The sequence below is a fragment of the Antechinus flavipes genome, chromosome 1 (genome assembly GCF_016432865.1).
Source record: "Antechinus flavipes isolate AdamAnt ecotype Samford, QLD, Australia chromosome 1, AdamAnt_v2, whole genome shotgun sequence".
Classification (NCBI taxonomy): domain Eukaryota; kingdom Metazoa; phylum Chordata; class Mammalia; order Dasyuromorphia; family Dasyuridae; genus Antechinus; species Antechinus flavipes.
In genome coordinates this window covers 52,139,611-52,251,619 of record NC_067398.1, presented here as the reverse complement: position 1 = coordinate 52,251,619, position 112,009 = coordinate 52,139,611, and the positions used below count along the sequence as shown (strand labels likewise).

General features: G+C 39.4%; 3 protein-coding genes and 1 non-coding gene across 4 annotated transcripts; 3 read left to right on the top strand and 1 right to left on the bottom strand.

The window, feature by feature from the left end:
• Window positions 1-1,242: 1,242 nt before the first annotated feature.
• EFCAB12 (EF-hand calcium binding domain 12) lies at window positions 1,243-14,265 on the top strand. Its single transcript, XM_051982710.1, has 8 exons — window positions 1,243-1,978; window positions 2,920-3,096; window positions 3,899-4,049; window positions 4,900-5,081; window positions 7,430-7,643; window positions 10,846-10,990; window positions 12,030-12,086; window positions 13,831-14,265. Exons 1-8 carry the CDS (start codon window positions 1,514-1,516, stop codon window positions 14,090-14,092), a joined length of 1,653 nt encoding a protein of 550 aa, XP_051838670.1. The 5' UTR covers window positions 1,243-1,513; the 3' UTR covers window positions 14,093-14,265.
• Window positions 14,266-21,092: 6,827 nt separating this feature from the next.
• RPL32 (ribosomal protein L32) lies at window positions 21,093-26,425 on the top strand. The gene is made up of 4 exons (XM_051982703.1): window positions 21,093-21,206; window positions 21,631-21,731; window positions 25,235-25,416; window positions 26,250-26,425. The coding sequence occupies exons 2-4, from the start codon at window positions 21,636-21,638 to the stop codon at window positions 26,377-26,379; spliced, it is 408 nt and encodes a 135-aa protein (XP_051838663.1). The 5' UTR covers window positions 21,093-21,206; window positions 21,631-21,635; the 3' UTR covers window positions 26,380-26,425.
• On the top strand, window positions 21,418-21,559 carry LOC127546108 (small nucleolar RNA SNORA7). Its single transcript, XR_007949969.1, has one exon. It is a non-coding gene; the product is annotated as a small nucleolar RNA SNORA7 (small nucleolar RNA).
• A 374-nt stretch (window positions 26,426-26,799) lies between the features above and the next one.
• On the bottom strand, window positions 26,800-72,118 carry CAND2 (cullin associated and neddylation dissociated 2 (putative)). The gene is given in 18 exon segments (XM_051982689.1): window positions 26,800-28,354; window positions 32,614-32,721; window positions 33,367-33,531; window positions 37,384-37,553; window positions 38,135-38,230; window positions 39,515-41,017; window positions 42,313-42,454; window positions 43,708-44,000; window positions 46,124-46,263; window positions 46,977-47,082; window positions 48,950-49,206; window positions 49,844-49,967; window positions 53,082-53,236; window positions 58,688-58,831; window positions 71,249-71,499; window positions 71,502-71,587; window positions 71,590-71,770; window positions 71,772-72,118. Coding segments are annotated over 18 exon segments (4,218 nt in total). The 5' UTR covers window positions 71,841-72,118; the 3' UTR covers window positions 26,800-28,126.
• Window positions 72,119-112,009: the final 39,891 nt, after the last annotated feature.

The window sequence follows — 112,009 nt, the reverse complement described above, 5'->3', positions numbered from 1 at the left end:
GTAAATACTGAAATATAGGTTATGGATGTGCAATTATGTAAAAGATTTCTGTACTAGTCATTTAGTACAAGAAAACTTAAAAAAAATGAAAGTAAATGAAAAATAGCATGCTTTGGTCTGTATTTAAACAATATCATTTCTCTGGGAGGCAGATAGTAAGCTTCATCATTAGTTTTTTAGAATTGCTTTGGATGTTGCTTTACTGGGAAGTTAAGTCATTCATAGGTCTTCATCAAACAATATCACTATTATTGCATACAACATTCTCCTCATTTGTTAACATCATTAAGCATCAGCCCATGTAAGTCTTTCCAGGTTTTTCTGAGACAATCCTGCTCATCATTTCTTATAGCACAATAATATTCCATTGCAATTACATTTCACAGATTGTTTAGCCATTCCCCATTTGAGGGGCTTCCTTTTACTGTTCAATTCTTTGTCACCACAAAAAGGGGCTATAAATATTTTTGTACAAATGTATCCTTTCCCCTTTTCCCTTTTTTTGGATGTCTTTGGCATATAGACTCAGCAAGGATATTCATGCATACCCCTACTAGATCTATATTTTAAAAAGAGATTAAAAAAAAAGGAAAAGAACCTATATGTACAAAAATATTTATAGTAGCTCTTTTCTGGTGGCAAAGAATTGGAAATCAGAGGGAATGTTCATCAACTGGAGAACAACTGAACAAATTGTAGCGTGTGATAGAATATTATCATACTACAAGAAATGATGAACAGGATACTCTGAGCAAAACCTGGAAAGACTGACGTAAACTGATGCAAAGTGAAATGTACTGTACACAAAATAACACGAATATTTTAAGACAATCAGCTGTGAATGACTTAGCTATTCTCAGCAGTATAATTATCTAAGACAACCCTGAATGGACTTGTGATCAAAAATGGTATCCATCTCCAGAGAAAGGACTGATCATTTTTGAATACAAATTGGAAGTGTATATATATTTGTTTAGGCAATTGGGGTTAAATGACTTACCTAGAGTCACAAAGACAGAAAGTGTATGACACCAGATTTGAACTTAGGCCCCCATGACTTCAGGGATGGTGCTTTATCTACTGCCCCACTTAGCTGCCCCCATACTTTTTTTTTAAACTTTATTTTTCTTGAGGTTTTTTGTCAGTTTTGTTTTACAGTATAACTAATATGAAAATATGTTTTGCATTACTATATCTATATCAAATTGCTTGTCTTCTAAATGAGGGGGGTGGGGAGGACAAAAGAAAGAGGTGGAAACTCAAAAAAATTTTTTAATGAATGTTAAAAATTGTTTTTATGTGAAATGGAGAAAAATATTAAACAAGCCTTAAAAATGTTTTTGATTTGAATTGAAGTTCTATTTCTTGAACTGGCATATTATGATTTTTTATTTATTTATTGTTTTGTTTTTATTGTTATTTATGTATATATTTATTGGCTTTAAGATTTTTGACTGCCATCTTTTTCTAAGGATTTGCCAAGTTCAGAGAATGATGGATTGCTTATCAGAGGATGTGTAGACGGCCACAGAAACAAACAGAAATGAATTCTACTTGGTTCAAGTATTTCAAGGCTACCAAGAAGCCAGACTTTAAAATGCCCACTTGCCGCCACCGTATTTTCATTTCACCACCCTCACCAGAAATACCATGCTCCCCCATTACCAGTAAATCCAAGGTTCTAGTTGAAGCTGCTGCCCCTTGCCTTCAAGTGGATTCTTCAACCAAAAGCTACACAACAGTAGAAATTAGTCAGGAAGAGAAGCAGATAGAAGATGAAGATGAGGTGCACAAATGGCTGATTGAGAGGCTAAAAACAAAGAAAGAGTTGGACACTTTTGTTAACCTTGAGAAATGGATCTATAATAAACCCAGGACGACAAAGTTAGAGAACCGAGTGTTAAGGAGGATTTACACTGAGCAGGAGGAAGAACAGGCTGCCCAGAGAGCAGCTAAAATTGTTTCTGTTGAAGACATGGTGAGCAGTTCCATTTTTCAGATGAAAATTTGTTCACCCATTATATCAATTGATTGTAAGGCCATATAAAGTAGGTAGGACAGGGATGATTATTTCCTTTTTGCAGAGGGAAAAACTAAAGCACTAAAGGGTGGTCATCAGTACCCAGCTGGGATCTAGAAATCAAAAGTAAACAAATTCTATGAAGAAGACCAATGCCTTTAGCTTATGCCTTCCTTCCAGTACATAACTCAGGGTTTCCACCAGTGGTAACAAGTGACCAGGATGACCCAGAAGCCTCTGTAGAAGAACAGTAATTCTATTTCATTTGACCCAGAAAGATTTCAATGGATACTATAAAAATACTTTCATTTTCAATTGATACAATCTATCATGAAGCAGCTTGGCATTATGGGCTCAGAATAAAAAAGTCTCAGGTCAAGTTCCTGTCTTTGACATGATTACTTGTATTTCTTTGAACTGGACTTTTAACTTCTCTTAGTCTCAGGAGACATCTTAGGATTTATTGTAATCTAATTTGGTGAAGTGAGTTGCCCAAACTGTATTCTTATGATGGATAGGCAAGGGCAAGCGTGGGGAGACAGGATATTCATGTAGGGAAAATTATAAGCAAAGACACAGGAGTGGGAGCCTTCATTTCATGGCTTGACAAGTGACTATGAGAAGGTGGCCCAAGTAGCTCATCAGATGAAGTGGAAAAGGCAAATTGCAGGCAGATCATGAAAGGCAGGCAGATTTCCTTCTAATCAGGGATTCCAACAAGAATGGGAATTCAGAAAACACCGGAGTCCTTATTCAGTTCCTCTTTGATACCCTTAGTTAGGGTGTCTTGTTGGTCAAGAGATGCCTTCCATTGGCTCTGACTCTCAAAGAACCAGGCATTGGTTCTTATCCCCTGACAAGTCATTTATTCTCTTGTCTCCTTTGATTTCTTTCAACAGATAGCTTTTGGGCGACCCTGCAAAGGAATTCCCACAGTCATCATACCTGCACCCTCATGCCTGTCCGTCCTGTATGAGCATCTGTTAACACACAGGATCAGAGTATTCGAAATGTTCTGCAAGGGAGTGTGTGACCAACAGATCTCCAGGGAAGAGTTTGTGAAAGTAATGAAAAGAGTAAGCTGATGCTGCTGGGTGACTAGAAACTAATGTTCTTCAGAATCAGATTCTGGGGAGCATCGAATCAGCTTGCTGAGCTGTAAAAAGGAAGCAGAGGTTTGTGCTGCAATTCAGACTCTAAGAAACAGTTCTGCTTCATTTGGATGGGTGTGCATACAGTATTTGAAGAAGAATGGTTTCTTTTAGAAAGAATGAATTAATAGAAGAGATGGGAGTCAGTCAGCCAAGAGGCATTTATTAAATATTTTACTATGTGCCTGCATTGTGCTAAACACTTGGGTACAGAGAAGAGAATATATAGTATAAATATATAGTATATTCACACATATATTTATAGTATAAATATGGTATAAATATATGGTATGTACTAATATGGATGTATATATCATATATTTATGGTGTATGCTGACATAGATCTGTATAGTTATACATTCTATTTATAAATACATATACTATATATACATACCATATATAGGTATGTGCATGTACTATATATAGATATGTATATATTCTATATATTTATACTATATATGGATTTGTGGATGTAATATTATATATATAGACTAAATGTACACTCTACATAATACATAGCTGTATATATACACCATATGTTTATACCATGTTTATACATATACTATAAATTTATACTATATATAGATGTGTGTGTATATATATACATATATGTATATACACATACACACACACATACTATATCTTTGTTATGTGAGCCAGAGCATTGGATACTTGTTTTTCCTATTATCACTTATCCTTTAAATGGGGCTTTTGTTTCTACTTTTAGATTGGTGCTCCTCTGACTGATCGAGAGTTTGAGGATGTGATGATCTATTTAAGTTCCTTGAACAAGAACAACAAAATCTACCGGGAAGACCTGACGACATCATACAGACAATGGCTTTCTACCAAGAAAAGTGATACGTACCAGAGAGCTAGTAAGAAGCCAGGATGCTGGTCTTCATCCTTTTGCTACTCTAAAGAATCAACAGACATTTATCAAGAATTTATGATGCACTGTGCTGGGTCCTCAAGAAATTCTTTCCTCTTAAAGTCAATCAAGTGCCAAGCATTTATTATATTGAATCTAAGCACTGAGGGAAAGGCAAAGAATGAAAGAGAGAGTTAGTCCCTGCCTTCAAGGCTCTTATAGTCTAGTGGAAGGGAGTGGGGAAAAGGGAAGCAGCTTTATTGGGAAAGAAGGGAAGAAGGCACATAGGAGAAATATGTTAATAGTTCATTGGATCTAAAGCAGCATGCTGGACTTCCTAGACTTCTGTCCTGCCATAGACATTGTATCCTAAATCTTTCACAGAATCACAACATTTATAGTCGGGAGCAGCTCTCTAATCTATTTTTCACCCTCCATTTTGCTAAGTAAGAAAGCAATGGCTTGCCAAAGGAGTGATACATGCAGAGGAATGTGTATTGAATAGTTAACCTCAGTTTCAGAACCCATCTGTAAAGTCCCTTCTAGCTCCAAATCTATTGTCCTACTTAACTCTTAAGAATAGTCTTTTTAAAAAATTTGTTTATAGTTTAGTCCTTAGCTTAAATGATAATTTATTTAAGAGTTTATCTGTAAATTACCTGAAGACCACTTTTTACAGTTTCCCATGGCATCTACTTCAATGCTTTGCCCATAATCAATGTTCAGTAAATATCTGTTGATGGATGGAGAGTGCTAGGTAAAGCAGAATATTTCTTGGCCCTTTCTCCTGCTCTTCCAATTGTATATATTATTATGAGATATTTCTTGTTCTTGATTTTTCCCTTCTCCCACTTCAGATTTAAGCTACTGGAGAACAGTCAAACGTATCAAAACAAAGAAGGGTTTGCCTTCCCCATCCTCCTCTTCAAAATTTTTGGAAGTGCCTCCAATTAACACTGAGCCAGATAGAATGCGGCTGTCCTATGAGGATATGGAGGTATCTGGGAAACGGTTCAGGGAGCTGAGGAGACAATCTAAGGTAATTTTCCAGCCAAAGAATTGTCTATCCTTTAACTATTCTCAGGCCACTAAAGAGTTTAAAAGACAAAATAGGGTCTCAGCTTGCTTCTCTCATCCCATGTCTATGAAAAGAATGTTTTCTAGTTCCTTCAAGGCCAGGCTAGCAGACAGCATATATTAGAAAAGGTCTTAAGGGCAACATACTGCATGGATTTTGTAGAGGTTTCAGACTACAGAGGACTCAAGTTTTTGCTTTGGCAGTAATTAATGACATTTATTGAGGGCTTTATTGGGCCAGGCATTGTACTAAGTGCTGGAAATAAAAAAGGTCAGTCCTTGCCCTTAAGAAGCTTATAATCTAATTGGGGGGATAACCATATGCAAACTAATCTACAAAGCAACATATATACACACAAACACGGGATAAATAGGAAATAATTAACAATGGGGAAGTGTTAAAATTAAGAAGACTTGGGGAAGGTTTCTAGTAACTAACTGGTGATCTTGGGAAAGTCACTTTACTTTACTCCTATGTTAGTTTCCTCATGTACCAAATGGGAGACAATAATCTCTCTGCTGCCTGCCTCAACTCATGGCAATCACACACAACATACAAGGTTCAGTTTTGTGTTTGTTTTACCAGTTACATTGTTATTCATTGTGTATATTCTTTACCTGGTAGAAAGATACTTTTATCTTTACCTTACCTTCAAGGTAAGGAAGAAAAAAAAACACAAACCCACCAACCAACTATGCAAAGAAAGGGATAAAAGGCTAGGGACCAAACTGTAATTTCCTTCATAAAGGGAACTTCCAGATGAGGAAATTCCCCCCTACTAATCCATGTCAGCACCTCTGCAAATTGTAGCCTTTGAGAGTGACTGACAGCCTTGAGGAGTCAGTAGCTGGCTGAATTTATGCTGAAGAGGAAATGACTAGCCTGGATCACACATTCAGGGTTTTCCTAGTTCCAAGGCCAGCTCTCCATCCACCAAGACCCTTATGCAGATGAAAAGGATTGGTATTTATCACGTGCTACTGACGTTACAATCCTAGCTTCTCTCCTTTACGGTAAACTGGATGTTTCTTGGTAGAACACTGAATGTGATGAACTAGGATCCTAGAATACTGATTTCATAGTTGCATATTCTGGAACACTGATTTTCTTTCTTTTTTTAAAAAAATTTTTATTGTATTTCATTTTGTTAAATATTTCCCAATTACATTTTTTTTAAGATTCATTTTTTAAAAGTTTGAGTTCCCTTTACTCCAGCTCTTCCCCCATCTACTCAGAAGGCAAACAATATGATACCCATTATACATGGGCATTATACATGCCATCTTGCCAAAAAAAAAAGGCAAGGGAAAACAAAATGAAAAATACTATGTGTTTTTATTCTGCATTCAGTCCATAAGTTTTCTCTCTGAGGTGACAGCAATTTTCATTATTGATTCCTTTGAAATTATCATGGATCACTGTATTGATCAGAATAGCTAAGTCTTACACAGTTATTGTTATAATATTGTTGCTACTATATACAGTTCTATTCACTTCACTTTGCATCAACCACCTTATTATATATCACAATTTGTTTAGCCATTTCCTAATTGATGAGCATTTCCTCAATTTCTGATTTCCCTTTTCTTTTTCAAAATATTTTATCTTATTTAATAACATTTTATTTTATATTTTGTTTTAATATCATCTTTATTTTCAAACGTATTCCTCCCACTCTCACCTACTGAGAGGGAGCTATTGATTGTTTTTTTTTAAAAAAAAAAGAGGAAATGAAAAAACAGTTATGTAAAATTAACCAATACATCAGCCAAGTGTGAGATCATGTGCAGCCAAGTATGAGAACATGCAAAACCATGACTCCCAATCACTGCAGAGAAAGAATCGTATATGAACTCATTCATGTCCAAGTTTGGGTCATCGTTATACAGTACTAAGTTTTGTGTTGATGCTTTTCCCCCAAGGGAGACAGGTACATTTTCTAATTTCTTTTTTGGATTGGCGTTCAGTGGCTCTGTATCTCTCTGTTTCTCTCTATCTCTGTCTCTGTCTCTTGTTTGTCTGTCTCTCCTGCCTCTCCCCCCACTCTTCCCTTCCATTGTATGTCTTTCCTTCTCTCTGTATGTTTGTATTTCATTTTCTGGTAGGACACTGATTTTCATGGTATGGTCCTGATATGAATCTGTCCCAAAGTTATCCAGAGAAAGTTCTCCAGGACTCCAGGAACAAAGGATGAGGCTAGGGGTTAATGGAATAGTTAATTGAGTTCTCAGTGCCTCCCAAATAAACTAACGTATTTTTTCCCTAGGGATTACAAGGGAGAAATGTCTGTTTTCTTTTCCCTTTTACAGAGAAAACTCAATCCTTTGTTGTTCTTGGAAAGATATCGCCTAGTACGAACTGGCATCAAGCCTGTGGATGACCACTGCCTCCCATCCACTCTGCCGGATGAATTTGGGGAGCTGACTAATGCCTTCCGACAGGCTACCTTTTTGGTCTACCTGAAGTGTTTGAAGGCCTGTGAAGACTATCAAATCCCACTGACTGAAAAGACCCTTATGAAAGGCAAGGTGGTGAGAATGGGCAGGGAATGAAATTCTGAGATGCTGGGTTATCAACAAGCCACTTTGATAGACCTTAGCTCTTCCTTTGGTTAAAACACTCTTAACTAAATACTTTAATTCTTTAAGAATCCTGTCAAAGCAACAACAAAGGAAGGTGACCTATAAAGGATATGAACAGATAATTTTCAGATGAAGAAATTAAAACCATTTCTAGTCACATGAAAAAAATGCTCTAAATCATGATTGATTAGAGAAATGCAAATTAAGATAACTCTAAGATACTACCTCACAGCTGTCAGAATGGCTAAGGTGACAGGAAAACATAATTATGAATGTTTGAGAGGATGTGGGAAAACTAAGACACTAATACTCTGATCCAACCATTCTGGAGAGCAATTTGGAACTGTGCGCAAAGGACTATCAAACTGTGCATACCCTTTGACCCAGCAGTGTTTCTACTGGGCTTTGATCCCAAAGAGATACTAAAGAAGGGAAAGGGACCTGTATGTGCTAAAATGTTTGTGGCAGCCCTGTATGTAGTGGCAAGAAACTGGAAACATTCTCCATCAGTTGGAGAATGACTGAATAAGTTATGGTATATGAATGTTATGGAATATCATTGTTTTATAAGAAACAATTAGCAGGAAGATTTCAGAGAGGCCTGGAGAGACTTACATGAACTGACGCTGAGTGAAATGAGTAGAACCAAGAGAAAATTGTACACGGCAACAATAAGATGACACAATGATCAACTGTTGTGATGGACTTGGCTTTTTTCAACAATGAAGTGATTCAGGCCAGTTCCAATAAACTCTGCATCCAGAGGGCTGTGGGGACTGAATGGGGATCACAACATAGTATTTTCACCTTTTTGGTTTTGTTTGCTTGCTTTTTTTCCTTTCTCATTTTTTTTTGCCTTTTTGATCTGATTTTTCTTGTGAAGTGTGATAATTGTGGAAATATGTATAGAAGAATTACACATGTTTAATATATATTGGATTACTTGCTGTCTAGGGGAGAAGGGGAGGGGAAGGGAAGGAGAAAAATTTGGTACACAAGGTTTTGCAAGTGTGAATGTTGAAAACTATCTTTACATATATTTTGAAAATAAAAAGTTATTATTTAAAAAAGGAAGGTGACCTAGCTTGGCTTTTAAGCAGCCCAAGATTGCAGATTTAACCTCCATGGCATTTCTGGTATCAGTCTCCTTCTCTTCAGTCCCCTTCTCTTCACTCACACAGTCACCAATGTAGTTAAAATATTCATCACCTTTCTTTGGACTATTAAAATAGCCTTTTAGTTGGGCTTTATTTCTTACATTTTTATTTAAGTCTTTCCCTACTCCAATCCATCCTTCAGATAGCTACTATAAAAGTGATTTTCCTAAAACACAAATTTTTGTTACTCTCTTAACTCAGTAACACCCTAGTGACCCCTATTACCTCTACTAAGGTCGACAACAAATTCCCTTATTTGACATTTAAAGTCCTTTACAAACCCTAGCTTTATATAGCCTTATATATCATCCTAGTCATATATATAATCAATGGTAATTAGAGAAAAATTCACAGAAGCATAGAGTTTAGAGTTGGTAGGGACCAAAGAAACCATAAATAGATCTTTTACAGATTTCCTAGAAAATAGTCAGCTGCTTCCCTCATCAGAATGATGGCCAGTGTCTTGATGTCCATCACATTGGCTGCTGTTCAACATCATACTGCTTCAAGCAACTGCTCATAAAAACTCCAGGGAAATGGTCAGCCAAATAAAGCTTATAATACATCAGAAAAATGAATTCTTCACACCTAGCTTCTCCATCTTCTTCAAATTATATCTCAGAGTGAAAGGACAATAGTTCTCTGTCTACACTACAATTCCCACAAGTCTTGGGGATTCTCAAATCATTCTCAATCCATTCTCAGATGTCTCCCTGACCTATGTATTTGGTCTCCCACTATAGAATGTAAGCATCTTGAGGACAAAAATGGTCTCATTTTTGTTTTTATAATCCTAATGCCTGGAGCACTGAATTTTTAAAATGCTTGCCATTTGGTTTACTCAAGAATATGAACATCTTGGGTCTGTATTCTAAAGTTTGAAGTTCTAGTACATAGAATTTTGTGAATTGAGATTCTAAAACATTGGCTTTTTTTTAAATGAGATTTTCATTTATATCTTTTGTCTTTATTTTCCTTCCTTTTCCTCCTCCCAGGAAGTCATACCATATAACAAAAGATTTTTAAAAAATAGAAAAAGAAAAAAAGTTCTGCAAAACCAATACATTGAATATATATGAAATACACACACATATTTTGAAAAAATCTAATATTATATGAAATGTCTCACATCTATGTATCCCCCACTTCTGCAAAGGAGTTGGAGGGAAGCTGTCTTTCATGAGATGGTCTCACTCAGATGATCTCAGGATAAGAATGTGACCCAAAAGACTTATATGAAGTATAAATTTGACCTACTACTATGTATGAAATGGGCTTTGGTGAAGCTCCTCCTCAATATGGGTTAGTTTTCTAGGTCATTTCAGTAAAATTAAATTAAGTCCCAATTAGGCAGCATGGTATACTGAATGTATTTCAGATTCAAATGAGATCCACTAAAACTATTCTAAGGATCCTCATAGATTGCATATTGACTTAGAAAATCACCAATTAGCATTATCTGAATTTTATTGTATTTTCTTTAATTTTGTTAAACATTTCCCAATTACATTTTAATCTGGTACTGGCTCCTGCACACCAGACTGTGTTTGATATCTCTGGGGTGATGGCTAGCGAGCCGCCTTAGGAGCCAGGAGGTCCTGGATTCAAGTCTCGCCTATGAAACATGCCATAGGCAAGTCATTTATTCTCTCAGTTCCATCCACGTAATCATCCTTGCCAATAGGAAGCATGAAATCAATCAGTTAGCCAATGTGCATCTGCCAAGTGTTTCCCATGCACCAAGCACTGTATTAGAGATTAAATATTCAAAGACAAAAGATGCAACAGACCCTGCCCTCAAAGAACTTTTAATACTTGTTGGATTGGATTGGTTTAGGAAGCAGATAAGGGAAGACCCCTCCATCCAGAACTTGGAATCCCTTACCTATCTAGAGTCTTAGAAAAGGATTCCTCCACATCCTAAAACCAAAGAGGCATCCTGTTAGAGAAGCCTACCCTAACCTCTTGCTTTTCTCTTGTTGACAGCTCTACTTTACCATGGAGACAAAATTGTCTTGGAGAGAGATCATGTTCTCAAGCTCAGGCAACCAGGAGGCTACTATGATGAAATAAAAGAACACACACCAACTCTAACCAAGTATCACGTGATCAATGAATCAACAATTAAGAAGTATGTTCAGTCTTGTTTTGAGCTTCTCCAATCTTGCCTCCACCTCCATTGTGACCCTGAGCTAGCTTTGTAACTGCTCTCAGCCTCAGTTTCCTCATCTATAAAATGGGGATAATAATAGCACCCACCTCGCAAGGTTGTTGTGTGAGGATCAAATGTGATATATGTAAAATGTCCTACAAACATCAAAGAGATGTTGGTTATTTTCCCTCATGGCTCATTTGAGAGATATGGGCTGGGGGCAGCTAGATGGTGCAGCGCGTAGAGCATCAGACTTGAAGTCAGGAGGTCCTGAGTTCAAATCTGGATTCAGATACTTAACACTTCCTAGCTGTGTGATCCTGGGCAAGTTACTTAACCCCAATTGCCTCAGAAAAAAACAAACAAACAAAAAAGATGAGACATGTGGATTGTCTCTACATTGCTATTGAAGCTGTGGATCTGGGTGCTTTTACCTTATACTAAAACCTAACCTGGGTTCCCCTTTCTTCAAACTGGGATCCCAAATGTTTGATCATGAGCTAGTGGTGGGCTGATGGAGGATAGCCATCCATATGCTGGAGATGGCCTTGGGTCTTGCGGAGAAGAGAATAATATTCTCAGAGAAGCCTGAAGGCAACCCCCACCTCTTCTCCCAGTCTAGGTCAGGGTCCCAGGCTGCTGATCTTTTAAGCAAAAAATGGCAGGCACCAGTCTCTCTTATTGACTTCTGTCCCAGCATTTGCTATCCTATTTCTATGTAGGGGGTGAGCTCATGAAGCAGCTAGGGTAATGTAGCAGAGACGTGTACTGGGGGCAAGGAGTATGGTGCATGGCCATGTGTCAGGTTTTTTGAAAGAAAATATGCCTTTAGGGCTGTTTCTGACATTTTTCTCAACAAGGCAGAATCCTCAGTTTCACTCAAGAACTGAAGAATCCCTGGGAGAGCCTCCTTTTGTCCTCTATTAGATGCAGCTCTCCTCTCCCACCCCCAAAAGCTGCTGGGAACTTGAATTTCCTCCCCTTTTAACCAGGAGCTTTTTTCTTTCACTTCTTCCAGGAAACCACAGAAGCCAGTTAAGAGAATGAAATTTGGAGAGTTTGAGGCTCTGAGCAGGTCTGTATGAACAGACAGGTAGTTGTGTGTGTGTGTGTGTGTGTGTGTGTGTGTGTGTGTGTGTGTGTGAGAGAGAGAGAGAGAGACAGACAGACAGACAGACAGACAGAGACAGACAGAGACAGAGACAGACAGAGACAGAGACAGAGAGACAGAGACAGACAGAGAGACAGAGAGAGATTATGAGGGTGGATGTTTGGAGACTGGAAGCCTAAGAGTAGGACCAAGTGTCAATCCCTTTCATAGTTTAAATGGTGTGCAAAGAGACATCTTGTGAACAACCCCAAGTATTGTGCAGCTACCCTCATTCTGACTGTAGAACTCTGGGGGAAATGTTGGGATGGGGTGCAGGGGAAATTAGAAATGGAAGAATAGTCAGATACAGTGTAAATGGTGGGTAATTTGGGGGGAAAGATGCTGGCAGGGGCAGTGGGAGGAAGATGTCCAGGAAATGCCTCCAGCAGAAAATAGGAAGTGAGATACTTGAAGAAGAAGAGGGTAGCAAGGGAGGAATAGAGGCTGCTTTGGAGAGAGGAGGGAATGTCTTTTCTTCCATCCATTTCCTCTGAACATATTCATAGGCTTCTTTTTGTAGCTGAAAGAAAGATGTACCTACCTCCTGATGTAATTTAATCCCCTTCTAGATATCAGGCTGATGGAAGCACCCTAGGCTAGAAGTCAAGACACGGGTGTTAGTCCCAATTTTGTTATTCACAAAGTTATTAACTAATAACTTTATTATTAGAACGCAGTGGGCTACAATGGCTTTGGAATCAGTGGAATTGGGCTGCAATTCTAGCTCCGATGCTGATTTCCATGGGATCACAGGCAATCCACTTCTTCTCCTTTGTCCCTTTTTCCTTATCTGTAAAATGAATTTAAAGAAGTGGCTCTGAGGAAACCTCTCGTTTAGAACTATGGTCTATTCTAATCCTGGGCAAATCACTCCCCTTTTATGGGTTTTAGTTTCTTCATGAAATTTTGACAGTTCCAAATTCCCTCCTCCTTGGATGAAATTCTGATGATTCTCCTTGATGAGTCTGTGGTTCTAATGGAAGAAAGTCTGTAAGGAATCTCCACTCAGGCTGAGACACTCAACTCCCTTCCTCCCTCAAAGCCACTGGCAGCACCTTTGACAGACTTGAGAGAAGGATAAAAAGAGATTTACATTTGTCACTAATTCCCTGTTGTTAAACTATGGTAAAAGCCTTGAAAAGTAGGCTGAAATTATTTGGAGATTATTTGTGCATTGTAATGAGCCATGAATTCCTCATCCTTGGTTACCATTAAATTATCTGAAGTTGGTTATCGTGAATCCTGGGATGGGAGTGGAAGTATCTTGCCTACAGCCAGCAGTTGGAAAGAACCAGTGTCTGAAATGTACCTGCTGCCCCAAACTGGGAGCCTGGGAGGCACTGGACAGCCTTCTGTGGACCGTGGCCCACAACATCAATCAAAAAAACCTACCAGCTGACATCCTTTTATCCTTTCTCAATATCAACCACCTCCCTCTCCTTTTCTAGTTACATGTTCACATCTCCATATCCTAGGCTTAGTAATACCCCCATTGTAAAAGGGACAGGTCAACAACTGTTTAGGGCCTACTGCATTGAGAATCCAGGTTCTTCCTTGATTTATATCCTGGCTAAGCTCATAGAGTTGTAAATAGGTACCAGCCATTCCAGAAGTAGTACCTTCCAGGCAAACTCCTCTTTCTAACTTCCCTTCTCATTTTATTTCCTAGGAAAATTATGCGCAGGTGCCATAAGCCTTTCGATGGGAGGTACCGTACCCATCCCAATTTCTTCTGGCCGGGCCACCTGCTGGATAAACTGCTGCTATACCTTCCTGACAAGAAGTGGGAAAAACAAATGGTTCTTTTCAGCCGGGTGGACAAGAAGTCTCCAGTCTATCCAGCCAGATACCATCCTAGAGATTGTTGGCCTGTTTCTGATGCAGGCTATGTAACCTCTGGAGAGTTTGATAGATATAAACAATACTTTTAATTGGATAGAGATGGGAAGACCCAATATAGCAGCAATATTGGCTTCATTGGCTATTAGGCTATACAATATAGTTGCACAAACCTAAATCTAGTATCAATCTTCTTTCCACCTTCCCAAAGCTGGAGCTGAAATCACAGAGACAAAAGATATTATAATGAGTATATAAGGAAGAAAATGACCAATAATAAAAATTATAAGACATTGGACCAAAAACTCAATCTTTAAAATAAAGTCTTGCTATATATCAGATTACAAATCACAATACCTCAATAAATCCAAAGATCCATAGTTTTTTTTGGGGGTAAGAACCAACCCTTAACTCAAAATGACAACTCAGAGATTTCTCAAAGTGAAGATCAGAAGCTTTATTAGAATCTTGTGAGAAGTGGGCAGTCAGCTCACTGGGGTCTCCAAGGAGGCCAATTTTAACAAAGGCTTAGAGATGATTTAAATAGTCAAAAACCACAGGAACCTGTGGCCCCTCCCTTTATCTGGTTAATTTTCACTACCTGCTCATGTGGAAGTAGCAAAGGTTTGCTAAATTCTAGTCAAGCCAGCATAGTTGACTTATTGCAGATGTGTTTGCCTGAGTTTACTGTGGTCAGCTTGTTACAATGTTTGCAAATGTTTGCTTGAGCTGATATGAGCACTCTATTGTAACGTTTGTACAAAGAATTTCATTTTTCCCAAAACCATCAGATCTTCATAAACTAAAATTTAGGTTAGAGGTTCAATCTACCTTAGTTAATGATTTTATGAAAAACCATATAATCCCTCACAATAAGGAGATTTATTTAGAGGTAAATAATTGATTAAGCCAGAGGCATTAAAGATTTCTAAAATAACTAAGGAGATTTAGTTTACCTCAGGCTTTCTCAACCAACAAATAGAGACAGTCAGTTTGGAGGCTTTTCAAATATCTCCAGGCCATTAAATTATTAGTGAGGTTCTTCTCTAAGCAGTTGAGTAAAAGTCAAGGGTTTATCCCTTAGATGTTTTCTGCTGGTAGAGCAAAAGCCTTAATGGTTAACAGATCCTTGGTATTAAATCTTGAATTACCCAAGGTTATTATTCTGAGAAGTTCTCAGTTTCCTCTTTTGCTCACTAATGAGTTCAGTACTCTGTCCACCACACCCCCTAGCTACCCCCACTACTGATCAGAGAAATGCAAATTAAAACAACACTTTGAACTTACCATATTTGCTAACATGACAGAAAAAGAAAATGACAAGTGCTGTAGGGAATATGGAAAAATAGGGGCATTACTGCATTGTTGGTGGAGCTGTGAACCAGTCCAACCATTCTGGAGAACAATTTGGAGCTATATAAAAAGAGTTCAAAAACCCTGCATATCCTTTGATCCAGCAATATCACAACTAGGTCTGCATCCCCAAAAGTTCAAAGAAAAGGGAATATGATTTATTTATACAATAATTTATAGCAGCTCTTTTTGTGGTGGCCAAAAAATTGGAAATTGAGGGGATGTCTGCCAGTTAGGAGACAGCTAAATAAATTGTAGTATATGATTGTAATGGAATACTACTGTGTTATAAGAAATGCAAGCTCAATGGTTTCAGGAAAACCTGGGATGACATGTATGAACTGATGCAAAGTGAAGTGAGAAGAACCAGAAGGTCATTGCACATAGTAACAGCAAGACTGTAAGGATGTTCAACTATGAAAGACTTAGCTGCTCAGATCAAGATAATAATCCAAGACACTTCCAAAAGATCCATGATGAAAAATGCTGCCCTCTTCCAGAGAGAGAACTGATAAATTTAGCATATGATCAAAACATTCTTTTATTTTGTACATGTTTTCTTTTACAACATGGCTAATATGGAAATATGTTTTGTATGGTTTCATATGTATAATCAATATCAAACTGCTTATCTCCTCAAGGAGGGGAGGGAGGGATAGAACTTAGAATTCAGCATTTAAAGAATAATTGTTAACATCTTAGAGAAGAGGGAGTGGAAGTAGAAATATAATTTGGGATTCAACACTTTTTTTAAAAAGTTAAAAATTATTTTAATATGTAATTGGGGTAAAAAATTAAAATTGTATATTAGATTTTTTAAATGATTGTTAAATTTTACATGTAATTGAAAAATATTAATATAATATATGAAATATATTTATGATAAAATTGTAATTTATAAATTTATAATTAAAAAAAATAAACCACCAACCTTTGCAAATCAGTACATTCTAACCAAATTAGTTGAAATTTTAAAAAAATTAACATTTTCTGCAGCAAATATTTCCAGCAGATTTGCCTTGGATTTGCTTGGTTGGCTTTTGCAAGACTAGGATCCTAGGAATATTGATGCAGAAGTATCCATAATACTGACAATGCTCATCTCATCTCAGGTTCTTTGTAAATGTGCCAAGGAGAAGTAATCACTAGTCCAAGAGGTAGAAGATTTGAGATTATGGGAGCTCTTTCTCCACTAGGGTGATTTGTTACCTCATTTCTTTCATCTGGGATATTGATTGACAACTTGAATTGAATGTGTGCAAATTGCTTTTCTCTTTGGAAAAGGAAATATGGTAACTTCGTTCAAGCTTCCTCCCTGTCACCTTGATTATACACTTGCTTCAATCTATTTCCCTCTTAACATCCATCTACCACATGGGTAATTGGGTACTACTGGTGTCTCCATTCATTGGATCTGGCTTCTGCAAATTTATTGTTAGTGTTTTCCATGTGCTCATCTTGTCACCTTGATGTGATTGTCCATACATTTCTTGAGAATAAAGGCCATCGCAGAAGCAACTACACCCAAAGAAAGAACACTGGGAAATGAATATAAACTGCTTGCATTTTTGTTTTTCTTCCCGGGTTATTTATACCTTCTGAATCCAATTCTCCCTGTGCAACAAGAGAACTGTTTGGTTGTGCACACATATATTGTATCTAGGATATACTGCAACCTATTTAACATGTATAGGACTGCTTGCCATCTCTGGGAGAGGGTGGAGGGAGGGAGGGAGGGGAAAAATCGGAACAGAAGTGAGTGCAAGGGATAATGCTGTAAAAAATTACCCTGGCATGGGTTCTGTTAAAAAAAAGTTATTTAAAAAAAGAGAGAATAAAGGTTATCAGCCCTTTTTGTAGTGGTTAGAAACTGGAAATTGAATGGATGCCCATCCATTCAATGGCTAAATGTATTGTGGCATATGAATGTTATGGAAAATTATTGTTCTGTAAGAAACGACCAGCAGGATGATTTCAGAAAGGCCTGGAGAGACTTGTATGAACTGATGCTGAGTGAAATTGAGCAGAACCAGATCATTATACACTTCAACAACAATACTATATGGTGATCAATTCTGATGGACATGACTCTCTTCAACAATGAGATGAACCAAATCAGTTCCATTTGTTCAATAATGAAGAGAACCTGCTACACCCAGCGAAAGAACTCTGGGAAATGAATGTGAACTACAACATAGCATTTCCATTCCCTATATTTTTGTCCGCTTATATTTTTGATTTCCTTCTCAGGTTAATTTTACCTTATTTCTAAGTCTGATCTTCTTGTGCAGCAAAATAACTGTATGTATGGGTATATATATATATATATACATATATATGTATATATATAGTATTTAATATATACTTTAATATATTTAACATGTATTGGTCTACCTGCCATCTGGGAGAGGGAGTGGGGGGAAGGAGGGAAAAAGTTGGAACAGAAGGTTTTGCAAGGGTCGATGTTGAAAAATTACCCATGCATATATCTTGTAAATAAAAAGCTATAATAAAAAAAAAAAAGAAAAGAAAAGAAAAGAAAAATTTCCCGGGGTGGGGTGAGGGGGGTGGGGGGTGAGAAATAAATCCTTGATCATTGATTGTAAAAAAAGAAAAGAAAAAAAAAAAAGAAAGTACATTTAAAAAAGAAAAAAGAGAGAGAGAATAAAGGCCATGGGGGCAGCTAGGTGGTGCAGTAGATAGAGTACCATCCCCGAAGTCAGGAGGACCTGATTTAAAATGTTCACCTCAGATACTTAATACTTCCTAGTTGTGTGACCCTGGGCAAGTCACTTAACTCCAATTGCCTCAGAGGGAAAAAAAAAAAAAGAAGAAAGGCTGTGTCTTCCCTTGTGTCCTTTCTCCCCTACTAATACCTATTACAAAAGACATAATAAACTTTTTTGAATGATTGAATGTGACTTGTAAGTCTTAAAGGAAAAGCCCTGTCCTGGCAGTCAGAAGACACTGGCTTCAGGTCTGAGTTCTACTGTTAAACTGCTATTAAGTATTTAAGATCAAATTTGAACTCAGGGCTCCAGGCTCCAATCCTGGCATTCCATCCACTGCATCACCTAGTTGACCTGAGGTGGCAACTTCCACTTAACATAGTCTTAAAAATGCTAGCTATAGCAGTAAGACGAGAAATCCTGGAAATAAGGATAGGGAAAAAATAAAAAATATTGCATTTTTGTAGATGATAGGATGATTCCGTTAGAAAAGCCTAAAATCAACCAATAAATTAAATGAAACAACAACAAAAGGCTCATAATATAAGTTCACACAAATTATCAATAGTCTTGTGTGTTACAACAAACCAATCCACCAAGAAATGTTAGAAAGAGAAATTTCATTCAAAACAACTAGAGAAGTTATAAAATATCTGGTACTGTATCAAGACATACTTAGGAACTATATGAATTAAACTTATAAAAGACTCTTTGAAGAAATAAAAACAGACACATGATTGGATAAATGTTAATATTAATTAATTAGAGAAATAATCTTTAATTCATGAATAGGTGAAGACAAGATAATGAACTGAAAATATCACCTAAACTAATTTTCTTATTCAATTCCATATCAAACTACCAAAGAGATATTGCAGTGGATAGAATGTAGAGTTCAAATCTGACTTCACATTTACTAACTTTGTGATTTTTATACAAGTCATTTATATAAATCTCAGTTTCTTCATCTGTAAAATGAGCTGGTATAGTGTTTTTCTTCTTTAAAATAACGGTTCTCTCTAGGGGAGAGCAGGTTTCTTGGGGAGGTTTTCTGGAGGCAGCCTTAGTTTCAGTTAAAAGTAATAATCACCCAAATGCAGCCAGGTGTTAAAAGTTCAAATCTTTTATTGCTTCCTCCAAAATAGGCTGGTTAGCTTAGCTTAGAGGCCTATCTTTCTCCTTGGTTCTAAGAGCTCTTGCAGCTTTGTCCTTTGTTTCTGCCTCTGCTTTCTTCAGCCTACAGCCAGCACCAAGGTAAAAGTTGTAATGAATCTTTCTTGCCTCCGAGAGAGGGCTTCTGGCTGAACTCACTTGATGTTCCTTTCTCAATCTAATTCAGCTGAACTCTCAACTGAGCCTCTGTCCACTTTATATATGATCTCCTCTGAGAAAGTGGGATTATGGGTTTCTCCCAGAGTGCTCTCTGGCCCTAAGAGCTTCAAGGGAGGTGTGAGTTCGGATATCTCATACTAAACCCTGAAATCTCCCAAACGTGTGAACTCCAATGAGTAAAGGTGTGAACACAAGCATTGTATCAATTCCATTGAGTTAACACTAGCATTCTAACATCTCCCTTGAGTTATCACTTTGTTTCAAGTTGAGTTAATACTAGGATTCCAACAAGCTGGAAAAAAAATGGCAAACCACTCCAGGATCTTTGCTAAGAAAATCCCAAATATGGGGAGGCGGGAGGTAAGGGAGGTAGGGAGAAAAATTTGGAATACACAGTCTTGCAAAAATGAATGTTGACAACTATCTTTAATATATTTGGGGAAATGCTATTGAGAAAAAAAAAAAATCCCAAATGGGATCCGAAGAGTTAGACATTATTGAGAAACTGAACAATGACAAAAGAAAAAAAAATTTTTAAATCATAGGGAGGAATAAAAAAATCAAGAATCTTAAGGATAATAAAGAAAAAAGAAAAGGAAGAGCTCTCAATACCAGATCTCAAACTATGCTACAGAACAGTGATCATTAAAATAAATAAAAATATAAATAAATAAATATGAAAAAAAAAATAAAAATACTCTACTGAGTAGTGTTGGACGGACTAAAAATCTAGAATAAGACATGCATTTCGGGACATGGCCAATGTGGGGCTTTGCCTTGTTGGACTATCCACATTTATAATGAGCGTTTTCTTTTTCTTTTTTTATTGTTTAATTGGGTGGGGTCCAATGGGGGGGTTGAGATAATGTTTGCATTAAACAATGTATTCCTGGTTCTACTTGTTTTGCCCAACGTCAGTTCACGTAATTTTTAGAAATTGTAATAGACTATTACAGACCAACCGATTGTTATTTGACGATCAGCGTTGTTTGTGCATCTACCAAGGGCAGGTGGTTGCTCCGTGCTACCCGTCACGCTGATTATGCACCTAAAGCGAAGCCCGAAAGAGCGAGGCGCTCTCCAGAGCATTTCTCCCAGAGGCGCGCAGTGTTCTGCTATGGGGTCTTAATAAACATGGGCTTAATGAAAACACGAATTGCCATTGCAAACTTTGCATATATTGCAACCCACTAGGAAGTTAATAAACAGTCGCTAATGAACACACGAATGTTATTGCAATCTATTGCAACTCTGCAATCAGCACAGCGAGAACATATTATAAACCGGTTCAAAATAGAACGTTAGAAAATGAAAGGAGTCGGAGCAAGCAAAGCTCTGCAGGAAACCACGTGGGTGACTCATCTCTTCCCAGTTTGGATCCATCCCAGACGCTAGGGGGAGGAAGATTGTAGAGAGAAGGAGCTGGCGGAAGTAGTCCTGAGACTCATCCGGCTCAAGAAAATAGACTTCAACTCCTGGCGGAAGGAAGTGCCTTCCCTGTCAGGTCTTGGAAGTTAAAAAAAATTACAACATAAAGTTTTAAATTAAGAATTCGTGCTCTCTCATAACTATTCTGACCGTATTTCTAATAATCTATCTTATTGAAATAGTATGTGTCTTTTAGATTATTTTTCTCTCCACAATTTGACTATTTAGATAACGCGGTTTTGGAGTCTATCTCCCTTCTCCTTACAGGACTTGGGCGTAAAGTCCCATCAGCCCCTGCGCTACGTCTTTCCTTCTCTCTCTTTCCCTCGGCGCTTCCCGTGGAGGGCTCGCCATCTCTTCACCGGTAAGTTCTAATCCGTCCCCATCCTTGCCCCACCGGCGGCCCCGAGTGTCCCTCATCCCGGTAAGCAGCAGCTGGCGGGCTCCGGAGGGGGCGAGCCGGTCGCCGGTTGGGGAAGAAGCCTCCGTGTCTCGGCGCGGGCCAGAGGCCAAGGCTTGCCTTGGGGAGAGGGGGGTACCTTCCCCTCCTGTGGCTGGGCCCTACGGGGCCGCGTGACCTCCTCGGATCGCATCTGGAGAGCTCCCTGTGCTCTTCCAGTTTCGGCTACGGGAGGGAGAGTGAGGCCTGCAGAGGAACACCCATTCCGCTCCTAGCGCGACGCGTGGCTGGCGAGCGGAAGATAATCTGCCACAAGCGGCCGGGCCCGGCCCGGCGGGGGTCCTGCCGCTCCGACTCCTCCCCGTAATGGCCTAGTTTTTGTTTTCAGGCACCATGCCCGCCCTCCGACCCCTCGTGAAGCCTAAGATCGTCAAGAAGAGGACCAAAAAGTTCATCCGGCATCAGTCCGACAGATATGTCAAGATCAAGGTACGGGGCTGGGGGGCACGGCGCGGTTGGGCCAAGTTAGCATCTCTGGGCTTGCGGGGAACTCTAAAGCGTCTCTGCCGGGTGCTGGGGATGTTCGCTCGTGAGCCTGACCCGCTCTTCTCCCGCTCCGGCCCTTAACTTGCGGCTACTCAGTTCCCCACCTGTCAGGGCCCCGAGGGCGGTCTTGGAGCTCAGAGGGGTTCGGCGGCGGGCAGCCAGCAAGTCTGTTCCCTGAAGCTTCCTGCATTCCCCTCGGGTGAAATGCGTCCCCTGTCGGGCCTGGGCTCCGGCCTGAAAATTGAACTTTCACTGGCTCCGAAAGTTCAGGGAAATTGGTATTTTAAAAATGCATTCGGTTGGGTTTATTTACAACTTGATTTATTATATCAGATTGTCCTTTTGGGATTTTTTGTAATTTTTCCAATTGCGTGTATAAAAACCCATTTTTTTAAAAACTTTTGAGGCCCAAATTATCTTACTCCTTGATAAAGGTTATACTTTGTGATAGTAGAAAATATTTACCATTAATCACGTTGTAAAAGAAAGCAAAGAACCAAAAAATAAAGTGGAAAATATTATGCTTCAACCTGCATTCAGACTCCATCAGTTCTTTCTTGGAAGCATTTTTCATTTTCAGTCCTTTGAAATTATCTTGGATCATTGGATTGCCCAGAAGTCTTTCACAAGTTGATAGCTTATAATATTGCTCTTGGCCATGTACAATAAGCTGGATCTGCTCACTTTTTAGGATTGGGTAAATCTTTCCAGGTTTTTCTGAGATCATTCTTGCCATTAAAACACAGTAATATTACATTATATTCATATTCACAACTTGTTTAGTTTTTCCTCGGTTGAGAGCTTTTCTGTCAATTTTCAATTCTTGGCCACCACAAAAAGAGCTGCTATAAATATTTTTGTGCAGGTAGGTCCTTTCTCCTTAAAATTTCTTTGGGATGCAGACCCAATAGTGGTGCTGGATCATTTTCATAGTCCCAGATTGCTCCCCAGAATGATTGAATCCACTCACTTCTCCACCAACAGTGTATCAGTATCCCAATTTTTCCAGGTCCCCCTCCAACATTTATTATTTTCCTTTTTTGGTCATAATAGTCAATCTAGTAGAAGAGAGATAGTACCTCAGTTTTAATTTGCATTTCTCTAATCAGTAGTGATTTAGAGCATGTTTCCATGATTATGGATAGCTTTGATTTCTTTGAACAAAACTGACCATTTATTGATTGGGGAATGACTTGTATTCTTACAAATTTAACTTAGTTTCATATATATTTAAGATGTTCTAAAAAAAGATCCAGCTTTCTGTTTTCCTTCTGATCTCTGTTGGATTTGAGTGTGCAAAAGCTTTTTTAACATAACCAAAATGATCTATTTTACATCTTGTAGTGCTCTCATCTCTTGTTTGGTTCTAAATTCTTCCCTTATCTGTAGCTCTAATAGGTAAATTATTTCCTTAGTTTTGCTTCTGATAACATCCCTTATATCTAAATAAGATACCTATTTTGACCTTATTTGGTATATGGTATAAATTGATGGACTCCACTTAGTTTCTGCCTATGGTTTTCTCATATTCCCAATATTTTTTGTGAGTTCTTGTCCTTAAAACTTAGATCTTTGGGCTGATCAAACAGATTATTGTGGTAATTTATTGTGTATATTGTGTATCTAATCTATTCCACTGATCTCCCACTCTTATGTCTTAGTACCAAATTGTTTTGATTAGCTATTTTGTAATATAATTTGAAATCTGGGGTGGTGAAGCATCTTTCATATTTTTCCCCCCACTAATTTGCTTAATATTATTAATTTTTTGTTCTAGATGAATTTCATTCTAGCTCTATAAAATTTTGGGGGGATAGTTTTGATTAGTGGTGTGTTATTTTATTTTTTTTTTTTTAGTATATATTTATGAATCATGTTGAGAAAATAAAAACAAAATGGAAAAACCACAGGAGGTGGGGAAAAGGTCAACATAGTATGTGTTGATTTTACATTCAATTTCTAGTTCTTTTTCTGGATGCAGATGTTTTTTTTTTTTTTTTTTTTTTTTTTTTGCTTAAATTATTGAAATTGTTTTGGATTACTGAACCACTGAGAAGAACTAAGTCTTTCATAGTTGCTTGACACACTTGCTTGATGTTATTGTGAACAATGTATTTCTGGTTCTACTTGTTTTGCTCAGCATCAGTTCACGAAAATATTTCCAGGCCTTTCTAAAATCGGCTTGTTCATTATTTTTATAGAACAATAATTCCATTACATTCATATACCACAGCATATCCAGTCATTCCCCAATTGATGGGCATCTACCCATTTTCCAATTTTTTGCCACCACAGAAAGAGATAGTACAAATATTTTTAATGCACAAGTGGGTCCTTTTCTCTCCTTTATGATTTCCTTGGGATACAGACCCAGAAATGCCCCTGCTAAGTCAAAGGGTATGCAGTTTTATAGCTCTTTAGGCATAGTTGCAGATTGTTCTCCAGAATGGTTGGCTTATTTCACAGGGTCATTTTGATTTGATTCTATTGGATCATCTTATCCGTGAGCAATTAATATTTTTCCAATTGTTTAGATTTGACTTTGTGTGACAAGCATGTTGTAATTAGGTTCACATAGTTCCTGGATTCGTCTTGGCAGGTAGTCTCAGGGAGGCATTTCTTTAAAAAATATATAGTTACTGGATCATGGTAATCCCCTTCTGCTACTTAGTTTCCTCATCTGTAAAATGGGGAGATTGAACTAGATAGCTTCCAAGTTATTCCTTGTTCTTTGCTTTTATTCCTTCCAGTGCCTAAAATAATGTTCCCTTTCCAAAAAGGTATTTTGTTGATTGAATCAAAGAATGAGTATTAGATAAGAATACAAACATGTTCCTTCTAGTTTGCATTTTAATAGGGGGTACACAGGGGAATAAGGGGAGGAAATTTTAGTATGGGTTTAAAAAGCTGAAGATTTAGGGAAGTCACATGGTACACTAATTCCTGCAACAGGGTTTTTTTTGTTTTGTTTTGTTTTTTAAATTTTATTTTATTTAATAATAACTTTATATCGACAGAATCCATGCCAGGGTAATTTTTTACAACATTATCCCTTGCACTCGCTTATGTTTCAATTTTTCCCCCCCCTCCCCAAGATGGCAAGCAGTGTCCTATATATGTTAGATGTGTGCAACAGGGTTTTGATGCTACCATTTCAAGAGATGGAAAGTGGATAGGCGAGGCAGGTGTCCTCTGGGAGGTCAGACCCTGGTTTTCCCTAGTGGGTGGTGGAATGAGCCATGAAGCATTCTTTGGGACTAAGAGGGTTAGAGTGGATTAGTAGAGTATTTACCTGCTGATGAGGCTGTATCAGTCCCAGAGTATTGGGGCTTATTCTCCCAGAAAGGGGTGTGGAAAGCTTCTGTAAGATGTGATGTCCTGAATTTTGAGCCACATGATTTAGAGTCTTTACACACATTGATTACCTTCGGGTTTTTTAATCACAGAGAAACTGGCGTAAACCAAGAGGCATTGACAACAGAGTGCGAAGACGATTCAAGGGCCAGATCTTGATGCCCAATATTGGTTATGGAAGCAATAAGAAGACAAAACACATGCTCCCAAGTGGATTCAGGAAGTTTTTGGTACATAATGTCAAAGAGCTGGAAGTGCTTCTGATGTGCAACAAGTAAGTTAATGTGAACTACCACACTTTCCTATTCTTGAAATATTTGTGGCAATTGTATTTAGGTATCAATAGGTTTCTTAACCTGTAAATCAGTATTTGCCTTATTGCCTATAGAAACTATAGTTTGTGCTATGATCAAAAGTCCATGAAAGTTTGGTAAACCTTTTGAATATGAAATTGTGTATAAAAATTGACACATCCGCTTTGGGGTACTCGGGACTCTTATCTGGCAAATGGGATGAAAGTGACCTGATGAAAGTTTTGTAGCTAAGAAAGAGAGGGTTTTCTGACTACAATTAAAGGTAAAGGCAACTTAATTATATTTTTTTGATTTGGTGGTACAACCATTTTCATGGTAACCATGGGTTGAAATTTGGGGCAATTAGCTTGCTGGTCTTGGTTATTTGTTTGTATCCTCTTTTCCGATTCATCTTTCATGGTGTCAAATGAATCTATGTGTGTTCCAGTACCCATTTCATTATGTTACTTCAGAGATCCAAACCCTCCCTTTCAATTATCTTAAGTGCTTACTTTGGAGTAACTAGAGCAGGACAGGGTATGGTCTGATATGCAAGATGTCTTGGGCACAAGCAGCTTCCTGAGCTCTTTAGAGGAGAAGGATTGTAATAAATATCGACTTTATGTGAAGTATCAACCAGAGCTGTTTAAATGTCTATTTAGATTTTTCCTGTCAATTAAACCAATTGTATTTTGAAAAAATGCTTAGCACCTGATTTGGCCCGTAGTAGGTGCTAGATAATTGCTTTTGCACTATGCTTCAATATATTAGTGTCCTGGCTTGTTTTTAATCTATTTATTTGATTTTTCTACAGATCTTACTGTGCTGAGATTGCTCACAATGTTTCGTCTAAGAATCGAAAAGTCATTGTTGAGAGAGCAGCTCAGCTAGCCATCAAGATCACCAATCCAAATGCTAGACTGAGGAGTGAAGAAAATGAGTAAAAAGCTTTGCACATTTTTATTTGTGTTAAATAAACACTCAAAGTACTTCTGGTTTTATTTTTTGGAGTTTTTAGAGGGGAATTTGAAGTCATTATTTTGGAATTTCTCTATTTCTGCTGTTGTAGGTAATTGAGAATGCTTCTCCTGTTCCTTGTTTTTATATTTATAAATAATCATCAGGAAAGATTTGGTTCCAGTTTCTACACCTGACTTTTCCCTCACTAGATCATATTTAAATCTGAAGTCTTGGTGCAAAGCTGATTATCTCCAACCCCTCTTCCTCAAAATATCTTCTTTTAAGATAATTACCAAGAAATGTAAAGGAGGTTGGGTCAAGTTATATAGTATATTTCTTAATTTGGGGGACTTAGTACACTTTCGGTGGATTGCTTTGGAGAGAAACAGCAATAGAAGCAAATATTTTATCTTTTATTTATTTATTGTCTTTGTCAAACAGAATAGAAACCCAACATCCCAAATTATGTAAATATTAAACTAGTAGAGTGGGCCACAAAAAAAAGGACCCCTGACTCTATGTCTGACAAGCTTCATGGCTTGGAAGCAAGAGTTCTGCCCATAGAAAGCCTGTCATGGAAACTAAAGCTTATCAATTAGGATTCTGTTTTGAGGTGATAAATAACATTCCTGCAACAGCTTCTTAGAAACATTGCAGTTTATAAGAGAGTATTGGCGACAGTAATCGGGACAACACAAGGTGCTTTAAGATGACATTGATAGGAAGGTTGAAGTCATTTCCCAGGATCCCTTGGTCAATATCCATGAGGTTCAGGTCTTAGTCTAGCCACCGATTGTAAATACTTGAAATCCAAAATGTTGACATCCTACTCTTCCCCTTCTTTTTGCCCTTCTCAGAATTTTAAATCCTTAAGTACTGCCTCAAAGTTTGCTACTAGTCTCATTTGTAAATACTTCTGTTTAGGGATTAGGAGACTAACCTTATAAGTAAGGAAATCACCTTTAAGTGAACTGTTTATTTCCTAGTTGGGGTTGGGAAAGAGTGATTTCATGGACAGATTTCAAAATTATTTTCCTCCTTCAAGATGTCTACTCTAATCAAAATTCTCTTATACTTAGTGATCAGCTCCATGTAATTGGTACTATTAGAATCTAAGGAAATAATGGGTTATCTTAGTTGAAGAGAACTGAGGTTTTTAAAACTAATTCATACACAATAGTAAATGACAGACAAGGATCTAACTTTGCTAGAGGCATATTTGATTTTTTTTTTAAGAGAATGCTATATTTACCCAATTGAATAATAATCTAAAAACTTTCAAGCAATAAAGGGAAAGGAGCTCCATGTGGAAACTCCCTTAAATACTAAGCTTGTGTTTTCTTCACAGTGTCTTTCACTCAGACATCCACTGAGTCTCTGAAAGTAGAACATGGGAACATTTCAGATAATGTGCAATATAGAAATTCTAAAAACCCTCATTTTTATATAAAGACAAAAACCTAGCCCTTGTGTAATCTCAAATGTCACAGAATTGAAAGGGCTTGGTTGTTGCTCAGCATTCTGCTCAACCCTTCAGTCTCTGGGCCCTCAGATTGGGGTCACTGGAGACCTGGGATAGCACCATTCTGGGCACGGAGCTTCCTGATGGAGGCCAAAAGAAAAGACAAGTGGGCAGGCCCCAGGTTGCAGGAGGCGCTGGCTCTGAGGTGCTCTTTAGGGATCTGTTCCCACTAATAGAGGGTTTATACTTGATCACAAAAGTAGAGGCCATTAACTTAGATCCATTGACTCTGGAGCATATAAGGCAGCCGAGTCCTTCTGAATGCTTTCAAAGAGAGCTGCCATTTCAGGGTTGGATCTGATTTGGGAAGAGAATTCGGCCATCACGGGGCTCTTTTCCACCTCTGGTATAGTCAGTAAGGCAGCCACAGCTCTCATAGCTGAGCGCTTAAGTTCGTCTTGCTTTTCAAATTCTTGTTTGACTGAACCAGCTTTTACCTAAAATGAGAAATTAGATACAGATCACACAAAAGGCATTGCCAATTAATGATTTCTCTTGTTGGAACTAGTTGGCTGCTAGCTAGCTCTGCAGCTTTATTTCTATCTGGGTCTCAGTTTCCTCCTGTAACTTGAAAGGGATGGATATCCTGATCTAAGTTTTCCATGGCAATGAAGTCCAGGAGGTACATAGGCTAGAAACAAAAGTGAGTTGGTCATCACTTGTGGTATGACTAGTGAATAATGAAATTGATACAAAATCAGAACAGTATACCTAATAATTATAACATCTTTATAAAAATTACTTAAAATGTACACCCAAAGAAAGAACACTGGAAAATGAATATAAACTGCTTGCATTTTTGTTTTTCTTCCCGGGTTATTTCTACCTTCTGAATCCAATTCTCCCTGTGCAACAAGAGAACTGTTCTGTTCTGCACACATATATTGTATCCAGGATATACTGTAATCTATTTAACATGTAAAGGACTGCTTGCCATCTGGGGGAAGGGGTGGAGGGAGGGAGAGGAAAAATCGGAACAGAAGTGAGTGCAAGGGATAATGCTGTAAAAAATTACCCTGGCATGGGTTCTGTCAATAAAAAGTTATTTTAAAAAATACTTAAAATGTTGAAAAATCAATAAGGAGAAGGAAACCTAAGAACTATCCAGTGTATAATATTTTATCAGATGTTCTCTGTAACAGATTTTGGTTGTTTTTCTGTCAGAATTCTATCTGAAAAAAGGGATAGGGGGTTAGTGAAAAATTAAGACAAAAAATATCGGTGAAATTTTAGCTTCTAGGAAGGTTGTAGAGGAAGTGCCAGCCAGTCCACTAAAGGAAAGAGGTAGAAAAAGTTTAGTTCACAAGGTAATTCTGTACTGACTTGTCAGATCAAATAATGAATGAAAATGGACAAAGGGAATATATTAGCCAATTGTTTGCAAATCACTTGTACATTAGCACTAGGCCTGGAACCAGCCTCACACTCTAGCTTTGTGATCCTGAGCAATTCACTTTGGTCTGCCTCAGTTTCCTCAACCATAAAATAGATAATGATAATGGCCTCCCGGGCTTGTGAGGATCAAATGAGATACTTTTTTTTGATTTGTAGTGCCAGGCACATAGCAGATGTCCCTTAGGACTTGTAACATCCCTGTGAGGTAGGTGCTGTTCTACTTATGAAAAAACAGGTGAAGTGATCCAACCCCAGACAATTACAGATTATGCACTAGGGATCTTAAGGCAGGATTTGAACCCAGGTCTTGATACCAAGCCCGCCAAGCTCCCTACTTAATCATACAGCCCCCTTAGTGGACCTCCCATCTACTTGGAGTTGAAGACAAAAAGCATCCCATGGATGAACAGTTGTTTCTTTTTGACTTTCCACAATCCGGAGTAGCTGCCCACCTTGGAAGCATCGTGGCACTGCAGATAGCGCCAGGAAGACCTGGCTGGGTGGTCCTAACAGTCTATTAGATGGTCTGTTAGCTCCCCAAGACCACAAGTTGTGGAGAAGTGTTTAAAGAGCTCCCTCTGGGTGGGGAGTGATCGTAGCCGTCTCTGCGGGGAGAGCTTCGCTACAGGTTTGGAACCTGCAGCAAGTCAACAGCCCAGCAGAGAAGCTAAAAACACCGGGGCTGAAGAACACAACCGCAAACAGCTGGAGTCTCTCAGGACCTGGCCGCCCTCCCCTTCCCCCCCCTCAGTGACTCAGCACGCTCTGGGATCTCAGAGCGCAGGCGCAGCACAGTCCTGCTAGTGCCTCACTGCTGCCCCCTGCAGTCTGTAGAGGAAGCTCGATAACACACCAGCCCCCCCCAAAGAAAGACTCCAGTTTTTTCTGTTTTTCTTTGGTAGTTTGTCTCTGATTAATAGACAGAATGAGCAAGAAGCTGAAGAGAACTTTAACCCTTGACAGCTTCTATACAGATAGAGAGCAGACTCTAAATCCTGAGGAGACTAAAAACAGGCAGTCCCCAGGTGATTCCCCAAAGGAGGAGATCGTCTGCTCCTCAGCACAGATGAACCTCATAGAAGTGATTAAAAAGGCTCTCACAAGGGAGCTAGAAGAAAAATGGGAAAAGAGTCTGGAGAAAGTTAAAGAGAGAGTGGATAAAGAAGTAAAATCCTTGAAAAATAGGATTAGTGAACTGGAAACAGAAAACAGCTCTCTAAAAAACAAAATTGGCGAAATGGAAAAAAATTCCACAGAACAAAAGAACTCAATTGGACAATTAGAAAAAGATTTTAAAAAAGTGAGTGAAGAGAATACTTCACTGAAAATCAGAATTGAACAAGTGGAATTGAATGACTCGAGGAGACAAGAAGAATCAGTCAAACAAATCCAAAAAAATCAAACAATGGAGAAAAATGTGAAATACCTTCTGGGGAAGACAACAGACCTGGAAAACAGATCCAGGAGAGACAATCTGAGAATCATTGGACTCCCAGAAAAACATGATGAAAAAAAGAGCCTGGACACCGTCTTCCAGGAAATTATCAAAGAGAACTGCCCAGAAGTCATAGGAACAGAGGAAAAAATAAACATTGAAAGGATTCATCGATCACCCACTGAAAGGGATCCTAAAATCAAAACACCAAGGAATATAGTGGCCAAATGCCAGAACCTCAGATGAAAGAAAAAATATTGCAAGCGGCTAGAAAAACCCAATTCAAGTATCAAGGAGCCACAATAAGGATCACCCAGGATCTGGCAGCATCCACATTAAAAGATCGAAGGGCTGGAATATGATATTCCGAAAGGCTAAGGAACTTGGTATGCAACCAAAAATAACTTACCCAGCGAGAATGAGCATCTTTTTCCAGGGAAGAAGATGGACATTCAACGAAGTAAGCGAATTTCATCTATTTCTGATGAAAAAACCAGAACTTAACAAAAAGTTTGATCTACAAATATAGAACTCAAGAGAAATCTAAAAAGGTAAAGATTAATCTTGGGAACTATATTTTGACTATATAGATGTATAAAGAATACATGTATACCTTGTTCTAGAAATTGATGTGGAAAGGACATTGTACCAGAAAAAGGGTAAAGTGGGGATAGTACATCTCATGAAGAGGCATAGGAAACCTATTATATCTGAGAGAAAGAATGGAGGGGGATGAATATAGTGGGTATCTTACTGCCTTCAGAATTGGCTTTAAGTGAAAAATCTTAAGACATATTCAATCTAAGGTGAAACTTCTCCCATCTCATTGAAAAGTGAGAAGGGAAAAGTGGAAAGGGAAGGAATAAGCTAAGCGGAAGGGAATACGGGAACTGGGAGGGAAAGGGGTAAGATAGGGGGAGGAACTCTAAGGCGGGGGGAGGGACACTAAAAAGGGAGGGCTGTGAGAAGCAAGGGGTGCTCACAAGCTTAATACTTGGAAGGGGGGGAAAGGGGAAAGAAGGGAGGAAAGCATAAACCGGGTTAACAAGATGGCAAGTAATACAGAATTGGTCATTCTAACCATAAACGTGAACGGGGTAAACTCCCCCATAAAGAGGAAGCGGTTAGCAGAATGGATTAAAAGCCAGAATCCTACAATATGTTGTTTACAGGAAACACACCTGAAGCGGGGAGATACATGCAGGTTAAAGGTAAAAGGTTGGAGCAAAATCTACTATGCTTCAGGTGAAGTCAAAAAAGCAGGGGTAGCCATCCTGATCTCAGATCAAGCTAAAGCAAAAATTGACCTAATTAAAAGAGATAAGGAAGGACACTATATCTTGCTAAAGGGTAGCATGGATAATGAAGCACTATCTATATTAAACATATATGCACCAAGTGGGGTAGCATCTAAATTCTTAAAAGAGAAACTAAGAGAGCTGCAAGAAGAAATAGACAGTAAAACTATAATAGTGGGAGATCTTAACCTTGCACTCTCAGAATTAGATAAATCAAACCAGAAAATAAATAAGAAAGAAGTCAAAGAGGTAAACAGAATACTAGAAAAGCTAGATATGAAAGAGCTCCCTCTGGTGGCGAGCCCCCAGTACCAGTGAAACCAGTTCCGGTGCCACCACAGAAATGTTTCACACGCTTCCTGATCCACTTGCATGCCCTTGTCTCTGTACGGCCAATAATCTGGACGTCTGAGCCCTCCCCTCATCTGAAGCCCTCATCTTCAAAAACCAGTCACACCCTCTCCATGGGACACTCCATTGCCAGCATCCCATTGGCTTGTGCTGCTGCTGGTCCCATCTTCCAAGGAGGAAGGAGGAAGGAGGAAGGAGGAAGGAGGAAGGAACCTACCTTGGAGGTGCAGGTGGCTCGAAGTGGCTCTACCAGGCGGTCCAGCCTCTGCAGGACAGTGTCGGGACACAGAGTGGACAGCCGGGCCAGCATGATGAAAGTCAGCATCTGTCAAACAGAGGCAAAGATTGGTTGTGAAGGGACAAACTGAGGTCTAGACTTCCCTTGTAAAGAAGCAACTTCCCTCTAGCTCCTCTTCCACAGCCAGTTGGAACAGCTATGAAATCATCCTAATTCTGTGGGGAATCGGGGGAAGGGACAGCAAAGGGGTCCAGAGAGCAGGAGGAGGGTTCTGCCTTAAAAGGTCCGTCTCCCACATCTACATTGTTGGGTTTGAAATCTGCTCTTGACTCCAGGCTCAGCATTGTATCTATTGAACCACCAAACTGCTTCTGATTTAAAAAAAAAAAAAAAAAAAAATTCACAAGAGGGAAATAAGAAAACTGCCCCAGGAAAAGTACTTTTTGGTTTTGTTTTCTTTGAGATTGACTCTTCCTCTAAATTCAAATCCAGCCTCACACTGTCTAACCGTGTACCCCTAATTGCCTCCAAAAAAAGAAAAAGGTAAAAAATGAGATGTTTTCAAAGTGAAAAATCTTTGTCTGAGAGTTTAAAAAAAATTTTAAATAAACTTATTTTCCTGCAAAAAAAAAATTAATACGGGAGGGTATTGGGACAGAAGGGGGAAGCTGCAATGGGAGCCGTAATTTTAGTTACTCAGGGAAGAAGAGTCTGGGATGTCGGGCTTATTACCCTAATATCGTAGTGATCTTTGAGTCCGTCTTCCACGTGGTTTAAATACTCGTAGATGTCCAGCCGGTCCAGGCAGCTCTCCAGGAGCGTGTACATGCATTCAAAGGCAGCCTTCCTCACGTCCAGCCCATCGTCCACCGTGTGCTTGAACGGCCCCATCTCCACCTGGGGGAGAAGGCCACACAAAACTGGAGGGGAGGGGCCATGTTGCCCGAGCAACCTGGGAGAGGCTTCCGCGGTGGTGACCACTAGGGGGCGGTGCTGGCTCAGAAAGCTCTCCCACTGCCCGTCCTACCCTGGAGAACGCAATGTCAACGTCAGACCGGTGAACAGCCTTTTACCTGGCAAGTCCAGTGCACCTCCATCCACAAAAGGGTCCCTGGAGACATCTAGTAATGGGAACTCAATACCCTTCTTTTTCTTTCTGTATGTCTAACATTCATTTTTAAAATTTTAATATTTTCCTCTAATTACATATAAAAACAATTTTTAACATTTGTTTTAAAAAATTGAGGGGTTCCAAGTTATTTTCTTTCCTTTCCTCCTAATTCTCCTCCACTGAGAAGACAAACAATTTGATATAGGTTAGACATGTGCAGTCGTGCAAAACATTCCTATCTCACATTCATTTAAAAAAGATTTGAGTTCCAAATTCTTTCCCTTCCTCAACTCCTCCCCTACCTACTGAGAAGACAAGCATATGTTGGTTACACATATGAAATCATGCAAAACATTTCCATTTTTCCATGTTGTATGTGGGGGGAAAACAAAAAAAAAAGTGAAAAATTGTACTGAATTTGCACTCAGTTCATTAGTTTTCTCACTAAAGGTGGAGAGCATTTTTCATCAGGAGTGCTTTGGGACTATCTTAGATGATTGTATTTTTCAGAATAACTGAGTCATTCATAGTTGATCATCACTACAATATTGCTATTACTGTGTACAATGACGTCCTAATTCTGCTCACTTCACTCTGCATCAATTTATAAGTCTAGGTTTTTCTGAAAATATCCTGCTTGTCATTTCTCATATCACAATAATATTCCATCACAATATTTACACTATAACTTGTTCAGCCATTTCTCAATGAGTATCTTTTCAATTTCCAAGTCTTTTCTACCTCAAAAAAGAGGTGCTATAAATATTTTTGTACATATACATCATTTTCCTTTTTTTTTTTTTTTAAATGATCTCTTTGGGATATATACCTAGTAGTGGTATCGCAGGGTCGAAGGATTTGTATGGTTTTATACTCTTTTGGACATAGTTCCAAATTGCTCTGCAGAATGCATTGGATCAGTTCTCAACTTTGTGCATTAATGTCTCAATATTTTCCCATCCTCTCCATTACTTATCATTTCCCTTTTTTGTCATGTTAGCCAATCTGATAAAAGTGAGGTGATACTTCAAAGTCTTTTTTTTAAATTTGCATTTATCTAATTAATAGTGATTTAGAACATTTCTTTCATATGACTACAGATAGCTTGAATTTCTTCTGACAACTGCCTGTTCATATCAAAACTGACCATTTATCAATTAGAAAAAAGCTTTACTTCTGTAAATTTGATTCAGTCCCAATACATTTGAAAAATAAGGCCTTTTTTAGAGAAACTTATTATAAAATATCACCCAGTTTTCTGCTTTCCTTCTAATTTTGGCTGTATTGGTTTTGTTTCTTTAAGAATGTGGATGTTCTGCCATTTGGTACTTCTCTGCTTTGAATCAATATTAGTTCATTGTCTTTTGTACCATTCAGCAAAATGTAGTTTCCCTGATCATCTTTACATCTCTTGACTTTTGTCCTGTCTCAGATCATGATTGCTACCCCCGCCCTCTTCATCTTAGCTAAAGCTAAGATATTGTTCCAGTCCTTTAATACTATGTATCTTTCTATTTCAAGTGTATTTCTTGTAAACAACATATTGTTGGATTTTGTTTTGTAATCCATTCTGCTATTTGTTTCCATTTAATGTGTGGTTTCATCCCATTCATATTCAGTTATGATTACTTTGTAAGCATTTTCCTCCATCTGATTTTTTGTTTATCCATTTCTCTCTTTTTACCCTATCCTTTCTTGATGTCTCAGAGTCAATATCTTCCATCTGCCCAATTCTAATTTTTAAAATTCAATGAACTTTTGTATCTCCTTCTGCCAGTTTTGCTTTTAAGTTGTTAAATTGAATTTTTGTGCCTATTTTATCATTAGGCCAATTCTGGTTTTTTTTTTTTTTTTTTAGTGTAATTTCCTTCAGTACTTTTTTTATGTGTGTGCCTCTTTTACTAAACTATTTTCTTCATACTTTTCTTGTATCACTCTCATTTCTTCTCCCAATTTTTTCTACCATTGATTTTTACATCAAAAAAAATTTTGGTGGCTCTTCTAGCTCTCTAAGAAATTCTAATTGAGCTTTTGTCCAATTTACATTTTATCCCCCTTTAAGCCTTTGTTTGTAGCTCTTTCCACATAATTGCCTACTTCTGGATTTGTATCTTGATCTTCCCTGTCACCAAAGTAGCTTTTTAATAATCAGGTTCTATTTTTTTGTTGTTTGCTCATTTTTCCAGTCTTATTTATTAATTTTGAACTGTATGGTAAAGTGTATTCTGCTCATCTGGGGATAGGGAGACATTGTCCCAAGCACCAGTCTTTTTGGAACTGCTGTTTTCAAAGACAGTTCTGGGGGATCAGTGCTTCCAAGGTAGAGTTATACAAGGGAGAGGTATGGTCACTGTTCTCCCTGGTTTTTACCTAGGAGGGGCCCCTGATTTCCTGCATTGCTCTCTTCTGCTCAAAATTGCTGTTGCTGCTGCCTCTAAGGCTCACCACTGTTGCTACCCTTGCATTTGCTCCAGGCTGGCCTCCACCTCAATCACAGACCTCGACTTCTAACCTTCTAAGTTTTCTTAGGCTGAAAAATATCTCACTGTGACCTTTGGCTCTGCTGCCCCAGAATCTGATTTGAGGTATAATTTTAAAGTTGTTTAGAGGAGAATGTTAGGAGAGTTAAACTGAGTTGTTGTCTCTACTCCACATCTTGACTCCAGCCCTGAACTTACTACCTTTCAAAGTATCCCAATTTGGAAACAGTTGTTGTCAGGAAGCTTTTCTTGTCTGAAATCACTTTTCCACATCAGTTCCACCCAGAACGCCTCCTCAAAGTTCCAGTAAAACAAGCCTGATCCCACTGCAACTTGAGAGCCCTTTAAATACTTGAAGATCCACTCTCCTCTTTCTCCTTTTCTTTGTATCTCCAGTGCTTGCATAGTACCTGGCACACAGCTGGCATTTAATGAATGTTTAGTGACTGATCCCTAAGGTTTCTCTTTTCAAAAATAAATACAATTGATTTCTTCACCTAATACTTGACTAAATGCATTGCCTCTATTCTTTCCACCATTTTCTTCCTCTCCTGGACATACCTGAGCTTATCAATTACCTTCTTGAAATCTGGCATATAAAAGTAAACAAAGAACTTAGGCTGTGGTTCAACCAGGGTATATCTAGAGATCTCTTGGATTTCTACCATAGAGTTAAGTGGCAGCTTGCAGCATTTACATGGTACTTTACAAATAGTATCTTACTTAATCCTCACAACAACCCTTGGAAGGTAGAGGCTATTCAATATCGCTTTTTTTTTTTTTTAAACTAAAGCATGCATGTATTATCATTTTAAAAATACATAGAGATGTTGTTATGATTACTAAAAGTCATTAAAAGTTTTTAATTCATAGTTTAAAAAAATAGGGACTATTAATATCCTCATTTCACAGATGAATTAGGACTTAAGAGGTTAAAGGTTCAAGGTCACACAGCTACTGAGTGTCTGAGGTTAGATCTTCCTGATTCCAAATTCTTCTCTTACTCAGTAAGTAACCTGGGAGAAATTGTTAGAAATGGGAGTTGTATTTGGCAGTAAATTAGCTTTGCAATTATTCTCACTGGCCTAGCTGGTGAGGACCCAGTGTGGCCTGTCCCTCTCTCGATGTAACCCGCCCCACCTTCCCCCGCCTGCTTACTTCTCGGATGAGCTCCTTTCGGACCTTGGTCTCATTGTACAAATGGGGAAGTGTGTTGTCCAGAAAGTCCCTGATGAGGGAGGGCTTATTGTGAGCAGCAGAGTTGAACAAGGCCAGAGCCACTCTTCGGACATTGAGGTCTGAGTCCTGAAGAGTCTTTAAGAAATCTCCTGAAAGGTGGGAAGGGAAGGGTTAGTAAAAGAAAATGAAAATCTCACACACACACACACACACACACACACACACACACACACACACACATACATACACCTCATTCATTTTTGTTCCCATATATGTGTGGAAGAGTCTTCATTTCCAAAGGACTTTGAGTCCATCATCTCAAAATCTTCCACAAGGGAAACAGGGCAAGAGTTATTATACCCATTATACAGATCAATCTAATCCAATATGAATATACATTTATTAAGCATCTACTATGTACAAAACACTGTGCTAAACTACCAGGGATACAATAACATAGATATAATACCCTTCTTTTCCCTTCCTTTCCCTCAAGTAGCTTACATTTTACTACATTTCAACACATCAGAACAGATCTAACAGTCTGAGAAGGGAGCAAACACTAAGAACATCCCTGTTGCTAACACTTCATTCCGCAGCCTCTCTTAGCACGGAGCCCCTTTGGATTTGGGGCCTCAATCATTGTTGGGGTGGCTCTGCCCTTTCCTCCTTTTGTTTTGGGCAGTAAAAGTCTTGCCAAGTAACCAAAAGTCCAGGGCTCCGGACTCACCGATGCAGTCCTTCAGGAGGACGTCGACAGGCTGGGGCTGGTCCGAGATGGTGAATTTAATGGCAGTGACGACGGTACTCCGGGCGTGTGGTGAACCTGGTGGGACCCAGAACAAAGCATGACCCACGGGGACCAGGGGCCAATTCAGGATAACAGCCTTGGTGCCAGGGATGGGGCTCCCTGACTCCTTCCCCTTTGCCTCCATGGCTCTCCCCCCCACCCCTCATCCCACAGGGAGATCTCACTCCTGGCTCTCCTTCAGATCTGGAGCAGCTCTGGCCTTTTCAAGAGATGGGGAAAATGTATGGGAAAGGACTCTCCTGATAGCCAGCTCTCAATCATCTCCCCAGAGGAATGGGAACCAAAGGGATGAGACACAGCATACATTCTACCCCTCCTCTGATTGAGTGGGAGGTAAATGGGGTCCCCTGACCATGATGATTTTGGCAGTGTGCTCCAAGATAAAGAACATTCTGCCTCTAAACCCGGCTAGCTTCCAGGCTCAGGGTCCAGGCACGAGCCTCAGTTACCTGGTGGGGACCACAGAGGGCTGGCCCTGAGGGGAAGCCCTGCTTCTCACACATGCAGGCCGTGGGCCTGGGCAGATCGCACCTCCCAGAGCTCCGGTGATTCTCCAAGACGAGAGTCACAGAACAGGGACTGATCTGTTTCGGGGTTCGAGTAGAGGGTTCCCTACACTCATAGTGAAAACAGGTCTGGACCCAAAGGACAGTCATGTTTTGGGGGACAAAAATCACTGCATTATCCATATCCTAGGCTTACTGAGCAGAAAAGGGTTTGGCAATCACAGAGTGCGAGAGAAATATCATCATTAAGAACAATAAGCAGCGTTTATATAGTGCTCTGAGGGATGCAAAAAGCTTTCAGATATTCTCATCTGATTTTCACAACTTTGGGAGCCAAGTGCTATTTGATTCCTAGTTTACAATTGAGGAAACTGAGGGAGACGGGGTTTAAGTGACATTGTCATTCCCAGCCACCTTGGGAGCCAAGTGCTATCTGAGCCCAGTTTACAGGTGAGGAAACCGAGGCAGAGTTTACGTGACATTGTCCAAATGAGGCTGGATTCTGCAGGCAGCCCGCGATCTCTGCAAAGACGGGGGAGCGTGGGCATAAAATACTGCACATACGGTCGGGGCACTCTGTGCTGCTCGGTTTTGCTGAATTTTTCCCCAGAGGGCTGGAAAGAAGCCGCCATGGGCCCTTACGAATGAGACCCCACGTGGATACCTGAGAGCTGACTCGCTTCCCCCTTTTCCTTTCCTGGATGAGAAGAACCACGAGGCTCTTTCGGGGGAAGGACCCGAAGGTCCCTCTGACCCCACCTGACGCAGACTCCCAGCCCTGTGCCCCCTTTACCTGCGAGGAGCTGCTTCTGCAGCTGGGCCAGCAGCTGGGCGGGGTTCACCAGGGCCAGCTTGCCCAGGCACTCGGCCACCACGTTGCGCGTCCCTTCCTCGGTGCACTCGCAGTGCCTGAAGAGCAGGGCCCAGATGTCGTCCACGTAGGGCTTGAGGGCCTCTGCCGGGGCCGCCCCGATGGTCTCCTTCAGCGAGTGCAGCAGCAGGTACTGCCTCTTGGGCTGCGCCCCGATCTCCCCGAGCAGGAAGGGCAGGTACTCGGGGAGGTTGCGGGCGCCCACGCAGCCCAGCGCGTAGGAGGCCGCCGACCTCACCTCCTCGCAGGGCGACGAGAAAGCCTCCAGGAGCACCGTTTTCACCTCCCGCTGGGGGCCCATCCCGGCCACCACGTGGCCCATCTCGGCCAGGGCCAGGAAGGCCAGAACCTTGACCCCCGCGCCGGAGCGGGGCGACTGGGCGTCCCGGAGGAACTGGCCCACGGTGCCGGCCGCCTCCTGGGGACAGGCGCCCGCCAGGGCCGCCAGGCACTTGGCCACCGAGTGGTGGGCCTGCTTGTGCAGGGGGGGCGAGCTCGGGCCCGCGCCGTAGACGGGGCCCGTGAGCTGCTTCTTCAGCTCGCCGTAGCCCAGGCGGGGGGCCTGCGTGCCCATCAGGGCCTGGAAGAAGCCCGTGATGGCGGCCAGCGCGCCGGCCTGCAGCAGCGGCGAGTACACCAGCTGCAGGACCTCGGCGAGCACGGGGCCGCTGGCCTTGGCCAGGGAGGCGGGGTGCGCCTGGGCCAGGGTGGTGAGGAAGCCCACGGCGACCTGCGCCACGTGCATGTCGTTCTCCCCGATGAGCGGGGGCAGCTCCGCCAGCACGGCCTCGATGGTGGCCGGGGGCAGCGCCGTGCGGTAGTTGCGCGCGAGCACGTCCAGGGCCGCCAGCGTGGCCAGCTTCAGGGCCCGCTGGTTCTTGCGCAGGAAGGAGGCCAGGATGGGCAGCGCGTCGTCGAGGATGGGCTGCAGGTCGACGCGCAGCGGGGACCCCGCCACCAGGGTCAGCGCCTTGACCGTGGGCAGCCGGGTGATCTCGTTCTTCAGCCGCTCCAGGAAGATGAGCAGGGTGGGCTTCAGCTCGGCGCCCAGCCAGTCCCTCAGGTGCGCCAGGATGTGGCCCATGCAGGCGATGGCGCGCTCCTTCACCTCCTGGTCCAGGTCGGCCGCCTTCAGCCTCGCGAGGGTGGCGGCGAATATCTCCCGGACGTAGGGCTGGGGGTCCAAGGTCAGGGGCCGGTCCAGGGGCCGCAGGACCTTCACCAGCTGCTGGGTCACCAGCAGGGCCTCCGAGGTGATCTTGTAGAAGGGGTCGGACACGCAGGCCACCACGGGCGGCAGCAGCGCCGGCAGGTGGGTGTGGAAGGCCTCCGCGGGGTGGGTGCCCAGGAGCACGTGCAGGAAGGCCAGAGTGTCGATGCGCATGTTGGACGAGCTGGTCCTGTCTGTCAGGGAGAAGATGATGCCTGCGGCCAAAAAGGAGGCGGACACGGGGCGTTAGCGGTCCGGCCCCAGCCCCGGACTCAGCGCATCCTCCGTGCCCCGGGGGACTAACCCGTGCACAGGGATTGTCTGAGTGACGCAGTGGGGGGGTCTCTGTACCACCCACACTTTCATCCAAGCCCCTGGGATTCACAGCCAGCAGCCTGGAAAAGTTGGGTTCTGCAAGACCCTGGATTAGAGCTGGAGCGATGGGCCCTCCCAGGTCTAACCGACGAGGAGCCGAAGGTCCAGAGCAGCGCAGTGACTGGATTGGAACTCCGGTCCTCTCAACCCCAAATACAGCTTTATTAAAGGGGTCCCCAAACAGTTACAGGACAAGAAGAACAGAGAAGCCCCTTCCTCCTTCTCCTGACGTCCCCTTCTAGCGGAGACGCTAAAATCCACAAAGGACGAGCACTTAGACTCATTTGTTCCTCACATTTCCCGAGGCCCCGGTGCGAGGTTTTGTGCAATAAACTACGGATTGCCTCAGCAAATGGAAAACCGCCGGGCCAGCCCCCGGAAGTTGCCACTGACTGCCCTATAGCTGACCGGTGACACCCGGGGGCAGGGGGCTACAGGGGACCCCTGGATGGGTGGTAGCCCCCTCCTTCCTGGGGGGGCCGGGAAGCTAATGCAGCATTCATGAAGAGCTCGAGAACAGACCGAGGCACCCCGGGTTACTGCTGCTCACTGTCTTCCTCCTCAGTGGGTGAGTTGGGAAAGGAGGCAGAGGGGGGAGAAAGGGGCATGGGCAGAGTTCTGGGGGATTCAGGCAGTTCCCGGGGCGCAGAGGGCCAAGTGCTCCAGGGAAGGTACCAGCACACTGGGAAGAGGAGGAGGAGCTAGGGGATCCAGGAGGAGCTGGAGGGACCCGTCCATAATCAGACTGGGGATGGGATGGGGTTAAAGTGATCGCAGACGAGATGGGAGGGACTTAGTCTAGATCTCAGCACATCACAGCCCATGAGCCAAATCTCACCCACCGTGTCACAGCCCCCAAGCCAAGAAGGCGTTTGTATGCATAGGGGCGGGGGTGGCTCTGGCCCTAGCCTGAGCTGCTGTGACTCTCTGATTTCCCAAGGTCCCGAAGGGTTCACTGCTCTGGCCAAGGCCCCCGAGCTCGGATCGCGGGTCTCCAGACTCCAGCCCCGAGCTGTGATCCTCACCAGGCCTGGCGGGAGCGGATCTGAGGCTGTGCAGGAGCTTTCCCAGACTCCCCGTGAGGAGGAGGCTACACCCAGCCCCGGCCCCACCCTCCCCTCCCAGCCCAGGTTACCTGGCACCAAGGCAGGAATATGCTCGGCCAGGCTCCCCGGCAAGACTCCAGCAAGTTCGGTGAGGACGCTAAAGCAGCCCTGGCGAGACTTGATGCTCCGGTCCTTGAGCTGTCTCTGCAGAGCCTTGACAATATGGGGCACCTGGAAGGCATCTGAGGCATCACTGACCAAGCAGAAGACCCCCTCCTCCCGAGAAGCTCTGGGGGGGCCGCGGGTAGATTACGGCCCACCTCTAGCTCCTCATCTGTCCCCATTGTCCTTTAAGCTCACAAAGGCTTCCCTGGTCTGCGGCTGGCTGGCCCTAGGGTGGACCTGATCCTTCTGTTCCCTCTCCCAGGATCACAGATCTGGCGCTACCTGGGACCCCAGGGGCCTTCTGGTCCAGTTTCCTCATTTTGCTGATCACAGAGACGCCCAACAAAGATCTGTCTGAGTAGCTAGAAGCAGACTTGGGATTTGAATCCAGTCTCTCGGGACTCCAAACCCCAATTCCTCATTCTATCCCACCCCTAAGAATAACAAGGATTCAGCCAGTGAAGGAAGAATGAAGAAGGTTCATACAACGCCATCCCAACTCATCGATTCCTCTGGGACCATAAGCCATCTGGGAATTAAGATTTCCCAGATTTAAGGGAGAATTGTAAATTTTTAAATTTAACTAAAATTTAATGATGAAATTATTAATTTGTTGTTCAGTCATTTCATTCACATCTGAGTCTTTGTGATTCTATTTGAGGTTTTCCTGGTTTACCAGTTCATTTTATAGATCAGGAAACTGAGGCTAACATGACTTGCCCAGAATCACACAGCTAATAAGTGATTGAGCCTGGACTTAAATGCAAATTTTCCTGAATGCAGACCCAGCAATCCAGCACTGCAGCTGTCCAGTAGCTGAATATTAAATCAAAGAAGACAGAATTGAGGGAGGAAAGCCCTGCCGACATCTCTTCCTCTATGCTGCTCAGAGTCATATGGAAAACATCGTAAGAGAGCATCAGGTCTAATGCCTTTATTTTACAGATGAAGAAACAGACTGAGAAGGGAAAGAATTTGAGCTCGCACAATGTGGGACGACAGAGGTTGGTTTCTGACCCTGAAAACAACATTCTGTCCAAGAGCCCCCAAAAGAATTAACTCATCAGTCAGGAGGGAAGTTTTTGGGAGCGTCTCCCAAGCTATCTCAGTGTTCCTGCAGAGAGCTGGAGGGGTGGGGAGTAAGGGAAGGGAATGCCCCTCGTGCACGAAAGTGGAGAGATGAGATCCTTCCCAGCCCCACTGTGCCCATCCTCCTGCCCCCAGTCAGTACACTACTCCCCAAAAGAGCACCACAATCCTGAGGTCCCTCCAGAAAACACGTCCCTACTGCTCCCATTGCCCAGACTCGGGTTCCTCACCTGATTCTGCAGCATGGTGAGGGGAATGTTCTCCTTGCCGGCCACCTCCGAGGTCCGGAGCCAGCTCTGTGCGGGATGCGTCTGTCTCAGCAGCGAGATGTAGGCCCCGAAGATGTCGGCCTTGACATTTTCCTCCCGCTCCTTGAACCTGCTGATGAGCACCGGAGAGAGGACCTGGTAGAAATCCTGCAGCAGATCGTGCCGGGTGCTAATGATGGCGGCCACACACTTGGCCGCGGCCCTCCGGACCTTCCAGCTCATGTCATCGTCGTCACTGTACTCGTCATCACTTTCTAGGGATGGACAATCAAAAGGGATTGCATGGGGTTAACAGCACATTATCCTGGGAGTAGTCAAAACACTGCCTTAAAGCTTTCTATACAGGCTACTTATTAAGGATGATGGGAACCAGTGAAAGATCTAGACCTTAGTCTGATGGGAGGATCTAGACCTTGTTCTGATGGAAGAACTAGACCTTGGACTGATGGAGGATCTAGAACTTGGTCTGACATAGGCTCTAGACCCTGGTCTGATGGAACATCTACACTCTAGACTGATGGGGGATCTAGACATTAGTCTAATGGAGGATCTAGAACTTGTTCTGACTCGAACTACACTTTGGTCTGGTGAAGGATCTTCACCTTGGTCTGATAGAAGATCTACACTTTGGTCTGATGGAGGATCTAGACCATGGTCTCACAGAGAATCTAGACCATGCTGTGATGGGACCATCTATACCTTGTTCTGACAGAGGATTTAGACCTTGGTCTGATGGAGGATCTAGACCTTCATCTGATGGGAGATTCTACATCTTGATGCTAGATCTTGGTCTGACAGAAAATATAGAACTTGTTCTGACTATCTAGACTTTGGTCTGGTGAAGGGTCTACACCTTGGTCTGATAGAAGATATACACTTTGGTGTGATGGAGATCTAGACCTTGGTCTGATGGAGCATCTACATTTTGGACTGATGTAGGATCTACAATTTGTTCTGATGGAGGATATACACTTTGGTCTGATGGTGGATCTAGACCTTCATCTGATGGAAGCTTCTAGATCTTGATGCCAGATCATGGTCTGATGGAAAATCTAGAACTTGTTCTGACTGAATAACTAGACCTTGATCTGGTGAAGGATCTACATCTTGGTCTGATAGAAGATCTAGATCCTACTCTGAGACCTTGGTCTGACAGAGGATATAGACCTTTGTTTGATGGAAGATCTACACTTTGGTCTGATGGAGGATCTAGACCTTAGTCTGATGGGAGTATCTAGACCTTAGTCTGATGGAAGATCTAGAGCTTGGTCTGACAGAGGATCTAAACTTTGGTTTGACAGAGAATGTAGACCTTGGTCTGATAGAAGATCTAGAGTTTGGTCTGACAGAGGATCTAAACTTTGGTTTGACAGAGAATGTAGACCTTGGTCTGATAGAAGATCTAGAGTTTGGTCTGACAGAGGATCTAAACTTTGGTTTGACAGAGAATGTAGACCTTGGTCTGATGGAAGAACTAGAACTTGGTCTGATGGAGGATCTAGAACTTGGTCTAATGGAAGATCTAGATCTTGATCTGACAGAGGATCTAGGCCTTGGTCTAATGGAGGATCTAGACCTTGGTCTAATAGAAGATCTAAATCGTGGTTTGACAGAGAACCTGGACCTTTTTCTGATGGATGAACTAGACCTTGGTCTGATAAAGGATCCACAAATTGTTCTGATGGAGGATGTAGACCTTGGTCCAGTGAGGATCTGCCCTTTGGTCTGATGGAGCATCTAGACCTTGGTCTGACAGAAGATCTAGACATTGGTCTGACAGAGGATCCTGACCTTGGTCTGATGAAGCATCTAAACTTTGGTCCGACAGGAGGATCTAGACCTTGGTCTGATGGGAGCATCTAGACCTGAGGATCTAGACCTTGGTCTGATGGAAGAACTAGACTTTGGTCTGATGGAGGATCTAGAACTTGTTTTGATGGAGGATCTAGAACTTGGTCTGATGGAAGATCTAGACCTTGGTATGATGGAGGATCTAGACTTTGGTCCGATGGATGATTTAGACCTTCATCTGATGGAGAATCTAGAAACTTGTTCTGATCGAAGAACTAGACTTTGGTCTGACAGAGAATCTAGAACTTGGTCTGATAGGAGCATCCAGACTTGGTCTGATGGATGATTTCCACCTTGGTCTGATGGGGGATCTAGAACTTGTTTTGATGAAGGATTTTAGACCTTGTTCTGATGGATCATCTAGACCTTGACCTATGGAAGATCTACACTTTGGTGTGATGGAGGATCTAGACCTTTTTCTGATGATCTACATCTTGGTCTGATGGAAGATCTAAGCCTTGGTCTGATGGAGGCAAGAGGACCAGCCTGCCATATATCTATGGCCCATCTTAATGGCCACAGCTACCTTGTTCTTCATCATCTCCATCTTCTGTCTCCATCATCTCATCCTCATCACTGTCATAGTTGTAGTTAGGGTCATGGGTCAGGTACTTCAGGCAGAGGTTAGTCACACTGGGAATATAGGATGCCATCTCCTTGGGACACCTGAACATTGGGTGGAAAAAGCAGAATTAAAATCTACTTTGAACCCAGGACCCAACTCCCCTTTAGGATAATCTCCATCACATTTTCCTTGTCTCCCTTTTAGATCTTGCATATATATATAGAGAGAGAGGAAATGTTATCACTTTTTCCACCAACTAGTTATTGAACCTTTGGATTCTAAGTCAATTCAATTAAAAAAAAAATTCATCTCAAGCTTACTGTATACTGATAGTCAGAGAGGGACAAAAACAGCCTTGGCTCCTAAAATGCTTACAGTTTCATAGAAGGGATTCAAAGTGTACCTAAATGGGCTGGATCAATCAAATGTTAAGCTCTGTGACGGCAGGGGTTGTTTCCTTTATGTCTCTGTATGCTCAGGATCTAGCACATGGTAGGTGCCTAATAAATGCTTCTTATTAGACTATTTCATTATGAAGACCCTTTTCATTGAGATTCTAGGGTTCTATGATTTTTGTTTATTATTTATAGCTAAATTTGACTTAAATACTACTAGGGAGGGGAGAGTCACTGAGGGAAGAAGAATGTTTCCAGAAGGCCAGAAAAAATGGCTTCAGTGGGTGTGCTCAGGACTATCTCAACTTCAATCTAACTCTTCTCTTCCCCTTAACCCTATTTCCTCTACCTGCCCTCCCCTCCCCCAGCCCTGCCTCTCTCTGCAGCCCTGCCTGCTGCCAGAGACTAAATCACATCACCTCCTCACAAAGGACTCAAAGGCTTGGAAGCAGTACTCTCGTAGCTCATCATCCTCCACTGCACAAAACTTTACCACTAAAGGCACGATCCTTGGTAGGTGAGGACCTGCAGGATGAAAGGACAAGACACTCCTGGGCTGAGTCCCACCTAACAGAACATGCTTCCTGGTGGCAACAGGCCATGGCCCAGTCCTCAGTTTCCCCCCAAACCTGGCCTGCTCCATCCCAGGAATCCTAGGACTCTGATGAGTACATTATAATAAGTCTAGGTTCACTTCAGGGCAGACCCTTAAAGCCCCCAATCCTTTTCCTTCCATTCCCAAGGAGAGTAATGACAAGGGCTTGGGCTAGGAACTTTGTTCTGCAAGATTCAATGACTCACTAAATTTCTTTTTGGGTTAGTCCAATAATTCCCCCACTTGCCATGCATTAATGCCCTCTTCCTCCTAAATGATGGGAGTCCTTTTCTTGCTAAAAAAAAAAAAAAACCAGAAAACCCCCCCCCCAAAAAAAAACCCTTTATAGATTTTGCCTACTGTTTCTAGCATAATAAAAATCTTTGTCTCTTGGGGAAAAAAAGATTCCGCTACTCTAATGAAGAGACTAAAAGGGAAGGAACCAAGCCCAGGAAAACAATACTATGGATCAGTAGATCAATATATGTTCCAAAGATTATAGCAACAAGAATGGAAAAGAACAAAGCAATGAAATTGATGGCTAAAGAAGAGATACAGGAAGACACCTTCCTTTTCTTCCATGATCCTTTGTACAAGCAGGGCACAACCAGTGAGAATGTGATATACAATAGCAGATTTTTTAAAAGTAGTTTTAATTTTTTGAAAAAGCTTTTTCTTTTTTCTTTCTTCATATTTACTATGAGGGAGAGATCTCTGGGAAGGAGCAGGGAGAGGAATATAATCAGTTAAATATAAAACTATATATATATATAAACAAAATATAAATATAAAACAATAAAACCAAAGGTTATCAATAAAGATTAATTTTTTTTAAAAGATGCAATGACTGGTTTGTAGTCTTGAGGACAGAGAGCCAAGGGACTCCTGCCTCAGGGAAACAATGTTCCCCCTCCCTTCTGCTCTCAAGTCCAGTTTCTATCTGTGCTCTTGGCAGCCCTCAGAGCAGAGATACATTTACAGAGTACAACAACCAGGCCTGATAATACATCCCCCTCATTCTGGGAGCATCCCCTAGATCTCTTTCCACACCTTTAACAGCTGGCTTCCACCCTTAGCCTTTTGTTCCTAACCTTGACACTTATGTCTCTTCCTACTCAGCTTACATTAGTCCCCTTATTCTAGGTCGATCACTCCCAGAGGCTGGGAGCACTTGAAAGTGCTTTCATTTGGAGATTCAGAAGTAGCCCCCAATATAGGAAAACCTGACCAGGGGGCTCAGGCATCTTACAGAATGCTGCACCAGCTTCTTTCTTAGAATCATGGATAATAAGGAGTTAGTCTATGTCTTAAATAGGCCAGCTGTTCCCCTCTTAAGCAGCACGGTCTTAAAATGTTCTTCCTTGTAGTTTTCCCAATGTTTGACAGCTTTGCTAATTGTAACAGCAGTACCAGGAAACAAGTTACTATTTGCCATTATCTCAATTCCTTATTGAGACACTTTGCAGGGATTTTATTTGTGTTTGTTTTAAATCTTGGCTGTAGATATTTTCCACAAAGTTGTAGTTTTGTGCAAAATAAGCTACAGTTTCCATAATGCTTGTTTGCAGAATAAATGGAGCTATTCATTAGAGGGGGAAAAGATGCAGCCCTCAGCTGTTTTTCCTGAGTTCACATTTTGGGCTCATGGGAGCCACATCCTTCCTTTTGGCTCAGCTTGGCTGAATTTTTACCCTGGGAATTGCCCACCTGGGAAAAAAGGTATCACCTGCCCCCCTTCCTCACTCAAGCCCTCTCCCTTACCCACCCTCCCCGCAAATGCTGGAAGCCCCACCATACCAACACGATGGCCCGCCTGCCTGCTGATGCCTCCAATACACTGGACGTAGGTACGGGTGGTGGAGGTGGACGCATCTCCCTCCAGCTCGGTCAACAGCTGTTCTATGAGCTCCGAGAACAGGTTGGTGCTGCAGGTCATGACCAGGTGGCTCAGGGCAACAATGGCCCGCTTGCGCACTGCCAGGCGGGGGCTGGTGAGCTGTGGGACCAGGCAGTGCAGGATGGAGGAATGGAAAGAGAAGAGAGCCCCACCTAATCTGTGGCCAAATAAAGAGGAGGGCAATGGTGTCAGACTCCAATCTCTGGGGCTTTTCCTCCTTTTTTTTTTTTTTTTTTTTTACTGTTTCTTTTTTTTTCTGGTTATACATTAATTTTTTAAAATAAAATTTAAAAATAATTTAAATATATTTCTTTAGAAATCATGTTGGGAGAAAAAAATCAGAACAAAAGGGAAAAACCACAAGAGGAAAACAACAACAAAAAAGAAGTGAACTATAGCATGTATCAGACTCTGGTCTTGGACTCAGTTTCTCCAGTCCTATCAGCCCACGCCCCACACCAGCCCACAATGGCCAGATGAGCGTTGAGGGCATTAAGATCACAGTGGATTGATCTAACCTCATTCATTCTCAGTAGGACTCTGGTACGTAGATTGAGAAAGGATATTATACAAGTAACATTATACAAGTCATTATCACTCTGTGAACTTCACCTTCCTCATTTATGAAATTTCTGCACTGCTTCCCATCAAGGAATGTGGTAAGGATTAAATGAGATCATGAATAAAAATACATTTTGAAAAGTCCAAAATTCTACAAAAATGTGCCCCCTGGGGCTCGTGCCCCCTCTCGGACCCAGCTGACCTTCAGGCCTCTTTCCTTCCCAGACCCTTACCTGCTTAGCATGTCTGATAAGATATCCAAAGCCTCCAGCTGCACAGACACGTCCTCCTGCTTCCCAATAGCTCCAGTGAGCTGGGAGGTGATCTTTTTACACACGTTGGCTGCCATGGCAGAGCCTGGAACATGGGGTTGAGAAACACTGGGAGCAGGCCAAAAGGTGGATGGAACACTGATTCCAGCACTTGTAACACACACCGACTGACTTCACATTTATATTGCCCTTTGCGCAGCATCTGGCATATAGTAGGTGCTTCATAAATGCTTCTTTCCCCCTCCCCTTCCCTCTAACTATCTTCAGTCATCAACATGCAGCATCCCTCCACCCAGTCGTCATCACTGGGTCCAACTCCACCATAGCAGCAATTAGGGCTTTTGAGGTTTCAGTGGTATGGCTCCATCCCAACACCGGTTACGGCTTTTAGGCTGATAAAGAAAAGCCATATCCGAAAATATGGGGTGGTGGAAACCGTGCAGAATTTGGAGGCCAAGGGTTCAAATCTCTGCTTTGCCACTGGGTGACTTCCTGTCGGAGCCAGGAAAGTGGGAGAATGAAGGCTCTGGCCCTGCCGTCTGCCTCAGGGATTCCTGGATTAGGACAGCCCTAGATCTGGGATCTCACCATTGCGCTCTCCTGCCTGCCTCTAATATGTGTTCTTGGCTCCCATCAGAATGTAAGCTCCATGAGGGAAGACACTGTTTTTGTTTTGTAGCTATATCCCAATGCCTAGCATAATAAGCAATTAATAATTATTTTTCCTTCCTTGCAAATGCTGCTGCACTAAACCTAAACAAAGCCCCAGTCTGATAAGGAGGTTTCCCTCCATCAGCCTAAATCCCCATAATGGGTGTCAAGCGTAGGGCTGCTAGAGCCAGGCTTTGTGATATCACAGTGGGTTCCCTGATCAATGAGTTATAGAACTAGCAGGGACCTGGCTGGTCATCTGCTTCTACTCCTTCACTTTAAAAATGAGTAAACTGGGGTAAAAAAAAAGGGGAACTAAGAGCAGAGCTGAGAGTGGAACCCAGATTCTCTTAACTCTCCATTCAGTTTTCTTTACAATATACTAGTTTTTTCTCCTGAGGCCCCAGACATGATAATAATGAGAAATATGATAATAATTTATTAATATAACAATATATTATTATATTAATATTTAATTATATTACTGTTCATATTATGTTAATATCCATATCATTAATTATATAATTATAAAAATGATGATAATAATAATGTCCAAATAAATAACCATTTATATAGGGCAGCTAGGTGATTCAGTGGATAGAGTGCTGTGGTGGGAGACAGGAAGTCCTAAATTCAAATCCAGTCTTAGGCACTTACTAGCTGTGGGCAAGTCACTTGACTCTCTTTGCCTCACTTTTCTCATTTCTCAAATGAGCTGGAGAAGAAAATGACAAACCACTCCAGTATCTTTGCTAAGAAAACCCCAAATCAGATAGAAAAGAATTAGGTATGACTGAATAATAACAAAGTTTTTATATACTAGATTAAGTTTTGTAAGATAAATACACTGTATATATCTATATAGGTATACAATGAAGTATAAATGTATCTATATACATAGATCTATATCTATCTATCTAGAAGTCGAGATCTATACATGTATCATGTACTTATGTTGTCTTATTTAATCCTCATAACAATTCTATGAACTGGAATTTTAAAGATGAGAAAATGGAGGCAAAGAGAGGTTAAGTGACTTGCCCAGCTAGTAAGCATCTGGGAAGGATTTGAATTCCATGTCCAAGCTCTCTATTTATTTGCATCTCTTTCCTCTCCCCAGGATTATTATAAGGGCAATGAAGAATGTTGACTCCCAGGAGGGCAGGGCAGCTGGCTAGGGACCATAGACAATCTATAGGCAATAAATCAGAACTGCCTCCTTATCTTCTGGGAAATGACCCAGTTATGAGGGAAAACCCAGCTCAGCAGACTGTCTAGATATAATCCAGGATAACCCCGTTGTGAGTCAGCCCCTTATGAAGTCACCAGCATCAGGTGCCTCTGAAGGAGGACTTTAAGGGGCACTTGCTTAGGACCATTGACCCACAGCCGGAAAGCACCGTGGTCTTTGGAGAAAGGGATTTTGCACCTAGTGAGTGTAGTGAGGATAAGGGGTATTGTGTAGGGTTCAGAATCAATATCAATAATCAAGAAATATCTATTACATGACTCCTGTGTGCCTGACACTGTACTGAGCATTGGAGTCTAAAGTGACGAGACAAGTTCTCTTGTTTTGTTAATAAACTAGTTTCTGGAGGTGGTGCTACGCCAGGAGTTCCCAGAATGGGCTGAGCAAGACCAGAGTCCCTGGGAGAATGCTCTTCTGCATTGCCAGGCTTGATGGATTGAGTCTTCCCCCTCACAGAGGGTGGGGACTGCTCTTTTCCTGCTGAGCTGAAATGAAAAAGTGCCGCACACTTGGGTTTATGTTCTACTTCTGCTATCTACTTGCTTCATGGTCTCAGGCAAATTATAAACTCCAAGCCTTTGTTTCCTGCAAATATCAATTCTCCTTCTACTTGTCTCATGGGGTTATAGTGTGAGGGTGAATTAATTAATATATAGCCAAGTGATACAGTGAATGGAGTGCCGGTAATCAGGATGACCCACGTTCAAAATCTAGCTGCAGACCCTTACTATCTGCCTCAGTTTCCTCATCTGTAAAATGAGCTGCAGAAGAAAATGACAAATCACGCCAGTGTCTCTGACAAGAAAACCCCAAATGAGGATCACAGAGAGTCAGACAGGAGTGAAAAATGACTGAACAAATATAGAACTGCTTCTATGACTGTTATTGTTCATAACAAGGGCCAAGGACTAGGAAGGATTGAGGTTAGCCTCTTCAAAGAAAAATTATTCTTCTAGTTGCCGCTGCTATATTTTGAATAAACAGGAGGTACACCCAACTAACTAGGCAAGTTTGGGTGTGGCCCTTTATCAGAAGGCAGAGGGATGGAGACAGTTTGATTAAGAATATCTGAATTCAAATCTTGCCTCAGAATCACTAGTTGTGAGACCCGGTTAGCCAAGCCTCAGCCTCTCTGTGCCTCAGTTTCTCAATCTGTAAAAGGAGGGGTTTGGTTCTAAAATCTCTTCTAGTTCTAAATCCAGGATCCTAGGAATACAGAACTCATTTAGGCAATGAAGGTTAACTTGCACTCCCCCAGAAATCCCAAGATTATCTACAGAGAGGTACAGAGTTCAGTACCTGTGGATGCAGGTGGGAGTTCAGAAATGACAGTTTTCAGGCCCATGCCAGATATATCCCGGAGCTGCTCTTTGTCAGACAACATGTTGGTGCAGAGGGTATCCACAATGGTCTCCACCTGGTACTCCTTCACCTTGCCCACCAGCGGGCCCAGGCTATCAAGAGAAAGGAGAAAAGAGTCCTAGACCTGAAGTGACATGCTCACCTTCAAAAACTCCCCCTCCTGCCACTGCCTCAGAATTAGCCTGAAGTAGGAGAATTCAGATGAAATTTCTGGATCTCACAGGAATGATAGAGCTCTTTCTATAGGCTACCATTTTGCTAGGTTCTTAGGATCAAATCTGAACTTCCTGACTCTCTTAGGGATTAAATAAAGAGACCATGGAATGGTATCCATGAGTAGCCTCTAAGTTAATGCAGGAAGTCCCCAGCCCACCATTCCCTACTATCCTCACTTTATTTCCATTTTTTCGATCCTTTTTTCTATTTTTTTATCTTTCATTCCTACTCATTCTTTTATCTTTCTATTCAATCAGTGTTTATTGTTTAATTATTTGGCCACTTCAGACTGGGGTGATGTAAAAAATGGAGATTTTAATGAACAACAACTTGTTAGAATGGTGATAATATGAACTATAGCCTCAGGTTGAAATACAAATACCTGTGGGTTAATAATAAGGTTTAACAGAGTTCCTAAAACGGAGATGTAAATTTTATCACACAGATATCACTGAGAATTGTGGGATGGGCTCCATGACTAAAATCTGGTATTAGGAGGGTACCTCTTACCCAAAAGGGACAAATTGGATCCAAAAGTCTGGTGGAGTATTCTTGGAAAAGAATGAGTGAAATAAAATTTACTTAGCACTTGCTCTGCTATCGGTCCCGTGGTACTGAAATATAAGATAGTCCTTGCCCTCAGGGATTCACATTGCAATGTGGGACACACAACCAAGAGAGATTTCAGTTGCAAGTCAGAGGAAAAGATCTCTGAGGGCACAGCTGCAAAGTGGATAGCAACGTATTCCATCTAGTATGACTTCAGCTGTTATCCAGAACAACGAAACCGGCATAGAGATCTAACACTGAGGAGAAGCAGCAGCATGATGGAGGACATAGCAGAAGTCATATTATTACTGGAGTCTACTAATGACTGCAAAAAAGGCCTGGCACAGAAAATAGAGTCAATCTTAAAGTCAGGAAGATCTGAGTTCAAATTCTAGGCAAAGACAGTTAACTTATTAATGCTTCAAACAAGTCTTAGGCATATGTAATTGCTGATAGAGATAATAGAGCTTTCTCATGAGAAGTACTCTATACCAATGAAGTCACTTAAAAACTATTACTACTGATGAGTGTAGGTCAGATGGAAAAAATGAATGAAGGCCCAAAAGAGATTTTCAAATGTGATGACAACTGATGGATGACTTCAGCTATTTGAATAAGTGATGAGTCCTTTTTTTGCTGTAAGCAGAAATATAGGATTATTTGGGTGAACTAGATACACATGACATATTACCTGCAGTAATAACAAACTTATTATTATTACATTCATAATTTACCAAATTTATTAAATCAAATTTTTATCAAATTATTACCAAATAATAATTATTATTGCAGTCAAAATGTCCAGTGATTGAGAGTGGCAGTAAATAAATAGCATTATTACGTAAAATACAATATTAATTAAGTGAAATACAGTAATACATAATTAATTAAAGTATATTAGTAACAGAACAGAACACAAAAATGCAATTAAGGACAAGAAACACAAAGAAATCTGTGAAGATTTTAAAGAAATAACGCTAAGGAAGAAAAACAAACCCAAAAGAATCGACATACCAGCTGTTACCACAAGAAACTAAAAGTGAAAAAGATTAAATGGGCACTCTTCACTCTTCACTCTTAATCTATTATCTTGGGATCCGAAGAAATCAACTAATTTAAATACTTATTTACTAAGACATTTATTTGGTTTTATTGATATTAAATTTTTATAAGATTTTAGTATCTTATGACTCTTAATGACAACAAAGAGAAAATAGAACTACTCAACAATGGTTCCTCTTGTTTTCTCTATTAAGGAGAAGGATCTTTAGACTCAAAAGTCAAAAAGGAAATTGAAGCCCCAAACCAGTGAAATCATTGAAGATGGCTATGAGTTAAAACCTAGACCCCAAGATAATAAAGAATAAACAATTGACAATGACCAATAAAAAACCATGAAGAGAAAGTAACTTTTTGTTCATTGAAAAAAAAAAAATTAAGTTCAATAACTTAAAAAAAAAAAAAAGAAAAGAAAAAGCATAATCTGTGAAAAGCAAGAAAGGTCTTATAGGCCTGTAGATGCTCAATTGTTATCTTTAAATCCATGTAGGTTCATTTTGATCAATTCCATTTGTATTAAATATATCTTGCAGGTCCCAAGTTGTTTACCTATTATCTCTTCCATTAGAATCCGCCCCCCCCCCCAAAAAAAAATGTAAACTCCTTGAGGGTAGGACTACATTTTTGCCTTTGTTTGTATCCCCACAATGCCTGGCATGTAGAAACTACTCAATCAAAATTCTAGGACAGATTATTTAAGGGATGCTCTGTGAATACTAGAAAACTGGGAATCACTCTCTGAGTCAGCATGAAATGAGCAAGAACATGTCAGATCAGACTAAAATTATTTGCAATTTTTGATTGAATTTCTATACTGTAAATGACAACCTGGATTTCCACATATCTTTTGGCAATTTGCCACAACATAATGGAAGAGATGGAAAAAAACAATTTGAATGAAGATACTGTCACGTGGATTCAGAAACTAGTTGAGAAAGCAAGCCCAAGAAACCATGATTAGAAAATGGTTCAATTGGGCACATTTTGTAGAGCTACTGTACATCCAGCAGTGTCTCTAAAGAGATCATAAAGGAGAGAAAGAGATCCACATGTGCAAAAATGTCTGTGGCAGCCCTTCTTGTAGTGTCAATGAACTGGAAAATGAGTGGCTGCCCATCAGCTGGAGAATGGCTGAATAAGTTATGGTATGTGAATGTTATGGAATATCATTGTTCTATAAGACATAATCAGCAGGATGATTGCAGAGAGGTCTGGAGAGACTTACAGGAACTGATGCTGAGTGAAAAGAGCAGGACCAGATTATTTTACATACAATGATCAATCCTGATGATCGTGGCTCCTTTCAATAATGAGATGATTCAGACCAGTTCCAATGATCTTGTGATGAAGAGAGCCATCTACATCCAGAGAGAGGACTGTGGGAACTGACATTCTCATAACATTCTCACTCTTCTTCGATAAAGAGAGCCTTAATTGATCAAAGATGGACAGAAGCAGCTACACCCAGAGAAAGAACACTGGGAAATGAATATAAACTGCTTGCATTTTTGTTTTTCTTCCCGGGTTATTTTTACCTTCTGAATTCAATTCTCCCTATGCAACAAGAGAACTGTTCGGTTCTGCACACATATATTGTATCTAGGATATACTGCAACCCATTCAACATGTAAAGGACTGCTTGCCATCTGGGGAAGGGGGTGGAGGGAGGGAGGGGAAAAATTGGAACAGAAGTGAGTGCAAGGGATAATGCTGTAAAAAATTACCCTGGCATGCGTTCTATCAATAAAAAGTTATTTAAAAAAAAAAAAAAAACATTCTCACTTTTTGTTGTTCGCTTGCATTTTGTTTTCTTTCTCATTTTTACCTTTTTGATCTGACTCTTCTTGTGTAGCAAGATAATTGTATAAAAATGTATTCATATGTTGGATTTAACATATATTTTAACATGTTTAACATAGATTGAATTACTTGCCATCTAGGAGAGGATGTGGGGGAAGGGGGGGGAATTTGGAACACAAGGTTTTGCAAGAGTCAATGTTGAAAATTTATCTATGTATATATTTTGAAAATAAAAAGTTTTAATTAAAACAAAGGAAGGAAGGAAGGAAGGAAGGAAGGAAGGAAGGAAGGAAGGAAGGAAGGAAGGAAGGAAGGAAAGAAAATGATTCAATATAGATTTGGAGGGAGATCTTTGATGAAGGTGTCCTAAAGGTTCTGTCCTTGGTTCTATTTTGTTCAATATATTTATTAATTTCTAGAATGATGTTATATTTATCAAAGCTGTCAGTGACAAAGTTGTGTGGAATAACAAAAATATCAGATATCAGAATTAGCATTGAAAAAAAAGATCAGCAGTATAGAATAAGAGTTTTTAACTTGTTGTCAATCTGGATGCTTTTGACAATCTGGCAAAACTTAGAGACTCCTCAGGTAAATAGTTTTAAATGCATAAAATAAAATGCATAGAATTACAAATGAAACCAGTTATAGAAAAATACAGTTATTAAAAGTATTTAAAATCAAGTTATTAGATCCCAGGCTAAACACACCTGCTTTAGAATGATGTGCCAGATCTAAGAAGATTATGTTTGCCCCTATTAAATTTCAAGTTCTAGATTTGAGTTTAAAAATTCAACCTCACCATTACAGAATGAAAGATGAGGCTAGACAAGTTCATGTGAAGATGGAGGTGTTTTAATGGATTCAAAAGGAATTAATACAAGTGAATAGTCTGACAGGATGATTTTAATGGTGGCAAATATAAGAAGGTGATGGTCCCGTTGTCCTGTGCCCTGGTCAGTATGAATATGTCCCAAGTATTGTGTTCACTTCTGAGCAAGACATTTTAGGAAGATGGTGACAAGCTGAAGGGGCTCAGTAATCAAGGATTGACCTTCATCTCCCCTACCCCCAAACCCTGGCCACAGAGATGCCCTATATCCATTCTACACTGAACCCCTAATCCCATAAACAATCTAGCAAGCTGATGTCATCAGTTACCAGGACAGCTAGATGAGAGCATGTGGACAGACCAGTATAAACCTATTTCTGTGTTACTAGATAAACCATTTAGAGTCCAGTCCTAGTGGGAAAACAGGGAAGGAAAGGAAAATATCATTAATAGATATGAAGGATATGATGAATAACATAGGCTAGAAAGTTAGTATTATCAAATGGAGAATCCTAAATGAATCCCCACAGAAGCCATTTGGCTAGGAGAAAAGGGCAATCTAGCTCAGAATCTTTCAAAGGGATAAATTATAGAGGTGTCAAATTAGAGATAAAACATTCAAGATTTTCTGAATGAGACTAAAATGTAATTGAGAAATGCTTAATAAAATAAAGATATAATACAACATGGATTTTAAATCATAATTTTCTAAGTCAACATGTGGCCCACAAGAATCTATTTCTTTTTGAGTTTAACATCAGTATTGTACATTGTTCCCAGGACCCTCACCCTATCCCAGTCTTACTTTTCCTTCTACCTTCTATTTTCTACCATTGTGACCTCCAGGTTTTCTGACAGTCATACTTCAATCTCAGCTACTCTGGTCTCAACTCAGGGATGATCTTCCCTTCCCTTACTCATTCTCAGTTAGAAGGGAGTTCCCTTTCTCTGCTTTCTGGAACTTCCCTGGTGGGGAGTTCCTTCCTTGTCATTCTGATACCCTTCACTCAGGTCCACGTGTGGTTAACTCTGTACATTCTAAGCTATTTTAGAGAATGGATGATGACTTCGTCAGGTCCCCACTTACCATTTGACTGCTAAATTCTGCACCTCTCCATTCTTATCTTCTAGAAGCTTTAGCAACATCTTCACCACCTTCTTCTCACTGTCCTCATCCAGCTTAATGGAATCCTTTTGCAACTCCAACATCAGGTCATTGGTGGCCATGAATCTGTAAGGAGAAGAAATTTTAAGCAGGCCCAACTAGCTGTATGGGAATCTGTGATGGAAAGAGTAGAGTAAGGAAACAATGGAGCTTGAATCTGGCCCCTGATGTTTATGAGATAGGGGACAACCAACAAGTTCCTTAATTTCTCTTAGCTTCAGTTCCCTCATCTGCAAAATAAAAAAGATGTCTGTTCTTCCTATATTGCAAAGATACCTTAGAGGATCAAATAATATCCATCCACTCATTCATTTTACAAATATTTGAGGAGTATCTGCTATGATGCTAGGCCTGGGGAGTAAAAGGCAAAAATGAAACAATCCCTGCCCTCAAGGAGCTTATTTCATTATCAATGGAATGCCGTATATACACCGATGAATCAATATAAAACATATATGCAAAGTAAATTTAGTGGAAGAGTCTGGAAGGAAACAATAAGGGGTACACGTGGGAAGTGTCACGTGAGCTCAACTTTGATTCCGAAATTCTAGGAAGTGTGCATCCCAGGCTTCAGGAAAAGTTTATATCAAAGACATGGAAATGGGTGACAGAAGATCATGGGCAAGGGATAAAAACAGGCCACTTTGTCCATTTGAGAGTACATACGGGGAGTAATGTATAATGGGTCATATAATCAGAATTTGCTTGCCTTGTCAAGGAGATGGAAAGGGAGGGGCCATTTTATTGATAAGGAATTAGAAACAGACCATTAAGTAACTAACCCAGAATCTCACAACTACTAATTGTCTGGGGGCAGGACTTGAACTCAGGTCCTGGGTCCTATTCCCTGTGACATGCTGAGTTATGTCCTGAATGGTTTTATCACAGATTCATTGCTAGATGGGACTTTAAAGCTAATCTACTCCAATTCTCCCTTTTTATTGTTAAGTTTTTACCCTTACCTGCTTCTAATTTATAATAGAGATTCAATAGAGGGTTCATGTGTCACAGCAAGATATACAAGGATTTTATAAGCTTATGTGGTAAGGTAAACATTCCCATTTTATAGATGAAAAAAGGGAGGATCTGAAAACTTAATAGCTTAAGACTAACAGGTCATACTAGTAGATCTAGTCAGAACTATGAACACCCATGTTGGAGTTCAGTTGGTGTTCATTCCACTAGACCACAATCCCTCTCTGATACAAGTGATTGCAGTTTTCTTGTTTAAAGTCCTTGCATTACTTGGGATATTGGAAGAAGTCAGTGTAAAGTCACCTATTTTACAATCTTCTCTTTTTGCCTTTGACATTCATTCACCCAACAAGGTGACAGGTTATAGTGCTTAGACTCTGGACCTGGAGTGAGGAAATGAGGAAGACCCCTGGGTCCAAATTCTGCCTCAAATACTTACTAGCTATGCTTTTCAGGCAAGTTGCTTAATGTCGATTTCCTCATCTATAAAATATAGTAATAATGCCAGGAATACCTACCAATGCTACCAATAAAATACCTACCTCACCTGGTTGTTGAGGATCAAATGATGTATATTTGTTTGGCAAAACAAGTTGCAGTATATGATGGTGATGGAATACTATTGTGCTATAAGAAACAATAAGCTCAGTGATTTTAGAAAAACATGGAAAGACTTGCATGAAATAATGAAGAGCAAAATGAGCAGAACCAAGAAAACATTATATACAGCAACAATAATTTTTTTCTAAGAACAACTTTGAACTATGTCATTTTGAGTACATAAATACTTAAATCAAACACAAAGGACCTATAAATGAAGATGCCATCCACCTTCAGAGAAAGAACTAATAAATAAATGTACCTGTATGACTAATGTGGAAATATGTTTAATACAATCACATATGTATAACCAAATTAGATTGTTTGCCATCTTGGGGGCAGGGGATGGAGGGGAGGGAGAAAAAATTAGGGACTCAAAATCTTATAAAAGTGATTGTTGAAAATTATCTTTACATGGAGTTAGAAAAACTAAAATACTATTATGTGTGTGTGTGTGGGAAAGTAAGTATAATATGATTTCACACATACACATAGGCACATTTGTGTCTAATGGTAGCCTTCTCTAAGGTAAAGCACACACATACACACACATATACATATATATACATACATAGATACATACCTACACACACGACACATATATACGTATGAATATATATATATATAGTAATGGGGAGTGTAATAGTGATGAAGCCACTGGGAATAGAAAATCTAGACCTGTATTTGAATCTGTCAGTTACCATATTATATAACTCTAGCCAAATCACTTAATGTATATGGCCTTTGGATTCCTTGCTTGTTAAGTGAATGGGTTGAACAGCCCCCAAAGTCTCTTCCAGGTCTAGACCCATGATCCTATAATCCTCTGAACTCAGGCTTTCAGAATATCCATTCAATAGCTGTGGGGATGACAGACTGGAGAGAAAAGCTGATGTCTATTCCTTTTTTTTTTTAAATTTTTATTTAATAATTACTTTATATTGACAGAATCCATGCCAGGGTAATTTTTTTTTTTTTTACAACATTATCCTTTGCACTCGTTTCTGTTCCAATTTTTTTCCCCTCCCTCCCTCCACCCCCTCCCCTAGATGGCAAGCAGTCCTTTATATGTTGGATATGTTGCAGTATATCCTAGATACAATATATGTGTGCAGAACCGAACAGTTCTCTTGTTGCATAGGGAGAATTGGATTCAGAAGGTATAAATAACCCGGGAAGAAAAACAACAATGCAGATAGTTCACATTCGTTTCCCAGTGTTCTTTCTTTGGGTGTAGCTGCTTTTGTCCGTCATTTATCAATTGAAACTCAGTTAGGTCTCTTTGTCAAAGAAATCCACTTCCATCAAAATATGTCCTCATACAATATCGTTGTCAAAGTGTATAATGATCTCCTGGTTCTGCTCATTTCACTTAGCAGCTGATGTCTATTCCAATAATCCAGGTAAGAGATGATGAGGGCCAGAACCAGGTTGGTGACAGTATAGGTGGGACAGACTAAACAGGTGAAAGATATATTGGGGTAGGACACTGGACCAGATCTGGTGACAGATTGGATATAAAGGTGAAGGAGAATGAGGAAGAATCAATGATTGCTTGGAATCTGTGAACCTGAGTGACTGGAAGGATGATGGTTTGCTCAAAAGAAAAACAGAAATTAAGACAGTGGGCTGTGTATATTCCTCTGTGGATAAGATGTGAAAGAGCAGCAGAGATAATGAGTACAGCTACAGAAATGTTGAATCTAAGATGCCAATGACTCCAAAATCCAGTTGGAAATGTCTATTAGGCTGAGGTTTCTTAAACTTTTTCTGCTCATGATCCTTTCTCACTCAAGAAATACAATTCTGGGTATACATATATATAAAATAGGCATACAGACCAAATATTTATTAATAATAAATCATAATTTTGTGACCCCCACATTCAATTCCATGACCCCATATGGGGCTACAACTCACAATTTAAGAAGCTTTGCTCTAGGCAACTGGCAATGGAAGGCAAGTGTTCTGGAGAGATGGAGATCTTGGAGTCATCTACTTAGAGATAATTGTTAAGCCCATGGGAACTGCTGATATGAGAAAGGGTGATTCTGGATTCTATGAGAAATAGATTATGATCCACTGAAGAAAAGAGAGAAGGAATTCTTAGACAATGAGGAGGGAAACCATGATGGAGCAGTTATGAAAACAAGAAGGAGAAAGGGTCTCACAGGAAAGAGAAAGAGTGGCCAACCACATTAAAGACTACAGAGAGATTGTAAAGAAGGAAGGCTGAGGAAAAGTCTTCAGAGTTAGCAATGAAAATAGATTTGGTAACCTTGGGGAAGAGAATTTCAGGCAAGGAATGGAGTAGAAGATAGATTACAAGAAGGTGAGAAGATGAGGATGAGATGAGAAACCAGAACTCTTGGGAGGGAAGAAAAATGAGGGAATGATAGAAACAATGCATGTTCCTAAAGAGTAATACTCTCAGGATTGATCCCCCCTGCAGACTTCCCATAGCCTTTTGTTTTGTGATTTCCTCCTACGGTATTAAGGCTTGGGAAATGTTTTTTATTTAGGTGGGGAGAGATGGTCTGGACCTCTAATTTCATTATGTGGTGCATAAACCTCTATGCATACATAATTTGATAATTCTTTGTCAATTTCTAGTCTTAGGGAATTTCCTGATACTTAAAATGACTGCACGATGGTCACATAGCTTTTAAATATCAGAGTCAGGACCTAACTCAGGTCCTCCCTCTACAACATGACACTTTCGTCTCTCCCCATACCTACTTAATAGTATTTTTTTTTAATTACATGTAAAGATAGTTTTCAACATTTGCTTTTATAAGACTTTTGTGTTTCAAATTTTTCTCTCTCCCCCTCTTACTTTCCCCCTCCTCAAGACAGCAAACTGTCTGATATAGATTATACATGTACAATCATGTCAAATGTATTTCCACATTACTCATATTGTGAAAAAAGAATCAGAACAAAAGGGAAAAACCAGGAGGAAGAAAATACCAAAAAATAAAAAAAAAAAGGGAGAGGGAGATAATATGTTCCCATCTGCAATCAGATTCTGTAGTTCCTTCTCTGAATGACCCACTTTTCAATTACATTTAACCTATTATGTTGGGTATTACATTGATCTTATTCCCATCAGTGATTGTAAGTTCCATGTGGGCAGGACTTGTGTCTTTTAAACTCTGTATCATCCCAGGCCTAAGCAGAGTGCTTTGCAACCAAGAGGTGCTTAATAAATAGTTGCTGCTGGGCTGATGCGAAGGCTAATGGTCTCTGGCCCTTCTGAGAAGACTGAGTTTCTCTCTCACTCTCTGATGCTTGTACTCGAGTATCACCTAGACACCACACTACCTTAAGGAGGGCACTGCTGGCAGAGCAGGACTCAGGGATAGAAAGTCAACTCCTGGCATGAAGTGACCAAGAAGGTTGTTCTAACCAAAAACTTCCTCAGATAGTTTGTTACACTGCTTGAAACTTCACCATTAAAAATGATTCTTGTATGGGTTAAAGACTAAAACAAAGGTCCCATATGCACCAAAATGTTTATAACAACTTTTTCTGGGAGCAAAGGATTGATAACAAAGAAGATGCTCATGTATTGGGGACCTACTAAGCCAGATGCAGAACATAAATGAATGGAACCTTAATGCAATGTTAAGAAATGATGACTATGAAGAATATGAGAAGTATGGAAGACTTAAATGAACTGATGCAGTGAGGTGAGTAGAACCAGGAAAATGATACTCATAATGACTACAATAGTGTTAATAGGATGCATAAAACAGAACTGAAGCCTGTGTGATGACAATAACCAAGCTTGAACCAGAAAAACATTAAGAAAATGCATCACCTTCTCTTAGGATTGAATGGTAGACTTGGAATCAGTAAGTTTTCTGTTCAAACTCAGCTGCAGACACTTACTAGTTGTGTGCCCTGAGCACATTGCTTAACCCTGTTTGCTTCAGTATACTTATCTGGAAAATGGGAATAATAGTAGTACCATGGGGATAATAGTAGTACCTATCTCTCAGGGTCATCATGAGGATCAAATGAAATAATTGTAAAGCATTTAGTATTGCATCTAGAACATAGAAAATGCTATATAACTATTAACTATTATCTTTATTATTATTCATCATAGAGGTGAAGGACTGTGGATGTAAGAAACTGTATCTATCGCCAGATACAGTCAGGATGTTCACTGGTTTTGTTCAATGGCCTTTTTAGACGCCTTTAAAATTGTTGTCAGAAGGGACAGCTCACTGTTTAGAAGAGGGGCAGGAACATATCTGGAAGTTAATGAGATATGAAAAATGAAGGGCATCAATTAAAACAAAACTTTAAAAAAGTTACTCCATTGCTCTTCAAGTCTTTTAAGTCTCCTGGATTACACTACGGACAAGCAGCTAATGCTGAGAAAAATAATACCTTAAGATTTATCTTCTATCACTGGGGTTAGAGGAGAAAGGTGGACTGGGGGTGAGATGAATTGGAAGCTACTTACGTACAAGATTGGTAGCAATGGGGGAGATCCAATGCAGGAAAGAAGGGCTCTCAGAGGATAGGAGCAAACTTTGTAACCTCTATGCATTGATATGCATATGCACATCAATAAAGACCTAGATTTGATTTTTAGTTCTTTTTAAAATCTAATTTACTCTAAAAACTCAGCAAGGTTCCATAAGAAAATTGAGGTCCAGGGATGTTATTTGTAAAATTAGAGACTATATAAGATTTAGCATGTTCTCCCCCCCTCCTTTTTTTTTTTGACATTTAGCATCCTTCTAGCATCCTACTTTCCTAGATGGCACAGTGGATACAGCCAATATCTGAAATCAGAAAGACCCAAGTTCATCTCAAATAATAAGTTGTGATTGTAAGAAAATCATATAACTTCACTGCCTCAGTTTCATCATCTATTAAATGGGGATAATAATAGCACCTACTTCACAAGGTTCTTACAAAGATCAAATGAGATAACAAGTGCAAAATTCTTTGAAAACCTTGATTGCTATATACTTACTATTATTATATTCACTGCATGTGAATATAACGGAATACCATTGTCTTATGAGAAATAATGAGTTAGATGGCACAGTGGGTGGAGTATAGTCCTTGAGTCAGAAGGAACTGAGTTTATCATACCCTAGCTGTGTGACTCTAGGCAAGTTACTTAATCCCAATTGCCTCATCAAAAAAATAATGATAATAACAAAAGGGACAGTTTCAGAGAAACCTGGGAAGAGCATAAGACTATAAACTCATTGAGAGTGGAGGCTATCTTCTGCCTCCTTTTTTGGTATCTCTAGGACTTAATATAACACATAGTAGTTGTTTAATAAATGTTTACTGATTGATTGCATGAACTGATGCAGAGTACAGTAAGCGAAACTAAGAGACTAATTTATAAAATAACAATATTGTAACAACCAACAACTTTTAAAGAATTAAGAACTCTGATCAATTAAATGGCTAACCATGATTCCAGAGGACTAATGAGGAAACATGTTATCCACCTCTGACAGAGAAGTGATGGACTCAAAACACAGAATAAGATACAGTATTTAGATCTAGCCAATAGGTAAATTTGTTTTATCTGACTATGTAATGTGTTTCAAAATGGTTTTCCTTTTTCTCAATAGGGGTGGGAAGAAATGAGGAAAGAAAGTAAATTGAAAATAAACAAATGTTTAAAAAAATTAAAAATTAAGATTCTGGATTGGAATTCAAGTCTCCTAATTCCAAGTTCAGTGCTCTTTCCACTTTGCTGTGGGATACCGCGTGCAAATACATCTGGTAAACTCTTTAAGACCAAAGTATGTCCCTTCTGGGGGCATCAGCAGCAACTGCTCAGATTGACACCAACAGGCTCTCCATCCAGATGCCATCTTTATGTTATTTATAGCTTATGGCTGCCGGGGCTCTGCCTGAAAGCCAGGGAGAAAGCTCCCTGTTATTTCTTGCCTTTGGGTGCCAGGAATGGCCTGACCCAGGATTGCATGAGACCCAGGGATATCAGGAGCCAGAGCTGAGCAAGGAGAACAGCGGCTTCTGTGAATCCCTCCACTCCTAACAGTGCACAAAGAAGTTAGCTAGCCAGATCCAGAAAAAAGGAGCTTGAAGTAAGAGACAGGAATCCCAGAGTAAAGTTCCAGATCCACCAGTCCCCAGCTACCTGACTTTGGGCTACTGCTTTCTCCCTTTCTTGGGCTTCAATTTCAATATCTGTAAAAAGATGGTTTCTCTCTTGAACATGTTATGTTCTAATATGTTTCGAGGCTCTTTTTGTTGTAACATTCTGTACTTTCTAAATATTTATTGAAGTTGTATTTAGTATTTACAAGTATCAAACTTTCCAGTTGTAACAGTCTGTGTTTAATCAATCAACACATATTTATTAAATACCTACTATGTGCCAAGCACAGTACTAAGTGCTAGGATTACAAAAACTGAAACAATCTTTATTCACAGGAAACTTACATTTTGATAGAGAAGATAAGAATGTACAAAATATATATGTAGCATAAATATAAATAAAGATAAAAAGTACAAAGCAGTTCAAGCTAATGTAATTTGGGAAGATGGACTTTGGCAGATGGGAATATCAGAAAAGACTTCATTAAAGATGGCACCTGATCTCAAATGGAAGAGAGATGAACTGCATTCTAGGGGGGGCAACTGAAGCCCCAAAGAGATGGAACATAACTAACAGAAAAAAAGGCCATTTTAGTTTGGATCACAGACTGTGGAACAGGAGAATGATAATGTCCATTAAGGCAGAAAAGATAGGATGGGAGTAGATTGTGTCTGGTTTTAAAAGCTAAATGAAGAGGTTTGTATTTTATCTTAGAGGCAACAGGAAGGTGCTGAAGTTGATTGAACGGGGTGGAGCGATTACAAGTCTAATGCTATTTTCTCACATTTATATTGTAAGGCCATTTCCAAGTCTCTATGTGCTGAGGTCTCTCAATTCTCAATTCTATGGGTTTATGTAGTATGGGCTCAATAAATATCTGTTGACTGATGGGTTGAATTTGGTTATAATTATAGTACCCACTTGGCTTTTGGATTTTGTGAGGAGTGGCAATGACGAGTGACGACTAGGGACTATCAGGAAACCTCAAGTCACCTCCAGTGAAAAAAGAAATATTATCTACTCAATATATAAATGTTTGTTGACAGATTGCTTGGTTCAGAACGATATTGGGATTTTTAATAGAAGGAGAGTCTGGAGACTTCGTTTTAGTCCCAATCTGTTACTCTATAGTAGATGTGTGACCTTGGACAAGGAATTTCTTCTCTCAGGGACCAAAGTTCCCTTATCTATTAAAATGAAAGGGCTGGTCCAGCTAAATCCCTAAACTGTTTCCAGCTCTATTATTATAGGATTCTAAGTCAAAAACTGGCTTGATATAGAGGGAAGAACTTTAAATTGGAAGCTAGGAGATGTGGGTTTAAACCCTAACTTTGCAGGGACTCTGCAAAGTCTGTAAATCTGTAATCTGTAAATGAGATAGGGGGAAACCGCTATAAGGAACCTTCTAGCATGAATATTCTAAGGTTCTAAGATACCATAGTTAGGACAGTTAGGAGCCTTTAGGAACCAAGTACACAAACTATGTCATAGCCTTGGACTGTGTAGTTCATTTCTACAGCACAGAAGATGGAATGTGCTGGTCTGGCCAGCTGATTCAGAAGCCACAGACACCAGAAAAGTATCTGTTTAGCCTGATAGCAAGTGAGTGATAACCACAAAAGAAGAAAATTTTCTAGGGAGTCCAAGGATCCTAGAGGGAACAATGTAATAACTAAGAACCAGGGAATTCTGGGTAAACTGAAATAACTAACTTCCCTTTAGGCCTCAGTTTCTCCATTTGTAATTCCTATTACTTTTCCTCCTGCTCATTCTAGGCTGCTGTAAAATGTTATCTCAGAGGATATCAAAATAGTAGGGCCAGGCCCAGTTCTGCCACAAATTCCTTAGAGGGGTGTGGGTAGGGGGGAGAGAATACATATTTATATGTGTGTATATCTATATCTATATCTATATATATGAGCTAGAAGGACTCTTATACTCTCCCCCCCAGGCAATTAGGGTTAAGTGACTTTTCCAGGGTCACACAGCTAGGAAGTATTAAGTCTCTAAAGCCAGATTTGAACTCACATCCTCTAGCTGCTTCCTAATGCTTTCCTTTTTTTAGGTTAGGACACGGAGGCTCAGAAAGAAGAAGTTAATTGCCTAAGTTCACACAGCTAGCAAATTTCAAACTGGAATCTAGGTCTTTTCACTCCTGTTTCACAGTGCTGATCTCCCTGCTCCTCTTCCCTAATATAATACAGTAAGGATTCCTTCTGTTTACAGGTTAGATTATAACATTCTTTTAGCCACTGTGTTTCTTTCCAACTCTCAGATTCTGAGATTTTGTACCATGATGCCAACCTGGCTCAATTTCTTCGTCTGTGAAATTGAGGACTCTTGCCCTCTACTTCACAGAGAAGTTGCGAAATCTTAGAAATAATGCATGGAGACATTTGTGGTCTAGTGGAAAGATATTAGTCCTAAATCCTAAAACCTGCACTTGAATCCTAGCTCTGAAATGTACAAACTGCATATGTCACTTAACCTTTCAAAGTTTCAGTTTCCTCATCTGTAAAATGGGGATAAAAAAGATCTATGTCACATACTTTAAAATTGGATCCTGGAGCAAGGAAAGATGTTGGAGACCAGTTAGCAGCTTCCCCCTTATTTTAAAGATAAAGAAATCAAGTGTTACCCAGTCACAGAGGCAGAAAGTAAGCTAGCACAGCCAAGTTTCCAATCTAGAGGAAAGCACTTTGCTCACCGAGAAGCACTCTTTATTGAAAAGTATAATAGTCTATACAAGTGTAAGGGATTATTATAATAAAAGGCACATTATTAGGCTTCACTGGAAACCAGGCAGCAAGGCCCACCCCTGCCCTGGGCTGAGAGACACAAGGCTGACTCTGCATTTCCATAAACAGTGGTATGTACGGAGGAGCAGGCAGCCAGCTTGGCAATTTGGTCCATGTAGGGCAGGTTTCTGGCAGGGACAGGCAGCTTTTCCACCCCTGACCAACAGTAGGGAGACCCATGAGAAAGACCCCAGGGACTCAGCACCTTGTCCGAAGGATCTATCCAGACAGTCTGGGAGGAAGATCCATTCATTTCTTGACCTTTGGGCAGAACAGTCTCACAGATTATCTCTACTGTTCTAGTAAAGGTAGATCTACCTCCATTATCTCTCCCCTCCCTCAATTCTGCTTTTGTAAAGCTAGTGTAGATCCACCTCCATTATCTCTCCCCTCCCCCAATTCTTTTTTGTGAGTAGAACTAGAACTCACCATTTCATCTCTGTAGGGAATGTGCTTCTTCCATTTTAACTCAGCCAGTCTTAGAAAGTTGCCAAGGGCAGTGGGATGCTGGCAGCTTTGGGGCCTCACCATGATCACATGACTCAGTCTGGCTCAGGAGAAGGACTTGAACTCAGGTTTTCCTGATATTAAAGCCCGACTTGTGTCTGGGAACCCCCCTAGGTCCTCTTCCAGCCCCATAAGCAACCTTATCAGAGCACCAGACTTGGAAGCTAGAGGATCTGAATTCAAGTTGTGTTTCTGTTACTAAATGGCCAAGACCTGGAGCAACTCACAACTTAATTCTCTGAACCTCAGTTTCTACTTACAATATTGGGGGGGAGGTACCTGAAATTGGGTCCTAAGTTCAAATCCTACCTCTGAGAAATACCATCTGTGTGACCTTGAGTGAGTGACAATCTATTTGGGGTCTCTGTTTTCCTATTGATAAAACGAGGGTATTGACTTTAGATCCTTGGTTTTGATTCTAGAAGCAGTCCCTTTCACTGTTAACACTAGGATTCTGTGTTCCTGCCTAAGATCAGTTTTTATCACTTCCAGTCTCATGGCCTTTCAGCCCTAAAGGCCCAGGACTGAATGAACTACACAATATTACAATTTACCCAAAAGGCTTAGTGCCCCCTGCTTCTCCATATCCAGTTTTCCTTCAAGAAAAGGGCATCTTTAAAACCTCTCTGACTTCAAATCATCCAAGATGGGAGGGATTGTGAAGATAAAGTCCGGGTCCCTTATTTTCAGAGGAAACAAATCACTCCTCACTTAATAGCACTGAAGAGTATTAAACTAAATGGCTAAGCCAGCCCCAGCTGATTATTTCTAGTTTTCTCAGGTGTTAAATTGAAGTGGTTAGTTTCAATCACCTCTAAAGTTCCCTCTACTTCTAAAAGAAAAAAAAAATAAATCTTTAGATCTAGGAAAAATCTCTGGATGGCTGAACTTTCTACAAGGAAAAAAGACAACTTTCTACAAGGAAGGGAAAGGACTCAGTGGAAGGAGAAACACTAACTTATCACAGAAGTCTATCTTGGGATCATTAGAGATTGATCATTGAGGTCATTCCATAGGAAAAGGAAACTGAGGCCTGAGGAAGTTAATTGAGTTGTTCAAGGCCACAATAATCATCAAAATCAGCATTTGAACTCAGGTTATTGGGACTTCCCACTACACCGCGGTTGCTCTGATGATGAGGTAGGACCCGAGGAAGAGGAGGATGGGCTGGAAAGTGTAGAAGAAAATAGATACGGGGGTAAGGAAGCCAAATAGGAATGGGGGAGTGGGACAGGGAAATACCGGGAGCAATGGGGGAAGGAAATGGCCTATACCGATAGAGCAGGTAGGCGAAAGGGAAGAAGGGGGGGGGAGGTGTATCCAGGATCAGGGACACTGAGGACAGTGACGGGGTCATCCAGTAAGCATTTATTAGGCACCTGCTACGGGCCGAGCACCATCTAAATACTTGGGACAAAATGATATCTCAAAAGTCCCAACCCTCAAGGACCTAACATTCTCCTGGGGGGAAGGGATTGTTTGGGGCGATCTTACCTAAAATCCTTGTCCGTGGACGTCATCTTCTCCAGGAGATTGGAGATGTGGAAGGACACGTTGCTCATCTTGCTTGGTGCCGGGGGTCCCGCAGCAGCCGGAGGGGAGGGGACCGGGCTGGAGCCGGTGGCGCAGGGAGCGCCGAGGCCGCGGCGCCGGGACTGCGCTGGCCGGAGCGGAGCGCGGGGGCCGGAGCGCGGGGCAGGAGCGCAGGGGCCGGAGCGCAGGGGCCGGAGCGCAGGGGCCGGAGCGCGCCGCCTCCCTGGGCCCGGAGCTGCCTGTGCAGAATATGGCTTCCCGGGGGCCTCAGTGGCGTCGCCCTCTGCCCGCCGCCCGCTGTCCGCTCCCCGCCGGGGCAGAAGTAGCTGGAAAAGCCCCGAGCCCGGGCACTGTGATCATGAGATAGAAATAGCCGCGCCGGCTTCGGGCTCCAGACTCAGGGTTCCGCGCTGGAGGTTCGGGCCGCCCCCTGCCGGCAGTAACCTGCGCCAGCCCCGCCCCGCACGGAAGGAGGAGGGGTTCCAGGGGGGCTAGGAAGGAAGGGATTTAGGGTCTGGGGGCCTGAGAAGGAAAATATTGGGGGATTTTCCATTTCTTAAGTGAAGAAGGAGCGTGTCAGCAGGTTTGCTGATGGAAAATGGAAGGGACTGAGGTACGGGAGAGAGGGACTGGGGGGGATTTCCCCTCTCATCTTTAATGGGATAGGGGAGGTATTTAAGGGTGAGGAACTAGAGGGGGGAGGGTCTGTTGCTAGAAGAGGGAGGGATTTGGAGATCTGTGACTAGAGAGGGGAGGGCTGCACTCCTTTTGAAGGGAGGAGAAATTGGAGGTTGGGAGGTCAGTTAAAGAGAAAATTCGAGAGGACAGTATCTTGGACGAGAGGAGTGAATCTTCGGGGCTGAAGACTGAAAAGGGACGACCAGAGAGCTTGGGGGACCGAGGACCAGCAAGGGGAGGGGTTTGGGAATAGAACTCTAGAAGGGGGAGGTTCCAGGATGAGATCTGGAAAGCTGGGGAAGGAAAAAGGGGAGAGCTTTTAGGGTTAAAACCTGGAAGAAGACGGGGGACTTGTAAATAGAGGAAGAAATTCTAAAGGCGAGGCAGATAATTTGAGGTAAATAACAAGGAAAGAAGAGAGAATATCTTGAGATTTAAAACTGGGAAGGACTTTACAAAAATCGTATACATATCTGTAGTCTTTAAAATGAATAGGTTGCTTTACTTATTACCAGTCGGTGAGCAAGGTAGTGGAAGTATTATTATTCCCATTTACAAATGAAAAAAACTAAAGCTCAGAGTGGGATTACTCACTTAAATACAATTCACAGTCACGCTGAATCCCAGATCTTTGATTATTCTCCTGGACATTCTCTTGTGTAAAAAGAACAATTTGGAGAGAGTGGAAAAGAGAGAAAAGAAGAATTTGGGGAAAGAGGAAGAAGATGGAAGGTGGGACATAGGAAGGGGGGTGAAGGTCGATTTCTCTTTGAATTTAGGGGAGCACCCAGTCTATCCCCTTCTGCAAGCCTTACTTCCCCTCTGTTCTGAGATCTAAAGTGAATCTTTCCTGCCCATTACTGCTAGAATCACTTTCTCCTGATACCTAGTAGAGGACTATGGCAAAGGGCTTCCATATGATGCGGGAAAGCTTCCTTTCTAGATTCCCACCCTCTCCTAATTAATAATGTAAATTGCCCTTTAACTCACAAATCCTGGTCCCTTTGAATTCCAATAGAAGATCTGACCTGTTCCCAGCCCCACCCGGATATGAGCCAACTTTGGGGCTACATCCGAAAGCCCCTCGAGCTAAGTCTCCTATTATAAAAAGGCCATGCTGGGAACCCCTCTTTGCAGAGATTCCAAACATGGCTACCATGTGAGGACTCTCTGTCCACTGGACCCTCTGTCCAGTGCCCTCCTTATCTCTCCCTTCACCTATACTTTAACTTTGCTTATCCAATAATAAACCTCTTTTATCAATCTAGCTCTCTGGGCCAATAAATGCTTTTATTGGGAACTCGCCCCGCTACTAGACCACCTTGCGCCGAATCTGTACCCCAAACCTGCCACTAGACCTTAACCCTAATTTCATTTAGGTACCCCAAAGCTAGACCTCAACACATACATAGTAGGCGATTCTAAAGTGTATATTGAATTGAATTGATAGGAATTGAATCCCTACACCTGACTTCATTTCCCTGGCAAGGCTGTAGATCCCTTTCCCAGCTCAAGGAAATAAGTCTTGTAAAAATTTGCTTTATGTGATGGTGGGTGCAATGGGTATTATTACCCTAGGAATAAACAAATCTGAATTCCATAGTCAATAATCAATAAACATTTATTAAGTGCCTACTATGCGCCAGACCCAGTACTAAGCAATGGGGATTCAAAGAAGAAAAAGAGAATTTTACCCTCCAGTTTACAATCTGCTGCAGAAAGACAGCACTTGAAAGGATTCTGAAAGGAAGAGACTGCCAGAGAGTACCTTGCTTAAGGGCTTGATATTTGCTGAGTCAAAACCAAGGTGAGCAGCTGGTAGAAAAAGAATTGGCTGTTATGCACGGGGGACCAACTCCCTCCCCTCCTCTCCTGTAAAACCTATTGTTAAATGTTCAGGGTAAGCATTTTTACTTCAAAAACCAGAGCTTAATTTGTTGTTTTGACCATTTAGATTTAGGAAAATAATGGAGAAAATGCTAACAATGCAGATTAAACTGAAAAGTGTGGTGTGCCTTTTAGAAAGCCAGTTGGTTTTTAATTATTTTTATATTATTAGCTTTTTATTTTTCAAAATACATGCAAAAATAGTTTTCAACACTTATCCTCACAAAACCTTGTGTTCCAAATTTTTCTTTCTCCCTCTCCTTCTTCTCCCTTCCCTAGACAGCAAGTAATCCAGTATAGTTAAACATGTGCAATTCTTCTAAATATATTTCCACATTTATCTTGCTGCACAAGAAAAATCCGATCAAAAGGGGAAAAATGAGAAAAAAAAACCAAGCAAGCAAACAACAATAACAACAAAATAAGTGAAAATAATATGTTGTGATCCACATTCAGTTCCTATATTTTTCTCTCTGGATGCAAATGGCCCTCTCCATCACAGGTCTATTGTAGAAATTGTAGAAAGTCAGTTATTAAACATATACCAGCATACTCTGGCTCCCATCCTGATCTTCAACAAATAACTTAACCTCTCTATTCCTGTTTTCTTCTGTAGTCAAAAATTGCAGAATGGGACTATTCTTGAATTATTTTCCAATTGTGTGATTCTAACTCTATAACAAATTTGTTCTTAATGATGTTTAACAGTAAAGGTGGGGAAGGGCTAAATAAATTGTGGTATATAATTGCTATGGAATCCTACTGTGTAAGAAATGAAGAGAGAATCGATTTTGGAAAAATATAGAAAGACTTACATAAACTGATGCAAAGTGAAACAAGAACCAAGAGAATGTTGAAATAGTAACAACAGCAATATTGTTCAGAGTTTTGTGAATAACTGAACTCCTCTGAGTAATATCATTCAAATTAACTATGAAAGACTTTGGAAGAAAATTATATATACCTTCAGAGAAATTACTGTTACATGGAAGTATGTACTGTTTGGTTCTACGTATATGTTTGTAACAAATGTTGATCTTCTGTAACGTGAGGTTGAGAGGTAAGGAGGGAGACAATTTGGAATTCAAAATGTAAGCCTCCCCAAGTTTCTTTAAAACCAAAAAATCCCAGAAATATGATGGTCTGGTCTAAGAAACTCCTAATATGCTTATTAAATGTCAGAGGAGAGAGTTCTTTGAATTCAAGGTCTAGCTGGCCTGGTTTAGAATTCTTTGATTCATTAGCACAGAATGTCCTATCATATTAGTTAATATTGGAAGGTACTGAGAGCCTAGCCTTGAAGGAATTTTGTTGAATCGAATAGCACACAGTAGAGAGATTTAGATGGGTTTGGCAGGGCGGTTGAGGGAGGGGCTCTTGCCTGGATGATTCAATCTTTGAGTGTTGGAGAGAAAGAAGGGTGCTCAACCAAGAAAATAGGCTCAGTGTTGGGAGGACATGATGGTGGTGATGCTGTGTTTGAATTTTGGCACCAAATGATGAGATCTAGGAGAGCAATTGGCATTAAATGTTGGGATTTGTTACCAAGTATTGGGGTTGCCAACGATGAAATTTAGGAGAGCAATTAATATCAAATGTTGGGGTTTTTAAAAAGTAATCAGTCAGATTGTTACTAGAGCCAATCAATTAATCTCTGGGAATATGCTTCTCTGAAGGAAAATGTATTACACACTTTGTTTTACCTGTGTTATTAACATTTTCTCCATGACTTTCTTAAGTCTAGACAAGGAACAAAACAATGAATCTAGCCATGATTTGTGATCATTTATTTCTGAGGTGCAAATGTTCACATTGAAAATTTAACATGCTTGTTGTCAATTAGAGCTGCTTTCAACACACCCCTGATATTTCTTCCACTACAGTTTACTCTTCCTTGGCACAACCCTGTGCTCTAATAGGTGGGTTTTATCTTCTCTTTCCCAGTTATAGACCTTCACATTACTATCTGGCCTTCTCTAGATCACTCTTTTTTCTAGTATGATATGTCTCTACTTCCTTCCTTCCTTCCTTCTTTCCTTCCTTCCTTCCTTCTTTCTTTCCTTCCTCCCTTCCTTCTTTTCTTTCTTCCTTCTTCCTTTCTTCCCTCCTTCTTTCCTTCCTCTTTCTCTCCCTCCTTCTCTCCCCTCCTTCCTTCCTTTTTCTTTCTTTTTTCCATACTTCCCCCTCCCCACCTTTCTTTATTTCTACGCTGCCCAGATTTTCTATCTTCTATGGCCACTTATGATCCCATTATGGATTAGCAAAGTAACTTAGACTGAGTCACCTCTCCTTATACAGTTCTGTGGCCCTCCATTTCAGGGGATCAACTATGTTAGTTCTGGACATACTGTAGATGACTAAGCTTAGCTCACTGTAGCCTAGAACTGAATCCACTAGCCTTTACCAACCCAGTAGCAGGCATTATAGGCATTCACCACTGTACTTTGTATTCTTCAACAATTTCTAACTATATCATCCTATTCCTTTTAAGAAAGAATAAAAAAAAAATTAAGCATCAATTGATAAACTGTGATTTAATTGGCTCTTCCCAATGAGGAAGTTCCTTCTCTCAATGACGACATGCATCTACTTTGCAAAGTATGGTCTTAGGGAGTAGCCTAGATCACTGAGAGTTTAGATGACTTTTCCCTCTGTGCAACCAACATTCTTCAGGGACAGGCTTTAAATCAGGTTTTCTAGACCCCAAGATTTGTTCTCTTTCTGCTATACCAAACTGGTTGGATCAGTTCACAACTCCACCAACAATGTATCAGTGTCCCAGTTTTCCCACATTCCTTTCAACATTTATCATTTTCTTTTCCTGTCATCTGAGTCAATCTCAGAGGTGTGTAATGGTACCTCAAAGTAGTCTTAATTTGCATTTCTCTGATCAATAGTGATTTAGAGCATTTTTTTTCATATGACTAGAAACAGTTTTAACTTCTTCATCTGAAAATTGTCTGTTCATATCCTTTGACCATTTATCAATGGGAGAATGGCTTTTATTCTTATAAATTTGAGTGAATTCTCTTTATATATTTTAGAAATAAGGCAAAAGGCCTTTCTTAACCATTATTTCTGTCCCATTGTTATTATTTTCTCAACTTCCACCAAAATTACTTTGATTTACTTTGTTTATAGGTTTATAGAAAATATATAACTCTAGAACTGGAAGGGACCTTAGAAGTCATCTACTCTAGATCCTTAATTTTATATTTTTTATATAATTTTATAGAAGAGTAAAATGATACACAGAGAGGTTAAATTGAAGTTGTATTATATGAATAAAATGGAATATTACTACAAATTTGAAAGGGATCCCAGAAACTTGGGTATGTATTTGAAAGCATATCTAAACAAGAATCCCTTCTACTAAATGTTGCCAACAAGTGGTCATTTGGTTTTGATTCAAGATTTTCAGTGAGGGGAAATTTCCCTTTAGATGTAATCTTTCAGACTTTGGGATAGTTTGAATTCTTAGGAAGTTATTCTTTATACTAAGTCAAAATTTGACTCTGCAAATTCTATCCATTGCTCATAATTCTGCTTATGGAGGCAAAGGAGAACAAGTTTAATCTTTCAGAAGCTTCCATATACCTCTATGCTTTTCTTTTCCTGCTAAAACATACTTAGTTTTTTAACAAGATCTTCCAAATCCTGGATGCTCTCCTTTAGTGACTATCTGCCTTTTAGTGTCCTATCTAAAATGTGCTGTCCAGCAGAGAAGAAAATACTCCAGATAAAGACTGATCAGGAGAGAATAAGGCAGAATTATGACTCACTTTAGATTCTATACCTTTTTTGTGGGCTAAGACTGCAGTCTTTTCTTGACCTATTGACTCATGTTACCTTTCTATCAAAGGTCCCAAATCTCTTCCAGATAAATTGCTGTCTAGTCATGTGTCCTCCATCTCAGGATACTAACTAGCTGAGTGACCATATATAAGTTACTTTATCTCCTTGAGGTTCAGTTCCTAATTTTTCAAAAAGGGATAATAAAAGTAGTTATTTCATAAGTTGCTGTGAAACTTCTAGGAGATTATGCAGGTAAAGTATTTTGCAAATCTCAAAGTGCTCTATAAATGTGGGCCATTATGAAAGCCTCACAACTAATGCTTCAGGCAGGCAAAGCAAGTGTAATCCTATGATACAGATAAGAAAACAGAGAGTTGGAAGTTGTGATAGTCCCAAATTTATCCAACTATCAAATCAAAGCCAGGGAAGAATTTTGGTTTCCTGAAACCTCAATATTCTTTCTGCTACACTATGGATTTGGAATATTACTCTCTACCCTAGGAAGCAATCAATTTCTGACTTCTTTAACTCCACTCAATTTCAATCTTCCTTCATCTTTCTCAATTCTTTCTCTTCCAAGTAGAATGCTATGGGTATTCAAGTTTATCTTTGAAAATCTTACCCCAATATAGACCTCAAAGACAAAGAAATTGAAAACCTGTACAAAGTAGTTTTCATTTTATCTTTTTTCCCCCTTAATAAAAGCCTCAAAGCAGAAAATCTTCCTTCATAAATATTTTCAAGTTCAGCTCCTTTTTGATCCTTGGGGAAACTGGTTTATAGCAGGTTTGATGTGCATACTCACTGGAGTTTTTCAGTATAGAAGGTAGAGTTCTAATCAATAATCAATTAAATTCTTATTAAGTGCCTATTATGTGACTGATCCTGTGCTAAGTGTTGGGATACAACGAATCAAAAGAGAGTCTCTTCCCTTAAGGAGTTTACAATCTAATGGGGAAGACAACATGCAAACTAAAGATATAATAAATAACATAAGGAAAGCACTGGAATTAAGAGAAGATAGGGAAGGATTCTTGTAAAATACAGGATTTTAGTTGGGACTTAAAGGAAGCCAGTAGACAGAATTAAGAATTAAGGAGGAAGAACATTTCAGGGATGGGGGACAGCCAGAGAAAATGCCCAGAGATGACAGATGCAGTGTCTGGTTCATGGAACAGTGAGGAAGCCAGTGTCATTGGATCAGAGTATGTGCTGGGCATAAGATAGAAGAGAACTGCGAAGGTAAAAGGCATTTAAGTTGTAAAGGGCTTTGAATGCCAAAGTCAGAATTTTGTATTTGATCCTGAAGGTAATAGGGAGCCAGTGGAGTTTACTGATTGTTGGGGAAGGGGTATGACATAGTTAAAACTGAACTTTAAGGAAAATCCCTTTAATACCTAAACTAACATGGAAATTGGAAGATCTGGGACCCATTCCTGGCCCTGCATTTCCTGTATGACTTTGAATAAGTCATCTGATCTTTCTAAACCTCTGTTTTCTTATCTGTAAAGGAAGAAGTTGGTATTAGAAGGCAAGCTACTTGAATCAGGAAGGTATTATTGCTTCCTTAGCACATTGACTGGCATATAACAAGAGTTTAACAAACATGAATAAAGGGATTGAATTAGGTGATCAACAAGATTCCTTCTAATTCCCTTCTAATCCAAAAATGTTGAGTCTATTTGGGAAATGAAAATCACATTCTTAATTGTACGACAGAGGCTCATCCACTAAAAGAACCCTGTGATGAAGAGCTAAGAACTTTTGAACTAACTCTCATCCCTGAGTTTATTAGCTCTAGAAATTCAGTAATTTGTATTCTCAAAGTAAAATGCTGTATGGAAATACATATATGAACTGATGTAAAGAGGAGTAAGGAAAATCAAGAAAATGACAAAAGCAACAACAATCACCTGAACTCTATATAGTAGTCATGATGAAACTTGGACTCTTAAGAATTGACAAAATTTGTAGAGGTGGAATACTGTGGATATGGAACGGTACATACACTGCCAGAGTCAGTTGACCTGTGGGTTGGTTTCGCTGAAGTGCTTTTTCTCTCTCTTGTTTATTCTTTGTCAGAAGGAATGGCTCTCTTGGGAGGGGAGAGGAAAGGATATATTTAGACATGCAGGTGAGGTCAAAATAAAATATATCAAAAATTCTTAAAATTTAGTATAATAATAGTCCCAATTTGCTGGGTAATAGTAGCAAATTTTGTTGTATATACCTACATTCATTGATGCATAGACCCAGACTCTGGGGAATGAAGTATGAGAGAGACTCTTAAGGCTGATAATTAGGGAAGAAAAGAAAGTCCTGGCTGAAAGGAAGACAAAAGAATTCTAATTTTCTAAGATTGCTTACTGTCTTGGAGAAACAGGGACAGGATGGAGGGAGAAAATGTAGAACTCAAAATCTTATCAAATTGAATGTTTAAAACAATCTTCCCATAGTATTTGGAAAAAATAAAATACTATTAAGTTCGGCGGGGGGAGAGAAGAAAATATATTGTGTGTGATATCACATTTCATTTGGTGCCTTTAGCCTTTAATTTCTCCATTGCTAGGAGGCAGCCAGGTGATACAGAAGATAAATCTGGACCAGGAGTTTAGAAAACCTGAGCTCAAATTCAGCCTCAGACTCTTATTGTGTGGCTCTTGGTGGTCCACTTTAACTTTCATTGCCTCAGTTTCCCCAATTATAAAATGAGGATAATAATACTACCTACCTCATAGAGCTGTTGTGAGGATCATCACATAGGGTGACAAGCTTGGCTTTTCCAACCTTAAAGCACTTTACAAGCATAAATGATTTTGCTTCCTTCTCTTTTCCTCCATTCTCATTGACCTCCGTGGCTTTAATAACTGCATCTGAACAGGTAATTCCCAAATATTTATCTCTTGTTCTGAACTCCAGGCCTGTGTCTCTAATTTCTTCAGGATGTCTCCCCCATATGTCTCTCACTTCACAATCAACATGTCCAAAATTGAATTTATCCTCTCCCCTCTAGATCTGGTCTTCCTCATTCAGACTTCACCATCATTGGTAACGCAGAATTACAGGTCTCAACTATAACCTTGCCTTTCTGAGGGAGTATTAGATATCTCCCTGAGATCTCTTTCTCAGTTGGGATACAGTATGATGAAACATGGTGATACTGGAGAAGGAATAATAACCTGTTTGGGGTTTGTTTTCCTGCTTTACAACCTTTTGTTATTTATCATTAATTGTTTCAGTCATGCTCAATTCTTTGTTTCCCTATTTTGGGTTTTCTTGGCAAAGAAACTGGACTGGCTTGCCATTTTCCTCTCCAGCTCTTTCTGCAATCCATCCTACAAAAGAGCAGATTATCTCTAACCACTAAAGGGTATAGTATGTCATTTGGCCACCAGGGGGAACTACTGTCAGACCACCAACCAAGTGGTATTTTGAGGTATTCACTGTACCTGTTCCTAAAGGCAAGGTATCATCTCTGCTCATCATAAGGTGTCAGCCTACAAAACCCTGGACTTCTTCTCCCACTGAAGCCGGTTTATTCACCATTTTATCACTTAAAGGTGGACCTGGAGTTCAATAAAGACCTAGAAGTATGATATTGAATATACTCCAAAATTAGAGAAAGGGAAAAATTTGTCATTTCTGCAAAAACTTCCTACTGATATTAGGGAGTTTTTCCTCTAGGTGACTGACTTTCTATATTTTATTTATAAAAGCAATCCACAAGGTAGTCACACTTGCTTTATTATACAGAACACAGAGGTAGATTGTCTTTGATCATTTCCTAAAAAGGAAAATCTTCTCATTGTCTTTCCTGTTTTTTTGCAAAGGGTTAAAGCCTCCATGGTAGGACTTGGGCATCTGAGATCCCCTTTCAATGGAAGGGACGACAAATTCGTCTCCACTTTTATCTCAACAGTTGATAGCACTCTCAAAAGCTATTAGTTAGGTGCTCTGGAATCCATCTCCTCCCTAAGCCTGGCTTGACTCGGCTGAGTTTATTCTTGCAGTCCTAATAGGCAGCTTACATCTCAGTTCTAGGTCTGTATCTTAGCTCACACACTCTCCTGATCATAGCAGCGACATCTTAGATGTCATATCTGCATCAAAAGCAGCTCTGGGCAGCAGATACATGTCAGCTCAGATGTTTTCCATCATTCCCACCCTCAGCTCACACCCCCCCAAATTGGCAATGAATAGAAGAGAGTATTAGAATCATGGAATATTTAAAGAAGTCTCTTTTCAGGAAGAAGCCCATGAAGAAGAATGTTGGGAAGACCCAGATTTGGTCGTTGTCTTTTGTTCTCAAAGGGGACCAAAATGACATCACTATGTTAGAATGGAGTTACAGTGTGTCCAACTGTGGCTGATCAGACTGATATGAGCTGAGAATGCTCTGCCACAGGTTGGTCTCAAATAGTCCCTATGAACATTTGGGATAGCTTCTCTAACTTTGCACATCTTCTGAGCCAGTTCAATTCAGTTTTGTTCTTAGCACGGTCTCCAATGAGGGCACACCATGCTGGGAAGACCAAGACATATGCACTCTCTTCAGGAAAATCATACCATGATCTCTCATGTGACTTCATCCCTGCTTTGAATTTACATTTCAGTGGGTCGTGATTTTTGGAACATCCTATTGATTCAATTTCTAATCCTATAGAGAAGAAACTTTTAGTGCATCTTTCTTTAACTCATATATAAGGTGTTACCAGTTCCTATCAATTTGGTCTCCATACATCTATCTTTTCCTCTGTGCTAGTCGTATAAAGTATAAGTCCTCATCCCTACCCATCTACAGAAGACTTACTGCTTTCTCCCCAACCTATTCTCTAGCCTTCCTACAGCTGCCAGATTAATCTTATGCCTCTATCTAGTCAGCTCACTCCTTGGCTTACACAGTTACACAGTTTCAATGATTCCTTTATTGATCGTGGAATAAAGTTCTTATTTAAATTGTTATATTTAGTTTCCTTCTTTAAATTAAACCACGATATGCTATAAAATAAATATTAAGCACAATCTAGCAATAGTGAAGACTCTCTTAGTGTAAAGATTTGGTTAGAAAAATCTGAAATAGAAATAAAGATATGGAATAAAATTCAATCTAATTTCTTTGTTTGGCATACAAAGCCTTCCACAGCATAGTAATACCCTAAGTTATGCTGGTGGATGTTTAACAATTGGCTCTCCAGAGGGGAAAATGTGATCCCTTTTAAGTTTAATCTGCATTATTAATGTTTTTGCCGTCACTTGCTTAGGTCTGATAATCTGCAAAATGACAAATTAAGCTGGTAATATTTGTGGTATTCCAAGGTGTAAATGCTCACACTGCAAAATGGCTCTCCAGAACCAGTACAAGCTGATTCCATTAACTGACAACTTCTTATTCTCTTTGTCTTTTTCCTATTGCTCTCCTCTGTATAGTCTACACCAAAGTTTCTTAAACTGTGGGTCACAACCCTATATGGGGGTCATCTAAATGTGGGGTTGCAAAATTAGGATTTGTTAACAGTAAATATTTGATTTGTATACCTATTTTATGGATCTATATACTTAGGATCATGTAAAAATTTCTTGGGCAAAAAGTGGAAAAAGTTTAAGAAACTCTGGTCTATGCAATGGACTATTCTGTCCATCCTCCCATCTTTCCCACCTACATTTGTGCAAGTCAGTCTACATGTCTAAAACATTCTTCATCACCTTCCTTGACTGCTTTTTTCATACCCTCAAGATAATAACAGAAGATATCTCTTCTCCAATGCCATTGACTTAAACTCCCATTATTGGATGTGTTCCTTTTACTGGTAGCTATCAGTGGCCAGTGTCCATGTTCCATTTAATCATTTAACACCGATTAACTTTTACAAAGGAATATTGACTTGGAAGAGATGGCAAGAAAGTAAGTGTAAACATTTTGCCCCAACATCTTGAAGATACAATCTCTCCCATCCCTCCGTAAGCTCTGGGAAGGGTGGGCTCAGACATAGCACTGGTTCCAACCTTACAGCACACCAACATGTGTGCCTCGGTAGCTTTTTGCTTCAAGTTTGAGCCCATTTTCCCCAAAGACCAAATATATGTAGATGACCATATATGCTCCAAGTTGGGAGGACTGTTTCATAAATTAAGTCCTTGCTATATCTTCTCAATAAATATATCTTTGTAAAAGCTAATTGATATCAACTGGTCAGTCAGTATTGGGGATAGTACACTGAATGAGGGTTCATGAGAGATAGTATTAGAAACTTTAGTCTATTGGGATTACTCCTAGAGTCCTGATGAGAGGAGTAGTCAGCTGCTTTCTATAAAGGCTTCAAACCTTCCCGTATAAGTTAGGGTTAGATGAGTGAATGGGGCAGGAGGGAAGAAAAAATGTTATATTAATAAAATGGACAGAATAATATTTATACCATTTATCTTATAAAGTTGTTGTGATGAAGATATTAACTTATTCCCTAATGAGATTAAAGAAACCACATAATGAAATCTTGTATTTTCTCTAATATCTAGCTAGCACAATAGGATATACAGAAATATTGAAAAATAGACTAAACCCATAATAAGAGTTCAGTAATATGCATTTAAATATTGGAACCCCTCCAAATGAGACAAACTGGAGAAGTGGCCAAGACAACTTGTCTGAATATCCCAACATTTTCCTCTCCTTGAATAGGTCAGCTCCCTCCCATCTGATTACCAGAAAACCTGAGTATATTCATGGATTAGTATGAAGACAAATTTCATAAATTCACAATTCTGGAGCCAGACTTTGCCAAGATTGAAAACAATATTACAGGGAACTAAGCCAGAAAAACTACTCAAGGTCAATCTGAAATTCTCAGATCCAAACTTGGCAGAACACAAGGTACAGAAGGTTCCCACTGGGGTCTTTCTCACCCTGCCCCCGACTCCACAACAAATGAGTTTAGTCCTTGAAAAAGACAGTAAAGTGCCCTGTACTGCTCTTTTATGTAACTATCTAACTTGTGTATGTAGAGAAGAAACAAATGTTTGCAAGGCCAGATTGAATAAAATGGAATGAGATATCCTAGAACAAAGAACAACTATATATGCATCTTCACTGTGAGTGATAGTGAGATCTGCTGTATGTGTTTTGCAACTTGAAAGAGAGAAAAACATGGAAGAAGAGAGGCAGGTTTCGCTCCCCCCCAAATCTTTCTTATTTTCTCTCACTGCTGCTTCTAGTTTTCAAAGAGTGATTTTCAGTTGTTGACTTTTCCTTGCTTTTCTCTCTCTGGCTTGTGGAGAAGTTTAGGGGATTTTCCCTTTTCCCCGCCTCCTCCCCTTCTGTTCAGTCCCACATTCTCAAGTATCAGGAATTTTCTTGTTCTTTTCTTCTTCTTCTTCTTCTGCTGAACCAGGAGCTCAAAGGCATCCTGGCAACCAAATAAATAAAAGAACACAAAGTGATTGTGCATGTGCCTGTACGTACACTTCTATTATTAGTGACTTGACCATCTGCATTAACATTAGCCAGGTTGCACCATCTTGTTCTATCCTGTTTACCATAAACTTTATTGCCTTTTGATGTTATCTTCCTTCATGTAATTGCCATTAGTGTAGCCCCAAAAGCTTCCCATGATTCTATGACTGTGAATCATAGAACAACACAATCTCTGAAGAATCAAAATGTTGATGATCCGACTGGCAAGGCAATAAAGAAGTATATGGCATTCATAGATGGGTAGTAGCATATTGCCAATGAAAACTTACACTTTAAATGTAAAAAGCTAAACATAATCAGCAAAGAAAGTGACTGGCCAAAGATGAGGAATAACAGTTGCAGTAACCTTCCTTTGGAATATTTGTCGGAAGATTATGGTCCAGCGTTAAATAGAATAAGAAATTATTAGATAGTTTGTAGTCTGTCCCAATGTATTCACATTAATAAAAATGGTATAATGGAAAGAACATTCATTTTGGAGTCAGATGTGTGTTTGAATCCTGCCTTTGATACTACTTTTTGACAATAGTAATAACAATATAGCAGTACTGTGTGTCAGGCACTATGTTAACATTATCCCACAACAACCCCGGAAGTAGGTATTCTTTGGGTCTCAGTTCTTCACCTGTAAACTGAGTGTGTGAGACTAGAACTAGGATAGGAATTGGGGAGCATAGACTGGGGTCCAAAATGAGTTGTATGTGATCTTGAGTAGGGAACAGATATTGTTGAGTGACAATGAAGTCCAGGGTGTGAATAATCTCCTGGATGATGAATGAGAGAAAGTAACAAGAGGACAGAGGAGTTAAGACTTCAAGGATTTGTGAAGATGGTACTTCAGGAAGGAAAGATGTAGCTAGTTGCCTTTTGCTTCTTGTATCTGTGTTGCTAATAGCACAGAGTATATGACTCAGTAGATATTAAAATTGCAGGTAATGACTAGACATCAAGAAATGCTACAGGAAACCTGAAGAGTAATCCTCCATGGGTCAGGAGATGGCTACATTGACACGTTTTCTAAGACATGTTTAAAGTAACAAATTAAAACAGCTGATATTCTCTTCTCCCTGTCCTTTTTGAGTCTAAAATTTGTTCCTTCTACAGGATTAGGGTATATCCTGATCCTTGCTGATTATGATAGCCATTGTGCATGTGTAGTTTTATGATTCCAGAAAGCTTTTTAGTACCTATTCTTAGGGATGTCAGCAGGGATTATTATACCTGTTATATAGATGAGGAAGATGAGACTCACATTAATTCTGAACCTTGAAAGTAGAAGGATAGAAGGGAGGTGACTAGTGCAGGGGAGTGGAACTTACATTGCTTTTAATTGTAGTTTACTAGAGTTTCCTTAGAAGGAATTCTTTCTTGCTCTACTGTTATGAATTAGTGCATTGGGTTGAAACTCTCCCTTTGGTAAAGGGGTGGGGGCTCTTGGCTGTGGGAATTCTTTTTTTGCTTTTTTTTCAAGCTGTCAGTCATAATTCTTGTATTGGTAGGCATTATTTAAGTACTTTTCTTGCTAATAAGGGAGAATATGATTATGATACCCTACCATTAAAAAACCTAAATAGTTCTTTACATATTCTAAAATAACAAGTGTATGAAGAAAGATTTTAATCTCTGACCATTTCAAGGTTTTAAAACCAATGTAAAAATTGTTTTACATGTAACTGGAAAATTAAAATGTTAGATATAAAAAAGAATATTAACTTGGCATGTTTATGATGGCATTTTGCCCTCTTTCTAGTCACAATTGAAGATAATCCCTGATAAGCAGCTGTGTGATAATGGAAAGAGCAATTTGGGGAGTCAGTTTTTACGTGCTGGACATTGTGCTAAACACTGAGAATATGTAGGGATATACAGAGAGAGAGAGAGAGAGAGAGAGAGAGAGAGAGAGAGAGAGAGAGAGAGAGAGAGAGAGAGAGAGAGAGATGCTGCCTTCAAGGTACTTACAATGGAATAGAGAAGGCAACATACAAAAGGAAGCTGAAAAAGGGAGATAGGTCCAGGTTGGGGAAAGATACTAGGCACTTAGGAATGACAGAGAACTCCAGAGGAGTACAGTGGGGTAGGAAATGAAGAAAAAGGAAAGCCTAATTCTGTTTAAATGGAAGCTCTGGGAAGAACTCTGTATCCAGAGGGAGAGAGGGGCTCCAAGGCAAGATGAGGTGTCAGTTCTACATGAATCTTGCTGCATGATGAATTTCCTTGGCCTTGATGACAAAGCCCTGAAGAACTCAGCCCTGTGGGCAATAAACAGTGCTAGGCAGAGTGAATAGCAAGATTGCCTCTGAATCTGAAAGACTAGGGTTCAAAAATCACCTCGGATAGGTACTGGGTATATGATCATGTGCCAGTCATTTAGCTTGTCTTTGCTAGAAGGGAGGGAAGGTGATGAATGCTGGGTAGTTTTTGCAACTAGCAGGTGGTCTTTAGACTAATTGATAGCTCTCGTAGGGTATCATTCTTTTATTTCAAGGGCTGGTAGGCAGTTTACATGTAGAAATTTGCTCCTTAAAAAATAAAAGTACCTCCCAGACAAAAGGAAAAAAAAATCTATTGTAGTCACTCATAAGGTATTTGAAATGCTAATTTACAGCTGTGATTATGTAGCAGTTGGGTTAGCAGGCCTATTCAAAATAATTGAGTCTCCTTAAATGTAATCTTCCTTACAAAACTGAAGAATGAAACTAAATTGCAGAAATTCCATCTGAAAAATTTCCCTCCACTGGACCACCTCCGGAAATGTCATTTCAAAGCTGCTCAGAAAATTTCTGGATCTATTTAAATGAGTCTAGGGACTGGAACGGTGATTACATTGTTAAGGAAGTGCTCTCGGGGGAAGACTCTCCCCCTACCTGCTCAGGATTGACACTTTCTGAGAAGTCTGTCCTTGCTCAGGGTACTCAAAGTCTTGCCTAGGATCATATACCCAGTATCAGACAGAGACACGTCTAGAATTGGGCTTTTCCTGGCTTCATAGCTTCTTCTCCCCTACCCATCCCCCAAGCTGTTGTGTGTGTGGGGGATGTGATGGGAAGCAGGAGCTCTTGATCAGGTTATTCAGCCTCCATCCTCAGTAAGTCTAATCCATCCATCCAGTCCCATTACATAGAGATAGGTCAGACTCTGGTACTATCTTGGTTCACATATCATCAGACAAGTCTGGGGCAGGTCAGTCTTGCAGATTCCACATGGCTCCTTCCTGATTCCTTCTTAGCTTCTCTCTAGCTCCTCCCCAAACTCCTCCCTAGTTCTTCCCCTTACTCCCTCGACCCTGCCCTCGCTCCTCCTCTCCCCGAAGGACATTGCTTAATCATCTGTGATTCTACTTTGGGTTAGTCATATTTGGTTAAGCCCATGATGAGTGATTTCATGTAATAAATGGTGATCCATGATAGATGGCTGACAAGATTTGTTCATGTTGTGAGCCATTGCTCACTAGGCAGTCTAAAACTATGCTATCTCCAAAATAATGATCCTCTCTCAATCTCCTAATCCATTTAATAAGTAAAAAAAATAAGTGTTTTATGTCCATATTTTATTGGATAGAGATTGCACCCAGAGGTGGGAAAACAAAACCTGTCTTATCAAAGGGCCCTCATAGGCAAAGACCTGATAAGGATGTCTATTGGGAGAGAGCATAGTCAGGAAGACCTGAGTTTAATCTCAACTCAGACTCTTACGAGCTGTGTAACCCTGGGAAAATTATTTAACTGTTCAACTCAGTTTCCTCATCCATTAAATGGGGATAATAATAGTATCCATCTTACAAGGTTGTTGTGAGGCTCAAATGAGATAATATTTAAAAGCATTAGTACAGTCAATGCCTGGTACATACTAAGGGTTATATAAATCATTTTTATTCATTTATTTGTCTGAGAATATGTTAAATTTCCCCAAAACTCATTATAAAATGCCTCATCTCTATCACTCAATATGTTTGTGAATTTGGGCAGATTCTTTGATTTCTTCGGGTCTCAGTTTACTCCCTTGTAAAACGTGTGGTCCCGGGTGCAATCCTGTGCGCTTAGTTTCTTACTAAATGAAGTCTGTGAGCCTGGGCTTTTTTTTTTTTTTCTTTTTCTTTTAAGATCTCCTTTCTTTTTTAAAAGCCAAATCCATTTAACTTTCAGGGCAAAAAAAGTAAGGGGGGAAAAAAAAAATCACAGCTGCTTATATGTTTTTCATAGTAACACTGCCATCTTGTGACTTTGGAGGGTATTGCTTCCAGTTCTTTAACCTAATAGCTGGAACTGACTCTTCCTTTCTTGACATTTTGATTATAATATTACAATATATTCATTTGTATCAATCAAGAGACTGGGAGAATAATTCAGAGAATTTGTTTAATCCATGATTAATTTCCTAGATTAATAGGAACTGGGTTTAGTATTGGGGCACCCTGGGGAACCAAATCTGTTTTGTCTTGCCCTCACTCAAAATTTCCTTTGAGAAATTTTAGAATGTAGCAATAGCTCATGGGTAGGTCTTCATCCTTATGTATAAAAGGGCTAATTGTTCATTGCAAGCTCTCAGAGTAACAAAGCATATCTGAATTTGATTATAGAAAAATTTACCCAATTCCCCTCCCTAACTCATCAGAAGCCCCAAAGTTAGAAGTGTCACTCATACTTCCAAATTCTCATTAACATTTTTTAAAAATCTGTTTTTTCCTTTCTTGTTCTATAAGTATACCTGTGTCTCACAAGCCTGTTTATACCACTGATTAGTTCAGAACCTTTGACCCAATCCATTTCTGACCTGGCCTGGTTGGTCTCTATTTTGGCAGCTTCCCATTCCTAAAGGCTCACCCTCCTGATGACAAATGTAGCCAGGCAGTAGCAATAGGAATTAGGTATGACCTATCCTCTCCACCCCCAACTCCCATGCACACCAACTTGTGTCTTATTTATATTTTAAGTTTGTATGTGTTTAATATCCCCTGTTAGATTATAATCTGTTTTAAGGGCTCACATTTATATAACATTCTCTAGTTTATAAAACATTAGTACTCATACTTCATTTGTATCAACCAAAAGACTGGGAGAATAATTCAGAGAATTAATTTAACCCATGATTAATTTCCTAGATTTATACAAACTAGGTTTAGTGGGGGGGGGGCAGCCCTAGGGAACCAAATCTCTTTGTTTTGTCTTGCCCTCACTCAAAATTTCCTTTGAGAAATTTTAGAATATAGCAATAGCTCATGGGCGGGTCTTCATAGTATGAGGGATATAGAAGACCCTTACTCAAAATGACTACTCAGAGATCATTCTGTAAAAAAGTAGTAAAATTGTTTATTGAAAATCTCCGGAGGATGAGCTTTCCCATCACAAGATAAGAAAGAGAAAGCTCATGGTAGGAGGGCTAAAGAAGTAGTAAAGATACATAGCTTTTATACAAGAAATTATATCACAAGTAAGAGAGCATTGAGAAGGGGAGGGGGAGGCATCTAATTGGTTGTTGCTATTTGGAGAGATTGGAATGGAAGGTTTCAGGGAAATCTCCTGATTTCTAGGAAACAGAAAATCAGGCCTTCAGGCTTAATCAAGCAGATAGTGGTCCAGCTAATAGACTAAATATCGATAAATGTCAAATAGTGATAAATGTCATCAGCTCAGGTTGAGTAAATATGGTTATAGCTGGCCAAGGCTCAAGTAAATATGAGCCTGCACATATTATACAGGTCATAGGGGAAACACGGAAATAATGAAAATAAAATACAGAAAAAGAATTCGTACATTCCTGTAAGTTCTTCACCTTATCTTTTTCTATTCCATTCAATAGTTATATATGAAAGGGCCAATTGTTCATTGCAAGCACTCAGAGTAACCAACAATATGTGAAATAGGACAGCTTTTATTTCATTCTACAGAAAATGTAAAAAATGTATAAAGAATTCATACTAGTCTAAATAATCGATAAATGTTTCATCCCTTTCCAGTGAGTCTTACCTTTTCTTTGGGGTTCCCAGACTCATAGCTTGGACTCCTCTAGGTAGGGAAATGAAGTAGGAGTTGCTAGAAAGGCATTTTTCATCACCACTATCCCCTTGACACTTTGTTGAGTTCCATTTTTTTTTCTATAGGATGTAGACATTCTGTTTCATGACCTGATTAGTTCCCTCCTTCTGAAGTGATTGTATTATTCACATTCCCCCTTCTTATTTCCATTGGGCTGGAATGGGTTACTATATTTTCCATCATAACTTCCAATAGTATAAATTTGGATACATGTGACTACTTTAGGAGAGTCGTTATTCCAACTAATAGGACTTAGCTGTTGTATTCTAAGGGCTCAAACTCAGCCTGAAAAAAAAAAACTGAGTGGGTAATATTGTTGGAGAAGAAACTCCTTTTCCAATAACACTTGCATAATCCAAATAACTCATGGTAACAGTGGAGGACAAGTACAGGTTTTTAGATCCTTTATGGAAAAAGAGGTAGTTTCTTGAGGTTGTGTGCTCAATCCCTTTTTCCTCAAGTAGTGATTGTATCTACAAATGCTCTCCTCTCTTTAGGGAAGGCAACAAGCATTTTTTAAAGTAACTACTATGTGCCAAGGACTGTGCTGAGCACTTTACAAAGGTCTCATTTGATCCCTCACAACAATCCTGGGAATATTATGATCCTCATCTTACAGTTAAGGAGACTCAGGCAGACAGAGGTTAAGGAATTTGCCGAGTAGCAAACAGTAAATATCAGAAGTCATATTTGAACTCGGGGCTTCCTGACTCCAGGCCCAATACTCTATCTATTATACCACCAATCTGCCTTCTCTGGAACCTGGAGTAGCTAGACAGGCAACAGGAACTCCTCCTTCTCTCTTAAGTTTTGAATTCTAAAACTATTTCTACTTTATTGGGGCCAAGTGGTTAGGTATATGTCTAACTATTAGGCCCCTGGTCTGTGGAGAACAACAACAATAGTGATGTGAGGAAAGTGATTGTTATGGGAGCAACGCTGCTGGAGATCTAATTCTGGATAGCAGAATAGATCCCTCTATGTGAGAGACTGATAACGATACCGGGAAGACTGAGAGGCAGTTGCATTCTCTGACCTCTTTTCTCTTGGCTGTTGCCTCCGATTTATTTCATTCCCAATCCACAAGCAACACTGGAACCTGTAAAGGCTGATTTGCAATTCCTTCAAGTGTATTATGATCACAGCTGTGCGGCTTTCGAAGAACCGACCTGCCCGTTAATGGTGCAGTCCCCTTTCGCCCTTTACAAGCTTTCAGGGGTTTGCACTTAGCCATAGTCCTTAACAATTAATAACCAATGATTTGGAGAGATCCAGAATTCCCCCCTTTTTCCAAAGATATGATTTCAAAACTTCAGTCTCTTGAAGGATATTATTGATAATAACATTGGACTGATTTTCTTATTCAGACCCCACCCAGGTAGGATAGCTATTACGTTCAATTCAGGTTTGAGTGGGGATAAATTCTTTGAATAGATTTTCCAAGGCAAGGGGGGCAGGGAAGTAGGGGAATGGTATTATTGTTTTTAGTCCTTCTATTTAAAGGGTACTTAGACCTCTGGGAGGCAATGTCATGACATGCAAGTGAATTGGATTTAAGCGAGGGAGGGCTGTGCAAGATTATCCGCCTCAGGCTAGAGGAGTAACATAAGAACTGAATAACAAAGTTCAGATCCAGCCTTCTTTATAATATTCATTCTCTCATTAATCTTTTCTTTTCTTTGTTTAAGTTTTAGTAGTATTTTATCTTTCCAACTCCATGCAAACATAACTTTCAACATTGACTTTGAGTTCCAATTATTTTTCCTTTCCTCTGTTACCTCCCCTTTCCTGAAGAAAAATAATTGTTTTTTTTTAATTAAAGCTTTTTAATCTTCAAAACATATGCATAATTTTAAACATTCACTCTTGCAAAACCTTGTGTTCCAAATTTTCTCCCCCCCTTTCCCCATTCCCTCCCCTAGAATGTCAAGTAATCCATAATTTGTTAAATATGTGCAATTTTTCTAAACATATTTCCACAATTATCATGCTGCACAAGAAAAATCAGATCAAAAAAGAAAAAAAATGAGAAAGAAAACAAAATGCAAGCAAACAACAACCAAAAAAGTGAAAATACCACGTTGTCATCCACACTCAGTTCTCACAGTCCTCTCTCTGGGTACAGATGGCTCTCTCCATCACAAGACCATTGGAACTGGCCTGAATCACCACCCCATTGAAAAAAGCCACATCCATAAGAATTAATCGTCATATAATCTCAGCAAGTAATCTGATATGGGTTAAAATACGCAAATACTAAATACACATGAGTCATATTGTGAAAGAAAAATCAGAACAAAAAGGAAAAAACATAATGAACAAAAAGGAAACAAAAAAAGATGAAAATAGTATGCTCTGAACTGCATTCAGTCTTTCAGTCTTCATAGTTCTTTCTCTGGATGCAGTTCTCTCATTAATTGTTTACCAATCAGAGTTGATAGTCATCTTGGGGAACACACTTCTTCCAAAAGGACATATGAGATGAGCCTACCATGATATATATAGATAAAGAATACACACACACACACACACACACACACACACACACACATACATATATACATGAAACAATATAGCTTTAAAGTTTGTAAAACATTTTATAAATATCACTTTATTTTATTCTCACAACTCTAGAAAGAAGATTCCATTATTCCCCCCACCTTAAGTAACTTGATCAGGTAGTGTCTGAAATCAAATCAGGACTCAGATCTTCACACAGGTCCAGTTCTACCATTGCACTATCTTCCTCCCTCTGATAGAGGGTTGAACCTGAAGTCAGGAAGATTTGAGTGTAAATTCTCAGACACTAGCTGTGGGATTCTGGATACCATTTGACCTCTGGATCTCAGTTTTCTTGTTTATTAAATGAAAAGATTGTAATTGAGAGCATCTGAATTTATGGTCCATTGAATTATATGGCAGCTCTCTAGGGCTGGGTACAGGAATTCCTGCTACTCAACTATTTTTCTGGGGGTCTCAGTCAATCTGCACAAAAATTCAGACCAATTAGGGGATTAGTAAATAATAGTGAAACACTTTATTCTGAGTCAAAGAATTGCATTTCAGGGCAACTGTCTTTTCAGACAGGAATGCCCAGAGAGAGGAGTTATCCTTGAGGTTCTATACCTTCAGGAGGGACAGCTAGGTAAGTGGATGAAATAGTAGGCAACAAGCTATTTTACTGCTTTAGCCACAGAGTCATTTGAAATTCTGCGAATGGAAGGAAAGGGATTCCATATGATAGAACATTAGGGGAAATAATGGTTTCTGGAGGCAGATTTTAGCCAGTTCTGGTACTTTTGAACAGGCTCTGATAACACAACCTGGATTGATTCCAGAGTAACAATAGCCTAGATGCAGTTGTTTCAACAATGTTAGTAGGTCCTCTGTCCTAATAGGACAGTCAAGATCCATAAAAGGAAGATGATCCAATTCAGTTTCATATTATCATAGTTCTCTGGAACCCAGGGGAAGATGATTGGTTGGTTCCTGGAGGAAGTTGTGTCAGGAATCAAAGTTGACTGTCTTGTTCTTTGGTCTATGCTAAGCTTTTTCTGGATCTCTCCTAAAAAACATGAGGAAAAAGGGACCTCTTTAAAAACAAAAAAATCCCAGTAAAAAGGGGAGAGTTGAGACCTACAGCAGTCTAATCCAATAAATTTGTACTCAATCCTTAGTCACAAAGCAAAGCAGATGACCTCATTTTCCCTTAGAGATTACCAGTGTTCACCCTCAGGCCCTCTGTGGAAAAATTGGGAAGATAGAATCTTAATCCCAAAGGTTTACCATCTTGTAACTTCATCAAATTGATAAGGAATCAGGGATTCCTCCGACCAAACTACACATAGAAGCTGGAAGGTACATTACAACATAGAATGTCAGAGCGGAGAAAGAATTTATTCTAACAGAACATGTTAAATATAACTACTGACATTTATGTAGTGCTTTAAAATGTGCAAAGTTTTTTTACACACATTTTCTCTTCACACCAGCCTCACAACAAGCCAGTGAGGCAGATCTTCCTGCTATTAGTATCTTGCTTTTCCAGATAAGGATGCTAAGTTTCAGAGAAGAGAAGAGACTTGACCAAGGTCACATAGTAAGCAACAGGCAGGATATGAAGACATTTCATGATTCGACTTGTAGTCCTCCAATAGCTTATCAGGGTCCCTTGGGGAAGAAGACTGAGGCTCATATCTGAAAGTGACCCACCAAAATTCCTTCAGCTAACTGGAAAATCAAATACACTGTGATGATCATTGAATCCATGGGAAGTGATGTGAAAATGGTAGAATAGGAGAAGAAAAGAAGACCCATGTCAGAACCTTGGGAGAAGGTTAGCAGGTATGACCTGCTAGAGGAGCTGCCACAGAGGTAGGAGAACCCCAAGAAAAAGGTGTCACAAAGAACTAGAAAGAATTCCACAGGTATAATGCTGTCCAGAAAACAAACAAACAAACAAACTACGTGGGTAAATGCTAATGAAAAGGTACATACTGTACAAAATAATTAAGAAAATACCTAAGGGAATCATTGTGGGATCTTAAATAATGATTATCTTTAGGTGGGTGAGAAAGGAGAATTCAATTCAACAAAAATTAAACAGCAAGAGTACAATAGTGGATGAGACAGGGTCCCTGTTTTTCAAGATCCCCATTCAAATAAACAAACACTTAACTGGAACATACTGGATACAAGGAATAATGCTCGACTGGAGATACAAAGGCAAACATCTAAACAAAAGAATCCATAAAAACCTTCTCTAAAATCTCTCTCCATTGAGGATGTCTCCTCTTTCTTTCCTTCCTCCTCTTCTGTCCCCTCCCTCTGAGATTCTCTCCATCTCTGTTTATGATCCATCCCATGTTGATGGTAGACTATTGGATTTGAAGTCAGACATCATTTTGAATCTCATTTCTCCTACCTACTGCCTATGTGATCTTCCTCTGAACCTTGATTTCCTCAACTCTCAAATGAAGGACTTAAACTAAGATGTTCTCTGATGAGCAGCATTTCTAGAGCCTCTCATCACTTTTTCTTCTTAGTTATCCTGGATTTCTTGAGAATCAGCTAAAATGCTATTTTCTGCAGAAAGTCTATGTTGGTCCTTCTAGCTCTTTATGCTTTCCCTTCCAAGGTGACCTTCTGTCCACTTTGTTTGTACATTGTATGAACCTGTTCATTTACATATTGTCTCCTCCATTAGAATGCAAGCTTCTTGATCACAATAAAAGGAAATGGACCTACATATACAAAAATATTTATAGCACTTCTTTTTGTAGAATTGGAAATCGTGGGGAATATCCATCAACTTGAAAATGCCTGAATAAATTGTAGTATATGAATGTAATGGAATACTATTGTGCCAAAAGCACAATAGCAGGTAGATTTCAGAAATACTTAGAAAAACTTACATGAACTGATGCTGAGTGAAATGAGCAGAACCTGGAAAATATTGTACACAGTAACAGCAACATAGTGTGATGCTCAACTCTGATAGACTTAGTTCTTCTCAATAATACAACTATCCAAGACAATGTATTCCAAAAAGCTAGAAAATGCTGATCACATACAGAGAAAGAACTATGAAGTCTGAGTGCAGATCAAAATATACTATTTTTACTTTGATGGATTTTTTCCATGGTTTTTCCCTTTTGTTCTATTTCTTCTTTTACAACATTACCAAAGTGGAAATATTTTTGACATGATTGCACATATATAACTCATATCAGATTGCTTGTCATCTTGGGGAAAAATGAAGGGAGGGAAGGAGAAAAATTTGGAACTCAGAATCTTATTTAAAAAAAAAACAAATGTTGAAAATCATCTTTACATGTAACTTCAAAAATAAAGTACTTAAAGAAAAGAATACAAGCTTCTAAAGAGCAGGGATTGTTTTTGACTTTCTTTATGCCTCGATCATTTAGCATAATATCTGTTCACATAATAAAAAAGCATAAAGTGTTGATCGATGGAGTCTGTAATCTATTGTACAAATATAGGTGGATTGCAAATTCCAAAAACTCTGAATAAGATTGTGAGATTGTTCTCTTAAAAGTATTATATTTGAAAATTTCTCCCATGTCCTGGTAAAGGGGTGGCTATGGGTAAGAGGGATGAGATAAGGGGAGCGGTATGTGTATAGGGAGTTATGACTTCTAACAGTTTTCCCTTACAGGGGTGGGACCAAATCATGAGGAGCTAGGGGCTCTTACTTCCACTCACATACACCTATATCTTTTCACAAACCAGTAAAATCTTATTTTTTTTTTAAAAAAGGAAACATTACTAACTTTCTTAATGTACTCAGCATATAGTGGTGTTGCATAGAAGAGGTTTCACAAAAAGCAAGAAACCTAAGGAAGTTACAAAAGAAGAGGGGTGTGTGTGTATGTGTGTGTGTGTGTGTGTGTGTGTGTGTTTGTAGAATGAAGGATTAGCATGATCTCAAAAATTATCCTGTTATATCAGACCCAAAAAGTGGTCATCCAGATTTTCTCTAGAACTCTCCTCATGGGTTGTTTTTCCACTCTCCTTAGGGGCAGTTCATTATTCCACATTTGGACAGCTCTCATGATGAGATGATTTTTCCTTTCATTGAGTCTAAAATAGTCCCTCTTTTAGCTCTTGGATACCTACTCCTATCAGAGCCCTCCACTGAAGCAACCAGTCAACAAGTATTGTGCCAAGCATTGTATCAAGTCCTGGGAATACAGAGAGAAATGAAACAATTGCTCTCATGAAGCTTATATTCAGCGGGAGGAAACGGCACATACATTTGTTATCTTTCATTTGTTTCAATACATGATCCCATTTGGAGTTTTGTTGGCAAAGATACTGGAGTAGTTTGTCATTTTCTTCTTTAACTCATTTTGTAACTCTTCACAGCCCTTTCGGAAAGAAAGAATACTTAGTTTGGAACTGGATGAAGAAACTGAAGCAAACAGGGCTAAGTGACCAGCCCAGGATCATACAGTTAGTAAATGTCTGAGGTCAGATTTGAACTCAGGAAAGAGTTTTCCTGACTTCAACCCCAGAACTCTATCCACTATAGTGCCACCTAGTGGCCCTTATACATGTATAAGCATAAACAAAATAATAGGGTTAGGAACAGGATCTGTGCTTTCATAGGAAAACTCCCAAGTAAATTAAATCCTGCTGCATCTTCTCAACTCAGAGTTTCCTAGAACATTTAGAAGTTACATAACTAATTCAGGGGAACAAAGTCAATACATGCAAGGATTCTTAACTTATTTTGTTGTTATTTTTTGTTATGACAATGTTAGAATATAAACGGGAGAGTTTATATTCTAGTGAGAGAGATAAACTGTACACAACTCTATAGAAGATTTCTATAAGTAAATTGGAGGCAATTCCATAGATACCGAGAGTTTGAGATGGAGAAGACTTTTTAAAGAAGGCTTTAGAAAACCAAGGAGATGGGAGACAGACTCAAAGAAGAAGAGTATTTCAGGTATGGGGAACATGGTAGTGAAAAGGCACCATGGAGGGACAGCAAGAATGTCAGTGTCATTGCAGAGTGCCTGAAGAGTAGTAAAGTAAAAAGAGTCCAGAGGAAGGAAGGGGCCCATTGAGTAGACAGTTTCCAGAAGGGAAATGCCCATCCTGTTGTCTTCGACTAGCACTATCAAAGATTCTGCTACACTGGACCCTGCAGTTCTAAAAGCAGGGCTCTCCTGGAACGTGGGGATTTGGGTTTTAGTCCCATCTCTTGGAAAGGAGTATACAAACCCAGAAAGTTCACAAGAAATTCACAGAAACCAATCTTCTCCCCACTCCCACCCCCTAAGAACCTTCCTTCTGATCTTATGTCCTTGTTTTTGTTTTTTCTTTGTAACTCCAGTCCCTGGCCCTCAGTAAATGCTTTAAAAAGGTTTACTGACAGGCAGAGACTCCAGCTCTTGAGAAGTGGTGATCAGTTCAGTGTTGTAGGTGGGATTCAAATGTAGGAATGTACTGGAGCCAACTCTTAAGAACTAATCATTAAAATTTCAGTATAAGCATTTACATCTTGGAAATCAACAAACACTACATATCAGGGTTTGATTTATCATTTTATTGATTGTCCAGACATCAGAAAGTGATGGACAAATGTTAATAACGAATAAATATTATTTTCTTTCTTAGAGAGCAAATTGTTAAATATCACACCTCTGATCTTCCAGTTCCAAACTAAGTATTTTTTCTTTCCGAAGGGCTGTGAAGAGCTACAAAATTCCCAACCCTTATCAGAACAATTTTTTTTAATTTTAAATTTTTATTGTTAGATTTTGTTTTCACATAGCCTTCAACTCTGAATGTACCCCTGCCCCACTCTTTGCCCAGGGAGCCATGCTGGACAAAGACAAAAGACATCCTGAATTGTTTATTCATAAACAAGATATAGCAATGAATTAAAAGAAAGGGAGAGGAGAAAGCAGTTTAGAAATCCAAGTGTGACAGTATATTTGATCGTGGATCTTATTTCTAAATCATGTCCTTCCTCTTTTACATCTCTCATATACCAGCCTTTCATTCAGCTCCCACAACCACACCCTAATACAAGCCCTCATCCCTCTTATCTGGACTATTTCAATAACCTCCAAGCTGGTTGACTTAATTTTCCATTCTAGCCACTTCAGCTGCCAAAAAAGATTTTTTTCTAAAACATATGCCTCACACATTTGTTCAATGAGTTCCAGTGGCCTCTAACACACATTTATGAAATAGTCAATTTAAATGGTTTCTCTACATTTTAACAAAAAGTGATCTTTTTTAAACTCTAGGAAAGGGAAATATGGAGGATCAGGGACTGAAAAGCCATTTCAGGAAACTCTCATCAGATTTAGGGAGCATTTGGGCATTCAAATTCTTTAATGTACTACAAAAGGTCAACATACCTTCCAAGTATCATGCTAGGAAATGGAAATGGTTCAGTTCATTACCAGTATGACCTCTGAATCACATGGATATATAGCTCTGCTCCAAGAGCATCTAGAAGTCATCTTGTGACTGGAAATGATCTGGTTAGCTGGTTACTCATCCTTTAGCAGGTACCTTGAGCTCCTCTGAGGAATGTGGCAGTCACCTGCTGAGCATTTCCCTCCTTCTTTTCCCTATATTCCTCAACAGACCTATTGGTTTTTCATGATGGCTGAGACATCACTCTATTCCTTAAGGTCCCAAAATCCTTCAGATCACCTGATCAGGGGGCTTTTATCCAGGAATTTGCTTTTGGCCCTTGCCCTCTGAAGCATTTCATTTCATCATTGGGACAATAGAAAAACCACTTAGTTTGGAGTAAGGGGACTTAGCTTCAAATCTTTCCTGTGGTATAGTCTTATACAAGTCAACTTCCTCATACCTCAGTTTTCTGATCTGTGAAATGAGGACAGCTGTACTCAGTGTCCTAGGAGGCCTTTCCCAGCTCTAAATTTAGGCTATAGAATCTATGTTCCTAATCAAAAATAGTATTTATTGTCTGTACCAATGGCTCTTGATCAAGGAAGTAAGAAAAGAAAATAAACATTTATTAAATGCCTATTCAATGCCAGCACTATGCTAAGCACTTTAATAAATATTTTCTCATCTGATCCTCAAAACAACCCTGGGAGGTGAGCATTACTTTAACAGGTGAAGAAACTGAGGCTGCAGGGGTTAAATATCTGAGGCCACATATGAACTCAGGTCTTCCTGACTCCTTATATTCTGAGAAAGTTACAACAACTGCTAACTCATGTAAACATGGCCAGGCCCAGAACTATATTCACTGTGCCAGATAGCCAATAGTCTATGAACTTAAAAAAAATTTTTTTTATAGCTGCCTTTTGATAAAATTGTTTCCTTTTATAATCCTTTATATTTCATTTTTGTACATTTAACAATATTATTCTGAGGAATCTGTAGGTTTTGCTAAGCTAATAAAGGGATCCGTGACATAAAAAGGGTCAAGAACCTGCATATCATTATTATATATCTTGACCCCTATCCATTGATCATCTCTTATTTATGTCCATCTAAAAAATGAAACTTGAGGCTCTATAAATGATCACTGATTTTGAAAAGAAAGGTCCAAGTGGATTACTTAAAGTGAGATCCTTTCATCCAATTTGAACTAAATTAATGATCAGTAAATACTAATGGACATTTTATTCAGGGTCAAGAAATACAATTTCAGGCAATCCATTGTGTTTTCAGAGAGGAGGGGCAAATAGGTAAGTGGATGGAATAGTGGGGAACAAGCTATTTATTGCTTTAGCCATGGAGTCATTTGACACACTGGATTTGAAAGGAGAGGGAATCTATGTAATAGAGCATCATGGGGTGATTTCTGGAAGGAGATTTAAACCAGTTCTGGTTGAATAGGTTCTCATTACACAGATCTGGTTTCAGGAAGTCACTATAGCCTGGATACAACATTATTAGGTCCTCTGTCCTAATAGTTATAAGTACATAAAAGGGAGATGATCCAATTCAGTTACACTCAGCAATATTTTATTCAATTTAGTAAAGTGAAAACATTGCATTGGCTAGCAGGCGATTCATGTTCCAGTACTGACTTGCCATTCATTTGCTGTATGGCAAGGGTCCTCAAACTTTTTAAATAGGGGGCCAGTTCACTGTCCTGCAAACTGCTGAAGGGCCAGACTATAGTAAAAACAAAAACTTTGTTTTGTGGGCCTTTAAATAAAGAAACTTCATAGCCCTGGGTGAGGGGGATAAATGTCCTCAGCAGCTGCATCTGGCTGCAGGCCGTAGATTGAAGACCCCTGCTGGTTTGGGATAAATTATTTTGCCTTTCAGATCTTGGTTTAATGAATGATGTCGACAACCCTAACATTCTACAGTTATGAGTTTCATTCTTGTGGAAGGTAGCGATCATATGTTAAAGTCATCTTCATTATCCAAAGTATTCGGTCCAGAGCTAATGCAATAATAGGAGCTCAATTATTTGTTGACTGATTGAATGAGTTTAGCTACTCTGTCATAACTCACTTAACTCAAGTAGTATTTGGCATTGTTTCTAAGGACATGGCTATGACTCAGTAGTCCTGAGCCACCTGGCAGCCCTCCTCCAACCCCTCGCTCCAGGTCATAGTGTTAGAGACTGGCTATCAGTCAGCAAGGGCCTCTTTCCTGAAGGAAATCAAACAGGCCCATGTAAAGAAAGATCCCAAAAGTTTTCTGTTAGCCATTAGCCATAGGGCACTGTGGCATCACAAACAAATCTCCTTACTTAGATTCCAAAGACAAATCTATAATTTAATTAAACAAACATTTACTAGGTCAATTAATCTATAAACCTTTATTAAATAACAAACTGCTTGCTAAGCACTGCCTGAGGATTAAAAGGACCGGCAAAATCAATCCTAGCCCTCAAGGAGATTACATTCTACATGGGAGTAGGGATTTCACTGTAATATAGAATACTAGAGCACTTTCTCTGAATCTTATAGTCTTAAGAGATAATCGCCTAAAGCACCAAGAGATATGTTGCTTATTCTGTGTCATGTTAAAGGAAAAATTTGAAATGTAGCTGGATCTGTCTTGGTTAGAGTCAACTCTCTATCATCTACTGTTCCCCACTGATTCTTTTTTTTTTTTGTTTTGGCTGCGGCAGTTGGGGTTCAGTGACTTGCCCAGGGTCACACAGCTAGGAAGTTTAAGTGTCTGAGATCAGATTTGAACTCAGGTCCTCTTGACTTCAGGACTGGTGTTCTATCCACTGCACCACCTAGCTGCCCCCAACCCTCCCTGATTCTTAATGGAGGAATTTAATATATATAAATAAATAGATGTGTATATATAAATATACATATGTACATATATTTTATATATATAATATACACATACTATATATATGCAATACTATATATAAACATATGCACATGTTATATATATGTATTTTATATATACACATGCACATTTTATATATACCTATAATATATATCCAGATATGTGTATATATATATATGGTGTGTATTACATATATACACATATATTACATGTATACACATGTATATGTACAATATATACCGGTGTGGGTATGTATGTATACATACGCATATATATGTATAAATTGGATCAGACTTTGAAAGATGGTAGAGGATAGAAAGTCCTGGCTGTTATGGTCCATGGGATTACAAACAGTTAATCCTGCCTGATTTAATGATTCAATAGAAAAGCACCTGCTTTTCTGAGTCATGGACCAAGGGGAAAAAGGACAATAATGAATAGTCCCTGCTCTCAGGAAGTTGACACTCTATTAGGGCAGGACTTCTTACCCTTGCTTAGGTCATGGATCCCTTTGGCAGTCTGACCTTGCCTCCGGACTCCTTCTCATAATGTTTTGAAGTGTATAAAATGAAAAACATGAGATTACAAAGGAATATCATCATAGTGTTATCAAATTATATTTTTAAAAGCTCAGGGCTGCAGGTCAAGAAACCCAGTTGGGGGAATATAACCAGTACAGACAGGTAAATAAAGGATGAAGGGAGGGGTGGGGTAGAAGCACTAATCAGGGGTGGCAGAAACCAGATAAATACTTCCCTAAGAACTGGAAGTGACTTTAGAAATCCAACCTCTCCTTTTCATAACGGAGGAAACTAAGATGTGGATAGTCATGTGAGTTCCTTAGGGTCAGACATATAGAACAGGTAAGGGGAGGTGATTTGAACCCAGGTCCTCTGATTCTCTAGCCTCTGCTCCTTGCTGCCTCCTCACTGGGTACCTACATCATCTGGGTGGCAGGATCCAAAGAAGCTTGAAGCAATCAACAGTCTCTGATTTCAAAGAGCTTGAAGATTAGCTGGGGAAATGATTGGTTGATTGATGTCTTTCATCAAAAAGGACCAAAATGCTATCACTAAATTGGGGTTCAATGTGTTCTACTGTGGCTGATTTGAACAACTTTTGAGGAAAGAAGGCAGAAGTAAATGTGTAAAGAACTAAATAATTTATGGTCACACACATTTCTGGCCTGTCCATGATGAAATACCATTTAAATAGCAAATGCAATAGGACTTCAGAGGAGGGACAGATCATCATGGGACCTGAGGACTAGGGTAAAGCCACTGCAAGTCATTTCCCTTGTAAGCCACAATTTCCTCATCTCTTTAAAAAAAGTTCTATTTTTTGTGAACCACACTTCTCAATTTCTAAGGCCCCCTTGAGTTCTAACACTCAATGAGAATCAGCAGTCTGGTGGTGAAATTGAATCTAATCAAATGACATAAGCTTCTAGAAAACATAAAATTTTATACTCTGTAGAAAAAAAAGTAGAACTAAATGAAATAATAGACAACAAACAACTGAAAAATGCATTTGATCTATATTCTTTCTCAAGTCAATCTGAGATTTTGTTATCTTTGGCTTTGTGTATATGTCAAACACATGTATACATATATATAGAAATGTATTAGCAATGGATTCACATGTGTGTACATACACATATACAAATGTTTCGCACACATATACATACATATGCATATCAGAACTGAGATGGATTTTCTTTGGGAGGAGATTGTCTTTTTTAACCAAAATTGTGTTTTCTTTTTAATTAATAGAAGCCTATTTTCTTTCCCTCTGACCTCATTGGGAAAAAAAGAAAGAAAAACAAAAACCTTTGCAATAAATATGTATCATTAAGCAAAACAAATTACTTCATTTACTATATATAAAAACATATCTCTTATTCTACCCAGTGAATCTGTCATGTCTTTGTAATGGATAGCATATTTCATCATCAATTCTCTAGATGATGGATCTGGAAGCATGGATGGTCATTATATTGATCATAGTTGTTTGTCTTTACAATGCAGATGCTATTGTAAAAATTGTTCTGGTTCTGCTCATTTCATTCTTTATCAGTATATAAAAGCCTTCAGAATTGTTCGTTTTTATAACTTTGATACTATAGTGTAAATTTATGTAAACATAAATGCACTCTTTTTGGACTGGATTTCCTTGGTGCTTGAGAGGAAACTACCTCCATAACTGCATTTGCTCCAGAACTTGGAGTCACAGAGAGTTTCCTGGGGCACTTGTGTAGAAATATATTGCATAGAGATAAGAAATTGTGGTGACAGGGATTCAGTTATCCAAGGGAAACTAGAATTTCCCTCTCCCAGGAACAGAGGGAGTTATTAACCTTTTAATATGCCTTAGTGATCATTTTCATTTTTCAAAAAGTGACAAAACTAAAAAGGGAAAATGTGTTCTGGATCTTTTTTACTAATGACAGAAAGATATGGTTGCTGCTAAGAAAACAATGAGAAACTTGAGTCTCCATCTTAGAGTTTGAACTAAAGAGGGAGAAAAAAAGTATTATTAGTCTTGCCATGCATGCTACATTTGGGGAGATTTTAAAGGGTTCAGGGAAAGGAAAAAATAGGTACTACAGCCTAACATTTTATGGGGCTGACCTACCACGGGGGATGAAAAATTCTCAAGAAGTTCCAAGGAATGAAATTCTGAAGATATAGAAACAATTGAACATAGAGAAAAAGTATGGTCTGAAGAGACCAATATAACTTTGAAAGTGGTTTCTGGTACATAGTATTGTACTTACCTCTGTCCAATTTAATAATATAATAACTTCTCACACTCTTCCTTAGTTTCCCTCACTCCATATCCAACCAACTGCCAAATTCTGACATCTCTACTTTCACAGCATCTTTCACATGTAGCATCTTTTTTTTTCTATTCACATACATTATCTTAGTTTTGCTCCTTATCACCTCTTCTTGTTTGAGCCTTTTCTATTGTTTCCTAACTAGTCACTTTATCTCATATTTTCCTAACTCCAATCCATCTACTACATGGCTACCAAAGTGATTTTTCTTAAACTCAGATCCTACCATGCTACTCCTCAATTCAATAAATTATAGTGACTCCCTATTGCCTCCAGAATAAAACATGAGCTTTCCACTTTGGTTTTTAATGCTTTTCATAACAGAGTTCAAATCTATGTTTCTAGCCTTAGCCACACTTTACAATCCAGACAAACTGGTCTTCTCTCTGTTCCTCACATAAGCCACTCCATCTCTGGTCTCTTTGTCTTTGAACTATAAAGGTTTTGCATTTCTGGAACTCTTCCCTCACTCCCATATTATAAAATCCTTCAAGTCTTTCAAGATGTAGTTCAGGTTTCATCTTTGACTTGGGCTCTGACTTCTGTCCCAGTGCTAGTGCCCTCCCTCATGACTCTTTTATTTAACTGCATTTTATTTGTAATCTGGAGCTCAATATTTTGTTTTATTCTAATATATGTACTCCAATATATTTACCTACTTGTTTTCTCCTTCAGTAGAATGAAAATTCCTTTGGAAGAGGGATTATTTTATTTTTTGTCTTCACATTCCTCTCAATAAATCCTATGCAGAAATTGTTGTAGGTGATTCAGAAATATTTGTTTATTGATTGACTTAGATAAAAGTATAGATGGCATTTTTAAGGAATTTGTCAATGACACACTGGATGAAAGTTTGGTCTCAAAAGTATCAGACTAGAATGTTGGGTCAAATCAAATAATATTACATTTAAAAGAAACAAAAGCAAAGTTTTATAACTGGGTTCAAAAAAAAAAATCAACCTGGAGTATATATGGATAGGAAGCTGCTTATGAGAAAAAGACCTAGAGATTTTAGTAGACTACAAATTCAATAAGATTCAACAGCATAATATGGAGATCAAGAAAACCTGTCAACATACACTACATGTTGAGAATGGCATGGCATTTAGGAATATGAAGGAAATATTGTCCCATTGTACTCTTTCCTGGCCCAGTCACAACTGGAGTATCGTATTCCATTCTAAACACCATTTTAGGAAGGACATAGATAAAAAAAGAAGAAATCCAAAGGATAGTGACATAGATATGAAAAGCATCTTCATACCATATGAGAATCATTTGAGGGAATGGGATATCTATACCCTGGAGAAAAATAAAAGAGCTGTCCTCAAGTATGGAAATCCGAGTAGCAGTCTTGTTTGCTTTAAACATAAAGAGTAAAACTAGGAGTAATGGATAAAAGTTGCAAAGAGGCAAACTTAAGTTTTAGGTAAAGAAAAACTTAAAAGTAATTCTCAAAATGTGGTGGGCTTCCTTGGAAGAGAGTTGGATTTCCTTCTTTAGGAGTCTAAAACAAAGACTGAATATTCACTTGTCAAGTACAATCTTTGTGTAAGTTGCAGAGCAGAAGTTGATAGGGAGGGAGTTTTCCCACATGAAGTTCCCTGTACCAAGAAAACTGTAGATATGATCCAAATGTATTGCATAGGAGTTTCTTTTCTCAAGTCAGCCTCTACCTTTCAGGAAATCCCTTCTAATACTGAAATTCTACAATTCTGTGATGACTCTTCTTTTTTTAATCTATTGACATTTTTCTAGATTGAATGAATGAATTAAAAAATAGCCAAACACTAGTATATGCAAACAGAAAAAACCCAAGCAGTCTCATATTTCAGATAAGATAATTGTGGGGTGGGTAGAAATGGGAGTGGGAAATAAGGCTTAAAGGAGAGTTCAGCTTCAGGGAGAATATAAAAGCCCCAGAGTCTTAATAATGTAGCTATAGGGCTCAGGGTTCTGTAGGGTATTAAATATGTTTAAATGGATTTACTTTAAACAGCATATTTTCTGGGATTTTAAAAATTCACTTATGAGTTTTGTTAGTTTGTTGGAGAGTTTGATTTAAAATAAGTTTACAATTAACATAATTTGTTAAGTTTGTATTTTCTTCTTTTTTTTTTTCCTCCCTTTCTTTTTGGTGAGGCAATTAGGTCACATTTGAACTCAGTCTTCCTGATTTCTGGGCTGATGCTCACTGCACTGCACCATCTAACTGCCCTAAGTTTGTACTTTCTTCAATACATACATGCCATGGCATCACCTCCTTGATGTCATGCTCCTCTTCAAAAAGCAATATCTTCAGTTCTTCCAATAGAGAAGATATAATTGGGCTTAACTACCACTATAAACAAAGTTTTGTTTTATAATATTAAATGATCATATTAAATGATATAATATTATTATTTTCTCTAATTGAACTTCTCACTTATCAATGATAAGACCTTTACTTTGGAATTACTCTATCCTCTCTTTCCTTCCCTCTTTCTGTCTTGCATTCCCTTTTCCTCTTTTTCACTAAAACGTTCTATACCATTTAGTAGTTTAGTCAAATTTTGTCAGCAACTGCTTTATTTGATTTGAGAAACACGAATTGATTGAAACACTTCTGATTTTGGCTCAGGGGCTTAATTATTATTCAAAGTCTTCTTTGAAGTATATACATCTCTCTGTAGGATTTTCAAATTTTGCTTCTCAAATGTCCAGCTCTTGTCTTCACTATGTATAGGGAATTTTACTGAGTAGAGAATTCTAGGTTTTAGGTCAATGCTTCTTAATTTTGTCTATACTGTGTTCCAGTTTGTCTGATTGTCTTTTGTCTTTCCTGAAAAAATCCACTGTGAAAATGAGTAATTTTGATTGTATCAAATTTAAAAGTTTTTGTACAAACAAAACCAATGCAGCCAAGATTAAAAAGGAAGCAGAAAACTGGGGGAAAATTTTTACATCCAAAGGCTCTGATAAAGGTCTCATTTCTAAACTATATAGAGAATTGACTCAAATTTATAAGAATATAAGCCATTCTCCAATTGATAAAAGACAAAGGATATGAACAATTTTCAGACAAAGAAATTAAAGCTATTTCTAGTCATGAAAAATGTTCTAAATCTATTGATTATAGAAATTATATATAGAAATATAGAATTATAGAAATGCAAATTAAGACAACTCTAAGGACCACTACACACCTCTTAGATTGGCTAAGATGACAGGAAAAGATAATAATAAATGTTGAAAGGGTTGTGGGAAAACTGGGACACTAATGCATTATTGGTAGAGTTGGTGGATTGCAATTTGGAGCTATGCCCAAAGGGCTAGCAGACTGTGTATACCCTTTGACCCAACAGTGTGTCTACTAGGTCTATATCTCAGATAGATCATAAAAGAGAGAAAAAGATCACATGTGCAAAAATGTTTGTAGCAGCCCTTTTTGTAGTGGCAAGGAACTGGAAACAGAGTGAATGCTCATCACTTGGGGAATGGCTGAATAAGTTATGATATATGAATGTAATGAAATATTATTGTTCTGTAAAGAAACAATGAGCAGGATAATTTCAGAAAAGCCTGGAGAAACTTGCATAAATTGATGTCAAGTGAAGTGAGTTGAACCAAGAGAACATTGTACACAGAAACAGCAAGATTATGTGTGATGATCAACTATAATGGACTTGGCTTTTTTCAACAGTGAGATGATTCAGGCCGATTCCAATAGACTTTGATGGAGAGAGCCATTTGCTTCCAGAGTGAGGACTACGAGGACTGAATGTAGAACACAACATAGTATTTTCATCTTTTTCATTGTTGTTTGCTTACTTTTTTCCCTTTCTAATTTTTTCTCTTTTTGATGTCTCTTTTTCCTTGTGCAGTATGATAAATGTGGAAATATGTTAAGAAGAATTGCACATGTTTAACCCATATTGGATTACTTGCTGTCTAGGAGGGGTGGGAGGAAGGAAGGAAGAAAAATTTAGAACACAAGATTTTGCAAGAATGAATGTTGAAAACTATCCTTGCATGTATTTTGAAAATTAAAAGCTATTATTCAAAATTTTTTTAAATTTCAAAAAAAAATCCACTGTGAGTAGGAACTGAATGTGGACCACAACATAGTATTTTCACTTTTCCTTGTTGTTTGATTGCATTTTGTTTTCTTTCTCATTTTTTTTCCTTTTTTGATCTGATTTTTCTTGTGCAGCATGATATTTGTGGAAATATGTATAGAGGAATTGCACATGTTTAATATAAATGGACTCACTTGCCATCTGAGGGAAGAGGTAGGGGGAAAGGGAGAGAAAAAAATTAAACATAGGGTTTTGAATATTGAAAATTACCCATGTATATATTTTGAAAATAAAAATCTTTAATTTAAAAAAATCTACTGTGATCTGTCTTACATCTCTTTCTAGTCACAGTATGTGATCCCATTTCAGACTCATATTGTTTTCTGTCTTTGGCTTTTGTTGCTGGTCTAGCAGCCTCTAGTCAGTTTGCCTTAAAATAGCTTCATCACTTTATTATCTATATAATATCCCTAATGCATTGTCTTGATCACAGTCACTCCTTATTCAAAAATTCATACTGACACCCAAACAGAATATAAATTGGCTTTAACATTGAATCTGTCCAAAGTCTAGCTCCAGTCTACCTTTATCAGTCTTATCTTACACATAGAATTCTTCTATACTTTTCAGATAATGTGAACTATTTTCACCCCCATCCTCTGCTCTTGTCCATCTCCAAATCTTTGTCCATGATGTCCCCTATCCATGAAGTGGATTTTCCAAACCAGTCTTCCCATATCTGCCTTCCTTCTTGCAAAATTCAATTCTAATGATTTTTTCAGTGAAACCTTTGAGCATCTTAGTTAAAAAGTATCTTCTTTCTCCTTTGTATATCCTCCTCTATTTCAATCCCACATATGAATATCTCTCACTCTACATTCATCTGTAAGATTTTTGACTTCATGGATTATGTTATAATTATATGTATTATAAGTACTTCACACAAAGGAGAATCAGTGGTAACATTTCTCTAATGGCATAAAGTGTCAGTCATAAAATTTTTCTATAAGAATTCGTGGGGACAGCTAGTTAGTGTAGTGGATAGAGTACCAGTCTTGAAGTTAGGAGGACCTGAGTTCAAATTTCACCTCAGTCACTTAACACTTCCTGGATGTGTGATCTTGGGCAAGTCACTTAACCCCAATTGCCTCAGCAAAAAAAAAAAAAAAAAAAGAAGAAGAAGAAGAAGAAGAATTCATGAACTCAGAAAATGAGGTTACAGGAGGCAATTTAAAATGAATTATCTTATTAATATGTTGGGGAAAACATTGCTTTGCTTTTATATCCAATAAAAACAATTCATAAACAGAGTTTAAATTTTTTTAAAAGGAAAAATAAAAGTCCACTGTGACCCTATTTTTCTTTGGAAAGTGAGTTTCTTATTTCTTCTGATATGTTAAGTATTTTTCCTTTAACATTGGGATGTTTAACCATAATATTTCTTGATGTTTTCAATCATAGATTATTTTTTGTTGTGGTCCTATGGGTTTTTTCTATTTGTGTTGTAATTCTTAATTTTTTTAATTAAAAATTTTTCTTAAAATTTTTCTGGAATATGATATTCATATTCTTTTATTTTACTAAATTTTCTAAAGTATTAGAAATCCTAAGGAAAACCATCCCTGAATGTATATGTTTTCTAGTTTTTTTGGATGATTTTGTTATTTTTGAGCCTGTATTTCCAATAACCTTGTATTGTATGTAATCCCATTCTTTGTCTTTTGTTACTACTTCTGTTGGATTTTTTTTTGAAGTTTTCTGCCAAATTCTATATAATGCTCATTTTCTTCATCATTTCCTAGATATTTTTGCTTTTTAGAAAGTCTTTTAATTTTCTCCTGTACATATAAAAACCCATTTTAATAATAATAATAAAATAATATAAAAATTATATATGACATATATAAATAAAATAAAATAATAATAATAAAAGATCTCTTTTTATTGTGATTTTCTTACTCTTCCCTTAAGATCTATTTTTTTATTGTGACTTTCTTACTCTTGCCAATTCTAATTCTTGCCAAATAAATGAGCTGTTTACCCATTTGTAATGTCTCTTTCTATAAAGTTATTTTTTTCATCTGTATGGTTCCTCATCCTTTGTTTTTTTTATTTTTTATTGCTTCCAAATGTATATTGGATTAGCATTTTTCTTAACTTTGCCCATTC

Bases quoted from the DNA above. Each gene is read 5' to 3' on its own strand.
- EFCAB12 (XM_051982710.1), top strand. From the start codon at position 1,514: ATGTGTAGACGGCCACAGAAACAAACAGAAATGAATTCTACTTGGTTC. The intron at 1,979-2,919 runs GTGAGCAGTTCC...TTCTTTCAACAG, and splicing joins TTGTTTCTGTTGAAGACATG to ATAGCTTTTGGGCGACCCTG. The intron at 3,097-3,898 runs GTAAGCTGATGC...TTCTACTTTTAG, and splicing joins TTGTGAAAGTAATGAAAAGA to ATTGGTGCTCCTCTGACTGA.
- RPL32 (XM_051982703.1), top strand. From the start codon at position 21,636: ATGCCCGCCCTCCGACCCCTCGTGAAGCCTAAGATCGTCAAGAAGAGG. The intron at 21,732-25,234 runs GTACGGGGCTGG...TTTTAATCACAG, and splicing joins ACAGATATGTCAAGATCAAG to AGAAACTGGCGTAAACCAAG. The intron at 25,417-26,249 runs GTAAGTTAATGT...ATTTTTCTACAG, and splicing joins GTGCTTCTGATGTGCAACAA to ATCTTACTGTGCTGAGATTG.